Below are 144,179 nucleotides of genomic sequence, written 5' to 3'. Positions count from 1 at the left end.
TACAGCTCAGTGCCTACAAGGCAGAAGCTCATTCAGGGTCACGATAGCATGCACCTGTTGGAATACAGCAATATGTAAAATATGTAAAAATTAGTTTAAAGATTTTTTAAAATCTTTAGGATCAGCTTTCAATATTGAGAGATGCCTTGCTTGTTGGGCAAGTGGTTACAGACGATAAAACAGAGCAACATCGCTTTCAGAGAGCTTCCATTGCTGCGTCTCTATAAATGAACACTTTTGACTAACAGGAGGAACAGTTTGGGCTGCTGGCTACTGTAGCCTGGGCACAGCTGTGGGGTGCAAAGTGTGTCTCCATCTCCCTTTCATTGATTGCATTTTTCACAGGAAATTTCGCAGCCTCCGCGCAGCCAGTTCTTGACCCGATGGGGCTCACGAAGAACATAGGGGGTTTAAAAAAAGGATAATCGCTTCACTGGTTTAGGCAAATACACACAAACATGGGTTAAATCTAAACCATGCCAGTGTTTGGTTAAGTGACCTCTTGGAAACGTACGCAGTTAAAGCTGAACATCTGATACCATTCGAATGGCCATAGTACATCAGAGATTTCTCCGGATTTATAATCATGCAAATCTTCCGACTCAGCAAATCCGCGCCTGCCACCAATCCCTCGTTTTACGTTCATCCCCGACGACCATTTTATTCCCTCGAGACTCTCATCAGCTTCACCACCCCTCCCCCACAACCCCGCGACTCTATTGCTCACTTACACGCTGGGTGAGATTTGCAGTGGGCAGTGAAATTGCCACCCCGCAAGACATTGGGATGTACGCATAGTCACACACAGAGAACCTGACAGTCTGGACCAGAGGGCAGCGTCGAACCCATGTCACTGGTACGGTGAGGACGCGGTTCCAGTAGTTGCCCCCCGTGTACCGCCACGAAGTCTTCTCATGTCCCAGTCAACATGAATAACAGAAACAGTATAATGAAATTAATTGTTTGATTCAGAATTTTTCCATACCATGCCATATACCTGACGGTTCGCCATTATCAACTCTCATTGAACAAAAAGGACAGTATATGCCATGTTAACGTCAAACCATTTAGAGGATAACTTCATCCCCCCCCCCCACTTCTTATTCCCCCCTCGACCATCCCATGTTGCTTCACTCCTGATGAAGGGTTTCGGCCCAAAACGTCGTCACTACCTCCTCCCATAGATGCTGAGTTCTGCCAGCATTTTGTGTTTTTATTAGAGGATAAAATAAACGAGATTATGTAACCATGAGGTGATCTTAACTGGACTTTGCAGATAAAACCAAAGACATAATTATCCCCTTTAGTTTATTATTCCTGTAAGTAATGTGAATGGTGAATAGCAGTGAACTAAGCAGTTTGAAACTAAACAGAAGTAGCTAGAAATATTCTGTAGGTCATCTGTACAGAGAGAGAATCTAATCTGTAAAGAGAGAAGCTGATTTTCTCTTTCCACGTACTGCCTGTCTCAATGAGTACTTAGTGCATTGTTTTCAAAATTCCCACAGACCTTGTGGGAGACAAGTGCAGAAATTGCAGGGGCCCTGGCAGAGGTAATCAACACAGAGGTATCCAGGGGTGAGGAGCTGGACAACTAGAGGATAACTAGTCTTCTTCCGTAGTTCAAAAAAAAAGCTCTGAAAATAAGTCAGGAAATTTTAAATTATTGGAAGGGATGTTAAGGACCAGGTTATGTAAGTGTTTGGATAGACATGGCCTGATTAGGGATAGTCTAGATAGCTTTTTGTGTGGTAGACTATGTCTAACCAATCTTATAGAGTTTTTTAAATGAGGAAGTTGATGAAGGAAAGGCAGTGGCTATTGTCTACATGAATTTCAACAAGGCCCTTGACAATGTCCTAAATGGGAAGTTGGTCCAAATGGGTCAGTCACTCGGCACTCAGGATGAGGTAGTAAATTAACATCAACTTTGACTTTTTGGGAGAAGCCAGTGTGGTAATAAATGGCTGCTTCTCTGACTGGAAGCCTGTGACTAGTGGAGTGTCACAGGGACCAGTGCTGGGTCTGTTGTTGTTTATCATCTATATTAAAGATTTGACTGTTAATATGGTAAACTGGTTCATAGAATTTGTAATGACACCAAGACTCAGTGGACAGAGTCAAAGCGTGCTGTAGATTTGGGCCATTTGGGAAAATGAACTGATAAATGGCAGATGGAATTTAATGCAGTCAAGTGTGAGGTGTAGCATTTTGGGAGGAAAAACCAGGGTAAGACATTGTCAGTGAACAGTAGAACCCTGAAGAGTGTGGTAGAACAGAAGGATGTGGGAACACAGATCCATAATCCCTTGTAAGTGGTATCACAGGTAGATAGGGTCATTAAGAATGACTTTGAAACATTGGCCTTTTTAAATCAGAGGAGGAGCTGGGATGTTATGTTAAAGTTATATGAGGCATTGGTGAGGACAAATTTGGAGTATTATGTGCAGTTCTGGTCACCTATCAAAAGGTCGAAGGAACATCGAGAACATTTACAAGGATGTTGCCAGGACTTGAGGACCTGAGTTATAGGGAATGATTAAAAAGGTTAGGACTTTATTCCTTGAAGCATAGGATTTGATAAAGTTATACAAAATTATTACGGATACAGATAGGGTAAAAGCAAGCAGGCTATTTCTACTGACATTGTGTGAGAATAGAACTAGAGGCCATAGGCTAAGAGGGAGACATGAAATATTAACGAGAAACGCAGGGGGAACTTCGTCACTTAGGCAGTGGCGTGAGTATGGAGCATGCTGCCAGTGGAAGATGTGGATGTGGGTTAGATCGCAACATTTAAGAGAAGTTTGGATAAGTACATGAATGGGAGGGGAATGGAGGGCTATAGTCCAGTTGCAGGTCATTAGGACTAGGCAGAATAATGGTTAAGTATTGACTAGATGGGCCAAAAGGCCTTTATTTGTGCTGTGGAGCTTTATGACTATGATTAATAACAATCATGAAGAAATGACAGGTGGTCATTTACTTGAAACATTAATTTTATTTTCTCTCTCCATTACTGCTCCAGGCCTGCTGATTTTCTACCTGATTTATGTATTTCTGATACCTAAATTGACTTATTTTCCTTTTTTTTAAAAAAAAGCTAATTTCTATGTAAAGACAAAATTGTATGTGCTGTTCAAATTGAGCCATGGGCACAAAGTGATATTCTCTTTTTAATTATATGCTTTCTGTGTTTTACTTACTGTATATAGAGGGACCTAACCACAATGGGGCAATTAAGTGATATCCTATAGGTACAGGATATCCTGCCAGTTTACACCAGATTGCCGTGGAAGTTTGACCTTTGTCAGGTGAAAAGAATGCTCGACTCCGGAGTCTCGTTTCGGACCTTTATTTTACTTGGTATCAGGAAGAGAGAAGGCTGTTGGAGGCCAGCCCCAATTCTGTTCTCCTGTTATAATAGCATCCTTTTATAGTAACAGTAGACTTAATAATAATAAGTGTAGAAGTATTACCACACTCTTATGTTACCATTCACTAAAAAAAACTTACAGAGGAAGGAGCAGTTACAAGTTAAACTATCTTGCAAAACTCAGTACATCAGTTCTTGCTTCTAGGCTTGCAGCAGATAAGGCTCATACCTTTTCTCGCAAGAGTTAGCACGTAATGTTCTTATATTTGCATACAATGCTTTTCCTCCACAGTGGTTAATCTGTAGAATTTGTTGTCACGAGCGGCTGTGGAGGCCAAGTCATTGGGTGCATTTAAGGCAGAGATAGATAGGTTCTTGATTAGCCAGGGCTTCAACAACTATGGGGAGAAGGCAGAGGAGTGGGGAGGACTGGAAGAATTGGATCAGCCCATGATTGAATGGTGGAGCAAACTCGATAGGCTGAATGGCCTGCTTCTGCTCCCATATCTTATCGTCTTGTAGGTTTAATACATGTCAAAGGTTACTCTTGGGCCACAGTCTAGACTTAGCTTTTCAGAATGTTTTGAAGGATACAGGATCTCAGTACTGCCACACAGTTGTTGCTGGATTAATTTACTGTAAGGTGACAACCAGTGAAGGTGCACACGTCAACTCCAGTACTCGGCCAGTGATTTAGTCCATGCAGATAGTATCCAACTTGGAATATGACATTTTAATATGAATATTTCTTATGCATAATTTCCTGCCATTTAATGCAATAGACAATAGGTGCAGGAGTAAGCCATTCAGCCCTTCGAGCCAGCACCGCCATTCAATGTGATCATGGCTGATCATCCACAATCAGCACTTTGATCAGATTAACCAGTACACATCATCTAGTCTATTTTTCAAATGAGGTCACCTTTATGTACATCAGGACCAATCTGAGGGAGGTTCTAGTTAAACTGGCATTTGAAAATGCATTTTATACTCATTTAGTTGCAACATCCAATGGGCTGCTACATTAATAATGTATGGATAATACAAGGAGAACTTAACTATCCTTTATTTTGTGTTTCACTTCCTGGCCTTGGAATTTGAGCCAATCAAGCACATCTGAAGATGTGCGTGTCACACCAGCTGCAGCCAGTTTGTCCCACTTCTGCTGCGACTGTTTCCACAGAAAGGCAGTTTGAGTAGTTTGAATGTAATGCGCCAAGATGTTGGGGGTGGGGGTGGTTTAGCATATTCATTAGAATAATCTTTTTAAAAATGGTTTGTGCGCAAGCATTCCATACCAATCTAGACTTTCATATGGCACTTTAAGGCACCCATTATCACATTCTAAATGGGAATAACATCTTATTTGCTTAGATAACTGAGGCATGAAAACATTGATGTGCCACAGAACTACAACAGCATACATGGCAGGAATCACAAACTCTTAAGGACCCACGCATACATACAGTGTGTGTGCCCAGTTTATTGCTTCACAGACACATTACTGTGCCTTCAGTTTGAAATGAAACAACTTCCAGGAGCCAATTACACGACAGTCTGATGCAATGTAATAAGATAAAGATTTCACGGGAGATTTCGTTTACTAACACCGAGACATATTTAAAGATAAATGGACGCACCAGCATGCTCAGTCCAAGAAAACTTGAATCTAAATGGGTTAACAAGTCACAAATGGAGAGGAGAATCTACATACTTTCCACAGTGAGAGCGAACTGTCTCACTAAGAATCAGAATCCAATATATTATTACTGTCTTATACGTAGTGTTCATGGACAATGGAGGGAAAGAAGCTGTTAATGAATTGGTGAGTGTGGGGCTTCAGTCTCCTGTACTTCCACTCTGATGGTAGTAATCAGGAGTCTGGTTAAACTGACTTTTCAGCTAGGGGCTCCATGGGGGAATTATAGGCTCATTCATGACTTCATTCCTAATAACATTATGGCACAAGCCGGGAACAAGCTTAAAGGTAGGTGTGTGTTTTTTTTTTCATTTTGTGTTCACGTCTCTGAATAATTTCTTGTTCAAAACAATTTTTAATGTTTAGATCAGTACTTTGTTATACACTCATTGGCCACTTTATGAGGCACATCTGTACACCTGCTCATTTTATGCAAATATATAATCAGCACATCATGTGGCAGTAACTCAATGCTAGTTAGCACGATGCTCTTACAACTTGGGGTGTTGAAGTTCGAAGTTCAATTTGATGTCACTTGTAGAGGGTCTGTATGTCCTCTCTGGCAAATGCATGGGTTTGTTCTGGGTGCTTCCGTTTCCTCTCACAATCCAAAGATATCCTGATTAGTTGGTCAGGTTAGTTGGTCATTGCAAATTGTCCCATGACCAGGCTAGGGTTAGGGTTAAAATGGGGGGGTGGTTTGCTGGATAACATGGCGTGAAATACTGAAAGGGCCTATTTTGCACTATATCTCAATCAATCATTTAATTAATAAATATGCAGACATGGTCAAGAGGTTCCTTAGACCAAACATCAGAATGGGGAAGAAATGTGATCAATGTGACTTTGAGCATAGAATGGCTGTTGGTGCCAGATGGGGTGGTTTCAGAAACTGTGGATCTCCTGGGATTTTCACGCATAACGGTCATTGAGTTTACAGGAAATTGTATGAGAAACAAACAACAATGCAGTGAGTGGCAGTTCTGATGGTGAAAATGTCCTGTTATTGAAAGAGATCAGAGGAGAATGGACAAGGTGACAATAACATAAATAACCATGCGTTACAACAGTGATGTGCAGAAGAGCAGCTATGAGTACACGACACATTGAACCCTGAAGTAGATGGACTACAATAGCAGAAGACAACAAACATACATTCGGTGGCCACTTTATTAGATACAGGAGGTACCTAATAAAGTGGCCACTGTGTGTTTTACTTTTCTCATACGTGTCTCTGATCATGATATACCTCAAAGGTCTTTGAGAGCAATGCGGTCTCATTCGGTCATTTGGGCTTCCTGGGGCTAGGATAAACATCCAGTGCCTGAGGCCTAATTGCTACTAGCAACCATCCCCTAGTCATTGGATCGAGGTGGCAACAAGGCCTCTGGAATACAGAAGCCACAGAACCATGTAAAAGTGCAGCTGTAAAGATCATGTACCTGTTAGAATGGCCAATCGAGCCTGGAGAAAAATGCGAAAAGGACCAAGAGGCAGGGAGACCTGGATTACAGCTCAAGCTAAAACAGCAATGAAAAAAGCAAAAACAGAATTAACATCAGTGCCAACTTAACAATCATAGTACATATAAATTGCCTAGACTAAACACCAGTGCATTTTAATAAATATTCAATAAAGACATATATTTATCAGGGATGACATGAGGTAACAGGTCTTACCCAAAGATAATAGAGAAATATCAATGATGTCACTTTGAACAGCCTTGTGTTTGAAAAGTGCTATACAAATAAACTTAGACAAAATATAAAAATCAAACATCAAATTTCAGACAATACCGTAAATTCCGGACTATAAGCCGCTACTTTTATCCCCACGCTTTGAACACTGCGGCCTATACTACGGTGCGGCTAATGCATGTTTTTTTTTCATGCCGCCAAAAACATTTTGCCTCGTAACAGTAGACCAATAAAATTGATGAGTAGTTCACAGAGGTCCAATGAAATTGTACCATAAATCAAGCGCACTTTCACAATTAAATTATTGTAAATCAGTCATTTGTACACACTGTCATCAACATGGAAAACGCTAGAAGAAAAGCATATGATGCAGCTTTTAAGTTAAAGGCGATCAATCTGGCGGTTGAAGAAGGAAATCGAGCTGCTGCACATAATCTTGGCATAAATGAATCGATGGTGAGACGGTGGAGACGCCAGCGTGAAGAACTGAGTCAATGCAAAAAGACGACAAAAGCTTTCAGAGGTAATCATAGCAGATGGCCCGAACTTGAAAACTTTCTTGAAGACTGGGTTAACACACAGAGAGCAGGCGGCCATGGTGTTTCCACCGTGCAGATCAGACTGAAGGCTAAAGCAATCGCCACCAAAATGAAAATCGAAGATTTTAGAGGTGGGCCATCGTGGTGTTTTAGATTTATGAGACGAAAATGCCTGTCCGTCAGGGTATGCACGACTCTGTGTCAGCAGCTTCCTCCCGACCACGAGGAAAAACTTGCTAACTTCCGCACATTCACTCAAACAAAGATAGTGGAGAATTCCATCGGGCCAGATGATATCATAAATATGGATGAAGTACCTTTGACGTTTGACCTGCCTCTCACTCGGACTGTTAATAAAAAAGGTGACTCGTCCATCATACTGAAAACAAGTGGCCATGAGAGAACGCATTTTACTTGTGTTCTCAGCTGCAGAGCATCCGGACTAAAGCTTCCACCAATGGTGATTTTTAAGCGGCTGACAATGCCAAAGGAAAAATTCCCAAAAGAAATCATGGTGAAAGTCAATAAGAAAGGTTGGATGATGGAGAGTCTAATGAAGGATTGGCTGAGAGAGTGCTACGCCAAGCGACCAGGGGGATTTTTTCACAGAGAAAAAGCATTGCTCGTTATGGACAGCATGAGGGCCCATATAACAGATTCAGTGAAAGCTGCCATCAAGAGTACAAACTCAATTCCAGCTGTGATTCCTGGGGGCACCACGAAGTATTTGCAGCCACTGGACATCAGCGTGAACCGGGCATTTAAAGTGGCGCTGCGCGTTGAGTGGGAGACTTGGATGACGAGCGGCGAGAAATCCTTTACCAAAACAGGCCGCATGCGAAGAGCATCTTTAACTCAAGTCTGCCAGTGGATCCTAAATGCGTGGAGCCGTGTCACAACATCCACCATCACCAACGGGTTTCGAAAGGCTGGACTGCTGCGTGATGAAGAGGACCGCGTGTGCTCAAGTGAGAGCGACAACGAAGAGACTGAAGTGAGTGACGAGATCCTGAGTTTGTTCAATTCGGACACTGAAGAAGAGGACTTTGATGGTTTTAGTGCGCAGGAGGAAGATGAAGAAGGTGATCAATAACTTTTCCTGGTAGGCTGCAGTATATATATTTTTTTTAACAGTCGTTAGGAGATATTGGAATGTTGTTCGTGCACTTTTTTTCAGTAAAAAAGTATACGCAACGTAATTTGTGTGTTACCGATACGTATGTATATTTAAAAGTAGCTGTGTTACAGGCACTGTTCGAAAAAAAGCATTTGCAATATGTATTTGTTTATGTTACCATACGGATTTAATTAAAAGTTAAAAAATCCTCACGTGTAATATCTTTCTGTGTAAATATCTCATATTACAACGTGGGACACCTGCGGCTTAAAATCCGGTGCGGCCTGTACAAGTACAAAATTGATTTTCTTTCTAAAATTAGAGTGTGCGGCTTTTAATCAGGTGCGCTCTGTAGTCCGGAATTTACGGTATATAAGTGAATAAAATCAGACAAAATAGATATGATAAATAAAAGTTACAGTACAGGAGATTCTAATTAAAAGCTTCAGAGTAAAGAAAAGTTTTAAGGCCTCGACTAAAAAGAGCTTAAAGTTGGGGCAGACTTCAGATCTTTGGAAGGTTATTCCAAATATGTGGAGCATAGTAACTAAAAGCTGCATCACCATGTTTCATTTTGTCCCGCTCCAGATGACCAGAGAGCTCAAGACAGTTCATGATGCAGCAAGAGATAAGAGGTGTATTTTGGTCCCTACATTCAGTGCTTTTTAAATCAGTAGTAATATTTTAAATTCTGTCCTCTGATGGACAGAAAGCCAGTGTAACGATCTGAGAACTGGAGTCATATGTTCTACTTTCTTGGTCTTAGTGAGGACACTAGCAGCAGCGTTTTGAATAAGCTGAAGCTGCCTGAGGGATTTTTAGAGACCTGTGAAAACACCATTACAGAAGTCAAACCTACTAAAAGTAAAAGCATGGACAAATTTTTCTTGATATTGCTGAGTCATAATTCCTTTAACCCTTGCTATATTTTTAAGATGGTAGTAGGCTGACTTCGTAATAGTCTTAACATGGCAGTTAAAACAGAATACCCTAAGTGTCAATTAAATCATTCTCTTTGTGGAAGTGACCATAAACTCAAAAGGTGTGATACTTTTCCTTTCTCCTTCTGGTAATCTCTTGCCATAACAGGACTTGGAAGAAAGGATTTGCTTTAGAAGTCAGGTATCAAATTCAGATTCAAATTCAGTTTATTGTCATTTAGAAACCACAAATGCAATGCAGTTAAAAAATGAAACAACGTTCCTCCAGAATGATATCACAAAAGCACATGACAAAACAGACTACACCAGAAAATCCACAAAACGTTTGGCAATCCCCAGTCCAGAATTCGGAGAGGCTGCTGCGTGTTAATATCGCGCTACCATCTTAGCGCATTCCCCGGAAAGGAGCTCCAATCCCACCAGACAAAACAAGACCAAAAACTAAAGCTACAAGACCTGCACAAAACCACATAGTTACAACAGTGCAAACAATAGCATAATTGATAAAAAACAGACCATGGGCACAGTTAAAATAGTCCAAAGATGTTAAAAGACTATAAGTTCAAAAGACACCACCACACAGTTTCCACAAGTCCCCAGGGTCCCGACAGACTCGCCATCCCACGCTGGCGGCAGAAGGGAATACCCCTGCTATGGACTTCCACGGCGCCGCCCGACTCAGCCTCGCAGACACAGCACACAATAAAAGCACCGTTGACCCCAGCCTCACAGACGCAGCACACAGTGAAAGCGCTTCGACCGCAGCGGACTCCGTCCGTCGAACCTCCAAGCCTCCGACCATCCCCTCCGGCACAGCTTCTCCGAGCACCATCCTCTGCCGAGCATATTAAGACACCCCCGCCAACGGCCATCAGCAATGCGACCCCGAGGACTGGGGGCCTGTTCTTCCCAGCAGAGACCCGGATCTCACAGCAGCAGCAGCAACGAAAAAGGTCTTCCTGGAGATTTCCAGATGTTCCTCCGTGCTCCCACGTCTGTTTTTCACCCAATTATGATTGTGCACGGCACCCCACTTCACAAATAACTGATAATCAGCTCCAGAGTGGCCGCTGCAAGCTGCGTCGCGCCGCCATCTTGGATATAATGCAGCCATGCAACTGAGCTAACTCTGTGTAACTAAATCCTCAGGGCTGGAGATGCTGGCTTGGGAGGGAATGCCAATATTGCTTCACTTATATGCAATTGCTAAACTGTGTAAAGGGACAGCAAATAACCCTGATACAGCTTTTGCCAGACTGCTCCTTGAATGTTGCACTAAGCTCTAGTTACCTAGAAACAAGAATACTGTCGAGCTGATCCCTCATGTCACAACTCTAAGTTATGACAAAAGACTGCAAACTGACATTTGTAATAAAACTGGAGACATAAAGTAATGTGGTTGCACAATTCAGTGCAGAAGGGAGGTCTAAAAATTGCATTTATGAAGGTGGATAAATGTGTAGGGTACCTGAGAACTTAACGTGAATATTACTTTAAATGAAATGGTAAGAGTAGAACAAGGACACATAGTCTCAGATTAATATAAGGTAATATTAGATGCATATCATAAAATTATTTTTCAGAATAAAAGTGATTAATGCATTGAATACATTTTCAGATAGAGTGGTAGAAATTTTTAAAATCCTGTAATCACTTAAAGAGTTGAATAGTACAAACAGGGTGACTGTGGACATTAGCACTTTCTGGTCAGAGGAATTAAGATGGAGTGAATTACTCTTATAATGTATAATTAACTAGAAATCCTATGAAACCCAAGTCCTGCAGTGCTAGTTATTACATTCATATACAATGCTGTTGATACAAAAAATGCAGCTTAAGTTTAAAGTCAGTTCTTTTTATATAACTGATCTACATCAGTTATAGTTATTGCTGACAAAGTAAGGTCTTCAAATAGTGACTATAATATAAACTACAGTGATTAAAATGAAGAAGTGTAATGGTTACTATGAAAAACTGTAAAAAATGTTCCACACAGAGATATTGACTTTATTGAAACGTAACCTTAATGACAGTGATATAGAAACGCCAATGCCCACAAACTGAAAAACCCACAAAAAGTAATGGATGTTGCTCAGTCCATTGCAGGAAAAGCCCTCCCCACTGTTGAGCGAATCTGCACCGAGCTCTGCCGCAGGAAAGCAGGATCCATCATCCGAGCCCTGCCACTTCTTGCTGCTGCCACGGGGAGAAAAGTACAGAAGCCACCTGATTCAACCATCCAGCTCCTAAACCAGTGTGGATAATTTCACTCAGCTCAACAATGAACTGATTCCACAGCCAATGGATGCACTTGCAATAATCTTACAACTCATGTTCTCAATATTATGCATTACTTATCTATTATTCTTTTGTATTTCCACAGTTGTCATATTTTGAACTTCTGTCGTTTGTCCATCTTTGCTTGTATGCTGTTTTCCATTGATTCTGTTTTATTGCTTTGCTTCTATGGTGAATGCCAGCAAGAAAATGAATCTCATGGGAATAGTTGGTGACATACACATACAGCAGTTTGGTAACACATTTATCTTGAATTTTTGAAATTATGAATTTTGAAACATGAGGACTGTCATGTATTCAGAGCTTGATTCTAATGATGGTATTGCAATGGCTATCCGGTAAAATGGCAGCCTGCTCAGCTGCATTGGCTTTTACAGGGCCAAATAAAGATGTTACATTGTTTTCCGAACTTGTTTTTTGATGATCACAAGACCCTGCTGGACATTCAGAACTCAAAGCACTGCAGGTCTACCCCATCATCGAGATACTTGTTGGCAGAGGAAATGGCTTGGTGCAGATCATGCTGCTGCTTGTGTCAGAGAGGCAGCAACAGAAGTCAGTGCGTGAAGATGGTGCGCAGTCTAACAGCAGATGATCATCTTAAACGCTTTTCTTGTGATCAGAAGCCCTATTGAGCGTTGTTAAAGTGGAATACTGCAAATCCATTTCACAGCTTTACTGGTGGGTGGCGGGGCAGATGACAGGGGAGTTGTGGTGCCTCATTGTAGTGAGGACTAGGCCCGGAGCCACAGTATCAACTTTTTACTGCCTAAAGAAAGGCATTGGAATCTGTGTGGGGGGAGCTGGAGATGGTGCTGCCTTCAGTGATCGCTCAACAGAAAACAAGCCATATTGTCTTTGATTACAGGCTGCTGCAACGTTCATGGACTCAGGGTCTTGGACGATTTTTTTGTGTGTGACAGTGTTTTACTGATATCTTATATGTGCCTGCTATCCTAAATGTCCTATGTGTACCTTGTGCTAAATATGACTGTTGCTACTGTGCTTTAAACCTTGATCTGGAGGAATGCTGTTTCGTTTGTCTGTATTCATGGTTGAATGACATTTGAACTTGAACTTTTCCTGTCAAAAATGAAAAGTGGTGCCACTCATAATATTTCACATAGTATGCTGGACACATGACCAAAATATATTTTGAAATATCACCTATGAACAGATGAAAAAAAAAAGGATTTTTTGAACAAAATTTCAACATAATTTTGTTATTTTAAGAAGAAACAAGAATTGCAATTTCACATATATGGCTTATGGTATTTATCATTTAAAACTAATACTAGTTCAGACATCCCAGAACATGTTGCTTTCAGTTATGGCACTCAACATCAACCAACTGGGAGGCCTAAACAACAGCAAATAAAGGAAACAATGGCTTTAATCTTATTATTAATGTGCACTGTGAGTTTAATCAGCTTCATGTAAGTGTCCTGTCTTGTGATGCAGTTATACTGCACATCATCATTTAAAATTAGTATGAAATGGAAAATATTAGGAGTCAGAAGATCGGAGCTAAATCATTAGATTGGTAATCCAGATGCTCAGACTAGTGACAAATCTCAAACAAAAAACATAAATCTACTAGCAGTAATAAGAAAAATCTGTATTAGGCCCTTGTGGCTAAAAGGATCAGGGGATATGGAGAGAAAGTAAGTACAGGGTTTTGAGTTGGATGATCAGCCATGATCATACTGAATGGCGGTGAAGGGCCGAAGGGCCAAATGGCCTACTCCTGCACCTATTTTCTATGTTTGTTTCTACTTTAGGAGATCTGTTAGTTTTATCAGATCCATCTAATATGTGACTCCATCTTCACAGCATTGCCTTGAAATCTTGATCTCACAGTCTACTTCGTCATAGACTTTGCAAGTTATCTGACTACCTGTACTGCACTTCCTCTGCCACTCTAATGCTATGCATTCCATTCTGTTATTGTTTTTCCTTTCGGACGCCTTGATGTATTTATGTTTAGAATAATCTGTCTGATGACATACAGAACAAAGCTTCTCACTATATTGCAATACTTGTTTGAAACCCAGGCACTCTGATTTCCTCCTCCATTTCAAAGATGTATGGGTTAGTAGGTTAATTAGTCACAAGGGTGTAATTGGGCAGTGCGAGCTCATTGGGCCAGAAGGGCCTGTTACTGTGCTGTATCTCCTAATGAAATAAATATAATAAAATAAAATGTGACAATAATAAACTAATTATAAACTATGCTTGATTCTTAATTGCCTTCTGAAATGAAGGAGCTTTTTCAGAACCACTATGAAAATAGTCTCCTTTATCTAATGAACTGGTACTCCTGCATGCTGAATACCACTTGACAAAGGTACAAAGAATCATGTTGGTATTGAACACACTCTGGATGAGTGACTTCAATGTCCATCTTGGAAGGCCTTGTGACGAAAGGATACCAAAATAAGGGAATTATCAATGTGATCTTAACTTTGCACATCAAACTACTCATGATGCATCTGACAAGTACAGGAAGGAATGCTCACCCTTGTAGAGACAAAGCTACCTAAAGACCTTCATCAACATGATGATTGGTAGTTCAATAGTTCCATTAAATATCAGAGAATGTATATGATGCACCATCAATAAATCTCCGAGATGTGAGGCGAGATATTGGCTTTTATTGACTGGAAGAAAGAACAAGCAGTAATTGACCACCATACTACATCCTGGAGACTGAGGGCAGGGCTCAGGCCTCAATCGCCTTTATACTGGGGTCTGTGGGAGGAGCCACAGGAGCAGTCAGCGGGGGGGGGGGGGGGGCGTGTCCAGACAGGTATATGTAGTTCACCACAGTATACAATATACAACCTGAAATTCTTGCTCCTTGCAGGCATCCACAAAACAGAAGGATATCCCAAAGATTGAGTGACAGTAAAAATGTTACAACCCTAAAACCCCTCCCACTCCACCTTTCCATGCACAAGCAGCACTCACTACACTCACTACACTCACTACACTCACTACACTACCCCACTCACTACCGTACCCACCACCCACAAAGCATGCAATAGCAAAGCCCCTAAGACAGACTATGATCTGCAGTACAACAAAAATTAATCATTCACCCAACAATTCGACGTGCCACAGGCTCTCTCCACACCCCCCCCCCCCAATAAGGAACAGAGAAATGTCGCACAGCAAGAGCGGAGAGAAAAACAAAACAGAAAAAAAAATTGCTGATTATGATGTTAAAGTCATGTCGCTATTTTTTCTGAGTTCTCTGACTCCAGAATCAGCAGCGAACTCTCCCCCACCATCAAGAGAAAGAGCGAGCGAGATTGGGATTTGCCAAGTACCGAGAACTCCAACTGCTGATCCGTTTGCTGTTCACAATAATCCGTTTCCTCCCGTGACACTTCAGTCAGTGACACTGGCCAGGAATCGACCCGTCAACGGGGCCGCAAAGCCTCAGCGTCCCAGAGGCATGCTCATTTTTTGGCTGCAGCCTTGGGATATTGAAAAACTGCCGGTCAGTGAGCCCCAGGAGCGGGAACCATTGCCATAAAGATCTGCAGTTTGAGTGCAACTACAAGCGAAGGACTCTGACTGAGCTCCATACACACTGAAAAGTGAAAAAAAGAGAAATTAAAGGTTGAAATTAAACTGCTGCTGCACTTAGGTGCCATTGTAAATATGATAAATTCATAAAGCTGCAGCTCAAAACTGGGCATCAACAAACCATGACTGGCAGCAGAGTTTCATTCTATTATCATCTGCAACCTTCTGCTTGACAGTTTTCTCAAACTGTCTTGTCTTTAACATCGAGCTAGAAATCAACCCAAATTTAATTAGGAACACTGACGACTCAGCTGAACTACCACTAGGAACTTACAAAAAAGTGCTAACTGGTTGACAGTACAACACAACACAAGCAACTATTGTCAGCAATATGGCATTCCTTCAGCAAATGGTTCAGATCAAGGCTCTGCAGTTTAGTCACACGTTTTGGAGAATTATGTGCTGGACACGAAGGCTGCTGAGGTGGTAGGAGAGGACAAGAGGAATTCTATCCCTGGTAGAATGGTGGGAGGATGGGGTGAGAGCAGACCACGTGAAATAGAAGAGATGCAGTTGAGGGCAGCGTTGATGGTGGACGGAAGCCTGAGAGCAGATGTGGGGGCGGTAAAGGAATTGAGACAAGGGGATAGCGTTTTTACAGGTGATAGTGTGGGAAGAGGTATAGTCCATGTAGTTTTTGGAGTTCGTGTTTACTTTTATGTTTATTTTTGCTTTCTAATGATTGATGGACATTATTTTGGATGGTTTAGCAAGATCATTTACAATAGCTTGAGAAAGTAGATTTGACCTTGGCTTCCATTGTGGTAAAGGACTGTATCTCTAACAGTGCATCATCCCCATCCTTATTGTGGAAGATCTGAGTAAGACCAAGTGCAAAAACACTCCAGTGGAAGGAGGTACAGAAGCCTGAAGTCCCACACCACCAGGTTCAAGAGCAGCTTTTTCAAACAGCAGCTATGTCCCTCCAACTACTTGGTTCTTGAACCAACCCCTATCACTAAAATTTAGCAACAATCTGACCTCTTTGAACTAAAATGGATTTTTTTGTTATAATTGTGTTCTTTCTTATAAAATAGTTTACAACTTTTGCTTAATTTTTTTTCTTGTGAGTGCCACTTACATGGTGCAATGTGTCCATGATACTGCAAGTTTTTCATTCTACTTGTGCATACGTATGTATACTTCTACATATGACGTTAAACTTGACTGATTGTGATTGTAGCTCAGCATGTTGAGACCAGCATATTCCAACATACAAAGCCATAATCCCTATGCTAAGGAATGATAATATAATGATATAGTATGGATCTTGTGTCACTACACAAGGAATTATAGTATTACATATCTTCATTTATCCAAACAAAATGAACACAGTTTTGACCTGTTGACGACTTGTTTTAAGCTTCTTGATTGAGAAACTTACTACAATTTTCATATAACTATTCTGACTGCATTCCTTTAAAAACAAAATCAAACACTGGAGCTAAACCAACTCTAAATCCTAATAAATATTGCTCCTGTCTAACAATGAAAGTCCTTTTTTATGAAATTCTGTCTTGATTACTTAAGTATGAAAGAGAATGCAGACATGGATGGAAACATAAGAGTAACCTTACCAACCAGCCTGTTTCATTTCAATCAAATTTAGCTTTAGCTGGATCAATCAATACATTTCTATTTTGTTTTGTTCAGCCAGTTGATTTTTGTTTGCTACACATGGACCCTATCCTTCTTGACACTGTCTCCCCTTTATTATTCCAATGCAGCAGTTGTTTTGAGTACTGAGACTTTTCAGGGAGGCCAAATGGAAGTGTGGGAAGATGCAGTTTGATTTACAACCTGTCTACTGTTTTTCTGTTAGAGAGTTCATGGGAGAGAATTGCAGGCCATGATTGCTCATAAAGGTGTCAAAACACAGATTATGTCCTTACCAAAGTCGGGGTGGTTACAGGGTTTGGGAAACACTTTCAATATCAGAGCTTACGGAAAGTGTCTTTAAACATTTCCAATAGACATTCACAAGCTTTATTCTTTAGATTGCTCTCTTGTGCAGTTTTCATTCAACCAGTGCCTTCCCTTGTGAAACATTTGCTTTGTAACCACGACACAGTCGATATAAATCAAATGCAATTAATAGATTTTTTTTTTCTCTTTGACGGCTGGCTGGTGAGATCTTGAGTAATTGGATATGGCCTTGTAAATTTTATCCTAAGTAGGCCTGGTGTAGTCTTGAAGACCTTATCTACAGATGAATTTCTATTGCAATTTTAAATAAATACATTAAAAACAAGCATATTCCTAAGTAGTGACAGATTCCATCTCTATCAAGTCTCTAAGTAATGTCTGGGTGTTCATGCTCTATTGCTTTCATCGTCTGTCTTTCCTTTTCTACATATTTAAATTGGTGTTCGAGGACTGACTAAAACAGTAGATCCAGATGGTAGACGTCTTATCTGAAGCAATGCATCTCGTTCCTTGCCTTTTTCACCTGCTTCGGTAATACATTTAAAACTGAATTTATTTAGTAATTTTTTAAAAATCTATGAACTGTCTCGGGTAAACATATGCAGAGTCAGTATATTTCTTGCCCTTGAAAATATAATAGAAATAACATCTCCGACTCCATTGGTTCATGGAGCTGATCAAGATATTTGGAGGAGAATCAAAGCAAGCAGAATCTAACTGTTCACTTGCTTGAAACATGTAACATTGTTCATATAGAGCAATAATTTAATTTGAGAGGTTTCTAATTTTAAATCACTTTGAGAGTATCTACTCGACTGTGTGCAAATGAACCTCAGTACACTGAACTGCACAAATGGAACACCTTTGAAGTTCACATTCTATCACCTCGTGTCAGTTTTGGGGAAAATTGGCTGCTCTGAAATTTAATTATTGACTTTCCCTTTAATGCTGTTCAGAGTCATAGAGTCATAGAAAAGTACAGCACAGAAACAGGTCCTTCTAGACCATGCTGAACCATTTAATCTGCCTACTCCCAATGACCTACACTGGCACTGTAGCCCTACATACCCCTCCCATCCTTGTACCTATCCAAACTTCTCTTAAATGTTGAAATCAAGCTCGCATGCACCACTTGTGTTTAGAAGTGGGATGAATAAATAAATGTGGGTGTAACACATCTCCTATAAAATGGCCCTCCTTCCCAGCTAATCACCAAGCACACACCAAAATGGACTACCACAGAGTAACACTTCAGTTATATGTAGCTTTTTATAAAAAAGCAGGTTATATTGTAAACCTGTAAATTCAGCCATTGGATGAAAGCATTTGTGGAACTACAAGTGGTTGGATCAACCAAATGTGTTAGTTCTGTTGAATGTTGAGAACTGTTGGAAATAAAACAATATCGAGTAAAATCCATTGCCAGTCAGTTTAAAAGAGAAGACTTTCTGCTTCAATTCGCTCCAAAAACATAAGCACTGAAGAATGGTTTATTCCAGTCAATTCTAGGAACCCAAGCAACTTGGATAAGATACAGTGTAAAGAAGAGATACTCTTCCTAAATATCATTGGGACCTGACAGAATCATCCAGCGTCCAAGAAGGGAATCCCATTCATTGCCATGAAGGAGAACTCTTACTCATGGTATGCAGTTTATTTCTTCAATAAAAGAAGACTTACCAAGGTGTGGACTCACCAAAGCCTTTTACAACTGTAGTAAGATTTACTTACTATTATACTCCACTCTTTCATTTGCTTAATTACTTATACTTACCATTTATATTCTATTATTTCTCATTAATATATATTCATTTCCATGCATACCAGTATTCAATAGCTCCACTATATTTAATAATTCTGCTTTTTTTATTCTTCCTTCTAAATGATGGAAGATAGGAGAGAACGTGGCTCCTAGATAAGCTCAATGGCTCTTATGCTCACTTGACTATCAAAACATGGATCAACCTTCACAAATGCCTACAGCCCCTGATGACACTGTGATTTCAGTCTCTGAGGCCAATGTTAGAACATCCTTCAAAAGGGTGAAACCATGGAAAGCATTCAGGCAAGACACGGTTCCTGGTTGAGTACTAAAGTCCTATGCTGATCAATTGGCTGGAGTGTTCCCCAACATACTTAACCTCTTGTATCAGCAGTCTGAGATAGCCACCTGCAGTCTTCAATTATACTAAGAACAAGGTAGTGTGACTCAACAACAATCAGTCAGTAGCATCCACATCCACTGTGATTAAATGCTTTGAGAATTTCGTGATGAAATATATCAACTCCTGCCTGAGAACTGAATTGGACCTGCTCCAATTTGTCTACCGCCATAACAGGTCCACAGCAGATGCCATTTCATTGGTTCTTCACTCTACCTTGGAACACCTAGACAGCAAAGATGCATACATCAGGATGATCTTTATCAACTACGGCTCAGTATTTATCAGCCCCTCAAAACTAACCAATAAGCTTCAAGACCTTGGCCTCAATACCTCCTTGTGTAATTGGATCCTCGATTTTCTCACTTCCAGACCCCAGTCTGTTTGGATTAGCACCATCTCCTCCAGCACAGGTACACCACAAGGCTGTGTGCTCAGTCATCCCCCCACACTACTCGCTTTATACTTATGACTATGTGAGGCCAAGCACAGCTCCATCACCATATTTAAGTTTGTTGATGACACTGCTGACGTTGGCTTAATTAAAAGTGGTGACAAATCAGCATATGGGAGTGAGATTGAAAAGCTGACTGAGTGGTATCACAATAACAGCCTCTCACTCAATGTCAGCCAGACCAAGGAGCTGATTATTGATTTCAGAAGGTGGAAACCAGAGGTTCGTGAGCCAATCCTCATTGGGGAATCAGAGGTGGAGAAGGTCAGCAATTTTAAATTCCTTGGCGTTAACATTTCAAAGGATCTGTCCTGGGATCAGCATGTAAGCAATGTAGCACCTCTACTTTCTAAGAAGTTTTCAAAGATTTGGCATGTCATCTGAAACTTCAATAAACTTCTGTAAGTGTGCAATAGACAGTATATTGATTGGATGCATCACAGCCTGGAATGGAAACATCAATGCCCTTGAATGGAAAAGCCTACAGCAAGTAGCGGATACAGCCCAGTTTATCATGGGTAAAGCCCCCCCTCCACCACTGAGCACATCTATATGGAGCACTGTCACAGGAAAGGAGCATCCAAGATCAAGAACCCCTCCCCTCAACCCAGTACATACTCCCTTCTCACTGCTGTTATCAGGAAGAAAGTACAGGAGCCTCAAGACTCGCATCACCAGGTTTAGGAACAGTTATTACCTCTCAACCATCAGGCTCTTGAACCAGAAGGGATAACTTAATTCAATTTCACTCACTCCATCACTGAAATGTTCTGACAATCTATGGACTCACTTTCAAGGACTCTTCATCTGATGTTGATACTTATTACTTATTTATTTATTATTATTATTATTTTTTTGTTTCTTTAGTATTTGCACATTTTGTTGTCTTTTGTATGTCAGTTGTTTGTGCCTCCAGTTGGGTACAGTCTTACATTGACTCTATTATGTTCCTTAGATTTACTTTGTATGCCGGAATCTCAGGGTTGTACATGGTGACATATATGTACTTCAAAAATAAATTTACTTTGAACTTTGAAAATGGGTAACCACTTGCTCCTCCATATGGCACTTAATTTTTCATTATTTTGTCCATTCATTTAACCTTTATATATTTCCTAGAGACCTTGAGCTCTTATATTTCCCTTTTATTTTTGTGCCATATAACACATAAATACAGTATAAGCCATTTCAACCAAGTTAATAGAAATGTAAGTTGTTTATGTTCAAGCAGAGATCCCAATGGAATCCTACTCGTTATAATGTACCAACCATAAAATGCACCTCTTATTCTTTTTCTATGTTTTCTGATGAATAACCTGTCCTCTATCACTATTGGGTAGTGAATTAGTTAACTGGAGGAAGCAAGATTAATATTATCCTCAAAACTATGGTGCTAGTCTTATGTAGAAATGTTTTATGTAACACCTTTTAAAATGCCTTTATGTCAATCTAAATATATTACATCCATTGGCTCCCTTTGATCTGCCTTGATAGTTACATCTACAAAAAGAATGCTAATCATTTTTTCAAATATGATTGTATTTCAGAGAACCATATTGACTCTGCTCAGTGTCAGAGAATGTAGAGCATCAGATGAATCATTTTTTAAATCTCTGCAGTAGAACTTGAACCAACCACCTTCTGAGTGGGCGTAGAAAATGTTACCACAGAGGCACTGCCGGTTTTCTACATCATTCAGATTCAGTGCCTTTACTAAATAGAGCAAAGATTTAAAAGAATAAACACTCATTCCATCTGTGCCCAAAAGATGACATATCCTGGTAAAATAGCAAAGCATTATTTTATCAAATCTAATATTATCAAATACGGGCATCATAGTAAGATAACAGAATACCAGAGCTCTGAATCTATTAAAATCCATGCGGAAAGCTTGAAAAGGGAGTGTCATTGTTCTCATGGAAAAGGAATGCTGATGAACAATCAAATTGTAGTCTTCAAAATTATGCCAGCTTTTGATGTGGTGGACTTGTACGAAAATACATAAATTGATGCCAGCAACATTTTGTTGATGCTAAAAATATAATGCATGGGATTTATTTTCCTATACCCATGAACAATTTGAATGTAAACATACAAAGTGTAGTTAAAATGAAGATTTTAAGTGAATGATGGTAAAAGGAATTGTGGGATGCACAAATAAATTTGGTTGACATTGTTAGGTGGGGAATGTGAGAAGAGTAGTGAACACTAATCCACAATTTTGCATAAACTGTGATGGCCTCACTGTTCTGCTTCTGTGCTGAATATTACAATGTACATGTATATTGTAATATTCAACACTGAAATATACAATATCCATGCATATTTGTTACATGTATAAGTCATGGACATTGTAAAAGCTTTGACATAAATTCTCCCTTGGCACTATTGGCTCAGGAGCTCCAGGATCTACACACCCAAGTGTAGTGATATATATCCAAGACAAAATGGTCTATGACTTGTTGGGGGTATTTGTTGATTTTAGAATACTCTTTGTGTAATATCAAATGGATTGTGTTCTAAATGAAAACTGGGGCTTGGAAGAATTTCTTTTGCTTTCTTCCCAAGCATTGATATCTATATAATACATTTTCGAATCTGCACCAAAATAAATGACTCCCATCAAGCTGGATGTCGATTAAATGGGTATGGGAATAATTGGTTAAAATTCTCTCCGTTTGATCTCAGGAAAGATTTGCTTTCATGGTTCTTGGTCTGTTATCTTCTCCTGCTATTTAACCATCTTGATCATGTTACTGAGTCGATTAAACCATCATCTGCTGCCTGCAGTTATTAACTCCCTCATAGATTAAAACAAGGTAATGAAGACACAGATCAGCTGCAAATTTATGCAGTAAAGATATTTGGATGTAGAGATGGGTGGGTTAAAAATAACTGGGTATTAATCAATATGCAGAATAAACCATGTCCAGTAACTGGCTACTGCTGAGTGGTACTAAATTGCAAATACCAGCCAAACCTCTTGCCAAGTGCACTAGTGGTAAAATGTGAACTGGATCATCATTCAATTCAAGGCCATGATTCAATCTTGACCAGTAAGGAGCTCAAATTCTTTTAGTCAAACTGCAGTTCAGCACAATGTTAAAGGCAGCAAAAGTGAATCAATTAAGGGGGCAAGATTTACAATAGAATGCATGGAATCCCCTGTTGATTTGCAGGCCTGATTATACTATAAGGGTTACCAATTTACAGGCACTATATAAATCCAAAGCATATTAATTTTAGTAATTTACATATTAGTACATCAGATAAAAATACAGGAGTTGGGAGCTAAATATGTATCTCTGTCTTCTAAGGAGGTAGAGAGGTGAAATGTTTAATACACTGACAGTTCTGCTCCATGATAAAAGCTGTGCTCCTTCCTGGCAGCGTGAATAAACAGGGTTAGACAATTTACTGGGTATATTCTGACCCTGTGCTCCTTCGGTAATTAATTTAAACGGCACATTACACTTGTGAATGATGAATGGCGCACTTGTTTATTGTTATTCCTGTTGTAATCATTCTGGCACATCCCAGGTGCATTACAAATGGCTGTTCTGCAGAGTGTGTGCGACTGTAGCAAATAATGCAGTTGGTTCACGTCCCAACTGCACTTAAAGGAAATCTCCCTGAGATCAGATCACCGGCTTTGTGTCACTGGAGTTAGATTGGGGCTAGGGTTTAGTGGGATCTGAGCAGCCTTGCAGACCTCTACCATTATTGTTTCCCCTGCATCTCTCACAATAATCTGGAAGTGAAAACTGCGAGAATACGGTGTTCAAGGACAGCAAAACTAGAATAATGTACCTAATAATAAGAGGGTTGAATCCTTAAAAACAGTAGGTGTTTAAACTAATGTCAATCCATTTCCAGGGCAGTACATAGGAATCTACCTCACAGTGCCAGAGGCCTGGGTTCAATCATGAACTCAGGTGATGTCCATCTGGAGTTTGCTCATCCTCCCTGTAGATGTGCAAGTAGTTGACGACAATGTGGGAGAATGAAGAAAAAATGAGATTCATGTAAGACCAGTTTTATATGGATGTTTGATAGCTGGCACAAACCTGGTGGGTCAAAGAGCCAGTTTCCCTACTGTATCTTAATGAGACTCATAAATTTATCTCTTTCTGGTACTCTGTCATTGACATTTTTTGCTTTTCTTTTTGTACTGCTTCAGATTACACCATCTTTACAGCATTCTGTTGTTCTGTGTTTGTAACTGTATTCATTGTTGCATTTATTGTTTCCATGTACACAGTTTACTCAGTGAACTTCACTCCAGAGAGGAGTACCACTTGGTGTAAATCTGGATTCCCTCTGTGGCTGGATCCAATATTCATTGGCCTCTTCCAGTCTTCTTTCTTTCCCAGTCACCATTGTACAGATGGTAGTAAGAGAAGCATATAATACTATTTAACATGATAATAGGCTAATGTAAATAAAATGTACTTTTATTGTTGGCACTGTGCTGTTAGACATTGCTCTGCAGGTAAATAACTTTTCAAGAAAGTCTTCAGCAAACAAGAAATTCTGCACACTGCCTAGGTATCAACCTGCTCTTAATCTTCCATCCCCCTACTGAATAAAAGTACACGTCTTCATTATCTTGGTAGGTATGCTATCAGATCAAAACTTATCAACTTCACTATGCAGATAAGAACCAAAACAAGGAATAATATTGATGGGAAAGTGTATCATTACTGCTAAGATGTTATTAGGGTTTCCATTCAGGTTAGTATCAGAAAGTGCACTGCTGTGGACAGGACACTGGCACCAGCCACCTGCTATCAAGGACATATTTCAAAAAGGTGCTGGAAAAGGACCAATTACATCATGAGGGATCCCACCCAACTGCTCATGGACTGTTTATCCCATTCCCATCAGGGAAGAGGCAACATAGCATCCATGCCAGGACCATTGACTCAAAAACAGCTACTTTCCCTAAGCAGTAAAGCTGATCAACACATCCAGCCACTAATCTCCCCTCCATACCCCCAAAAACTACTACTATATCATTTCCTGTCAGTCACCTTATTTACGAACACTCATGTGCTTAGTGTCAAATTATAGACATGCAATCAATTTATGTATATAAGCTATCTTATGTGTTTATTGGGTTTTTATTATTATTGAATTCATCATCTTATTGTGTTGTTTTTGTGCTACATCAAAGCTAGATAATTATTTAGTTCTCCTTTACACTTGAAATTACATTAAATGATCTTGAATTTGAAAGAGAATAAAATTCTGAAATGTTCAAGCAAACATCTTGTTAGATTTTAGACCAATTGGCTCGTCAAGTCAACTCTACCTTTCCATCATGGCTGATTTATTATTCCTCTCAATCCCATTCTCCTGCCTTCTCCATTTGACCTTTGACACCCTTACTTAAATTAAACTATTAAGATCCACTTTAAATATACCCAATTACTTGGCCTTCACAGCCACCTGTGGCAATGAATTCCACAGATTCATTACACTATGGCTAAAGAAATTCCTCCTCATCTCTGATCTAAACGGACATCCCTCTATTCTGAGACTCCACTCTCTGGTCCAAGACCGCCCTATTATTGGAAACATTCTCTTCACATCCACTCTGTCTAGGACTTAAAAATATTCGATAAGTTTCATTAAGATCCTCACTCATTCTTCTAAACTCCAGCATGTACAGGCTCAACACCATCAAAATGCTCCTTGTATGATAACTCTTTCATTCCTAGAATCACTCTTACCTCGTCTGGACTCTCTCCAATGCCAGCACATCCTTTCTTAGATAAAGGGCCAAAAACTGCTCACAATAGCCTCAGCATTACATCCTTGTTCTTATATTCTAGTCCTCTTGAAATGAATGCTAACATTGCATTTGTCTTCCTTCCCAACAAATAAACCTGCAAAGTAACTTTCAGGGAATCCTGCAAAATGAATCTCTCTTTGACCTCTGATATTTCAAATTTATCTTCATTTAGATATCCTATACCTCTATTCCTTCCACCAATGTGCATAACCATAAACTTTGTTATACTACATTCCAATCGGACATTTTGCCTATTCTCCTAATCTGATCAAGTCATTCTGGAGAGTCCCTGTTTCCTCAACACTACCTGCCCCTCCACCTTTCTTAGTATTATCCGCAAATTCAGTCCATCATCTGACAACCAAATCATTGGCATATATATTGTGAAAAGAAGCTGTCCCAACACCGATCACTGTGTAACACCACGAGTCACCAGCAGCCATTCAGAAAAGGCTCCCTTTATTCCCACTTTTTGCCTCCTGCCAATTAGTCAATCTTCTATCCATGCTAGTATCCTTTCTGTAATACCATGAGCTCTTGTTAAGCATCCTCATGTGTGGCATCTTGTCTAAAGCCTTCTGAAACTCCAGGCAGACAACATCCTCTGACATTCCATTGTCTATCCTGCTTGTTAATTACTTAAAGAATTCCAATAGATATGTCAAAAAAAATTTCCTGAAGAAAGCTACGCTGATTTTAGTCTTCTTTATTATGATCCGAGTACCCTGAAACCTCCTCCTTAATAATGGACTACAGCAACTTCCCAACCTCTGAACTGGCCTAAAACTTCCTTTCTACTGTCTCCCTCCCATATTTAAGAGTGGAGTGACATTTGCAGTTTTCTAATTCTCCAGCACTATTCCAGAATATAGTGATTCTTGAAATGCAACCTCCACAATTTGTTCACCTACCTCCTTCAGAACTTTGTGTTGTAGTCCATCAGTTCCAGGTGACTTATCTACATTTAGACTTTTCACTTCCCAAGCACCTTCTCCTCAATAATAGTGACTATGCTCTCTTCTGCACCCGACACTCTCAAAATTCTACCATACTGCTAATGCCGTCCACAGTGAATACTGTACTGACACAAAATACTTGTTAAGTTTGTCTGCTATTCCTTTGTCCCCCATTATTATTTTTCCAGTGTCATTTTTCTGTGGTCCAATATCCACTTTCACCTCTCTTTTACTCTTTATATCTCTGAAAAAAACTTCTGGTACCTCTTTGATATTATTGGCTATCTACTATATTTCATAATTTCTCTCCCTAAGGTTTTTTTAGTCGCCTTCTGTTGATTTTTAAGAGCTTCCCAATCCTCTACCTTCACACTAACTTTTGCTATATTATATGCCATTTATTTTGTTTTTATGCTGCTTTTGACTTCCATTATCAGCCACAATTGCCCCATCCTCCCTTTAGAATATTTCTTTATCTTTGTGATATCTATCCTGCGCTTTCTGAATTGCTGTCTGGAACTCCAGCCATTGCTGTTCTGCCAACATCGTTGCTAGTGTCTCCTTCCAATCAATTTTGGCTAGCTCCTCTCTCTTGACTCTGTAATTCCCTTTACTCTAATCAAACATTGGTACATCTGACTTTAGCTTCTCCATCTCAAACTGCAAGGTGAATTTTATTATATTATGATCACTGCATCCAAATGGCTCCCTTACCTTAAGCTCCCTAATCAAATTTGGTTTACTACATAACACCCAATCCAGAATTGCCACAAGATGCTCTAAAAGAACATCTTGTAGACATAAACAAATTTCCTCTTTTGTGACTTTCTCAATTTACCTGAATGTTGAAATCCTCTATGATTATCATAATATTGCCCTTTTTAAATGGGTTTTCTATATCCCATTGTAATCTGTACCCCACATCCTGGCTACTGTTTGGAGGCCTGTTTATAACTCCCATTCATTATCTTTTTAACCTTGCAGTTTCAAAACTCTACCCACAAGGATTCTTCATCTTCCTATCGTATGTCACCGCCTTCTTAGGATTTCATTTCATTTTTTACCAATAGAATCACCCACCCCTCTGCCTGCCTGCCTGTCCTTTCAATATAATGTGCATTATTGGATGTTAAGCTCCCAATTGTGATCTTCTTTCAGCCACAGTTCAATGATTCCCACATCACATCTGCCAATCTCTAACTGTGCCACAAGATTATATATCTTATTCATACACAACGTGCATTCAAACGTAATACCTTTAGTCCTGTATTCATCACCTTTTTTGATTTTGCCCCTACATTACACTTCATTTCATCACACTGACTTCAATTTTGCCCTATCATCTGCCTGTCCTTCCTTGCAGTCCTGCTTTACACATGTATATTAACTGCCCCATCCTCAGCCCTATCATTCGTTCCCATCACCCTGCCAAATTAGTTTTAGCTCTCCCCAACAGCTGAGGCAAACATGCCTGCAAGCTTATTGGTCCTCCTCGGGTTCGGGTGGAATCCATCATTTTTGTTCAGGTCTTACCTTCTCTCGAAAAGATCCAATGATCCAGAAATCTGAAACATTGCTGCCTGCACCAATTCTTCAGCCATGTATTCATCAGCCAGATCATCATATTCTTACCCTCACTGACTAGAGTTAACAAGGACGATATGTTAGAAAAAAAATTCTGCAACATCAGGGGAAAGGAAAGCCATTAATGTTTTAGTCAGAACTGGTACCGAGAGCAAACATATTTTCAAACACTGATGAAAGACCCTGGAGTGGGATTGTGAGTGCCCCCCAAACATTGTTTTAAATAGTCTGCTTAATACTGTATTGAATAGAATATCTAGTGGATTTGATACTGAACTAGAGTTATACTTTACACTGAGCCAAATTAAAGTAGTTTATAATTCTTCACCAGACAGAAGTTCAAACCCCTTATGTTTTGTAGCCAAATAGCAATCAAATCTTGGAGTTAATGGTTTAGTTCTTAAAAACTGGCACCGCTTTTGTAACTGCATTTTATTTAAATGCCCTTGCCCATAAAATAACATTGCATTGATTATCATTGTAAAAGGTCAAGTTATTTCAAACCTCTCAGTTAAATTCATTCCTGGTGTTCTCAACATTGAGTCAAGTTATAGAACTACATATGCAACTTCAATCTCTTCGGACCTCTTCGGATGTAAATTTATCCATTAACAGAGGATTTCCCACTAACTTCATTAGATGATATCTATTGCCTTGTGAGAAATCTGCTTAATAGAGCTTGATTGATTTCTTATGACAGGATGAAATGCCACTTTTGAAAAGTGATACTAACCATGTCTTATCACGTATGGTATATGAGGACTTCAATTAAAAACAAACCAATAAATCAACAAAGTTTTCCGATGTTCACACATATGAGCATGAGACATTTAAAATAAATCTAGTGGATGACAATTTAATGTACATTATCCTTTGCAAATGCATGACTTGTAATGAAAGATTTTTTTACATTTATTTAAGTCTGAAAATTTTGAAGTGGAGTGATATCATCCACTCTGGGATATTTAAAAATACTTAATATTGACAATATGCTACTTATTTATTCAAGGCTATTGTTTTAAGTGTGTTATAACATTTTTTTTTAAAATTGCCTTTATGCCTGTGAAAAATGTTCCTCCAAATTTCTAACTATTCCAGTTAAATACTATCAGTCCAACAATAACTCAATTTTAAAATTCTCAACCAGGTTTTTTGATTCTCTGTGACAGTTTGCCAGCTCTACTTAAATGGCTTTCTAATCCTTTCCAAATTGTTACATCCCCAATGCCAAACTCATGCACATTGCCTTTTTACATTGGTCTTGTGCTGCCAACCTTTCAGATACCTAGGCAATAGGTTTTAGTGTTCCCTTTCTAATCTTTCTCACTCCTCCTTTAGAAAGCTCCTTAAAGTCAGACTTTAGTCAGCTGTCACAATATCTCTCATTCTACACCCGATGTCAAAGTTTGTTCACGTTTCTGTGTCTTCAAATACATCATAAATTTAACAATGTCATATATACAGTACCGTGCAAGGGTGCCTAAGGACTTTGCACTGTACTGTAGTAATTTTATGTATTACGTTGTACTGCTGCCACAAAAAAAGAATCATGACATATTAAAGTGAAGATAAACCGAATTCTGATATGGGTCTCTATTGTGAACGGAGAATGGGATGGGGTCAGGGAGAGGGGAATCAAGGTTGAGAAAGGGGGAAGGGAGAGGGGACGGAGCGCGGAGCATTACAGCGGCATTCTGTAATGCTCAATAAACAAATTGGAATCAAAGGATCTTGCCTGATGTCCCAGGCTGGGTGTGTCTGCACCTGCACCCCCACCCCCACATCCTGGCACTCCTTCTCTGCCCACACCCCTCCATCATCACCATTGCTCCTGTCAGAATTACATGAAAGACTTTTATACAGTACTGCAAAGGAGTTCTCAAATTTCGCGTAATTGTCTCTCTTCTTTACCATTCCCCATTCCTATTTCCCCCTCTCACCTTACCTGCCCATCACCTCCCTCTGGTGATCCTCCCCCTTCCCTTTCTTCCATGGCCTTCTGCCTTCTTCAGCCCTTTCTCTCTTTCACCAATCAACTTTGGAGCTCTTTACTTCACCCATCCCCTTCTCCCGGTTTCACCTATCACCTACTACCCTGTACTTCTTCCTCCCCTCCCCCCACCTTCTTACTCTGACTTCTCATCCTTTTTCTCCAGTCCAGATGAAGGGTCTCAGCCTGAAATATTATCTGTTTATCCTTTTCTATAGATGCTGCCTGGCCTGCTGAGTTCCTCCATGGCCCTTATTTATCTATCCATAAAACATAGGAACAGAATTAAGCCATTCAGCCCATCGAGTATGCTCTACCATTCCATCATGGTTGAACCTGGATCCCACACAACCCAATACACCTGTCTTCTGTCCATATCCTATGAGGCCCTGACCAATCAGGAAACAATCAAATTCCACCTTAAATATACCCACGGACTTGGCCTCCACCATAGTCTATGGCAGTGCATTCCACAGATTCACTATTCTCTGGCTTAAATAAATTTCCTCCTTGCTTCTGTTCTAAAAGGTCACCCTCAATTCTGATGCTGTGTCCTCTAGTTCTGGATACCCTCACCATAAGAAACATCCTCTCCACATCCACCCTATCCAGCCCTTTCCATGAGATTCCCCCCTACATTTTCCTAAATTCCAGTGAGTACAGCCCCTAAGCTGCCAAACGCTCCTCATATGTTAACCCTTTATTCCCAGAATCATCCTCGTGAACCTTTCCTGGACTCTCACCAATGACAATATATCCTTTCTGAGATATGGGGCCCAAAACTGTTGACAATTCTTCAAGTGTGGCCTGACTAGTGTCTTATAAAGGCTCAGCATTATCTCCTTGCTTTTATATTCTAGTCTCTTTGAAATAAATGCCAACATTGCATTTGCCTTCTTTACCACAGACTCAACCTGTAAATTAAGTCCCTCTGCACCACTGATGTTTGAAACTTCTCCCCATTTAGATAATAGTACTTTCTATGCATTATCATACATTTCTCAACACTGTATTCCATCTGCCACTTTCTTGCCAATTCTTCCAATTTGTCTAAGTCCTACTGTAATCACATTGCTTCCTCAGCACTACCTACGCCTCCACCTATCTTCATATAATCCACAAACTTTTCCTCAAAGCCAGCAATTCCATTATTCAAATCATTGACAAACAATGAGAAAAGTAGTGGTCCCAATACTGACCCCTGAGGTAAACCACTTTTATTTCCTTTAATTTAAATAGATTTTACTATGTTTTTTTCAACTTTTATGAGAAGTTTGTGACAAACAATGACTTTTTTTAGTGACTTGATTGCAACATTAAATATACAAAAGAGACTAAAGCTTCCATATGTCTAAAGTAATGACAGAATAGGAATAAGTGATATTTATCGGTAATATTCAGTAGTAGGAAGCTTATGATACTGAAGTTTTAATTGAATGGCTGAGATGATCATGGATCACACTCTGAAATCCAAACATTTGACAAGAGAAGAAGAGCATGCATTTACATAGCCTATCTCCCATTCTTTTCAAAATAACCAAAATTTCTTTGCAGCTCTTCAATTGTTGGAAGCATAACTGTCAAATTGTACATAGTAAACTCCAGAGTAATGTGATATTAAGCAGCTATGTTTTTTCCAGTGGTGTTCATGAGAGATGATAATAATCAATATGAACAGCAAGGGCACTGGGCTTAGCTCTAATGCTCCATTTTAGAGTGGTACTATGTCCACCCGAAAGATCAGATTGTGCTTCATTCAGACTTTTCTTTCTGCTTTTCCTGAGGCTATTACTGTGTACCGAAGACCTTCGATCAAACTGATCTACAAGTTTTGCTCCTTTGGTCATCAGATGAAGTAATATGTGAAATGGACCCTGGGATCTAGCCTCTGGTTCACTTAGGTAGCTTTCTTGTTAGGCTACTGCTGGTTTTATTCTAAAACATCTCTAAATATCTTTGATAATCAGAGACATTTCAAATAAGTTAAAACAGATGTTAATAAACAATTCAAACTAGATTAAATTAAAACAATAAATTATCATTAAAATAACCATTTATAAATTAAGTTGAAATATTAACAATAGACAAATTATTAAAAAGATAACCCACTTATAGGCACTTACTTTCAATATGGTACAACACCTACATCTAAACTGATGGGACTGTGGATTATAAGCCAGTTAGGGCTGATGCAAGACTAAAGTACAAGATGCAAGGGGCATTAGGTCCCCAAAATTGGCATAAATGAGCTCCAGCCTCTGGTCTAATGCACTGCCATCTTACCTCCAGCCTGTTCCTGGGTTCCAAATTGCACCGCATCGTGCAAAGGCCAGGGATACACCAGTGCACAGGTCAGGGATAAACCAGTGCACAGGTCAGGGATATACCAGTGCACAGGTCAGGGAAACACCAGTGCACAGGTCAGGGATAAACCAGTGCACAGGTCAGGGATAAACCAGTGCACAGGTCAGGGATATACCAGTGCAAAGGTCAGGGATACACCAGTGCACAGGTCAGGGATACACCAGTGCACACAATGCAGCCAGTCAGTTTTCCATGGCACCGAGAGCACAATCTAACCCACTATTTTAATTTGAAAGATGATGTTACCTCCAACAGTGAAACACTTTCTCAATACTACACTGAAGTACAGTCTAGATTCATGTGTTTTGGTGTCTAATTTGAGATTTAGATTCATAATCTTCTGATTCAGTAAAGTCACCAATGTTATCTTGAAAGCTCAGTCAGATATTCGGCTATTGTTTTAGTTAAAGTACTAAAGCAATAAGCATGTTCCATAAAATAGCATGAAAGGAATGGTTGAGAAATAGAGTCTGAATGTCATCAAGTGATACAGCATTGAACCAGGCCCTTGAACCCACTGAAACTGCACCAACCATTAACTACACACCTACACTAATTTCACATTAACCCTATTATTTATTCTCCTGAAATTCCCGTCAACTCTCCCCAGCCAAAGCACCCAACGGAAACCCACACTTCAGAGGAAGAATAGTCAAGATCCACACAGATAACACTCTGTTGGCCAGAAGAAATGATGATCAGTAAACAGGAATGGATGTGGCCATTTTGTGAGACTGTCCTTGCAGTTGCCATTTTGTGAACAGTTTGATGGATTGATTCTTGTTCTGGGATTACTTAATTAGGGTAAATGATTATGAACATAAGGAATCTCAGTTAATGACCTGCTAAACTTGGGATCATTCTCAGACATGTAGCTACTTATTGTGGACAGTGGCAGGCTTGCAGGGGAGCAATCTGTTAACTTGTTAGGCTTAATGTCTGGGTGACCTGGTTTAACTGGTTTGAATCAGTCAAGCTTGAATGGAACAAAAGACACAAGGCTGAGGGCAAAGGACTTAGAGCAATATTGGTTGTAGTCCTGGATCAGAGTCTATAAGAAGATGACCCAGGTTGGTCTGGTTATCTTGAGCCAATGAGATAAAAGTGCAGCATTTGAATTCGTGAGGAATGTGCATAAAAATTTGAGATTTCAAATGCAAAGGAGTGACAACTCTCCGGAGACAAACTATTGTGGATCTCTAAAGTAAATTACCCCATATTGGACTTGTGGTGATTAGATTGGGAATGCCTGGCCAGTGTAGACTACTTTCCTGAGTAATACCTTTTCTCTTCATTGATTGTTTGAAGGGTCAAGGAATCCTAGTGGGTGTGCAGAGTTAGTTAATTTAAATTAGTTAATTTAGGAACCTACATGCCTTTTAGTTGAGACAGTAAAGGTATTTGTCAGTAAATATGGATGTTGTCAGTGCCTAACTGATCATTATTACATCATTATATTATTCTATATTATATTATTATCATTATACGTAGAAACTCAAATGCCAGGATCAAGCTGAAATCTTTGATTTCATGAGGCAGCAGCTCTCCTTACTGTGCTTTCAAAATAAATCAACAAGCTTTTCATACGATGTCAAGCATGGGTTTTGAATGTTTTTAGGCTCAATGAAGAAACATGATTTGGGAAATAAAGTAGTTTGCGAGTTTGGAACAGAAAAATATACTTGAAAATAAGTCGCAATGATTCTTGAGTTGTGAAAACGCAAGGTCACCAAATACAAAATCCCTTTCCAAGTGCTTGTTATTCTGTATTTGAACTTTAAATAGCCACTTTTCAGATTTGACATTGCTGTACCCATCATAAATTTGATATGTAGAGATACTTAGATGGATAGTAGCTTTGAAAAATTTTATTTAACTTTAGGAATGTTTCCCAGCAGGTAGTCTGATGATTCATTGTGGTTTCCAGCAAAGTTAGTTACTTATGCTGACTCTTAGATTGCACTTATACTGTTGATTTCATGTTGATATGGAATAGTTTCACATATACTCAAAGGGCAAAACAACAGCATTATTACTACAGTATTAGTTCCTGAGTTGTGCTTATTATATAATTCTTTCTTGCAAAATAATGTAGAATCAATGGAATAGCTGGTGATAGCAACATCTGATAGCTACCCTACAGTTTGTCATTAGCTTAAAAGTCTCTACACCACATGGTAGGGTGGTGAATAATGGATAGATGGGAATGCCATGGTGCCATAATTTAATCATGGAGTTTGAATCAACTGAAAGCTTGATTAGATTGCTCCCTTGGAATTTCTGGTATGGTTAGTTATTTATAATGTACACAATGTTCATTTTGTGGGGTGTTATTATCCTGTCTCAGTTTTGCTTTTCAGACTGTTATTGTCGATGCCGTCAGTAACTACACTCTTGTTCCCTGCTATCGATGTTCACATTGGAGAATTCACGATTGCTGCATATGACTCAGTGTGTACTTTTACAGGACTATTTGAAAACTCAGTGTGTACATATTTATGGAATGTGTTAGTTTATCACAGGCCTGGTCATTCGTTATGATTTGTACTTATAGTACCTCTGCTTGGTGACATTTTATTTCTCATACCACTGGACTTTGATTGAATAACACCATTCTAAATGCTACATTTATTCCAATTCTTCATCTTGGTATTGCGAAATCTATCTCATTTTCTTCTTATTGTCTAAAATGACTATTTATCACATTCTTGACTTGATGTATTTGTTTCCTAACCCCTCTGAGTTTTGCCACGATCATTGCTACTCTCTTTATCCTAGAATAATAGAGTATTATTCAGAATATAATACAGAATAATAAAGAATATTTACGTATAATCGAACATATAAATGACCATTTCAGAATTATTTAACACATTCTATATTTAACCAATCTCCCCAGAATAAAAGACCTATATATTTTACTCATCAGAGAGGAACTACATCTTTGCACATAGAAAATTGCACATTAAATCACAAAGTGTGCAGTAAGTGCTTTTGTTAACCACAATTGTCTTCTCTGTGAACTTAACTTTGTTAAAATAGCAGGATTAGGGGTAGGGTTAATTTTCTGTGTGGGCTAATGCCCATATATAAATGGCTTAAAGATGACCATATGTTCATTGTTTCAAGTCAATGGCCTTTTATCAAAGAAAGATCTCCTAATGAATGTTAACACTGTTTCTTTCTCCACAAATGCTACTTGACTCTTTGGGCATTTCCACTATTTTCTTTCTATTTTGCCTTTCCAGAACTATTTTTAATCCAAATTTTAATTATTCAATTTACTATTTATAATGTTTCACCAAATGTTTTGTAAACGCTAGCAGAGAAACTGAAGATTATTTCCAAGGAACTGTGCAAGCGTATGTAAACTGCATTTTCACATGAAAATCATTTCCAGTCCAATATACTTTACATCTCAAAATGCCCACTATTTATTCCCTGATAAATGTGATGGACAGAAGTCCCTGATATTGGAATAATTTTGCAAGATGGGGAATTCCAAACTGCAAAAAAAGACTATATTTGATCAAATCCCAAACCTACATGTAAGTGCCAAAGAAAACACAAAACTATTCACAGTAAGTTCAACAAGAAATGCCAGATAGATAATCTACCTTGGCTCCCTCTTGAGATTGCCATCATCATATCCATGTCATAAAGCTTCCGTAGTCAGTCATCATCAGAGAAGTCTGTCTCTAGACAATTTGATCCACTCCACATGATATGAAGAAATGATGAGGAACATCGTGGAAGGTTGAATTTGAAGACAGAATACAGGACTAATGGCTGAATTCTTGGTAGTGTGGAGGGACAGATGAATTCCTCAAATTTTTTGTGCAAGTTGGTAGGGTTGTTAAGAAGACATATGATGGTTTAGCCTTCATTATTCAGGGGACTGATCTCAAGAGCCACAAGGTAATATTGCAGTTTTATAAAACCCTGGTTAATCTTTCCCCATGAATTTCCCCATGGGGATGAATAAAGTATCTATCTATCTATCTATCTATCCATCTACACTTGGAATATTGTGTTTAGTTCCGGTCACCTCATTATAAGAAGGATGAGAAAGCCTTGGAGAGGGTGCAGAGAAGATTTGCTAGGATGCTGCCTAGATGAAAGGGCATGTCTTAGGAAGATAGGCTGAGTGAGAATGAGGTGACCTGATAGATGTGTACAAGATAGATTGAGGGGATACCAGAGATTTTTCCCCAGGGCAGACATGGCCAATAAAAGGGAGTTATAATTTTATGGAGTTTGGAGGAAAGCACTTTGCAGAGAGAGTGGTAGGTATGCGGAATGCCCTGCCAGGGGTGGTGATAGAGGTAGATCCATTAGGGACATTTAAGAAGCACTTAGATAGGCACATGAATGAGAAAAAAAATGAAGGATAATGTTGAAGGGAAGGGTTAGATTGATCTCAGAGTAGTTTAAAAGGCTGGCACAACATCATGGGCTGAAGACCCTGTACTGTGCTGTAACGTTCTATGTTTTATGTAACAATGGAGGAACAAAGGCAATGGGACCAGACATTATTTCTGCTCCAGTACTGAAAACCTGCACTCTGGAATGAACTGCACATCCAACCAGGCTGTTCCAGGATAGCTACAAAGCTGGATTGTTTGTTTCAGTGTGGAAGTTCCCTATGGATGTTCCGTTCAGAAAAAAAAAGCAGGACAAGTGCATTTCAACTCATTACCACTTGATCTATGTTCAATCATCAGCAAAGTAATGGAAAATGTTCACCATCAGTGGTATCAAGAAGCTGCTACACAGTAAGAACTATTTTTTGATTCCACGTTTAGGTTTGCTGGGACCAGTTGGCTGCAGACATTATCATATCCTTGGTTTAAACTATGACAGAAGAGCTAAATTCAGGAAGTGAGATGTGAGTGATTCCATTGATAGCAAGGCAGCATCTGACTGAGAATGAAACTGAAGTTAATTGGCATTAAAAGAAAACACAGTAGCTAGAAGATGTACCTGAAGATGGATGTTATTGTTGGAGGTAAATTATCCCTGAGCAGTGCCCTGGACCTATTCATCTGCTTTGTAAGCTCAGAAGTAGGATTATTCACTAATGTTTGTACAAGTGTAATTCCATTCAAAATCGTCAAAAAGTTAACCATCCTATAGGAAAATATAGATAATATTTAGGTGTGCACTGTTAACATGCCATTAACATTTATGCCACAAAAGAAGCAGGTGATGACCATTTTCAACCAAAGTATTTCTAAACACCTACCCTTAAGATTTAGTGTGATTCTATGACTAAATCCTTGATCATTAATATACCTGACGAGAAAAATTCAACAAATACCATGGTATAAAAGAGTAGGACCGAGGTGGGGTATCATGATGTGTGTCTCACCTTCTTTGCAGCATCTACAAAGAACAAATCAGGACTGTGGTAGAATACTTTCCTTGGGTGAGTACAGTGTCAAAAACTCTCAAGTTCACCCACATAAAGTAAATGGACAGCTAGACTGAACAAGAGAGATGCGGAAATATATGTACAGTTGGTACTGTGATTCTTAATGTTATAAGACCATAAGACATTGGAGCAGAATTATGCAATTCAGCCCATCAAGCCTGCTCTGCCATTTGATCATGGCTGATCCATTTCCCTCTCAAACACATTCTCTTGCCATTTCCCTGTAACCTTTCATACCCTGACTTATCAAAAATCTATCAATCTCCACCCGTGGCCATGAATGCCACAGATTCACTATACTGTGGCTAAAGAAATTACTCATAATCTCCATTCTAAATGGACGTCACTCTATTCTGAGGTTGAGCCTTCTGATCCTAGACTCCCCTACCAGAAACATCCTCCCCACATCCACTTTCTATAGGTCTTTCAACGGTCAATGGGTTTCTATGAGATACCCCCCCCCATTGTTCTGAATTCCAGTGAATACAGGCCCAGAGCCCAGAGCCATCAAACACCCCTCATAAGGGTGAGTCTTTAGAGTCATTGCTACAATTGTTCATACCCAGCTTTATATTCAATCAGCTGGGAGATCCAACCCCTAAAATGAACACTAGCCCTTTATAACTCTCTTTCCCCATGCATTATCTTAATGCTGAAAACAACATCTGTAGGATGCGGATGTGCACCAGAAAGGAATCCTTCAGCCCTAGCACCACCAGGATTTGTGCTGGGAAATGAAAACTAAACCACCTCAAATTTTCTAACAGAGTTCAAAATTCGAAGTTTTTTAAAAAAAATGAAACAAAGTAAGTATATGTTACCGTATACTACTACCTTGAGGTTCATTTTCTTCCAGACATTTAAAAATACACCCGTATTCACGAAATACTATACAACTACATCTAAATGGTAGCAACATCGATTTTGTCAATTCAGTGCTGCAGTAATTTGCGTCGCTATGACCATTTACCGATAGGAAAAGATAGTCTAAATTATACACACAGTGTTTGTGCTGCGTGCTGCTCCGCCGTCTTATATTCCACGCCTGCACGAATGAGAAGGTGCTATTATTGAAACCGCAGATAGGAGGCGTGTACACCCAGCAGATCGCGCCACATGCAGCTATTTCTTCGTCACCGAGGACATGCTGATTCCAGCACTATCCTTCCCAATAAACGATTTCAGCTCATTCTACAAAAGACAGTTGACAAGAACTCATTATGGGAGGGGCTTTGATGTACTCCGAGAATAAAGGTCAATTAGTATATATTCATTCAAAAAGAATGTCAGCTGAAGAGCTATTGCTGTCGCCTTTGTACACACTTACAAAAAAGGAAGATACATCCCGGGATCAAGATGTCCAGACTGTATTTCCGACTGTGAATGTAAAAGGAAGCATGAAGCACGTATTGATTAGACGGACGCATTAATATTCGGATATACCATAATCTACTTTTTATTGATCAAACCATTCTTTTATAAACCGTCCCGGCTCCCTGCATCCCATACGTGCAATTGAAATGAAATTAGCCTTTCGAAGCCTTCCCTCCACCCCCTCGCAATCGCCACTGTTGGTCATGAGATTGAAAAGCCGCAAAAAAGGCTCTTTATCTTCTGCAAAAAATAATGTAAAATCTGTGAAAATCGCGTATGATGTTTTCTACTTAATTTTCGTTCCAGACAGATATCTGTCGACGCTATTATTACTGCGTGTCATGCGCTACCCGGGTACTCTCAGAGAGGAGCCACGCTCTCCCGTGCTGGCATTTACCCCTCGCCTTACCTCCCAGAGATGGCTAATGACTATTCTGCTGACATCGGGATCGACTTGAAGCTTTTTATTCAGACTGCGGCGACACACACACATCCCAACACCGCGCGCAATTTTGGAATACTTATTCGAATCCGCATTGCATTTCGCGGAATTTTTTGTTTATTGATACTTGCTCATACTAAAAAAAATCATTCGCCCAGTCAAATGGTGAGGGATAGAAATTTGATACAAATCGGAGTGCGAGTGGTGAGATGGAAAATATCTTAGGACTGTCCCACCTTTGATTTTTACCGAATGGATTTCCTATATCAGTGTTAAACCATCCCCTACATCAAACATGTACCGAATTACTAAATAGGCGACACGCTAGACAGGGCTGAAAAAATTGACCAAAATGGGACAATATTCACTAGCAAATCCCCTTCTCCCACTCTCAACGCTCACATACATCCTCAGTGAGTAAACAGCGAGCAACGCCCAGAGCTTTCAATCAGTATCTACAACCTCTGCTGTAATATCACGAACTCCCCGCTCGTACCAACACAATCAGTCAGCTCCACAGCGACCGCCCGTCAGCGACGCCCCCCACAACATGCGGCACGTGTCACAGAACCCTGACCAGGACGTGCCGCTTCGACTGGGAATGCACCGCGGATGCAAGCGAAAAAAAAACGCCAAATTGTGTAAATGATTGGCATAGCGTTGTAATAAACCTCGTCTCACGACTATTGACTAGCTATTCCGTACCGGACCTGCGGGATTTGTTTTTGATAGAAAGCAAGGTCTAAACCTTCCGGACAAAGGGTTGGTAATTAAATAGATAGGTTTATGATTGGTTTTCATTTTATATATATATCGTGATGAACTGGGTGTGTACAGAAACTCTGTCGACTCTGCAATTAAAATAAAACAATGTTTTGGAAAACAATGAAATAAAGCGCGATTAGCCCAGAAAGGAGTAAATCCGAAGTAGCAGGACTATCCCTTTGTAGATATGTGGGTTGTTGTGATCTGATTATTGTAAGCACCTGTGCGAGTGCATCCCACTAACTCTGAGCAAGTCCAAAGATTGGAGCGTTATTTGCACGGGTTGGAGAACGAAACCGGCCCGCCCGCTCTGCCGCTGATTGGTTTAAAGGGGCCTGACGCACGATAGCTAGGTGCCCCGCTGCCAGCCAGTCAGAGCGCGGCGCCGGCTGCCGGGGATGACCATTGGTTGGCGCGAAGTAGGCGCTACGCAAAAGCAGAGCGCTGAGCCCAGAGAGCTGCAATCTGTCAGTAGAGGGAACAGTACAGGATCCAGGGACCGCAGCCGCGGGGAGCAGGGAAAGCTAACAGCAGCAGGCAGCAAAGCAAAAAGGACCAAAAAACAAGAGAAAGAGGTATACAAATACTCAGTGAAGTTCGGACTAGGGAGCGGAACTCCAGAAAGTGTCTGACGATCAACTCCAGACCCAGTTGCCGTGTTTACACTGAGGATATGACCGGCCGCTGTGTCAAAGGGTTTGATGTTAAACCTATGCCCGCGGGATTCTCTTCTTCCAGGCCACTACTGAATAGTGGAAGATCAAACGACCATTTCACTCATTAGAAAGCAGCAGAAGTTCAAGATTCGTAGGCGATGAGTCTGCTTCACGTAACTGGCATTTGCGGAGAGATGTGATGGAAAAATCAAAGCAGGAGGGAGCGCGAAGTCAATAATTAGTAATATTTTTCTCTTATAAAAAAAGGAAATACCACCACCCAATCTAGAAGGGGCGTCAGTCGATTTGGATTGTGGAGATGACCTTCCTATTCGTTTTGGTTTGCATTTTGATCGACCGCGTTGCCTGTCAGATCCGCTACTCGGTTCCCGAGGAGCAGGAACATGGCACGTTCGTGGGGAATATCGCCGAGGATTTGGGATTGGACGTGACGAAGCTGGCCGCCCGTAGGTTTCAGACGGTGCCCAGTTCCAGATCTCCGCACCTGGAGGTGAACCTGGAGAACGGGGTACTGTTTGTCAACGAGAAGATCGACCGCGAGCAGATCTGTAAGCAGAGCCCTACTTGTCTGTTGCACCTCGAGGTTTTCCTGGAGAATCCGTTGGAACTTTTTCGCGTGGAGATCGAGGTCGTGGATATTAACGACAACCCGCCGAGTTTCCCCGAGGCAGACATTACGGTGGAGATTTCGGAGAGCGCCGGTGCTGGTACTCGGCTGCCGCTGGAGAGCGCGTTCGATCCGGACGTTGGCAGCAACTCACTCCGCACCTACGAGATCACCCCCAATAGTTACTTTTATCTCGACGTGCAGACGCAAGGAGACGGCAACAAGTTCGCCGAGCTGGTGCTAGAGAAAAACCTGGACCGAGAACAGCAAGCCCTCCATCGGTATGTGCTGACGGCAGTAGACGGGGGTTTGCCCCAGCGCACCGGCACCGCTCTGCTCAGCATCAGGGTGTTGGACTCGAACGACAACGTACCCGTCTTCGAGCAGTCGGTTTACACGGTGAGCTTGCCGGAGAATGCGCCCGTCGGGACCCTCGTTATTCAGCTCAATGCTACCGACCGCGATGAAGGCAAAAACGGCGAGGTGGTGTACTCGTTCAGCAACCACGTCTCCCCCAGGGTGAAGGAGCTGTTCAGCATCGAGCCTAGGACGGGCTGGATCGAGGTGAAGGGGGTCATCGATTACGAGGAGAGCAACCTTTATCAGCTGTACGTTCAGGCAAAGGATCTGGGGCCCAACGCGGTGCCAGCTCACTGCAAAGTGCTAGTGAAAGTTACTGACGTGAACGACAACGCGCCCGAGATCAGTTTCAGCACCGTTTCCAACTCAGTAAACGAGAGCGCAAACCCGGGCACCGTGGTCGCTCTGCTGAGCGTCACCGACCGTGACTCGGGAGACAACGGGCAACTCCAGTGCGAGATCCTGGGACAGGTGCCTTTCAAGTTGAAGCCCTCCTTCAAGAATTACTACACCATCGTGACGGACGGGCCGCTGGACCGAGAAGTCACCGACTCTTACACTATCACCATCATGGCGAAGGACAGAGGCTCTCCTCCTCTGGCCTCCAGCAAGTCCATCAAGGTCCAAGTGGCGGACGAGAATGACAATGCGCCCCGGTTCTCTCAGTCTTCCTACGACGTGTATGTCACCGAGAATAACGTTCCCGGCGCTTACATCTACGCAGTAACAGCCGTGGATCCCGATGTGGGGCAGAACGCTTACATCTCTTACTCCATATTAGAGTGCGATATACAGGGTATGTCGGTTTTTACCTACGTTTCCATAAACTCTGAGAATGGCTATCTGTACGCCTTGCGCTCTTTCGATTACGAGCAGCTCAAAGAGTTTAGTTTCACGGTGCAGGCCAGAGATGCGGGGAACCCTCCGCTGAGCAGCAACACCACCATTAACATCATCATTGTGGACCAGAACGACAATGCGCCATCCATTGTATCACCCGTGTCCAGGAATGGCAGTGCCCGCGAGATGGTGCCTCGCTCAGCTGAACCGGGATACCTGGTAGCCAGGCTAGTGGCAGTGGACGCGGACGACGGCGACAATGCTCGGCTCACCTATTACATTGCCAAGGGCAACGAGTTGGGTCTCTTCAGAATGGATTGGAGGAGTGGAGAGCTCAAGACGGCCAGGAGACTGTCCACCACCAAAAAAGCCCCCAGTGCCCCGTACGAGCTGGTGATCGAAGTTAGGGATCATGGACAACCGCCGCTGTCAGCCACGGCCACAATCCTGGTGATGGCAGTGGACAGCCCGGTGGATCGCCAAGGAGAACGGGGCAACCGAGCTGGCACGCCGAAGGAAAACTCTCTGGATCTGACCCTGATCTTGATTATCGCCCTGGGCTCCGTGTCCTTCGTCTTCCTCCTGGCCATGATCGTGCTGGCAATCCGGTGCCAGAAGGACAAAAAGGTGAACATCTACAGCTGCCTGGCCAGCGAGTGCTGCTCCTGCTGCAGGCAGGCGAGAAACAGAAAGAAGAAGCTCAGCAAATCGGACATCATGCTGGTGCAGACCACCAACGCCAACGCTGCTCAGGTGTCGGTGGAGGAAGGGGGCTTTGGACATCACAGCCAGAATTACTGTTACCAAGTTTGCCTGACCCCGGAATCGGCCAAAACTGACCTCATGTTCTTGAAACCATGCAGCCCAGTCAGGAGTACGGACGCTGAACACAACTCCTGCGGGGCCATTATTGCGGGGTACGCTGACCAGCAGCCCGACGTCATTTCCAATGGGAGTATATTATCAAATGAGGTAAGATATCAACTGCGATCGGATCTACATTGCCAATTGTCTCCTAATTTTGGCCATCTCACACATTCCACTCTCCTCAACTGCCTTTACTGCCACACATTATAAATCCAGCTATGCTAACTGGCCTTTCTCAGCTCATAGCAGTTTGGGGTTTATTTTCAGATGCGTTACTCTTAGAGCAAGAACGGGCGTCATCATGTGAAATGTTGTAAATGCAGCCAAATGGCAGCACTTGACTACTGTGATTTCACGAAGTAATCTGTGACTTCTGGCACAGATTAAAGCATAAAATGGAATGACTGGTCTTTACGTGAAATGATAGATTTAACCCTTTGTTGCATCGACAGAAAGGGGGAATGGAAGTCTAGTTCTTTAGAGTGTTGAGTGTCTAGCTATTTGAGTACTGAAAGAGTTTGCTTGTATCACTGTCCATTCCAAGTCCTTACAACTTTCAGATGTACTGTGCTAAATGAAGATAACGCACCTCAAGAAATCACAAAGCATTAAAAAAAATCTAAATACTGTCCTAAAGTTTAAAACAAAAAAATTCTCGTCCTTGAACGTTTTCAGTCCTGATTCCTCACCAACTGGAGCTTAGAGCTAATTTCAGCTCTTAAACTATATAGTCATTACAAGGTCCAATGTAATTAAATTTTTTGAATCGTTGTGACACCTTTAACTAAAACTCTGGTCTGATTCCTTTCTAATGTGAGCCTATAAACTATACAGTTTTCTGCTCGTTAGGTAATGATTACTGATTTGATGTTTTATACCTCCAGACCAAACACCAGCGGACCGAACTCAGTTTTCTTGTGGACAGACCCCGTCGAGTTAACAGGTAAGGAACTCACTAAACCAAAGCTTTCGCCAGATTTCACTATTATCAAGAAAGCACTGATTTATTGGTGATTTCGATCAGATATTAATGAGGCGTCCTTCTTGCTGTTACGTTTCTAGTTCTGCTTTCCAAGAAGCGGATATCGTGAGCTCGAAGGACAGCGGTCACGGTGACAGTGAACAAGGCGACAGTGACCACGATGCTACTAACCGAGCTCACAACTCTGGTAAGTGTGCTAAACTTTAAATTTCCAATTCGTTCGCCGCCCTTGCTGTCGTCAAGAGGATGCGGGGGGGGGGGGGGGAGTAGAGGTAATGCATGCCTTTTGCATACTTAATAGAAAATGTAATACTATACGGACGCCCTAGGTTTATTGTTTTGTGTAAGTAGCAAGGCTTTAAAATACATTTAAGTATTGAAATCACGTTCCTTTTGTCGATGTTGGGTGTCTCTCTAATTCACCGAACTGCTCAGAGGCGTGAATGAGTGGACGTGTCAGCGGAGAAAGCACATGTGCTCGGATTGAATTAAGAGTACTGTGCAGTTAACTCGGGGGCTTGGATTTCACCTCGTGGTGTGCGTTTCATGCAAATTATTGTTGAGTCATGGACTTTGAACGAATTGTGTGATGCACTATTGAGCTAGATGGAACAAGAGGCGTGACGTTATTTATTGCACATCGCATGGCGTTGAACCCTCTTCCTTTGTCATGTATCTTGTGTCCAAGCTGCCCTTGAAGGAAGTTTAATTCCCCCTCTCCTTTCCGATCTTGGATTGGTTTCATCCGACCCGAGCACTAACTGTTCATTATGGAAAACACGTTTGGTACTAGCAGTCTCTCAATGGCTCCTTTATTTACCCTGGTGTTAATGAATGTGCGATCTTAAATTGGTCCTCCAGCAGTGGCATTGGTGTCCGTCATTCTGCGCTTCTGGACGTGTTGGAATTTGGAGAACATTAATGATAGTAGCAGTGTCGGTGCATCCAAGAGTATACAAAACTGCGCTTCGTTAGATGTCCAACTCAGCTACAGCTGAGGGGTTTAAATCTTCTTCGCTCTACTTCACCCCCTCCACCACCACCACCCGACTGAAAATTGGCAAACTCTATGGACTAAGTAGTTTTGGTTTTTAGTGGAAAAGCTCGTTTTGTACATTATTCTGTTCTTACAAAATGGAGGTTATTTAATACACCGATACCACAGAAGATGGCAGTAATGCAAAGCTTTACAATCTCCAAACTCTTTTCAGTATGGAAATGTCAATTTTACGGTTAGCATAACTCTCAACGACAAAATGTCATCTAGTCGGTAAAGCCGGTAGCAAGAAAAAATTGAAGTAGAATATTATGTACGCTGGCGAGTGAGTCGTATGCCAGTGATCGCCAACGACAGAATTTAAACCTAGTATTTTTTTAAGAATCGCAATACTTTGAAGTACTGTAAGTGACAAGTGTTTCTGGAAATCGGATCAAATTTGGCTGTAACCGGATTAGAGGAATGGAGAAAATTGTTTTATTTTGGGAGGAGACAGTTGAGGATCACGATTCTAAATCTACTTGTTTCAATGGCTTAACTGTGTAACTGTTGAAACAACATGTTCAGAGTAAAGCTGAAGAATTCGAGCAGATTTATAAATCTCTCAGACGATGTAAATAGTACTGGGAAGTGTTACAGTCGGGTACTCCGGTACGACTTGCTCGCAATGATGGCATCTCTGATAACAAATGTCAATATATTTCCCAGCAGCTTTTAGATATTTAAATATATGGGTACAAAAGTTTCCACCTAATGCAATGCGAATGCTTAGGGGGGAAATACACACTTCTGCTGGTGTTATTGCAACTATCTAATAGAAATACCATAATTCCATTTTGACTAATCTTTGTACTGTTATCTTGAGAATACACAGAAACACGAGATAACAAACTCCTAAATTATATTGTCAACTGATTTGATTCAATGTTGGTACCGATTGGTTCGAATTCTATGCAAACGGTCGCCGGGTAAACATAGAAAAAAAAGAGACGCGTTAACTTATTTGCGAACGACTTGAGTTGTATTGCGGTAAACCCGGAAAATGCCAGAGAATCTTTTTTTTCCCAGCATTCCAAATTGTTTTTTTAATTTTATTTCGGTTTTCTAGCATTTTTGACAACTTTGAGGGCCAATAAATTACTAATTTAAAACAAGAATTCTAGAGTGTAGGAGCTTTAAAGACCTTAGCCAATGGTAAGGGGAAAGATTAGTGAGGATGGATGCAAGAACTGAGAAGGCAAAATCGGTGCAGGCTCCAGCAGTACTTGCAACAGAAGTAGGCCATGTACAAAATGTCTGAAGTGGAAACGGATAAATCCCAGTTTAAACATACAACCAGTGCTGTGAAATTGTAGTTTTGTTTGCCAAATCTCAGTTACCGGTTGAACTAGTTCTTCAGTATTTAGATATCTATGCTTAGAAAATGCTTAAGGATCTTAATTGTCAAATAAGGGAAAGTATAATTGAGGGTACTGGGATTAGCAGAGACTGTGGGTGGCAAAATTGAGAGTGCCTATTCTCTATTAGTAATATCCCTTAACTTGCCCCTTAATTTCTCCTAATTCCATTATATGTCTTCTGACTGGCAGGATAGAATTGTTCTTGTTTAGTGCAACCAGTGGTACTTTGGAGTGAGTGAAGTCACATTTGATGCATTGAAAGCATTAACCCACAGATCTAGATACATCTAGCAGATCGAAAGACGTTACAAAAAATAGAGTAAGATTCATGTTTTTTTTTACCATTTTAGTAGCAAATACAAAAAATGTTCCATTTGGGAAATCCTGGATAAATCATCAGTCTATTCTAAAGAATGAGCATGTGTTTGTCCTTCAGGATGGGAAGAGGAGCTAAACTGGAACAAATGTTTCATATTTGTCATGAATAAAAGTTCTGGATTCAGAATCAGAATTACAATCAGGTTAATCATTGGCCTATGTCATGCAGTACATAATAATTTAAAGTTATAAATAGCATAATAAATTAAAACTATAAATTGCAATAAAATTTATACATGAAAAATAAATAAAGTAGTGAAAAATTAGAGCAAAAATAGTGAGGTAGTTTTCATAGGTTAATTGCCCATTCAGAAATCTAGAACACTAGAATACTACAACACAGTACAGGCCCTTCAGCCCTCGATGTTGTGCCAACCCAAATCTGAGGGGAAGAAGCTGTTCCTGAAATGTTGAGTGTGTCTTCTGTCTCCTTTGCCACCTCTTTGATAGCAAGGGGAAAAGAGCATGTCCAGAGTGATGGGCATCCTTAATCATGTATGGCACCTTCTTGAGGCATCGCATTTTGAAGGTGTCCTCAATGCTGGGGAGGCGAGTGCCCATGTTGTAGCTGGCTGAGTTCAGAACTTTTTGCAGCTTGTTATGATCCTGTGTAATGACCACTCCATACCAGATGGTAATGCAATAGTTAGAATGCTGTCCAATTTCTGTAGATTTTCTTGAGAGTCTTTAATGATATGCCAAGTCTTCTCAAGCTCCTAATGAAATATTGCCACTGCTGTCGTCTTTGTAGCTACATCAATATGTTTGACCCAAGTTAGATCTTTAGAGATAGCCACACAGTCATGGGTGTAGAGAGAGGAGAGCAGTGGGCTAAGTGTGCATCCTTGAGGTGTGCCAGTGTTGATTGTCAGCGAGGGGGAGATATTACTTCCGATCCGCATTGACTGTGGTGTCCTGGTGATGAAGTCAAGGATCCAGTTGCCAAAGGAGGTACAGAGGCCCAGGCATCTGGAGCTTCACAAAATTAATTTAGAGCTTATGAGGAAGGATTATTATATTCGTGTCATTAAAGAACTCATACAAATAGTTTGGTATGGCAGTCCTCAAAATTTATATTCCAAATGAGTATGTCTTCTTTTAATACATGGGTCATTACAATGTTTGCATTGTATACAATATGTGGAAATACAATTGAGACATGGAATGGTACTCAAATTTCTTTTGTACGTTCCCTCACTGAAATACTGTAGAAGGTGGTGGGGGGGGGGGGTGGAGGTGGGAAACATTAAGTGCGGTGAAGGAGAAACCTTGAATTCTGGATCCCTGGAAGGAAAGTTAGGTGCATTAAAGCTTTCCATACTGGACAGTCAACTTTCCTTTTATGTTTGCCAACATATTCAAAGGGTTCTTAAGATTCAGAACACTGGATTCTTTCAAAACCATTCAGCTTTGATAATATGAACTAATCTCGAGATTATTAAAGACAATACTAAATATATTAGTATCGAGCTGGAACTCCCATGTTAACTGTAAAATAGAGGTAAAATAAATGAGTGATATCACGACTTGTTCTGAAGAAAAAAAAATTAAAAAGTTTTAAAATTGTACATGAAGTATAGTCAACCAACCTGGAAATAAGATTTCACCTGCTAATCAATATATGGGGATGGAAAGGTATTGATTAAAATAACATTTCAAAAGGAGGGTGGGCATGAAAACATACACAGCTTATTGTACAGAGGTTGGTTTTTTTAAAAAATGAATAGTTTGCAGAACCAGGGAACTGAACAGAATGCACTTCTTTCAAAGCTATTCAGAGACATAGCCACAAGTAGCTGAGCAGGCTCCAAAATCCACCCCTCCCCCAACGCTCCCCCATCCACTGCCACAGAACAGAAAATGGTGTTTATTTATTTTAGAAGTCAGTAGGCATTTGTCAGCTTTTACAAACTGCTGTGAAGAGGCCTGGATTGCGAAAAGGCTGTGCCCCAGCGACTGACTAGCAGTAGGCTTTTTGCAGGGTAAACATAAGTCAACTTGGAACAGTTTTACTAAATGTCATCATGCCTGAGCAATTCCATTTTAAATACCAGCCCAATGTCGATTTACTTTATTATTTGACTAGTTCTGAAACAAAATCAAATGAATGGAGATTCCCTAGTCCCCGCCAAGACTGTACGTCAAAGGTCTTTTCATTTCCCGTTAAAGGATTCACGGCTGCCGATCCGGTTTTCAGTTCACGTACGCAGTTTGCAACAGTCCACTGATCAGTAATTTGCTTTCAGCTTTCTGCATAGCAATTACTGATTTAGGGATGAGATCGAAGCATTGCATTTGCATCACACGAGCTTCTTTAATTTAACATATATAAAAAGTCATTTTGAGATGAATCCATGATAGCAGTCATTGCTGCCTTTCCTCGCCTCATCAGTTTAACTATCTATGACCTCAAACTTGTAGCTCCCAGAAATTGTGAACTAGTGCTAGGCTGGTAAAATTGAGAGAAGTCGGGCCTTCTGGTGTTGCAGTCTGGTTAATCCCTATTGCTGCTTTGCAAATGGTGTGACAAGTCTCCTATTTTGCATACCTGGTTTCTCACTTCAGAACTTCTCTGTCTTTATTGTCACTCATCCGGTTCCTCTCTCCATCAACAAATGCATTAGTGCTAGGCCATTTGGCAAGATAGGCATTTGAAGACATTGTTTGTCAATTTGGTGTAACTTGGTTGCTTCATGGCCTTTCCTTTCATGTTTTCTGCTAATATAAATTAGATTGTCATCTCAACACAGATGCACTCAGTACCTAATGAAGTAATCTGAGTGTAAATTCCTGGTCTTCTGCTGTAATCCATCCACGTCAACGTTTGACATGTGGATTAGGAGTTGCTCTTTTGCACATTACTGTGGTAATGCATAGTTATTTGAGTTACTGTCACCTTCCTGTCAGCTTGAACCAGTCTGTCCATTCTCCTCTGACCTCTCACATTAACAAGGCAATTTCACCCACAGAATTGCTACTCAAGGGATGCTTTTTTTTGTTTTTGTGGCATTATCTGTAAACTCTGGAGACTAGTGTGTGAAAATCCCAGGAGATTGGCAGTTTCTGAGATACTCAAAGCATCTTGTCTGGCACTAGCAATCATCCCACAGTCGTTGTCACTTGGGTCATATTTCTTCCCATTCTGATGTTTGGTCTGAACAACAACCGAACCTCTCGACCATGTCTGCAAGTTTTTATGCATTGAATTGCTGCCAGATGATTGGTTGATTAGATATTTGCATTAACAAGCCAGTCTACAGGTATAACTAATAAACTGAATGTTTTTCAAATTGAAATGTGCCAAGTGAATGGACATGGGGTTGATGTACACATGTGACATACAGAAATGAAAAGGGACAATTGCTCTTTCACGATTTGCTTTATTTTTCAAGTGATTTAGACCACAGGTAGTATCAAGCCATTGTCTACTTAACTGAACCAGCCTTATTCAGCAGGGACAGGTCATAGGCTGGACGATTGACTCACCTCATGGCATTCAAAAGACAGACACATCAGGAGTGTTAGGAACATTCTTCATTGACTCAACATCCTTCCTCTCCCCTGAAAAAAGTCACCACCATGTTGGCCATCACTTTACCTGACGACTGCAGTATGCACCATCTGCAAAATAGAACTTGCTTATGTTACTTTGATAGAATCTCCCAAACCAGAATTTCTACCACCAATAAAGGTAGCAGGTACATCGGAAAATCACATCAAGTTCAATCCAAGTCTCACACTCCCGTGACTTGCTAATACACTATATTGCCTTTCCTCCTTTTTTGCTGGGTCTGTATCCAGGAGCTCCCTCATTGACAGTATTGTGAGAGCTCTTTTTTTTAAAAAAGCTGGTAAATTAAAAGTAATAAAAGATTTATTATTGTCACGTGCACTGAGGTACCATAAATACATGTCTTGCCTACCATCTATGCTGATCAATGCATTCCAGCACCAGGACTCACACCACCAGGTTCAGCAACATTTACTATCCCTCAACCATAAGGCTCTCTAACCTAAGGGAATAACTTCACTCACCTCACTTGTCCCATTATTGAAATGTTCCCATAATCAATTAACTCACTTTCAAGACTCTTCATCTCATGTTCTTGATATTTATTTATTTTATTTATTTGTTCTTGTTATTATTTATTTATTGTACTTGTACAGCTTGTTGGCTTTTGCATGGCAAGGTGGTGCTCTCTTTCATTGATTCTGCTGTGGTTATAATTATATGGATTTACTGAGTATGCCTACAAAAAATTAATCTCAGGGTTCTATATGGTGACCTATATGTACTTTACTTTGACCTCTGAACTTTACAGCAGTGAATTGAGGTAGTACAGGGTAAAAAATAACAAAGTACAGCATAACATTAAGAGTACAAGAAAAATGAAGTACATGTGGAGTAGGCTCCTCTGGCCCTTCAAGCTGGGCCCCAATTTGATCCAAGCCTAATCACAGAACAATTTATAATGCCCATTTAACCTACCAACCGGTACATCTTTGGACTGTGGGAGGAAACCAGAGCACCTGGAGAAAACCCAGGCCGTAATGGGGAGAATGTGTAAACTTCTAACAGGCAGTGGTGGGAATTGAACTCATGTCAATGGCTCTGTAAAGTGTTGTGCTAACCACTACACTACTGTGCCAGCCAGTTATTAAAAAGATATTTAAAACACGAGAACTGTAGTAGTTCAGAAAAGGGTTTGCTACCACTTTCTCAAGGTTGTTTAGGAAGAGCAATAAAGGTTGGCCTTGCCAGTAATACTCACATCCAGAAAAAATGAATGAATGAATGAATCATAATGTTATTGTCAATCATCCTCTGTATTTCAGACCCATTAGATTCCAACTGGATGTAAGAAAACTTGTGTATCTACTAGACAATTATCGGTCATTAGAGCATGCATTAACAATGTAGACATCAATAGCATCTGCTTCTGTATCAAACAGAACTGAAGAGTGTAGCTAATTGATTTAATTTGTATAGAGAAACTGTTTTTCAGGATTAATGCTTTAAGTATGTTCTTCTGGCAATAATTATAATAGATGCTGATTATAATCTCTTGCCTGTTATTGTATTAGGCAAGCAGTTAAATTTGAGTTTATCTTAAAATGTATATGTAACTATGTATTTATATATACTATTTGACGATGGACAGAGTACCTTAAATGAAAACAAAAACATCCAATGATGTCAGATATTTGTCATGGACCCAAAGGGCCAGTAAGGCTCTAATAAATACTCTAATGACTTGTGATTTATTTTTCCATAAATTCTCCAGTCCCTATTTGCATCTCAAACACTATGTTGAGTGAATTTAAGAGTTTATTTTTAAGTCTTTATTAAAGACATAATGGCTTAATTCTGTGGGGATCATCCGTCACAGAATGCAGTTCCAGCCTTACGAGATAGTTGTACTGTTTTGCCCTCAAACATCGATTTTAATATGGTGGCAGGTATAAGTAGCACATAATAACTGAATTGCAGTGTGAAGATGTAATGGTAATTTTCAGTAAATGGATCTTATGAAAATATTCAACAATAAATCAGTTTAAGGATATTATTGTATGAAATTCTAGTCTTCAGCATATCATATATTCTGGGCTCCTGGACTGGATTCTGCAGAAATAATTATCTCTAATGAACATGTATTATAAAGTACCAAGGTTTGAAAGAGTAGCTAACCATAATTCTCCATTAAGAATGCAATATTTTATAATTTGAACAATATTCATAATTTCAATTTAAAGGTTTCATTTATTAATTTTAAAACATTCTCTTTATGTTCCTTGGTTGCAGATTTGTTTTATTCATTAAAGCAACTGTCCCCTTTTTTTTTGTTTCAGTATACATCCTTAAATACAAAGGGGTTTCCACTGATATTAATAGCCAGGGGGAGCTCAGTAACAAAGAAAACAAATAGCGGAGCCAACCTTGCTTTTTCTTCACTTTGTTTCTCTGTTTATTCTTTTTTTTAATTTTTTTTATCGAGGTTCATCATCAAACAAACATTTCCATAAGATGTATTTCAGACATTGTACATATATATCATATAATCATATATATCACAAATCTCCACAAAGTATTTATCTGAGGTATACACTTATAGAAAAGAGTGGAAACTTCCTTTTCTTCCAATTTATTCCTTTAACTTTTTTCCTACAGGAGATTCTGGTTAATTGGGTCATCAGTCACTTAGTTGGGCCAACTCCTAAAGGATGAAAACTAATTGAGAAAATAACAGGGAACACACACACAAATGCTGGAGGAACTCGGCAGGCCAGGCAGCATCTATAGAAAAGAGTACAGCTGACGTTTTGGGTCAAGACCCTTCAGCAGGACTGGGGGGGGTGGGGTGGGGTGGGGAAGAGTAGATTAGAAAGGTGGGGGGGGAGGGAGAAACACAAGGTGATTGGTGAAACTGGAAGGGGTGAAGTAAGGGAAGTTGAATCATCCTATCACCTTGTGTTGCTCCCTCCCCTATGCCCTCCTTTTAAATCCACTCCTTATCTTTTATTTCTTCTATTCTTGCTGAAGGTTCTCAGCCCGAAACATCGACTCTAATCTTCCATAGATGTCGCCTGGCCTTCTGAGTTCCTCCAGCATTTTGTGTGTGTTGCTTGGATTTCCAGCATCTGCAGAATTTCTCTTGTTCAAGAAAGTAACAGGGATTCCCTTTGTTTATTTAGGACACTCTGTAACAATTGGCGCAGGAGCCTGTTGCTGAACAGTTTCTGACTAGCGTCAAATGTGTGCGTATACTTGCGTGGCTGTTAAACACTACATTGAACTGGGAGCAGATATTTTTAAAATAGTGTAAGTTGCATGTGTGTTCAAAAAGCAGTAATTTTTGTCACTGATAGTTGGTGAGAAATAATAAGTAAGATCACACAGAACTGTTTTGCTCATTGATTTCAAGCATTCAGACTTCAAGATTGCAGAAATGGCTGGGAGTGAAAGTGAAATGATTTCACTACAAGATAGGAACTATGAGGAATTTGATGGTGTCAATAATGATCTTGAATGGGTTAAAATGAAGATTTGCAGGACGCAATCATCAAAAGGATTGTTTGCAGGGAGTCAATTATCGAAACATGAGGTATCTGCGCTAATTGTGTTCATTCACACTCAATTAAGAGCACAGTGCAGGTGTACATTAAATTAATCCCTCCATTGATAACTAAATAGAAACAAATACAGTTTTATAGTATTGTAGTAATATTGATGGTCTTCTAACTTGTTCTGTTTTTCATTTAAATGTATAACTTGTTACTCAAACAGTAATTTGCATTTTTGTACTTAACAATTTCAACAAACTTTGGCTAATTGGGCCAAAAGGTACTGGTTCCGACGTATCCCAATTTACTGAATCCACTTTATATGGTAAACTCTCTGAGCAAATACACTTTTGAATACAGGGATGCTGCGTTTGCGGCACTATAGAATTCTGTCTGCTTACTGAGACAAATTGTGATACAATCTGCTCTACTATTGCTCAAGTGATAAAATCAAACTGGTCCATTCCATGTAGCCAAATAAGTGTTCTAATTTGGCTGATCTTGCTGACCTAATGAAGTCATTCTGGATTTTCTTTGAATTTGCTTTGATTGCTGTGTTAACCACACCTAAACAATGTTTTTTAATTGTGTTTTAAATATTGGTAGGGTTTGCTGACTAGAAATGCAAAATCATAATAATCTAGGTGACTAAATGGTAGCAATATGAATAAGCTTATGCAATAATCAATACATTTATGGACAATGTTGCACAGATAAAAGAGCCACGTGTATTGGTGAGGTTCTATGTTCCTAAAGCTGTTAGTTTGACTTTGAGCATTGAGTGTCTTGTGTTCAGATGAGATTGTGGAGTGACGTGAACCATGTATTCATTATTGTTTGGAGCTGCATTCATTGGATATCTAACACTATCAGAGAATAAACATTAGAGCATTTTCCAAGGTGGAACCTATTGCTTTCGTAATACTTTGCCAGCTTTCAGATTGGAATTGTGTTCATATGTACCATTAATTTAGCAGTTTCTTTACTTTACAAGCAAGCGGTAGCATAAGCTTGCTATTCACTTATGCTGAAGTATGTCTACAATTAGAAATAAAAAAAACTATTAAAGAGAAGAATTTTACTCTGTATGTGTGCACTGCCAGTTTGTAACAGTACTATCAGCACAATGGCAATGTTATGATATTTCAAAACAAAATCAAAATTCCTCCAGTTTTGTCACTTTGCTTTGTGTTTGTCCCTGTATAATTGTTCTTGTAGGCATTACAGATGAACTATTTTTCATGATTTTCAGAATTTTTAATTCTTGGAAACTTCTCCCGAGTGCACATTGATCCAATCATTCCACTTGCAGATCTCATAGAAAATCTGCTTTGTGATTAAGTTTTGTGTAAAACATGACTATATTCCATGAATTTTGTACTTCACAAGCTATATGGTATCTCTTTTTGCCCTTTCCTTCCAGTATATACTTCAGTTATTTTCTCCACTAACTTCCCTTCTGTGCCACAAATGGCTGACCTTACAGCCTCCAGATTATAAACAATTTATAAGTTACACAGTGTAAATTTTATCATTGAAAAGGGGCATTCCAGTCACAAAACTCCTGGATCTCCACAGAGCTGCCTGCTGTCATAATTTTGCTTTACACCCGTAAGCCATATGGTGGTGAGGCTCAGTTTTCAAGGCCTCATTTCTTTATGCAGGCTTTCTCCTAATGCCATCGCCCTTGTTTTTAGTGACGTGTCTGTGATATCTGAAACATGCTTGTAACAGGAGTAAGTGCTTCACCTGCTTCTGTAGGCATAGAGTTTATTTTTTATTGTGCTTGATAAATCTCTTCAGTAGAAGTCCCAGAGGAGAGGAGAGGCAGGTTGTAAATAGAGAGCTAGGCTTAATTACATGGCTCTAGGCACTTCAGTTGCATGCACACTGGTGGTTCAGTGACAGGATCATTTTAGCTACTATGAAATTATATTACATACATTGTTCATTTTCTATACTTGTACTAACTAATAATTTGACAGAAAAAATAGAGTAATATTATGATCACCCAAGGTGTGATCACTTTTTTTTTGAAGGTACACCTTTCTGTAGGCGTTAGACTTTATCTGAATTTCTTTACCCAATAAAGAGAAACCTGATTCGGATCAAACCTTCTGTTCGTCCTTTGAAATAATTCTCAATGATGATTGCTGATGATGGAGGCCATCAGAATGCTTTTTGCAAGATATTTTTGTTCAAATATTGCTTCTGTTGTGGGATGCATTTGTCACAAATGGTTGAAGTGTTTCATAATCAGATGTGGTTTGGAAACTTTATCAAACTCCATTCCTTAACCCCAAACTGCTGGAAGCCTATTTTAGTTCAGCCGCTGTAAGGTATTCAAAGTGGCAGGTCTCCTGCATAGATGGACATTTTATTACTATCCTTATTTGCTGTCACTTTGTAAATGGGACTATCATTGGTTGTGAACTAAGCATGATCCTAGTACTTGGAAAGTACACAAAATCATCTTGTGCTGCCTTTGGAGTAAATTTCACACAGTGAATTAATTGCTGCAGAATAGCATCAGCATATTAGAATGTTCTGTCATTGCAACTCCCTGTGTATCATTCCAATTTCCTTGCACTGTCAGTCACACCAGTCACTCCTGTGAAGTCTATCAATGATGCAGACAGCACCCATCTTTTAAATCTAAATAGAAACAAATTAAAATACACCTGAGTAGCCACAGCAAAAAAATAATTGTTTCATATTTTCTACTTTAATTGTTTTCCCTAAATGTCTGAAAGGTGAACGCTCTTCAAGATTAAGCTGCCAGTGAAAATGCCAGTCTTCTGTGGTTGTGCCTATGAAGATTAAACTTTATTGGGCATTGATTACTGAATTCCACTGTGATTTTGACATATAGAGTAATCCCAATAATGAGGTGCCCCCAGTTATTTAAAATGTTCTTTCCATCTTTTTTCCTGTCTTTCTCCCATTGTAGGCCGTTCACCAAGATGCATCCTCCTCCAGATGGGGGAGAGCAGGACAGTCCAGGATACAGACTTCTCCACGACTGCCGTCAATGCAGCTCTGTGAGCAGCTGGCAGGAGATGCGATTTGAGCAGGGTGCGTTGGACAATGCCATTTCTCCCTCTTTCCCCTCCCTCCATACACCCACCTAGAGAATGGAGTCCCTCACTTCCACATTGCTCTTCCTCTAGGGGTCTGGTCAACAACTGAGGAAGCTGAACCAATTGAGGCAACTGATAACAGGCAGTCCTGTCAATTTCTGGTTGGGAATGAAGCATGAAGCTGCTGGAGCTGCCTTGAAAGCCCTTGCTATCTATAAAGGACAGTGCCAGCCTATTTTAGCTGAAAGGTTTTTTACATTTCAAAATGGAGTCCTTTTAACATTATTTTTATCTGCCAAAGGAAAGAAAATTATAAATGGAGTGATTAACTTCAATATGAGATGTGGAAGAAACTCTCATATGACAATCATGTTGTTATCTTATAAAGTGACTAACAATTCAGTTTGTAAACACAGTATTATCAGTGAGGCAGTGATATCATTGGCCAACAACTGAACATTTCTTCACCCTTTTTACTACTACGCTTGTCTTCTTCCTAATCTCTCACTCCTGCCGATTAATTGAACCACTTTCAGATGCTAAAGCAGCTCTGGGTTCTTCTGGTATCTCAGCACATTGGCTGTTCTATATGTGAATCTTGACTGTAAATAACAGGAGACTGTTTGACCGTGGGAGAATAGCAGAGCAAAACCTGATCATGCCCTCTCCCAAAGTCTCAAAAGCAGATCTTACTACTGTTACAGGAGAGCAATGAATGGACGAATGCTATCTGATTTAGTTAACTATTGAAGCTTTGCTAATGCCAGTTGGAATGTTTGCTTTGTTGATCTGGTTGTGATCACCTCATTAAGTACTTTGCACTTACCAAGAGTCAAGGCTGGTATTTTCTTTGCTAGGAAAGCAGCATTACCAACACAGGAAGGAGGACATCAACCTATCTGAATGACTTTTATCTTCAAAATAAGCAAAGCTTGTACTTGGGAACGGAACAGTTTAATTTTGGGCACTCTAATGTATTATCCCAGATCAATTTCACCATAATTAGAATCAAACTGAATACATCTAATGGTCTTTATGGTGTACATTACCATTAACTTTGAAAAGCAATCACTCTTACCAATGCATTGCTTTTTGTATTCTCCACATTTCTCTGAATATGATTGACAAACCAGTGCAGCTTTTTTCTATAGGTCGCTATTCAATTGGGATTGTTAGAAGTTGCCTACAATAATTACACTGGGTCCTTGTTGCCAGATTAGCTTTTCTCTCTTTTTCTGGGTTGGATTGAACCCAGGTGTCTGGGGTGAAGTGCCTATATCTTATGGTCCATTTAAACATTGCTTCACCCAGTTCTGTGTTTCAATAACAAACTGAAAGGGTAGGTTGGGGGGGGGGGGTGTTGGGGGCAGGGGTAGCTAACATAGTACTATGGTATTAAGTCATTTCATTACATGAAGAAATTTCTTCATTTTAGAAGCTTTTGAGTGAGTTGTTCAAAGATTTTAAAAGGTTTGTCACTTGAATCTCCACATGATTTTGGGAGAAAAAGCATTAATTTGTAAACATATATATAAAAAAAATCAAGAAGAAAAATCACTTAATAATCAGCATTAGTATTAGTGTTAGTACATTTCTAACTTATGTTCAAACATCTTAATGAAATAACACTTTTTAGAATGGTATTATTTATTATGGTATTTTGCTGCAGTGTTAAATTCTGTATTTACAGTATATGCCATTAGTTCCTTTAGGAATTACAGTTCTATACAATTATTTTGAAGGGTGCTATAGATACTGAGTATCAGTTATTGTCAAACAATGAATGTACTGAAGATCAATGTCAGATTCCCTCTCAAACCTCTGAAAGAGTGTATTGCTTAGTATGTGTAGACTTATAAAAATGTTGCTTTTTTATGTCCATGAATTTGAAGCAATTAAAACTAAAGTCACAGCATATATTACCATTATATTTAATTAAAGCCTCTCTGGAACAGTTATGAGCTATTATTGATATTTTCATGAATAGTAAGGGTAAGGTGTTCCTTCTATTTGTTGCCACTTGTTATATGGTGAGATTTTGCATTTTACGCCACTGCGTAAGAAGGGGGTTTGTATTGTAGTAGTTGGGTCAAGCCATTCTTGATAAGGGGCACTGCAAGTTTGGAGAATATTCCATGTCAGAGCCAAGCAGATGTCGCTCCCACAACCACCACACTCCACCCACAATCTCACTATTTTCTTTGGACTAACTTTTTGATAAAAGAGAAGAAGTTGTTCATTTGAGCATTCATGATATTAATAGTCAAAATTTGGGTTAAAATATACTGTGTTAAAGATTTTGTGTCTATGCAGAATTCTTTTTAAGTTTCTGTACACACTATTTATATTGGCAATAGTTCTTGGGACATAAAATGTAAAATTACTAAGGATTATAAGTTAAATATAACACAAACTGGTCATTTGAGCTAAAAGGTCTATGAATGTGTTTAGGTCCACCCAAACCTTCTCATTTTATGACTTTTATCATTTTATCAAGATTTATTTCTGTTCCTTCGTCCTCAACTGTTTACTTTTCTTTCCGTTAAATATATTTACTATATTTTCTTTGTTACTCCTTGCAATGGTGATGCCTAAGTTCTAACCAATACCCGAGTAAAAAAAAAAATCTTCTGCATTCTGTATTGGGTATATAAATACCTATATAATAAATTGTCCCCTAATTGTTCTACTCTTGTTGGCAGCCAGGAACTTTCTTTCTAATTTGACTTTATAAAATCCCATCTTATTAGTAAATTTTTGTGGAATCATCACACAATTTTTTTAAGAAATCTGCAAAGTCTTAGTTTTTAAAGAATTTATGTAGTTTCAACCCTTCTCCGTGGAGGTGCTTGTGGGTGTAATTTAAGAGTAATGGGAATTAGGTCAGTTTTTACTGAATATATACATTTAAATGTACAATTGAAAACTAGGAGCAAAATGCTGTCTCTCCACCCTGGTCCAATTATCAAACATGCCAAAATTGCTTTGAGAAAGTGCAAGTGTTCATGATTTTCTGTGTTCACAGTGACAGTACTTTCATTCTAAAGTACCTAATGGGTATATTAAATAGAACTAAATGTTATCACTGTAATATAACCAAAGGAAGTGGTAAATGTAGAGTTAAATAGCTTGAGTACAAGTTACTATTTCGACCAAGGCATCAAAGGAGGAAGTAACTGTAGGATTACATGTGAGGACTAAGGTAAAAGGTAATTGCAGGTATGCATACTTTAGTGTAAAAGTCTGTGATGTGATCTCAGTGGCTTGAGATTTAAGTGTGCAAAGGCTATATTTTTAAAATGTCTTTCCTTTCTTCTACTGAAATACTTTGTCAACGACTTTTCTTTGAAGCTTGGACGGATGACATTTCAGTGAAAAGGATGAAGGCAGTAATTTCACTATAGGCCATATCCGTACGCTGCCAATAATGTGAATGTAGCTGGGTTTGTTTACAACCAAATCAACACTCTTCATTTTATCCTTCACACGGTCCTTAGCAACAAAGAAATGCCACATACTGCATTAAATGCTCATTAACATATTCAGCAAGATCAATTATATTCTGCTTTGCATTGCCTGGTTTACACACTTTCAAAGGATCACCACTTGCTGCCTGATAATGTTATAAGAGCACGTCTCCATATTTTCATTGAACTGGAGAATGTGTATGTAACCTCAAGAGAAGTAATCTATGCTATTGAAAGCAGTGAATAAGAAATTAAATACTAACTTGGTAAAATTGCAATTGTGCCGCAACGACATGCAAGGTACTAATATCAGAATCTGTATTACTAGTTACTATTGTTTGCCTCCATGTGACTGGGTCAAGTATTCAGTCAGGAGAGTTTATAGTCTGCTGTGCTTACAACGCATTGCATGGACCTGATGAATGTAGTGGGAAAGAGGAAGAAATAAATATTTGATGGAATAAGGAAAAAAATTGATTGAAGTAAAACTAAGTGCATAACCTTTCATGTACCCATACATTTACTTCTTCCCTTTACCACTGGTTGTTCTTTATATTGTGTGTTTAGTGGAAATCCACACCAATAATTGAGACCAATCTTGCACTGTTTCTACGTTTTTGTTGTCAAGTTAAAAGCTGTTAAGCTAATAAAGTTACTTTGTATTTTTAAAGCTTACTCTGCTGTGTTCTGAGAAATATATTTAAGGAAACTAGAGTCACTAAATTGCAGAAACTTTGAGTCTGAAGTAGAAGACAGAATGAATAATTGCAAAGGCACTTATTAGCCGTCATTTTGCAAACCTCACAATGGATTTTAACAGTTATGCATCATGGGATACAGAATTTATTCGTAGAAATCTAATTTATTCCAAGTTTAATGGTTGCCTATGTAAGCAAGGTGGTCTGGACCGTGGCATGAGTTTGGTTTCTGCTGCATACTTCTATGCCCATACATCCTATTTTAATATGTGTTGTGCATAGCCGCAGGAGGAACACATCAAAACCCAAGTTGTACAGAAGATCCCATTTGAGTGGCATGAATTAGCTGTTCTCAGCTTGTGTGTTTGTAATAGTGCTTCGGGCCTGAAGGAAATACTTTCATTTAAATAATGCTACTTATTTTTTAATTATGATATTCTAAATTGCTTTATTGTACTTTTGAATAGTAGTGACATGTGATACATGTCAGCTACTTTTTTGTATAGCAAGCTCCTGCAAACAGTGAAAAGTCAGCCAAGATTTCCGGTTGTAAAGTATCTACACTTAAGACAATAAGACATAGGAGCAGAATTGGCCCATTTGGCCTATTGAGCCTTATCTGCCATTCCATCATGAGTCATTTATTATTCCTCTCAATCCCATTCTTCTGCCTTCTCCTCATAAACTTTAACACCCGGACTAATCAAGAAACTATCGGCCTCTATTTTAAATATAGAGTACTTAATGACCTGGCCTTCAAAGCTGTTTGTGGAAATAAATTTCACAGATTTGTCACCCTTTAGCTAAAGAAATTTCTCCTCATCTTTGATCTAAACAGACATCCCTACACACTGAGGCAGCGACCCCTGGTCCTATACCCAATCATTGTAGGAAATATCCTCTCCACATCCACTCTATCTAGACCTTTCAATATTTGATAGGTTTCAATGAGATCTCCCCCCCACCCCATCTTAAACTCAAGTGACAACAGGTCTAGAGCCATCAAACACTCCTCATATGTTAGCCCTTTCATTCCTGGATTCATTCTTGTGAACCTCCTTTGGACCCTCTCCAATGCCAGCACATCTTTGCTTAGATAAGGGGCCCAAAATTGCTCACATATTCCAAGTGCAATATGACCAATGCCTTAAAGTCACAGCATCACATCCTTGTTGTTATATTCTAGTTCTCTCGAAATGAATGCTTACATTGCATTTGCCTTCCTTACCGTCTACTCAACCTGCAAGTTAATCTTTAGGGAATCCGGCAAAAGGATTTCCAAGTCCCTTTGCACTTCTGATTCTTGAATTTTCTCCCCATTTAGAAAACAGTTTCTGATTTTATTTCTTCTAAGTACATGACCATACACTTCGCTATCAACTGTATTCCATCTGCCACTTTGCCCATTCCCCCAATCTGCCCAAAACCTTCTGAAGACTCCCTGCTTCTTCAGTCTATCTTTTTATTATCTGCAAATTTGGTACAAGATCTTCAATTCCTTCATCCAAATCATTGACATATAATGTGAAGAGAATTTGTCCCTATACTGAACCCTGTGGAACACTACTAGTCACTGGCAGCCAACCAGAAAAATCCCCCCTTATTCCCACTCTTTGCTTCCTGCCCGTCAGCCAATCTTCTATCCATGCTAGTATACCTTGGGTTCTTACCTTGTTAGGCAGTCTGAGAGGCACCTAGCCAAATGCCTTCTGAAAATCCAAGAAACAACATTCACTGACTCTCCATCGTCTATCCTGCTGACTATTTACTCAGAGAATTCCAACAGATTTGTTAGGTAAGGTTTCCTCTTAAGGAAACTATGCTGACTTTGGCTATTCCATTCTGTGCCTCGAAGTACCCCGAAACCTCATCCATACTAATGGACTGTGTAACTTAAGCAAACGTTAGCCTCATTTTTGAATTGTATACATGTTTCTTTCCAGTAGAGTGTAAGTACTTGTGTAAGGTAAAGAGAGACTTCCTTGTTTAGTAACTTTTCACCATGTTAAGGAAAGGAGGGTTGAAATTGGACTGGGATTGAATCAATGAGCTAATTATTAGAGAGCTGTCAGTAGCTGGCAAATAATACCTCTATGCAAATTTCTATGTTCAAGTCTAATTGTAATTCAACCATACATGAATACACATGGATGCAACCAAACAAAACACAGTACCTCTGAGGCCAACGTACAAATCACAGTACCAAAAAAGACATACATAGCACAAGACTCATACAGTCACACAAGAAAAAAACTAATATAGCAGAACTCTGAGTCCATGGGTGTTGTCAGCAAGAACAAGCCCTCAGATGAACGTAATCCAGTTTGTCTTCCACTGGAGCAACCCCCCAACCCAGTATCACCTCTGTTGGGCAGCTGCAACAGGTGACACCACAGCATGTAGCCTAGTTCATGCTATAACCGAGGCCATGCGGCTACCCGCTGCTCGTCTTTCCATTAAACCAGTGAACCGGACTTGCAGTATTCTACATTGCCAATGTCTAACAGGGTCTTGCGATCACAAGATAAATGTCCAAGACTATCAGTTGCTGTTAGACTGCACACTAACTCCAACGCATTTCTATAGCAGGCAGCAACAGGGTTCACACAGATTCCAGCTCCTCTGCTTATGAGCAACTCACTGATGGGGTAGACCTGCAGTATTTGAAGTTCTTAATGTTAACAGTGTCTTGTGATTATTTTTAAAAAATGTTTAAAAAAGACTAACATTTTTGGTTGACCCCATAAAAACTGCGATGTCTAAGCACTCCACCACCTTACCGGAAGTCCCTTCATGTAAGATGGATGGAATTGCAGAAGATGTGGGGAATCCTCTAAAATGATTATAAGTTTTATTATACACTGGAAATGTATCTTTTCTTCACACCTTTGAAACATCGGTACATGCTTTCACATACAGTCTATAATATGTGAATGTTACTAAGGCCACCAAAATTATCATAGAATTTGTTCATTATAAGATACAGATCAAACTACCTGAAGGTGTAATAAAAATATTTTACATTCACAACAGTTATGACCTTATAGTTGGATATGTGGAGTAATTTACTTAATGCAAGTAGTTAGATTTGATGCCGCCAACTGTGATTTTAAAAAAAGCTTAAGTATAACCTGAACAATTTGTATTTTCAACAGGAAAATAAATATGCAAATCTTAATCATAGAATGGAACAGAAGAAAGCTATTTGTTTCTTTGAGGTGTAAAGAGCAATCTAGCCAGTCCCATTCCCCAACAACCCTGTAAATTCTTGGTTAAAAATATGAGCGATTAGGCTCGGTGTTTTGGAGAAAGAAAACACTGCACGGTTCTTCAAAGTAATTGCCACAGGTTTCTTCTCTATCATTGAATTTAATCTTCTCTTGGAATAGACAACCTGAATTTTGAAGGCGTCTTTGAACTTGTTATCACTTTCTTCTTTAAGGAAATAAATATATTGATATCTACCAGGTTGCTCTCACGTTTTGGTCTTCTTTGACACTAATATAAGATAATTATGACCTAGTCACTTTACATTGTATATATGCTCAAATGATCTTGCAATTCCTTCAATATTGTAGTAAAAGCTTTCTATGTTCAAAGCAATGCAAAGTTTCAGCTCAACAAATGGCTGTAATGAGTTATTTCTTTCTAAATTCCTAGTGCATTTAAATAAATTCAAAGATAGCAATTTGGATAGTCTAAACTCAGTTTACTTAGTAGGCAATTCAATGCAATACACTTGGCTTGCATTTTAATTCTTGTTGGTGTGAAACTTTGAAGTGGACAATGAATAAAAAGAAACACACATAAAATGCAGGAGGAACTCAGCAGGCCAGGCAGTATCTGTGGAAAAGAGTAAACAGTCAACATTTTGGGCGGAGACGTCGACTGTTCTCTTTTCCATAGATGCTGCCTGGTCTGCTGAGTTCCTCCAGCGTTTTGTGTGTTGCTTGGATTTCCAGCATCTGCAGATTTTCACTTGTTGGTGAGTGAATAAAAAGTTTGTTTGTAAATGTAGTTATAAGTAATCAACCTGAATTATAAAGCAATCAATGCATACTAGTGTACAAATATACAATTATAACTTAACCACAGGTCCATTCATATTCATCTATGCACATTACAGGAATCCATATAGTACTGTGAACAATACTGGAGATTTAAAGGCCACGGGGAGTGACATTCATCTTTGGCAAAACCCAAAATTAGCAGAAAATGAATCATTTGGTCATTATATTCTAAACCAATAGAAAAGGAAATTTGACAGGATGCATAATGGACAACAGATCTGCAAGGCAATTGCATTGAATTTGAATTTCAGCTCCATTAAGCCTAAACAAGATTGACAATTGATGTAACTCCATGGCAACAGTGTTTTAGATATGTAATTAAAATGTTGCTTAAGAAAAAAATATCATATTGGCACTCTGCAGTTAAAGTAGTTCTGGAATATTTTATTGAAGTGACGCCAGCCTACACACTTACAGTGGAATTTTTTTTGCTATTAATATCAACCATCGTAGTGCAAACAAATATTGTTACGTTCCCCAGTAACCGGGTGACTTACCAGCAAAGATAGATAGGTCCGCTGAAGCCTGGTGCTACTATTTTCAAACGTTTTTATTTATAAAGGGGCACAAACGTATGGTTAATACAAAACATTCAGATCGTATACGTCATCAGAACTCAATCTAAAGCACAGGTATAGTAATAATCAATCAGAAATAAGCTCTGTCGTTGTCTAGGGGTAATGTAGATATATATTGTTTGCTGGATATCTAAAAGTCTTTTACGGTCACTGCAGTTCCACCAGCTGCCGTCGGTTGTGGTGTCGCGTTGGTGCACTTTTGTTAGAAAGAGAGAGATTGAATGAAACAGTTACCCGACCGGTTTTCCAACCTGGAGGAATTCGGTTTGTCGGAGCCTCATTGGGGGAATGAACGCTCATCTGTGGCCTCCCCTGTAGCTAAGCCGTTCTTCCGTTGTGGGGTCGCCAATCCCAGGCAAGGAAAAGACGCACACGAACCCCACCACCGGCTATCGCTATCAAAACACTGTCGCAGGATTTCTAGTGTGTCTTCTGGTGTGTCTCAGGCCCCACCTTGGCAGCCCACCTTTTATCTGTACTGGCAGGGTTGTAGATGTCAATCAGGGTGGGGGTTGAGGCAATCCTTCCCCCATCACCCAGCCCACGTTGCCCTAGGGCTTTACACGTGGTCTTCATGAGACAATAGTCAGAGTCACTTTATTCTGCTTCTCGGGAGAACGTGGTCTTCCGCACGTCTCTCTCTCTCTCTCTCTCCCATTTCCTGTGTCTATTCAGCACGTCTCTCCCCCTCTTGGGTCAGTTGACCCCCCCTTGACTAGGGCTCTTGCGATTCTCACAAAGGAGGGGGCTGAGGTCATAACAATATATACAAATTTAAAAGAAATGTGTTATATACAAGGGTAAATGCAATTGAAAGAGGGCAATTTTGTATCCAAAGTGACTTTGGAATCTTTATGGTATAGTTTCACCCCCCCTCCCACCTCCGGCAGCTTTCATGTTTTATTGTTTTACAACAGTGGATCACAGTGGATTTAATTTGGCTGTTTTGACACTGATTAAAAGAAAAAGACTTCCATGTCGAAGTGAAAACAGATCTCTACAAAGTGATCTAGATGAATTACAAAGTAGAATACAAAATAATTTATTGCATAAGCATTCACCGCCCCCTTTTATGTGACATACCAAATCATCACTGGTGCAGCCAAATTGTTTTAGAAGTCACATAATTGACTGTGTGCATTCAAGGTGTTTTAATTGATTTTAGTAAAAAAAATACACCTGTATCTGGAAGGTCCAACTGCAAATGAGTCGGTATCCTGGCAAAAACTAGATCATGAAGACAAAAGATCACTTCAAGCAACTCCATGAAAAGATTATTTGAAAAGCACAAGTTAGGAGTTGAATGCAAGAAAATTTCCAAGTCACTGAATAACCCTTACAGTACAGTTAAGTCAATCATCAAGAAATAGAAAGAATATGACACAGCTGTAAATCTGCCAAGAGCAGGCCATTCTCAAAATCTGAATGGCCAAGCAAGAAGGGGGACTAGTGAGGGAGGCCACCAAGAGGCCACCAATATGACAGCTCCAGAGGAGTTACAAGCTTCAGTGGCTGAGATGGGACAGACTGCATATACAAAAAAAAACTGTTGCCCAGGTGCTTCACCAGTCACAAGTTTATGGAGAGTGGCAAAAAGAAAGCCACTGTTGGGGAAAAAACCTCACATGAAGTCTCAGCTAGAATTTGCCAAAGGCATGTGGGAGACTCTGAAGTCAGCTGGAGGAAGGTTCTATGGTCTGATGAAACCATAATTGAGCTTTTTGGTCATCAAACTAAGCAGTATGTTTGGCATAAGCCAAACACCACACATCATCAAAAGCACACCATCCCTACCATGAAACGTGGTGGCTGCATCATGCTGTGGGGATGCTTCACTGCAGAAGGCCTTGGAAGGTTCGTGAAGGTAAAGGGTAAAATGAATGCAGCAAAATACGGGGAAATCCTAGAGGAAAGCCTGATGCAGCCTGCAAGACAGCAGTGACTTGGGAGAAGATATGTTTTCAAGCAAGACGATGACCTCAAGCATAAAGCCTGAGCTACACAGAAATGGCTTAAAAGCAAAGTTAAAGTCCTGGAGTGGCCAAGTGCAATCTGACAGAGCTTGAGCAATTTTGTAAAGAATGATGAAAAATTGCAGTTTCCAGATGTACAAAGCTGATCGAGACCTATCCATGCACTCAAGGCTGTAATTGCTGCCAAAGTTGCGTCTACTAAATACTGACTTGAAGGGGGTGAATACTTATGCAATCAATTATTTTGCGTTTTATATTTGAAATTAATTTAGATCACTTTGTAGAGATTTGTTTTTACTTTGACACTTGAGTCTTTTTCTGTTGATCAGTGTCAAAAAAGTCAAATTAAATCCACTGTGATTCAATGTTGTAAAACAATAAAGCATAAAAATTTCCAAGGGGGGGGGGGTTGAATACTTTTTATAGGCACTATAGTTTGTCTTCGAACAGATAAGCTAATGAGGCAGTTTCAATGGTGCTGGATGTCACCACATTAGTGTTGTATAACTTAAATCTGTATGCAGACATTCCATAATTAGAAATGTTTCTGTTTGTGCATTACAAGGGTCACCTGCAATATCTGCAATTGTCACATTAATATCCATTTTTGTTAATACATGAGAAATGTAGCAAAACATATGCTCCAACAGTACTGCCAGTGAAGCAGCACATACGCTTGGCCTTTTTTATCAGTTTATCTCCACAAGCTGAATATTTATAATGTTTAAAATGCACGTATAAGGGTTATGAGCATTCACAAAATGAAAAGCTTAGCACTGTTGTTGAGTGGAAGGATTAATTAGAATTTTAAAATGCCCTTGGCAGAGTGTTGCATTTGTTCATTGCGGCATGGGGAGGAAGATTAGCTGGAGGGAAATATCACTGGAGTCTTCCCTTCAATGTTTATGTCAGTGCATTAAATTGAAGACAAGTTGAGGAGGTTTTCCCCCAGCTCTGGAAGAGTGAATTGAGGTGGGTGCAAGTATATAGAGATTCCAGTGAAATATTGGTAGGCATCCTAAGACCTGTCATAAGCTCAAACAATACATAAATGTTTTCCCCAACCTGGAAGGCAATGTTCCCAATATCATAACATAATGCATTTTATTCTGATTTATCTTTATAGGAGCTGACCTCTTTTCTAATTGCACAGAAGAGTGTAAAGCATTGGGACACTCAGACCGCTGCTGGATGCCCAGCTTTGTGCCCACAGATAGTCGCCAAGGTCCGGATTACCGCAGTAATTTACATGTCCCAGGAATGGACTCTGTGCCTGACACTGAGGTCTATGAAGCTCCAGAGCAGCCTGGTGAGAAATCTTTCTCTACATTTGGAAAAGAAAAAACACATCCCTCAATTTCGGAAAAGAAAGAATATGAAGCACTTTTGCCCAACACACGTGCGCCTTATAAGCCACCCTATTTAAGTGAGTATTCAGTAAAAACATTGCCTACATCAATTTACCTTGCTTGTTAGGTGAAGAAAATTCATCAGGAAATTAAATTCGGCTTAAAGTAGCTCCAATAAATTTGGAAAATAACGTCTTGGATTTTAAATATTCTCTTCCTTCAAATCTTTTACTTTTTTAAAACCAGAAATAGATTTAATAGTTTTAATTGGGTGTAATAGTGCTGTTGATGATCAAGCCGGAAACATGTAAAACTTAAAAGTCACCTAAATTTAAATTAGGTTGGTCCTGAAGAAGGATCCTGGCCCGAGATGTCGACTACTTGTTCTTTTCCATAGATACAACCTGACCTGCTGAGTTCCTCCAGCATTTGATCTGTGTTGCTCTGATTCTCCAGCATCTTCAGAATTTATTGTGTTTAAATTGAAATTAATTCAGATCAAGTCAAAATGTGCACACTGTTAAAAGTGCACACTGGGGTGTCTAAACATTTAAGTTAATTCTAACTATATTTAAAATTACCCTATTGTTGCAGAGGGCATTGGGCATTGTGCGTTTTGTAAATCAGTTGTGACTTGCCATTAGAACTGTGCTATCTGAATTCAGAAGTCTGAGAGTGCTTCCTTACTGTTTTGTGTTTTAGATTTATATAGAGCCTCTGTCAGGAGTTGTACTGCAATTTTAGTGGTTACTTCACAAAATGTTTTTGTTTGTGTAGATTAAAACAGTTTGCTATCATTGTATTCAGCTGCTATACAAAGTACCCATTTTAGGATTGAAAAGATCCATTCTGAACTCAATATGCAAGTTCACAAGATTCATCATGAATTTTACAAGTGTATGAGCACCAATTTTATTTGCTGCAATTGAGTTGTAATTTAATACGGAATTTGCATAGATGTGATGAAAATTGACCAGTGCTTTACAGCTCTGAAATCAAGTTAAGTGCTCAATTAGATGTGCATTTTTAAACAGTCTGCTGAAGATATTTTTTTATGAACTGATGGTCCTCCTGATTCTTTACCAGTCTTGAAAACCAGGCTTCAGGAATAAATTTGCTTTTAAAGGCAGAAAATAGCTAAATTTTATACTTGAGAAGTGCTCAAGATTTAGTTTTTGGTCTGTACAGATATTATCAATCTTAATTGAGCAGCTAGTCTGTTGCTATAAATAGTATTATGCCCCTAAAGAAAATAGTTCTGGGTTTCACTCCAATTCACTTCCCAGCATTTCATGACATGTGTGTTTGCAGATAGTTGAAGAAAAGAATTGTGCATGGTTGCTAAGCTTCATGGCCTAAAGCCAGATGATATTACCTGACAGGGCTCAGACAGGTAGAATGTCTGCTTAGGCAAGATATCATAGAGGGCCAAATGGCTGTGATCCCATACTCAGAAGTGTATCAATACTACCAAAGGGGAGCATGAGGTCTGGTTCTAAAGAAATAAATCTAAGAAACCTGTTTAGTCAACCAGTAATGAATTACTTTTATAAAAGTCTAGAAAGTTCTTGATACTTTGCAACTTCCCAGCAACTTCTGCAAAGCAGAAGTGGTGTGGAACTACCTCATGTCAGTGGTCTTGTGATTCCACTAAACAGTGCAACAAAATTTAAATGAAAATGAGCTAAATAAAAATGCACATAATCACACACTTTTCATCTTCGTTGCTCTTAGCTTTGTGTGCCATGAGCATTTAAGGAATGAAGAGAAAAAATCAAACAACAATTTCTATTGTTGTTATGGCAGGTATAAATAGTCAGAGCTGTGCATTTTTCATCAGAGGCATCACATGCAATCAATGCACTGTGATCTTTTGATAAGGATTCCATTGTCACGTTGTAGTGTATGGTCAATAAATTGCACACTTGTAGATTTCTGTCAATTTTGCAACTACCAATGGGCCTATTTATATATTGTTCTTTGGTGTTGGGAAGCTAGGGCGTTTGAACATTTTGTTTAATGTAGTTCAATATATAAAATCTGTAGTTTGCTTTTTGCATTGCGGAATGCAAAAACATGGTGACTTCCCTATGGATTCAGTGCCTATTTCACTAATGAGCTTTGTATTCCTGTTGCAATTGTGTATTCTATAATGTTGCAAAGGTTTTCTTTGAAGTTAATTACATTAAAATAACTGATACAAATATTATTAAATGCTTTTGCAATTTATATTTAATACAGCAGTTTAAAAAGGAGTACTTAACTGACAATGAGACTTATTTGAATTAAATGGCTTATCCTTTCTTGTTTGGTATTTTTGAGTTTGGTAGCAATTTCTTTAATCTACTTACCTATATTTGGTAAAAAATGCATAATGTTACGGGTAATATTTTAGCATGGATAGGGAAGTTCCTAAATAATATAAATCATTTAGTTTAATCATTAAGTAGTGGTAGGTAGAGATCAGTGCTGGGGCTTCAAATATTTATAATCAATGTGGCTGACTTAGATCAGGGGATCAAGTATCCGTGTGTCCTATTTGTCGATAATCCAAAATAGATACATCAGCAAATAATAAAGAGAAGATGGAGCCTGCAAAGTGAAAAATGGGTTAAATGAGTGGGCAGGAAATTGACAGATGGAATATAATGTGAGGAAAACTATAAAATGTTGCTGTAAAAAGGAATCTGGGGTTCCTGGTACATAAAAACACTAAGCGTGCAACATGTACAAAAGCTGGAGGAACTCAGCAGCCAGGCAGCACCTATTGAAGAGAGTACAGTCGACATTTCGGGCCAAAACCCTTCTTAAGTGCGCAGTTGCGTCAAGTTATTAAGAAGTCCAACAGAATATTTGTCTTAATTGTAATACATATGGATTATATACATCTGCGGCCCCTTTATTAGGTACACCAGAACAGCAGTTGTTAATGCAAATATCTAATCAGCCAATCACGTAGTAGTAACTCAATGCATAAAAGCATGCAGACATGATCAAGAGTTTCAGATGTTGTTCAGACCAAACATCAGACCGGAGAAGAAATGTCATTTAAGTGAGTTTGACAATGGAATGATCATTGGTGGCTGATGAGGTGGTTTATGTAGCTCAGGCTGTAGGTCTCCTGGGGCTTCCTTGCACAACAGTCTCTGAAGTCTACAAAGAACTGTGCAAAAAAAAAAAATTCTGCGAGTGGCAGTTCTGTGGGTGAAAATGTCTTGTTAATGAGAAAGGACCTGAAAAAAAAAAATGTAACATTTGAAACAGAAGCTTTAAAATGGAAGTTTTTTAGAGAGGGCCAGCAGTATTCTGAGTACAAGTCATTTACATAGTGTGATACAATGTTGGAATGGTTTCACTGTGAAATCGGGCTGTTATTGTTTTTTCTTTTGGATCAGAGTTGAAATCCAGGTTAGACTGACTACGTTCAGGTTCTCCTCTCTTGCTATCTATAAAGTTTCCATATAATTTTGTATTGTGCTGATCAGTGTGAAATTGTTTAAGTTGACAGTAGTTCAGCAAATAATAATCTTAATGGCTGTTATGAAATTAAAATTTGTCAACTTTTTCTGGGGTACCACCGTTGGTAGTGGTTAGCGCAAAGCTACTCCAGCTCAGGTTGCCAGAGTTCAGAGTTTAATCCTGGCCTCCTCTGTAAGGAATTGTTCATCCTCACTGTGAGTGCAGGTGCTCTGGCTTCCTCCTGCAGTCAAAAGACATAATCGATTATTGGTCATTGTACATTGTCCTGTGATTAGGCTATGGTTAAACTGGGGGCTGCTGGTGCAGTGGTTTGAAATGCTGGAAGGGCCTATTCGGTGCATTATCTGTAAATAAATTAAAATCTGTCACGTTGGTTAATAATCTTCTGAGATTGAAGTTGGGATTGATTCAGATGAATGGGGTAAAGAGTCAGTTCGGATATGTTCAGTATAGATTTCAGGGAGCTGGAATGGAAACTGTTCTATTTTCCCATATTTAAAATCATGTGTTTTGATAAGGACACCAGGCAAATCCGATAAAATGTGCTAATAGGGTAATAAACAGTTGTAGGGAAGTAAAGATTATAAATAAAAACGATGAGGAAATATGTCCAAATAAACACCCGGAGAACCGGAAATGAGCCCAACCTGAAGACATGAAAAAATGAAAACCTGTGGTGTAGCTGAACATTGAGTTTGATACACATTGGAATGGAGATCGGAGTTTAGATTGGTTATGTGCAAACATGGAAGGGTAGAATCTGATATATCAGGTAAAATTAAATTCACTGTCATCTGCAAAAATATGGTAAGGTACAAACACAGTGGAAAAACTTGCTTGTAGCAGCATCACAAGCAAGTGGGTTCCGACAATACACAGAATATTAATTGCATGTATATTATACAATACAGCGCAAAATAAGATACTAGTGCAAAGAAAACCAGAGATGTGTCCATGGTGGTAGAAGGAGTGGTCAATAGTGTTCCATTGCTGAATTAGGATGATGAGACTGCTGACTGTAGTGTGTATGCAACTGGTTTTATTCTGTCCCTTGCATTGATCAATTACCTGCTGAATGGTGTCAAAAGTGACAAGCTATTTGTTGTTGGCACAATCATTCACAAAATTATTATATCATTGTCTGAAAGCAAGAACAGATTGAGCAATTGTTGGTAGATAGTGGGGGGAAAATATCTGAACAGCAGACAGACACTTTCCTGGTTTCAGTGCCCGGAACCTAGAATCAAAAAGATGGTTTTAAAAAAAAAATGTCCTCTGTAAGATACCAATTGTTGTTTTTTCATTTATGGACATCTAATTCTATACAATGGATAATTATGCCTGAACGATAATGGAGCTGATGAAAATGCTGAGCTGGTTGCAGAATTAGAATTATTGAAAAATCTTGATGCTGCTTACTGTTGGTTTCTTACTGGTGACTTACCGGTCTAATTGTTATTCTGAGGTACTACTAGAATATTGAAGTCCTCATTGTCAGTATGTAAAACATTTGTTCTTGTTCTTACATCACTGAAGGCCTTAAATCTCAGTGAATTGGAGATCAGCTACCAATGAATCCATTGCTTACAAAAATGCTAACACTTAAATGTTACAGGAGGTATACAGGCTGTCAGTCATATTTGTGGTAATAAAAATCAGTTGTGCTGAAGCCCAAGATACAAATTGAAGTCATAAAGACAGCAGTTACAACTTAACATTCTCAACCAATCCAAGTGATTTTCCCTGCAATTTGTAGTAATGTTTTGTATATTAGATTTTGTTTCTTTTCATGGATAATTGGCCCAGTGTTTTTTGCCTTGAAATATCTTTTGCATGAAAGTAAATTTAAGCATTATTATCTACATTAAGGTGATCAGATTATAAAATAGATCGTTGGAGTGCCTCTTGGTCCTTAATCTCAAAATTTCCATGGCCCTTTTACTTTTCAAAACAATGCAATTCAATTTTGCAAAATATTTACCCATTGTCTCAAACTTCACTCTATTGTTGTTGAAGTCAATATCCAAAATATGCTGAGATTATTTTACACAGTACTGTATTTTGGTTTAAAAAGGAAGATCATTATTTGGTAATTGGAAAGACATAATATACAATACTGTGCAAAAGTCATAGACATCCTAGGCTGTCTCTAAGACTTTTGCATAGTACTGTTATTATGTCGATTTTATGATTGCAATGCACTGTTGCTGCAAAACAACAAATTAATGCCATATTATCTGTGATATAAACCTTCTGATTCTGAATTAGTCCCTGTAGGCTAATCAGTGTGCATGCCTTATTGATCATGTGGTAAGCTGATGTAGAGCCAATACTTGCCAGGACTGTGCAGAGCAGACGCATTGTGACATCAGTCAGTCATGTGATTGATCATGTGACATCAAGGACATTTTATTATGCATGTACTCTGTTAGGATAAGTATAATTGAATTTGTTTATTATTGTCATATGTACTGAGATACAGTAAAAGGCTTGCATTTCAAACTGTTTATCAGATCAAATCAGTATACAGTGAAATGAGGTTTAAAAAAAAGTAAATCAATAGTACAATGCAGATTGAAGTGAACAGCTACAGAGAAAATGCAGTGCAGGTAAAAAATAAGATCCAGGATCTTAATAAGATAGATTAAAAATTCAAGAATTTATTTAATTATAGTTGGTAACCATTCAATAGTCTTAAAACAGCAGTGTAGAATCTGTCCTTCAGCCTGGTGGTATGGGCATTCAAGCTTTTTTATCTTCTGTCTGAGGGTGGAGAGGGAATGCTTGAGTAGGTAGGGTCTTTGATTACGCTGGATACTTTATTGATGCAGTGAGAGATGTAGGGACCATGGTTTCTGAGATATGCTGAAATATGTCCACAGCTCTACAGCTTTTTTTGTGCATACACATAGAACAGTTGCTCCACCAAGCTTTCATGCATTTAGAAAGGATGTGTTTCCATAGTGCATTGATAAAAATTGGTGAGGATTGATGGGGATATTTTCAAATTTCTTTAGTATCATAAGGAAGTAGAGGCATTGCTGAGTTTTCTTGGCTATTACATCTTTGTGGTTTGACCAGGTCAGGCTATTGATGATGTTCACTACCAAAACTTGAATCTCTCAACTCTCTCAGCCTCAGTCCCATTAATGTAGAAACAAAGACTTTAAGCACTATCAGATATAAATTACTACGTGCATTCTCAATAAAGGGAGATTATAGTGTAACTGTTCAATCTTCAAAGACAGGTTTACTTCTCTGTTTATTTTCCATTGTGTGTTTAGCTGCCAAAACCCACTATCTGAGCAGTGGGTGCCCCCTCCCTACTAAGGAGAAGATACTTCCAGCTAATAAAGTTGTTTAAAACACAGTTCATTTAATTTCAGTGATTCATGTTTAAATCTACGCAACACTGTTAAAACACATTTAAAACTCAGAGGATTTCTAATGTGTATATCCTGTACAAAGATGAATTATTACAAGAATATATTTATTAGGTCTCTAATAAGGTTGGTTGCCTTGGGATGCCAGAAATAGACCTATATAATCAATTTCCACACATGCACTGGCACATTAGTTTTGCTCGTCATATAGAAAGTGGTTTTGTGACTGCTCCTTTATTATTAGTCAGACATTTTTTACTATCGGCAACAAATCACTTATAATCACTCAACATGAAAGGCCACCAGTCTATCATTGCTAATTTTGCATGAGTAGCTGGGTTGTCACCGTAATTGTGTCCAAATTTTTGGTGGACTTTTTGAATCAGTGCTTCCCACTTGTGGGAAGGAGGTATTCGCTTATCTTTTTTAGGGTGACATGCTCAAATCATACCTTCACCATTCATTTTATATCTGTACCATGTTGAAAACCCAATTGAATTGGGTTTAGTAGTATCCAGGAGAATTCTTAAAATCCCATAAGACCATAAGACATAGGAGCAGAATTAGGCCATTCAGCTCATTGAGTTTGCTCTGCCATTCCATCATGGCTGCTCCCGGATCCCACTCAATTTCATACACCTGCCTTCTTGCCATATCTTTTGATGCCGTGACCAATCAGGAAACTATCAACTTCCGCCTTAAAAATACGCATGGACTTGGCCTCCACCGCAGTCAGTGGCAGAGCATTCCACAGCTTTACTACTCTCTGGCTAAAAAAAATTCCTCTCTACCTCTCTTCTAAATGGTCGCCCCTCAATTTTCAGGCTATGCCCTCTAGTTCTGGATACCCCTACCATAGGAAACATCCTCTCCACATTCACCCCATCTAGTCCTTTCAACATTCAATAGGTTTCAATGAGATCCCCCCACATTCTTGTAAATTGCAGTGAGTACAAGCCCAAAGCCACCTAGTGCTCCACGTATATTAACCACCTACATTCCGAGAATCATCTTTGTGAAACTCCTCTGGACTATCTCCAATGACAACACATCCTTTCTGAAATAAGGGGCCCAAAACTGTTGACAATACTCCAAGTGCGCCTGAACATCATCCTGGTTATATTTTAAGTTTTTACTACCAAAAGTCTGGCCTTCCTTACCATAGTAAGTTCCAATCTGACAGCTTGTTTTACTTGTCCAGTTTATTACCATGGTGGTGTGAGGGGCCTGAAATATGTCCTGGGATGTGTAACACTTGTACTAATGGTCAAATCAATAACAATTCATAAATATTCTTCCACATGGACAAAGGTGGAAGCAGTTTACCTCTGTGTTCTCCATCTGGCATTGACCAGAATGAAAGATATTTTCTACAGCATTCTTAAAATAATGAGTCAGTACACATCAACACTGGTTGTGTCTTCTCTTGTTTTAGACATAGTTCTAGGGCTTTAGCCTTTGAAAATTGAGCTGTATGATGCCCTAAATGAAGTGCTTAACTCATGTAGTTCGAATTCAGTTTCTGATTTTAAAAATATCCTTTTATAATCAAGAGCAAGGATTACAATTGAGTAGATGTATTTTTTCCTGGATTTTCAGTGTTGATCTATCACAGTACCATATTTGAGAATAGTTCTCTAAAGGTTGTTGTGCTTTAAGTCATAAAGAAGCTGGTTCCACATACTTCATGAAAGGTAAAGATTGTAAGTCACAGCTCTCCAGAATGTATTCTCACTTTAATGTGTTACCTTATAAAAGCATTTGCCATTACACAAATCCAGTTATGGTAGCTCTCCGTTCTTTTTTTTTGTAATTTGCTTTCAGTTTTTAAAGCCTCAAACTCTGTTTTTATAATAATTGATTTGCCCCTTGCTGTGGTGTTGCTGCAATAAGTGTATGGAATTCCATAGTAAGACATCATTCTAAGGCAGTTAATTTGTGTTCTGTTGGGATGAAATTAAATCAGGCATAGTGTATGGTGCTTGTGTTTCTTCTCCCTTATTGCAGCAGATGGCTACAATGGTTTTTGGAGAAACACAAATTTGCAGAACAAGAGATTTTGTTAGGTCCCTTATCAGAAGTTCTATTGCTTGTTAAACTGCATTCATCAATTTCTCTTGTGACTCTTTATCTTCTGGGATAAAAACAAAAGGCTTTACATTTCTCCGGTTTACATCTGTTGTGCAATGTTTTTGACAATTGAGCATAGTCAGGTATGAAAGCTCTAGCATAATTCAGTAGGTCTAGGGCTGATTGTAAGGCTTTTATAGTCTTTGGATACCCCACTTGAGCAATCCTTTGACTAAATTCAGGGTTAACCCACATCCCTGATAGTTAATTGTCATATCTAGGAAATTTAATTTTGTACAACAGAGCTGAGACTTTTAATGTTACTTGTTGTGACCAGATGTATGCAAGATTTGTATATGTATCTTCATGAGTCATTCCTTGCAGCAATCCTAATGACTGCTGCTGTATCAAATTTTGCCAACAGTATGAGCTTTGGCATATAGAAAGGGTTGTATCCAATTTGTCAGACAGAGCATTCTGGATAGAGTTGTTTAAAATTCTCCTGTGCAGTTTTTATTTCATTAATGTTAGCCCTCCCCTCCTTGACATTTTGTTTTCTCTGAGTTGCAGGTTGGGAGTGTTCATTTGGGATGGGCCTAGTCCCTTTATACATTTAGGGTGTGAAGGATATGGCGGGCCTCATGGCGTCTGCTCAGTTTCATACTCTTCTCCATAATATTGATGGAGCCTCTTGAATGTTACCTCTGTGCAGGAAGGAATATCTTGGTCTAAAACTAGGTGAGGTGTCATAGCACTTGTCAAGAGCTTTTTGATATGGACCACAGCTAAAATATTTTTTCTAAAATAATATTTTTTTATTAATATGTCCACATTGGGTGCCAACTGTGATAGTATTGTGTTCTAAACTCGAAGGCAGACCCTATTGGATACAAATAGCTATGAGCACTCTAACTGAAAGGAGATTATACTGTAACTACCCAATGTTCAAAGACTAGTTTACTTCTGAATTTATTCACTATGTTGGGTTTAGCTACCAATTCTTGCTGTTTGAGCAGTTGATCCCCTCTCCCTAGATACTTCCATCTAACAAAGTAGATTAAATCACAATTCATTTATTTAGAGTGATGCATGTTTAAATCTACACATTCCTATAATGTATTTAAAACTCATAGGACTGCTATCTTAAACATTTCCCAATTACAAAGTATTTCTCAAACGTTAAGGATTTCAAAAACATAGGTGTACAATTCTTATAAACTATAAAAACATACTAAAGATGCAGATAAACAAGTTGTCTTCCACAGAAACTGAAGCTGGAGGAATGGATTCTCATTCTTCCCTTGTTTCTTTCATAGACACTTGAAGTTCTTTACCCTATTCCTAATAAGTTCTAGCTGCTCTCTACTTCTATGTCCTTTCCAGCCACTTAAGTGACTTCACAAGTCTCAGATATCCTCATTTTCCGCAGATATCCTTTTACCACAAATAGTCTAAAAACATTTTTGAAGACATAGATCTTGGCTAGCTACCATTAATACTGTAAAGCTAACTTCTGAGTTAATAAAACTCTTCCAACTATAGACACAGCAGTTATTAATATGCTAAATTGCATTATCCATCTGTTCTGCAAATTTCCTTGAACTAAGCAACTTAAGAGTCAGCTTGTCTATTTGAAGCAACCCAAATTAAACAGCCCATATTCTTTACACTTGAGCAATAATAAAGCAGGTACAGTGACTCTTTATAGACAGTTTCTTTAAAATACAGAACCTATTTGCAGCACTATTCTATAAGGAGTGTTTTTTTTAAACTTCAAGCTGCTTTTCCATTTACATTTTAAGAACTGAAGACTGACTTCTGTTTATGACCAGAAGTTAAAGAAAGCAATATAATTGAAAGTTTACTTACAACTGTTTGTGACCTTTCAAATGGTAGCTGCTATTTGGAATTCAATTTTAGCAAACATGAGAGTGAAGTGAATATCTATCACACAAGCAGAAACAGAGTAAGGATAAGTTGCAGAAGTTTGATTGGCTCATCATTAAATTCATCTGGGTTTTTCAGTGAATAATTTTCTATGTGACTTTCAAGGAAAAGTACATGAGAATTTTGCTGCATTTTCTAAACACATTTGTTACCCTTATGTTGATGGGTTTCTATCACAAGGACCCTTTCGTATGATTAATGACAGTAATAATTTTGTTGCATAGTTGAAGTTTAAGTTGGAATGTGACTGTCCCAATATGCTGATTTCCTGTGTTCATAGTCAGACTGACTTTGTGATCTAACAATACAAATGAAACTTAATACAATTAAACTGGTGATGAGATTGCAGGCAACAGCACCATTTGGGTATGTAGAGAATTGTAGTAATTATGACTGAAAATGCAAAGTCTGTGGGGCGTCTTGAGCAAATCTACATATTCTTTAAGGCAAATGTCATCAAGGAAGTTGAGAATGAAAATACTGAAGAACACAAGTCAAAAATTATAAGGCAATAAAAAAGACATCATTTTAATTGGCTGTGGTATATGTTAGGTTGTCCACTTTTGTAGTGCCGTATCGACAATTTGCTGAGAGTGGGTATTTTAATCCAGTGCCTTCAGGAATGAGCTGCTAGATGTACTGGTTGAGACAGGCATGTTAGCAACATTTTAAAAACCATTCAAGTAAGTACATGTATAAGAGAGGTTAAGGGGGCTGGGACCCAAATGCAGGCAGATGGGGCTTGCTCTCTGCGTAACTCAGCAGTACGGGCAAGTTGGGCCGGAGGGCCTGTTTTGTTGTGGTATGACTCTATGACTTGATGTTCGGAAGTCTTATTTTTACTGTGCCTACCTAATGGCCAGACAGAGGATAATTAAATTTGTGATGTGTAATTGTTTGAAGAAGTGCCAAAATAGATTAGTTGAAACTTAAAATTCATTTACATGGTTTTTGACAAGATCCTGCATGATAAGCATCATGGCTTCCAGAGTGAGCTAGCCATCTGGATACCAAGTTGGCTTGGTAGAAGGAGTCGGAAAGTGGCAGTCCAGCCTTGTTTTTCAGATTGGAGTTCTGAAGCCATTGGTGTGCTGCACGTATTGCTGCTGGGCCATCTGTATTCATGATTTGAGAATGTAGGTGGTACAATTTGTAAGTTTGTGGATGATACTAAAATTATTGGTGTGATGGACAATGAAAAATGTTGTCTAAGATTACAACAGGAACTGAGAAATTGGACAAATGAATGGCAAATGGAACTCAATTCAGGCAAGTGTGAAGTAATGCATTCTGGGAAGTTAAACCAGGGCAGGACATGCATAGCATATGGTAGTGTCATGGGGAGAGTTATAGAACAGACATAGGGGTACAAGCACATAGTGTTCTGAAAGTAGCAACACAAGTGGCGAAGAAGACGTATGGTGTGCTTACCTTACTCAGACAGGACATTTAGTAGAACGGATAGGATGTCATGTTAGAGCTGTATGAGAAATTGGTGAGACAGCACTTGGAATATTATGTGCAGTTCTGGTTGCTCTATTAAAGGAAGGATGTGATTGAGCTAAAGGGGGTACAGAAAAGTTTAACAAGGATGTTACCATAACTGGAGTTATAAGAAGAAACTGATAGTCAGGGAATCTTCACTGGAGTGAAGGAAGGTGAGAGATTTCCTTACAGTGGTTTATAAAATCCTGGATAAGATAAATAGTCACAATTTTTTTCTTTCCCCAGGATAGTGGAGTCTATAACTGTAGGGCATGATTAGTACATTTGATAAGAGCTCTCATGGTAGGTTGATTCAGAAGATTAAACTGCCTGGATCCAGGGTGAATTGCAAGTTTGGATATTGAACTGGCTTGTCCTCTGAAAGCAGACAGAGAATATTGTTTATCTGGCTAGAGGTTCATGACCAGTGGCATTCTGCAAAGATTGGTACAGAGACCTCTGTTTGTGATATATATCAATGATTTGGATGAAAATGCGGATGGGTGAATTAGTAGATTTGTGGATGATAGCAAGATTGCTGGAGATGTGGACAGTGTATAGGACTACCATTGATTATAGTGAGATAGAGATCAGCTACAGAAATGGGCAGAGGAACGGCAGAAGGGGTTTAATCTCAACAAGGGTATAGCATTGTACTTTGGGAGGTCAAATGAAAGGAAAAAATATGATTAATGGTAGCCTCCTTATCTTTGAAGTTCAGTGTCCAAGTCTATTGTTCACTGAAAGTAAATATGCAGGTGGATAAGGTGGTAAATAAAGTGTATGGTATGCTTGCCATCATTGTTATGGACGTTCAGTATAGGAATAAGGAATAAGTGATTCAGTTATCTGAAATATTAATTAGACTGCAATTGTTGTATTTGTGTGCAATCTTGGTCACCCCATTATAGGCAGAATGCGGATCTGGTGGAAAGGATGTAGAAGTGATTTACTCAGTTGCTGCTTGGATTAGTGGATAAGAGTGAGAAGAAAAGATGGGGCAAACTTGGGTTGCTCTAACTAGAGCTTTGAAGGTTACGGGGAGAACCGATAGTTTAAAAAAAATTTTAATTGTAAGAGGCGTCGATATGGTAGACAGTCAAAATTTTTCCCCAGTTAAGAAATTACAAATGCCAGATCACATATTAGAGGGGTGAAGCTTAACTGTTTGTGAGAGACAAGTTTTTTTTTCACATAGAGAGTGGAAATTGTCTGGAATGGGTTATCAGGTGCAGTAGTGAAATCAGGCAGTTTGAAGTTTAAGAGGCTTCTAGATTGACAGATAAATATGAACACAATGGGAGGATATGAATGATAAAGAAAAAGGAGGTTTGGTAAAAATTGCCATCACAAGCTTGACCATTGCTGTACTGTTCTATATTCTATGTATGTTCTACAAACTTGAAGTGAGAATGGAACGACTTGAGGGACAAGTTTTTCATATGGATAGTGTTGGGTATACGGAACAACTCTATATAAGGTGGGTATATGGAAAAAGTGATGGAAATGGGCACAAATACAATATTTATAAAACATTTTGACAGGTTCATAGATAGAAAGGTTAGAAGAATATGTCCCAAATGCAGGCATCCATAGATCAGCGTATAGATCCATGAATAAAAGTATATTGATAACTATTATTGAATTTCAACAAATTCATACTCTGAGGAAAGACTGAAGATTTGTGGCAAAGTAGTATGTATGATTTTCCCTGATGGAATGAGAATTGGCTACCATGGAATGAGGCAAATTATATGTACATCATAAAGAGGTGTGAACAATTATTTCTGGAGCAAGCCACTTTACAAATTCACTTAGGGCCATTCTTCATCTTGGTTGCCATACACAAGCCTCTGCTAGTTATCTTTGGTCCACTGCTGTTCATTCCAGCATTGCTAAATTACTGTTTGCATTGTTAGGCTGCATTGTGGCCCGGATGTGAGAAGGCAACATTCTACTTTGAACTAAGAGTTTTTATGATGGAAGCCATTGACAGGAGTTTCCAGTCACAGCCAATGAAGCTGGTAGGACCAAAGAGCAAGAGAATATATTAGGGAAAGTCAATAAGTATATCTATTCAATATGGAATAAGCCAGTAAAGATTTTAAAGAAAACATTTGGCCATTTTGGTGAAAGGGAACAAAATTCAATGCACATTGGGGCTGGATATAGCAAAGCCACAGTACGAATCTCCAAAGTTGCTATAGTGCCATAACATCTATGAAATTAGTGCTCAATTTGTATATTTCACATGTATAGGGGATGGCTTGAAGGTATATATACTAGTTGCAAATCTGGTTGAGAATATGTTAAAAGAAAGATGGTCAGCTTGAGTATTTCATTAGATGTACTGTATATTGATTTCCTCAAGTATGGTAAAATTAATTGCTCATTATGGTGCACATTCACTTGAAGTGACTTGAGTTGCCAGCTTTGGCTCTCTGCAACATTATGGACCAAAATGTTGAGTATCATGGGTTTTTTTGTTCTAGACAATGGCATGCACTTCCATTTGGATCAATTGGATATATCCTGAGAGCAGTATGGACATTCTGATGACTCATGTCATCCAACTTCCAAAGAGGAAGCCAAATGCTCTGTTAAGTTTATGAAAAATGAATCGATAGTTGTTCCTGTAAGTTTATCAGAAGGTATTTCTGGTTCCATTTAGGGTAACACTTCATTTGAGAAGAGGACTATAACTATTAGAAATGGTGTTGGAATATTCACTATGTCACCTAGCATGGAAGAAAGACCAGAGGAGTGCTAGGGGATAGTTTGCAGTATGCAGATAGGAAAAAGTATAAGGAGGGCAATCAAGTGAGTGTGCCTGGATCTTCTGGGCAAGTAGAACACGTGTGATGCAACAGTGGACCCACAGCTGAAGTACCAGAGGCTAGGAATTATGAGTGAATGGCAGTTGCAGAAAGATTCTATATTCTCTTCACTGTTGCCAAAGAAGATAGAATTGGTAATGGACAGAAATACCAATGTAGCACAATTCTGCAGATGTCACCATTGTGGAACAAAAGTAAGTACTCTGATGAAGAGTTAATGGGATGTTATGTAGAGCCTGAGAAACTCTATGTCAGCCTCCAGAGCAGATGTTAATGTGCCAAGTACTGCACATGACACCACAAGCCATTTTTCTGCAGAAGGAATTTCCTGTCTAAAGCTACCATATGGATCAGCTACAACCCTAATCACTGAACAAATAAGACTTGGTTTGGCTGTATTTTTCAAAATTATTTTTGACTTGGTCTTTTATGGGTGAGCTTCTTCTCAGTGAACCTGGATGTATCTGCAGTATCTTGAAACTTACTGTTCACCCATGACCTATTATTTTCCAAGTGAACTAGGTACATCCAGACAGCAACTAATAAAAAGAACATAAAATGGTTGTATAATTCTTCATAGTGAAGAATGGTCTTTAGTGTATTCACTCTGTTGTTATGTGCTGTAATCTAAAGTGGTTCCACTCCTTCAGCATCTTAGCTCAAATGTAGACATACAGAGCACAGTGTACATCTTTGCATTGGTCAAGATGCCTGTGTTTTGTAGCATTCCATTATGTCATCTACATCACAGCTACTATGACTAAACAAACACTGGTAAATGTGATAAAGGTGATTGGTGGTTAAGTACTATTTGCTTACACTGTAACACAATAGCACATTAGCATTGTACATACAGTGAAAATAGTGGTGGCTCATAAAATGTGACAAGAGTAGATTTGTGTTCCCTGGAGACGTCATATGTTCTTTGAGGCAAAGTTTCAGTAATTCCATTTGGAGGATATTTGTATTTTATAAATTCCATGACACTATTGGAACACAGATGGCAGCAGCCTGAGGTAATATGGCAGGATATTAATCTTTTACAAATAGTATTCTGTGTTTCCTGGACAGAATTCCCAGTTTTCACTGCAACATCCTGATATTGGGTCACGTCTGGTTGTATTGCAAGGAGCAATGACATCATTTTGCAGTATGTTGCTTTTGTCCATGAGCGTGCTACTGAGTTGTCCGTCAATGAGCTTAGCAGGAAGATGTTTCCTGTTTGGCATTGCTGCCTGCCACACTATTTCCAGTGTGAAAAAGATTGTCAACAATCTGTGGGAAGGTGCTATAAAAGGATATACTCAACACTTTGTTTACATTGCACACCAGCTTTATGGACAGCATGCCAATAAATTGGATGTTTCATTGACAATCTAAATTCAGTGGCCACCTTAGGTATCATCTGTACCTAATAAAGTAGCCACCATGTATACTTTCATGGTCTTCTGCTGTTGTAGCCCATCCACTTCAAGGTTTGATGTGTTGTGCATTCAGAGATGCTCTTCTGCACACCACTGTTGTAATGCCCGGTTATTTGAATTACTGTTGCCTTCCTGTCAGCTTGAACCAATCTGGTCACTCTTCTGACTTCTCATTAACTGCTACTCACTGGATGTTTTTTTTTGTTTTTCACATCATTCTCCCTAAACTCTAGAGAATGTTGTGCATTAAAATCCCAGGAGAGCTGCAGAGGCCCTGACTACAATTTTCCAATCCTTTCCGGATGGAGGAATGGTGCCAGAGGTTCAGAAGATTACTGATATATTGTTCTTTTAAAAGAGAAGGGATAAACCAAGTAATTGCTTGCCTGTTAAATTAACTTCAGAGCTGGTCAAATTATTGGAATTCGTTCTAAAGGTATAAACCTTTGTTTGGAAAGGCACAAATTAATCAGGGGCAGCATAGATTTGTTAAGGGAAAGTCATGCCTGATTAACATTGAATTTTTTTTGAGGAGTTAATGAGCAGGGTCGATTAGAGCAGTGCATTTGTTGCAGTCTGCATAGATTTTAGCAAGGTTTTTAACTAAGTATTACATGGGAGGCTGGTCAAAAATTAAAAGGGGGAGCAGCAAATTTGATCCAAAATTAACTCAGCAGCAATAAGCAAGGAGTAGCAGATGGTGAGTGCTTTTGACTGGAAGGCTGTTACTAATGGAGTTCCAGAGACCTCAATGTACGGGCTTTACCTTTCTATGATATAAATAAATGATTTGGACCTAAATGTGAGTAAAAATGGTTTGGTGATACAACAATAATTGGCCATGTGGTTGACAGCTCATGATGTCAGGTAGGTATCCCGACTACAAAAACCTGTTAGTGAATGATTGAGGAGTGTGGCATTAACTAACATCTGATTACAGTGGATGTGGCCACTGAAAGTGCATTCAATGCCCTTGAATACACTTGTCAGATCACTGAGCTTCTTGATATTCCAACCAGATACTTGGTTCTTGATTTCTGATGTTGACGTTCATAGGCAACTTTTCCTGTAATCTAATGATATGTGGTTTGACATTTCATGGTGTCATGGATTCATATACTGCAGAAATGGGTCCTTGTACCCACCCACTCCATGGCAGTCTTTTTGCCCTTCTATACTAATCCCAATTGCCACAATGGATCCCTATTCTTCTATATCATGTCTATGCAGGTGCATGTCTAAATGTATCTTAAACATTGTAATCATATCTGATTTCACTACCAGTTCCAGCAGTACATTCCAGATATCAACTACTCTCTGTATAAAACAAATCTTGCATGCTGATCTCCTTTAAAACTCAACACAGTTTTCCTTAAGAGAACGTTTTAAGAGAAACTACTGGCCTTTAGTAGGGTGAACTACTGCTTAACACTCACTACATTTTGCTTTTTGGCTATCGACTGCAAGCTTACTGCAAGCAGGCTATTGGAATGAATACAGTGAGCAGCAATTTTTATGTCTTGTTTGTATCACATTGGACTGAACATCATTTTCAATCACTTTCTTGAAGATACCAAGAATGAATCCTTTCACAAACAAGAGGAAATCTGCAGATGCCGGAAATCCAGACTACACACAAAATTCTGGAGGAACTCAGAAGGCCAGGCAGCATCTAGGAAAAGAGTACAGTCGAAGTTTTGGGCCGAAACCCTTTGGCAGGACTGGAGGAAAAAAAGCTGAGGAGTAGGTTTAAAAGGTAGAGGGAGGGGAGAGAGAGAAAAATACAAGGTGATAGGTAAAACTTGAAGCAGGAGGGGATGAAGTAAAGAGCTGGGGAATAAATTGGTAAAAGCGATAGAATAAATTGGCCATGGAAGAAAGAAAAGGGGGGCATCAGAGGGAGGAGATGGGTGGGCAAGGAGATAAGATAAGATGAAGGGGAAAAGGGGATGGGGAATTATGAAGGGGGGGAGGGGTGGGGGCATTACCGAAAGTTTGAGAAATCGATGTTCATGCTATCAGGTTGGAGGCTACCCAAACGGAATTTAAGGTGTTTTTACTCCATCCTAAGTGTGGCGTCATCATGACAGTGGAGGAGGCCATGGATAGACATATCAGTATGGGAACTGGAAGTGGTATTAAAATGGGTGGCTACTGGGAGATCCTGCTTTTTCAGGCTGATAGAGCATAGGTGCTCAGCAAAGTGGTCTCCCAATCTACGTCAAGTCTCACCGATATACCGGAGGCCACACTGAGAGCACTGGACACAGTATATGACCCTAACAGACTCACAGGTAAAGTGTTGCTTCACCTGGAAGGACTGTTTGGTGCCCTGAACGGTAGTGAGGGAGGAGGTGTAGGGATAGGTGTAGCACTTGTTCTGCTTGCAAGGATAAGTGCCAGCAGGGAGATCAATGGGGAAGGACGAGGGACAAATGGACAGGGAGTTTTGTAGGGAATGGTCCCTGCAGAAAGCAGAAAATTGGAGGTGGTTAGTGAAAGACTGAATCCTTGCAGTCTTTTAATGAAGAAAATCTCAAAGATTCCATGCCCTCTGGGTAAAGAAATTTATTACCTGAATGTTCACCCCCTTATTCTCTTGCCCCTGGTTCTAAGCTCCTTACCCAGGGGAAATATTAACTCCACATTTGTCCCTTCAAGCTTGTTCAGAATTTTGTATATTTCAATTAGGTTAGCTCTTGTTCTTCTAAACTCGAACATAGTCCAGATTTGTTTAATTTTTGTGTGATAGATCGGTCATCCCAAGATTCAATCTGGTGAACCTTTGCTGCACTCTTATCACGAATACATTCTCACCAGGCTCCTCTATAATTGGAACAAAATATCTCCACTTCTGCACTAAATAATTTGTAATACAAGCTAACACAGTATTTGCCTTTGCAATTGCAATGGATTAACTTTCAATGACTTCTATACTAGTGGATCGAGTCTCTCTAACCACCAATGTCTCTTGGCATGCCAGAAAACTGCTTATCAGAATCCATATGCCTGATTTTGGGGTTTCCAACTTTGCTTCTTGGGCATTATAGAGGTACAAAAATGACTCCAAGCTAATGCTGATTTGTGAAGGAAGCCTAATTAATGGTGCTCATGTCTCCAGCTATTAGCATACAAAATTGAATGAAGCAGTACTTCATCAGTATAGACCTTTCATCAATTGTCATCCAGAGCACTGTACTTATTTTTAGTAATCACAATTAATGAAGGGTATGCTGGTATTAGAAAATGAAAATACATATGTATCTTAATGTGAAATAATCAAATTTGAGCACACAGTATGTGAACTTTTTTTCCTATTCTCCTGAGTTTAAGAAGGGTCAGGGTGATCTAATTGTGGTGTTTAAAATGATAAAAGATTTCAGAGGGTACATTAAAATGTTGTTTCATCTCCTGGGGAATCCTAAACTAACAAGCCTATTCTTAAAATAGATTAGCCTGTCAAAGAATAGTGTCATAAACTGCATTTTCACATTAAGTGCTGGGGAATCTGGAATACAGGACAGTAAAAAGATATGAACACTGGGTCAACTGAAGTTTTCCTGTCTGAGATTGATACATTTTTGCTCATTGAGCAGCTCAAATGATCATATAACAAAGGCAATTAAATTGGAGTTGAGGTACTAATTTGCCACAATTCAGATGAATGGCAGAACAAACGGAGATGATGATTTTTTCCATCCTCCAATGCTTTAATTAACCTCTGATCTTGCAGAGAAAGGGACATGATGGGATGCTGCATTCATTGTAAGTTTAATGACTAGTTGTATAACCAATGTTAAAATATAAGGGTTTATTTATTTTTTCTAAGAATGTTTAGAAATGAAAGATCAGTGGTAATAGTGGGTAAAAACAAACATGCTTCAACAATCCCATACTAATTGATTCCTTCGACTCTCACCCTCTCACCCTACAATGGTGCTGAAGTTTGTCGTCACAATAAAACTCCAAGGTATTGAAATTAGTTGTAAGAGTAGGTCACTGTACCTGGCTCTACCTTTTACTGAAATTGTGATTGATCTCATTGTAATTTTATTTCTGTTTTCCTCTTTTCCTCCAGTAACCTTTCACCAGGTTCAGGAAGAACCAATTTATTTCTATCATAACAATCTTCAAAGACTCTGCCTCCACTGTCCTGTGAAAAAGTGAGTTTCAAAGACTCACTACCCCCAGGGGGAGAAAAGTAACTGTGTTTCATCTCCTCACTGGTTGGTGTCTTTCAGTGACCTGGTCCTAGATTCTTTTATAAAAGGAACCATCTTCTCCACACTCTGTCCAATCTTTCCTTATAAGGTAACCCACCCAACCTAGATATTAGCCAAGTAAACCTCCTCTGAACTGTTTCCAACACATTAACGCCTTCCATAAGTAAGAAGTCCAATCCTACGCTTAGTACTCCAGATGTGGTCTCACCAATGCACAGTATAACTGAAGCATAACATTCCAATTTTTGCATTCAACTCCCCTTACAATAAACAATACCATTTTGTTAGCATACCTAATTACTTGTACCATCTGCATACTAGCCATTTGTGAATCATGCACTGAGACATCCAGATCTCCCTGCACCTTAGAGCTTTGCAGTTTTTCACCAATGTCTTCATTTGTATTTTCCTGAAAAATGGACATTTTCACATTTTCCCTTCCCATACTCCATTTACAAGTTTTCTCCATTCACTTGCCAGTTTCCCTTTGTATCCCCTGTGCATAATATTACAAACTACAGTTTTAGCTTTCTGTGTCTTCAGCAAATTTGTATCATCTTCAATGCCTTCAACCATTTATAGAAATTCCAAACAGTTGATGTCCCAATATCAATCACTGTGACATACAGCTTATTATCTTGCCAGCTATGGGAGCTACTTGTGCCTACTGTTTGTTAGCTAGCTAATCTTTTGTTGATAGGTTACATCCTACACCATAAACTTACATTTTCCTTTATAATCTTCACCTTACTTTAGTAAATGTCTTCTGAAAATCTAAGTAGAGGATATCAACCAATTCTTTTTCATCTGCAGCATCTTTCTTCAAAGAATCCCAATAAAATGGTCAAATATGATATCCTTTTCACCAAACCATATTGAGGAGTGACCTAATTAAAACATATTGAATAGTCAAAGGCCTTGATAGAGTGGATGTGGAGAGGATATTTCCTATGATGGGGAAGTCTAAGAGCAGAGGACACAGCCTCAGTATAGACGGGTGCCCTTTAGATCAGAGATGAGGATGAATTTCTTTAGCCTGAGAGTGAAAAATCTGTGGAATTCTTTGCCACAGTCAGATGTGGAGGCCAAGTCTTTATTTATATTTAAGGCAGAGGTTGATAAATCCTTGATTGTTCAGGGTAGGAAAGGATACAGGGAGAAGGCAGCAGATTGGGGCTGAGCGGAAAAATGGATCAGCTGTGATGAAATGGCAGAGCAGACTCGATGGGCCAAGTAGCTTAATTCTGTTCCAGTATCTTTTGGTCTTATGGTCTTGACTATGCCTGAATACTGATTACTTAGAAATTTTCAAAGAAACATGCTCTAACGTCTCTGTAATAGCATCTAATATTTTTGTTATGTCAGATGTTGGGGTAACAGCCTTACAGTTCCATGCTCTATCTGTAAAAGGAAATTCAAACAATTTGAATTTTTCCACTTGTTTGCATTTCCTTTTTGAATTAAGATTGTCCTTTGCTTCAAATTGTGAGCATAGGCCTCTTGAAGCTAGATTAAATCAAATCAATTATTTTCTGAGAGAATTGTTACAATGTTATACTTTCACTTCAAAGACTTGGTCTAATCCTCAAGTATTAAGTAACAGTGGCATAAACCTACTTTAGTAATTTGTTTCCTTTCTATGCTGTTCCATAAATAATAGGCTAAAACTATTTACTTTTTTGCAGTTCTGAAGAACACCAGTGGCAGTATTCCTTAAAGGCCTAGTTCATCTCTGACCTTGTATCTGTGCAATGCAAGGTTAAAGGGTAGTGGATGTCTACCCTTGCCCTTCTACCTTGCCACTAAATCAGTGGTGAGTCAAGAGATGAGACACTGATATCTTGAGCTGAGATGTCTGATATATTTAACATCCAGTCCCTAAGCTATATACCAAGTATTACAAAAGCATGCAAAGTCTTATTCACTCAACTGGAGTGACTGAGGTTCACTGAAAATATTTTTGGTTTGTTTTTTATCCCCCCTTTTAATTTAATACACTTTTTACTTAGTTTTTATCAGTTTCATTTTTAAGTGTTAATATTTTTATTATTTATTTATATTAACATATAAATTAGCAAAAAAAAGCGGCACACCTGAGGACTGGGAGAAATTCAGAGACCAGCAGAGGAGGACAAAGGGCTTGATTAGGAAAGGGAAAAAAGGTTATGAGAGAAAGCTGGCAGAGAACATAAAAACTGACTGTAAAAGCTTTTATAGATACGTGAAAAGAAAAAGATTGGTCAAGACAAATGTAGGTCCTTTACAGTCAGAGACAGGTGAATTGATCATAGGGAACAAAGAAATGGCAGACCAATTGAATAACTACTTTGGTTTTGTCTTCACTAAGGAGGACATAAATAATCTTCCGGAAATAGTAAGGGACCGAGGGTCTAGTGAGATGGAGGAACTGAGGGAAATACATGTTAGTAGGGAAGTGGTGTTAGGTAAATTGAAGGGATTAAAGGCAGATAAATCCCCAGGGCCAGATGGTCTGCATCCCAGAGTGCTTAAGGAAGTAGCTCAAGAAATAGTGAATGCATTAGTGATAATTTTTCAAAACTCCTTAGATTCTGGATTAGTTCCTGAGGATTGGAGGGTGGCTAATGTAACCCCACTTTTTAAAAAAGGAGGGAGAGAGAAACCGGGGAATTATAGACTGGTTAGTCTGACATCAGTGGTGGGGAAAATGCTAGAGTTGGTTATCAAAGATGTGATAACAGCACATTTGGAAAGAGGTGAAATCATCGGACAAAGTCAGCATGGATTTGTGAAAGGAAAATCATGTCTGATGAATCTTATAGAATTTTTTGAAGATGTAACTAGTAGAGTGGATGGGGAGATCCAGTGGATGTGGTATATTTAGATTTTCAAAAGGCTTTTGACAGGGTCCCACACAGGAGGTTAGTGTGCAAACCTAAAGCACATGGTACTGGGGGTATGGTAGTGATGTGGATAGAGAATTGGTTGGCAGACAGGAAGCAAAGAGTGGGAGTAAATGGGACCTTTTCAGAATGGTAGGCAGTGACTAGTGGGGTACTGCAAGGCTCAGTGCTGGGACCCCAGTTGTTCACAATATATATTAATGATTTAGATGAGGGAATTAAATGCAGCATCTCCAAGTTTGCGGATGACACAAAGCTGGGTGGTGGTGTTAGCTGTGAGGAGGATGCTAAGAGGATGCAGAGTGACTTGGATAGGTTAGGTGAGTGGGCAAATTCATGGCAGATGCAATTTAATGTGGATAAATGTGAGGTTATCCACTTTGGTTGCAAGAACAGGGAAACAGATTATTATCTGAACGGTGGCCGATTAGGAAAAGGGGAGATGCAACGAGACCTGGGTGTCATTGTACACCAGTCATTGAAGGTGGGCATGCAGGTACAGCAGGCGGTGAAAAAGGCAAATGATATGTTGGCATTCATAGCAAAAGGATTTGAGTACAGGAGCAGGGAGGTTCTACTACAGTTGTACAAGGCCTTGGTGAGATCGCACCTAGAATATTGTGTGCAGTTTTGGTTCCCTAATCTGAGGAATGACATTCTTACCATAGAGGGAGTACAGAGAAGGTTTACCAGATTGATTCCTGGGATGGCAGGACTTTCATATGAAGAAAGACTGGATCGACTAGGCTTATACTCACTGGAATTTAAAAGATTGAGGGGGGATCTTATTGAAACTTATAAAATTCTAAAGGGATTGGACAGGCTAGATGCAGGAAGATTGTTTCCGATGTTGGGGAAGTCCAGAATGAGGGGTCACAGTTTAAGGATAAAGGGGAAGCCTTTTAGGACAGAGATGAGGAAAAACTTCTTCACACAGAGAGTGGTGAATCTGTGGAATTCTCTGCCACAGGAAACTGTTGAGGCCGGTTAATTGGCTATATTTAAGAGGAAGTTAGATACAGCCCTTGTGGCTAAAGGGATCATGGGGTATGGAGAGAAAGCAGGTACAGGGTTCTGAGTTGGATGATCAGCCGTGATCATACTGAATGGCGGTGCAGGCCCAAAGGGCTGAATGGCCTACTCCTGCACCTATTTTCTATGTTTCTATGTTTCTATTAATCTATTTCCACCTTCTTTAAATATCTGTGAACAGCAGAGAAATGTAAAAACTATTGAAACTCCTTTAAAAGCACCAAGATCTCAAAAGGCTATCACAGTATTCTGGGGGAAATGTCTCTGGTCTCATTACCTGAGGCCAGTTCTCTGTTGTAGAATGCTACAGTTTGTGAGATGGTTAGAGATTAACCATGGGATCCTCAAAAATAAACATGGCTGAGTGGAGATCACATGTGAGTTTGTAAAGTGGGCAGGAATAAACAGTGTGGCCCTCTGTAGCACAATATTCTTTTGAACTGCAATTATTGTTGTTACTGACATCAGAGAAGGGGTGACTGTAGTTGTGATTTATGATGTAAATTGAAATTGGTAGAGGAACGTAACAGTTGGTTGAATTGACATCACCAATCTCAAAATGTAAAAATGTCTCCCAAAACATATAAGAAACATATGGAACATGAAATATGCATTCACAACCTAATCTTGTCAGTCCACAGAACAAGTGGGATTTGCACAGATTGAAATTTGGACACCTACTCAGTCTCCTGAGGAAGGCAATCAAAGTCTGACATTTCTTCCAGTTCTAAATGATAAATCAAATCAAACACCAAGATATTAATCCATTCTTACAATTTGTGCTGTTCTACTCTGAGTAATTGCTTTGTTTTTCACATATGACTCAGCCACTGCACAATTGTGTTCCACAAAGCATTTAATCACCTGTTTTCATACATATCCCAATAATGTTTGATTCTATTGTTAACCAGACACTGGTTGTCTTTTTTCAAAGGGTTAATAAAACTACATATTTTATGGATTTTTGACATGTTTTTATTCCAGATAGCTATTTCTAATAAATATCTTCTGATATCATGCCTTATTGAAACATCACATCCATATTCTCTAAAAGCATAATTATAGTCAAAGTAACCTACCAAAATGTATTCAACTTTTATTTCCCATAACATTGTTTCCTTTGTCTTTAATCCAATGATACCAACTTGACCTTTGAGTCTTTCTTCACATGCCCTTGCTGTTCATTAGCTCTCCACTGTGACAATGTACTTTTTAAAGTTATGTTGCCCAAATAGTATAGATCATGGTTTTAGATGCTCAAATGAACTTGCACTTAAATGTCTTCCAGATGTGCCAAGTCAGTATAGGCAACAGTACTCTGATTTGATATCCCAGTGATACATAATATGATGGTACAGCTTGTGTACCCCTTATTCGAAATCCCTGGGGCTGAAAATGTTTTGGATTTCATAATTTTTTTTTCAGATATTTGGAATAGATAATGAGATAGCTGGTAATCACCATTATTTCTGACTGAATTTATGTGCGACTAGTACGCAGTCTTTGTCCTGAACTTGTTCATCACAAAAGGTACATAACAGTAAAAAAAAATAAAAAATAAAAAAACTGTAAAAATAGAATGAAATTATAATGTGTGTAGGACAAGCAGCACAGCAGTTTTGGGTGAATACCTAAATCCACTGTTGAACAACAGCAGGCTTTCAGCTTCCACCTGTGATGCTGTGTTTTGATTAAAAGGTTAGAGTACACAATTTGTATTTTACTTTTTTTCAGTTTTATTTAAGGTATAAAAACAACCAGCATTGTAAACTTGTTCTAGTGTTAGATTTTCATCAGTGACAATCTTGGCAAACTCATCAATGAATTTCTCACAGCTACCTGGACTATACCTCTTCCCACACTGTTACTCGTAAAATTGCCATCCTGTTCTCCCAATTCCTCCGTCTCTGCTACATCTGCTCTCAGGGTGAGGCATTTCATTCCAGAACAAAGGAGATGTCCTCTCCTTTCAAACAAATGGGGTTCCCTTCTTTCACCATCAATGCTTCCCTCAACCGCATCACTTCCATTTCGCAGGCATCTGCCCTCACCCCAACCTCCCGCCACCCCACCAGGGATAGGGCTCCTCTTGTCCTCACCTACAACCCCACCAGCCTCCACGTCCAGCACATCATTCTCTGTAATTTCCGCCACCTCCAATGGGATCCCACCACCAGTGAGAAGTAGCAGAGTGATAGGGCTTTGGCTCAACGGGCTCAGGCGGTAATAAGGCGAGGTAGGTTTACCTGTGTTAATTATGGAAAGGAAGTAGTACATGTGTGAGGCCGGTTTTCTATGCTTGGTATCAGATGTGGGAAGTCCTGGAGTCTCCCAGCCTCCCAGATGGCCATATCTGCACCTGGTGTGTTGAACTGCAGCTCCTAAGGGACCGTGTTAGGGAACTGGAGATGCTGCTCGATGACGTTCGGCTGGTCAGGGAGAGGGAGGAGGTGATAGAAAGGAATTATAGGCAGGTGGTCACACTGGGGTCAGGGGAGACAGACAAGTGGGTTAACAGTCAGGAGGGAGAAGGGGAAGAGTCAGGTACTAGAGAGTACCCCTGTGGTTGTAGCCCTTGACAATAAGTACTCCTGTTTGAGTACTGTTGGGGGAGATAGCCTAGCTGGGGCAGGCAACAGTGGCCACACCTCTGGCACAGAGTCTGGCCCTGTGGCTCAGAAGGGTAGAGAAAGGAAGAGGAAGGCAGTAGTGATAGGGGACTCTATAGTTAGGGGGTCAGACAGGCGATTCTGTGGACACAGGAAAGAAACTCAGATGGTAGTTTCCCTCCCAAGTGCCAGGGTCCGGGATGTTTCAGATCGCATCCAAAATATCCTGCAGTGGGAGGGAGAACAACCAGAGGTCATGGTACATATTGGTACCAATGACATGGGTAGGAAAAGGGAAGAGGTCCTGAAAAAAGACTACAGAGAATTAGGAAGGAAGTTGAGAAGCAGGATGGCAAAGGTGGTAATATTGGGATTACTGCCTGTGCCACGTGACAGTGAGAATAGGAATAGAATGAGGTGGAGGATAAATGCATGGCTGAGGGATTGGAGCAGGGGGCAGGGATTCAGATTTGTGGATCATTGGGACCTCTTTTGGGGCAGGTGTGACCTGTACAAAAAGGACGGGTTGCACTTGAATCCGAGGGAGGTTTGCTAAGGCTACTGGGGAGAATTTCAACTAGAATTGTTGGGGGGTGGGAACTGAACTGAAGAGACTGGGAAAGAGGCGGTTGGCTCACAAATAGAGAAAGCTTGGAGACAGTATGTGAGGAAGGATAGGCAGGTGATAGAGGAGGGATGCGCTCAGACAGAAGTTGAGATGTGTCTATTTTAACACAAGGAGTATTGTGAACAAAGCAGATGAGCTTAGATCATGGATCAGTACTTGGAGCTATGATGTGGTGGCCATTACAGAGACTTGGATGGCTCAGGGACAGGAATGGTTACTTCAAATGCCGGGTTTTAGATGTTTCAGAAAGGACAGGGAGGGAGGCAAAATAGGTGGGGGCGTGGCACTGTTGATCAGAGATAGTGTCACAGCTGCAGAAAAGGTGGACATCATGGAAGGATTGTCTACAGAGTCTCTGTGGGTGAAGGTTAGGAACAGGACGGGGTCAATAAATTTACTGGGTGATTTTTATAGGACGCCCAATAGTAACAGGGATATTGAGGAGCAGATAGGGAAACAGATCCTGGAAAGGTGTAATAATAACAGAGTTGTCGTGATGGGAGATCTTAATTTCCCAAATATCGATTGGCATCTCCCTAGAACAAAGCGTTTAGATGGGGTGGAGTTTGTTAGGTGTGTGCAGGAAGGTTTCTTGACACAATATGTAGATAAGCCTATAAGAGGAGAGGCTGTACTTGATCTGGAATTGGGAAACGAACCTGGTCAGGTGTCAGGTATCTCAGTAGGAGAGCATTTTGGAGATAGTGATCACAATTCTATCTCCTTTACCATAGCATTGGAGAGGGATAGGAACAGGCAAGTTAGGAAAGCATTTAATTGGAGTAAGGGGAATTATGAGGCTGTTGGAAATTGGAAGCTTAAGTTGGGAACAGATGTTCTCAGGGAAAAGTATGGAAGAAATGTGGCCAATGTTTGGGGGGGATATTTGTGTGGAGTTCTGCATATGTACATTCCAATGAGACAGGGAAGTTATGGTAGGGTATAGGAACCGTGGTGTACAAACGCTGTAATAAATCTAGTCAAGAAGAAAAGAAAAGCTTTCAAAAGGTTCAGAGAGCTAGGTAATGTTAAAGATCTAGAAGATTATAAGGCTAACAGGAAGAAGCTTAAAAAGGAAATTAGAAGAGCCAGAATGGGCCATGAGAAGGCCTTGGTGGGTAGGATTAAGGAAAACCTTAAGGCATTCTACAAGTATGTAAAAAGCAAGAGGATAAGACATGAAAGAATAAGACCTATCAAGTGTAACAGTGGGAAAGTGTGTATGGAACCGGATACTTTACTTAAGTATTCACTATGGAATGGATCTTGGTGATTGTAGTGCTGACTTGCAGCAGACTGAAAAGCTTGAGCATGTAGATATTAAGAAAGAGGATGTGCTGGAGCTTTTGGATAAGTTGCTGAGACCAGATGAGATGTACCCCAGGCTACTGTGGGGGGCGAGGGAGGAGATTGTGATGATCTTTGAATCAGCAATGGGGATGGGAGAGATTCCGGAGGATTGGAGGTTTGCGTATGTTGTTCCTTTATTCAAGGAAGGGAGTAGAGTTAGCCCAGGAAATTATAGACCAGTTAGTCTTACTTCAGTGGTTGGTAAGTTAAAGGAGAAGACCCTGAGAGGCAGTATTTATGAACATTTGGAGAGGTATAATATGATTAGAATAGTCAGCATGGCTTTGTAAAGGGCAGTTTGTGCCTTATGAGCCCAATTGAATTTTTTGAGGATATGACTAAACACATTGGTGAAGGAAGAATAGTAGATGTAGTGTATATGGATTTCAGCAAGGCATTTGATAAGGTACCCCATGCAAGGCTTTTTGAGAAAATGAGGCGGCGTGGGATCCAAGGGGACATTGCTTTGTGGATCCAGAACTGGCTTGCTCACAGAAGGCAAAGAATGTTTGTCGACGGGTCATATTCTGCATGGAGGTTGGACACCAGTGTTGTGCCTCAGGGATCTATTCTGGGACCCTTACTCTTTGTGAGTTTTATAAATGACCTGGATGAAGAAGTGGAGGGATGGGTTAGTAAGTTTGCTGATGACACAAAAATTAGAGGTGTGGATAGTGTGGAGGGCTGTCAGAGGTTACAGCAGGACATTGATAGGATGCAAAACTGGGCTGAGAAGTGGCAGATAGCGTTCAACCCAGGTAAGTGTGAAGTGGTTCATTCTGGTAGGTCAAATATGATGGCAGAATATAGTGTTAATGGTAAGACTCTTGGCAGTGTGGAGAATCAGAGGGATCTTGGGGTCCAAGTCCATAGGATGCTCAAAGCAGCTGCGCAGATTGACTCTGTGGTTAAGAAGGCTTATGGTGTTTTGGCCTTCATTAATTATGGAATTGTATTTAGGAGCCGACAGGTTATGTTGCAGCTATAGAGGACCCTGGTCAGACCCCACTTGGAGTACTGTCCTCAGTTCTGGTCACCTCACTACAGGGAGGATGTGAAGGCTATAGAAAGGGTGCAGAGGAGATTTACAAGGATGTTGCCTGGATTGAGGAGCCTGCCTTATGAAAACAGGTTGAGTAAACTCGGCCTTTTCTCCTTGGAGCTACGGAGGATGAGAGGTGACTTGACAGAGGTGTATAAGATGTTGAGAGGTGTTGATTGTGTGGATATTCATTGGCTTTTTTCTGGGGCTGAGATGGTTGCCACAAGAGGACACAGGTTTAAGGTGCTGGGGAGTAGGTACAGAGGAGATGTCGGGGGTAAGATTTTATACGCAGAGAGTGGTGAGTGCATGGAATGGGCTGCCGGCAACGGTGGTAGAGGCGGATACGATAGGGTCTTTTAAAAGACTTTTGGATAGGTACATGGAGCTTAGAAAAATAGAGGGCTATGGGTAAGCCTGGTAATTTCTAAGTTAGGAACATGTTCAGCAGAACTTTGTGGGCCGAAGTGCCTGTATTGTGCTGTAGGTTTTCTATGTTTCTATGTTTCACCAAACACATCTTTCCCTCCTCCCATTTTCTGCTTTCCACAGAGATCGCCCTACATGCCTCCCTTGTTCATTCGTTCCTCCCCACTGATCTCCATCTTGGCACTTGGTTTCCTCCAGGTGCTCTGGTTTCCTCTCTCAGTCCAAAATTATACCGGTTGGTAAGTTAACTGGTCGTTGTAAATTTTCCAATGATTAGGCTAAGGTTAATTCGAGGGATTGCTAGGCAGCACAGCTTGAAGGGCCTACTCCATGCTAATTTCAATAAATAACTAATACAGAGTTTGTTTGCAAAGCTGTTCTATAGACGTTGCTTATTTTAATTTTAAGCTGATTACTGTTTTCCACTTACACTTTAAGAACTGAAGACTGACTTTCACTTATGACCAGAAGTTAAACAATGCAATAGAATTGTAAGTTTCCTTACAATTGTTTCCAATCTTACAAGTGGCAGCTGCTATTTAGAAAGCAAGCTTAGCAAACATGCAAAAGAAAGCAAATATCTATTTGCAACAACAATTTGCAATTCTGATGCATCAATTTATTACTATTTATTTGTTACTTTACATGCTTCTTGATTGACTTCTGTCTCTGAATGTTATCAGATGTACATCTAAAACACAATTACTACATTCATGAATAGACTAAGTGGGTATAGTGGAGCTATTAAATTTTGCTGGTCTTTAGATGACATGCTAAGTTAAAAATAGGATGTTTAAGATCCCAGTTCAGTGCTTGCACATAAATGTGTCTAATTTGTGCAAAAATCAGGCTTCATTTGAATAACTATTTCTGTACGGATGACCTGTGGCTTGCATTGATTACTCTGTGGTGAACAAAAATCCAAGAAGTGAATCCAGACACTTTCTGTACATTGTTCTGATGCTACCTGTGTGGTTTCTTCTGAGAGTCACATTGTGAATCATGGTGTGAGTCACTGATTTTTATTCTCTATTTTTCCATAGAAGTTGGATCATATAATGCCCAAAAACGAGGAACTCTAACTTTGAGGCATGGTTTGTTCTAGTGGCTTGGGGTTCCAAAATGTTAACGGATGGATGTAAGATAAAATCTAAAGTTTGGAACTGAAAGCAGGGGGAGAAAACTTTCATGTGGAGTTTTGTGGCTGCAAATTATATTCCAACTACATATAGAGGAATTGTGGAACCTTTGAATAGTTATGGCAATGGAAGAGGCCATTTGGCCTGTAGAGTCTTTGCCTATGCATGATAGACTAATCCCATCAGTCCAACTGTACTGCTTACAAAGTTTAAGATATGCTTAAAGCAATGGGACATGCAGGTGCTCCTGTTTTGATATTTTAAGTTACCTGAAAGTTTCTGGACCGGTTTGACCATTTCCATCCAGGGACTCCTATGATTTGCTGAAGCCATGACATTTTCTCAGGAGGGTTTGAAATTTTCTTGAGTTTTGTCTGTCCCATTGCTACGATGGAGTTCAGGGCAGTGCCCTAATGTCAGGAATGTGGCATTGGGAATGCAGCTGATGTGTCCTGCACAATGGAGCTGTCGAGTGTGATCAGAGCTTTAATGCTAAGGTTTGTTGCCCAGCAGTTGATGCTAACACTAAGCAGTTCTAGTGGATTAGGATATTGCTCATGATATTTCACCAGTGTTTTGAGTATGTGTCGTATCTCTGGCCAAATAGAAGGTGGTAAGCCATGAGCTTGGTTTGGAATCCGGACTCTGAACAGTCATTTTCAAAGTCAGCTGCAGACTGTGATGGATTTTATAACTGATGTCTTGTATAACTGAGAGGAGCCTGCTGAAATGTAGGATGAATTCTGCATTATCCAGGATCTGTTTTGAGGGTTGGTTGCTGTTTTGATGATGATTACTGGATTGGTAAATAACTTCTTGGTAGTTTAGTGTAAAAGGGTATTTTATTATACAGTTCAGTGACTGAAGCAAAGAAATGTTGATATTTGTTTACTGAAACATCAGCCTGTAGAAATGGTTAAAGCAATGGGACATGAAAGTTTTTGCTTTTTCTAAGCTTTCAGCTTATGCTGTAGACTAATCATACCCCACCAGGGAGCTTGTTGAAGATGAGATAAAATATTTCAATATGGAAGATTAAGAAGGGAGATGGTGTATTAAGAAAAGTGTAAACACAATGACAGCTTTGATGGCCATCACTAGGAATGAGTCAGAGATAGTTCCACTGGGACATATCTTGGCTTGAGTTTTATTATGGAGCAAACAGAACATGGTGAGAAAGGCAAAATTAAATTTGGTACAGGCAAATTTGAGAAGGGTCCTGTATATGTTTTCTACATTGCTGGAATTTGAGGGTTTTTTTTAAAAAAAGGTTACATATTGTGATTGGTACTGCTCCCTGGTCACTATTTGGATTTGACCACAATAGAATATGGGAAGCTCTTTGGTCCTTGTTTGATTGCAATTCTTGCAATGAACTGGTCTTCATCATATATCAGTGAGGCTCCTCTGTAATGGCCACAATCAGACATCTCATTTACTGAGGAACTCAGCAAGCCAAGGAGCATCTATGGAAAAGAGTAAGCAGTTGTTTTCTCAGGCCGAGACCCTTCAGCAGGACCTGTTGAAGTCCTGATGAAGGATCTCTGCCTGAAACATTGACTGTTTGCTGTTTTCCATAGATGTCTGGCCTGGTGGGTTCCTTCAGCATTTTGTGTGTTTTATCTTGGTTTTCTAGCATCTGAAGATTTTCTCTTGTTTGTCATTTCCTTTCATGAAAATAGTTATGATTTTGGTAGCTCTGCCCTTCCTAGATGAGGGAGTTGTAGTTAAAAATCCAAGCCACCTTACTTCCCACCATGTTCTGAGTGCACTTGCCAAACATAATTAATGACAATTTTTCAAAAGCAATAATAATGCAATCTAGGCTTTTTTTTAAAAAAAACAACTGAAGTAAGGGCTTGTGAGCTAAGTGGTTTGACCTTTTCTGTCCAGACTGAAAAGTTGCTGTACTGAAATGGGCATTTCAAATAAAATTAAACTGCAATCGTGCAAAAATCTTATGGACTGCTAGGCCACAGTGATCACTGTCCCCCTTTACAATGCTGATACATGAGCAACTCAGAGCTCAGGAGTAATACTATCAAAAACTGTTTCTGGAGTATGTTCCAAATCCACACCTCTGACAGGACAAGGAAGCCAGTGTCAGCCTCTTCTCTCAGGCCAACATTCCTGGCATTGGGGCCCAGTTACACTCAGCCAGTTTTGATGGTGGTCCATGCTTTTCCATTACCAAATTCAGAATTCCAAACCAGACATCTTCTGTGGCACTCCATCATGGTACAGGCATACATTACCTCTTGTACTACCTGCTTACTTTCTTGCCAAGCAACTATTGCCTCAGCTTAACTGCACTGTCTTCATCAGCCACCTCTGAACTAGAACACAACCAAATCAACCTCCATCCTTAAATGATCAATGTGACTTTTTGGTGGATCACCTGTGTTGTTAATGTAAACTTGTACAATATATGATATAATATGATTGAAGGCAGCTAACTTCCTTCATTTATGTTGAGAACCTAACCTAAGAAACATTACCATTGTTACTTTCTAAAAATCCACATAATTTGTATCTGGCTGTTTGCCATTGTCCACTGGAATTTAGAAAAGTGATTCATTACCTTTCTAAGTCCAAACTACCAGCTGCTTATGGCTAATGAATGAATGTTGATGCTTTCCATTATCAGTTTCAAGTTGATTCTGGCCATAATTCCCGAATTAAAAGGACTGTTAAGTGTGCTACACCACCTGTATCCTCCTCTGTCTAAAAAAAAAATGCCTGAAATAGTTCTGTTCTGGAACTTTCCCAGTATCTGTGGGAAGAATGCAGGTTGAAAGATGAGGTATTTTCCAGGTCTTCAGAATTAGTAGAAAATTAATCTACTGTTTTCCTTCAAATTTGTGTGGGAAATTTTAAAATAAAGTAGATATACTGTAGCTATTTGAAAATTAGAAAGGCTTATACCTAGCAGAACTAGTTAATCACTGTTCCAAGCATAAGGCCACACTAGAGCAAATTTAAAATTAGTATGTTCAGCAAGAACAAAGAGTAGAACAGAAAAGGTCAGAGTTGCAAACACAATATGCTGGAGAAAAAGTCAGATGCTCTTTTGATACCATAATAGCACAGGAACAGAGAAAAAGGAGAAAGTAAGTTCAAGGTAAAAAACGCAGTTCATGAGGAAATAAAATATAATTATAATAAGTGATTTTCCTGAAGCTTTTGAATCAACTGTATTTGTCAGAGGTTATTAGTAAAATAACAAGATATTATAATAAAATCTCAAATTTAAGAGCAGCTTTTTTTTTACCATTTTCTCTCAACTCCAACAATGTAATGTAAACCTGAATTTCCATATGGAGTATGCACAATATCCCTTGACAATGTGGGTTTTCCTGGGTGGTCCAGTATCTTAGCGACCCCCACCCCCATTCAGCACATCCTGAAGATGTGCTTATTGTTGGTTCAATTGATGACTGAAAATTACCCCAAGTGCCCAGCAGCAGAAATGGAGATGTTGATGGGTTAAGGGATAGAATGGGTCATTGGAAAATAAGTGGGAATGAGATTAACGTGAATGCTCTGAGAGCCAGCATTGACTTGATGAGCAGAATGACCTCCTTGGAGATCATAAGGAAATCTAAGAGAATAGATGGAATTCTGCTTAAAAGTTATGTTAATAGTAATTCAGCTAGAATTGAGCACATACAAAGTCCCACATCTGCTTGATCCTGAAGCACTTTCCAGATGGATCAAAGGGGATTATATTTATTTACACAACAGAAGTTTAGGAAATTGGAAGGATGTTTAAAATTTCTCAGTAAAATATTGCACATTTTATATTATTACGAAAAGCTCATCTTCAATATGTTCAAATACTTGAGGTCAGTGGAGTAGACAACTAATTTCTTCATGAAGTCCTTGAGATTTACGATTTATCTTTTTGATAACTAGCACATCAATGATTAAGGATCAACTTTATTTGCCATATGCAACAAAAACAAACAACTTTCAACAATTATGCAGAATTAAGAATTACATAAAAATAAAGTTAGAAGTGCAGATATGGAATAAATGTGTATAAATACAAAAATACTGGCATGTATTTACAATGTAAACAGCATTATAAAAGGTGGTTTAAAATGTTTACAGAGAAGTACAGTGACTGAGCGAACAGAGAGGTTGATGGGTCTAACTAGTATGGCTGATTAGATTAACTGCCTGTGTGGGGAAAACTCTTAAGATGGAGGGAAGTTTTTGTTTTAATAGCTCTTTCAGAATGGAACTTTTGGAAAAGGAAGTTTGCAGGATGGGTAGTATTGGCCATGATTTCTTCTGCCTGCTTCTTTTGATTTGGATGCATACAAATCCTGCAGCGATAGCAAACTGTAAACTGACTTTTCTACTGCCCTGACAGTTTGCTGTATTTTCATATGTTGTGAGAAGATGCTGCACAAAACCAGACAGTAATGGCTGATGTAAAGATGGCACAGTGTAGAATTGTACCAGTATGTTCTTGGGAAGATGGATTTTACCAGTTGCTGTAAGAAATATATTTTCTGCCAAGGCTTTTTGTTAATGAAGGAGAATTGGTTCTCCCAGATGAGGTCCTGCAAAATAACGATGCACTGGAACATGAATGTTGAAACTGGGCTAACTGTAGAGTTGTTGATGATGAGTGAATGGAGTGAAGACACATTTCTCCTTAAGTTGATGTGAATTTCCATGGTTCTGAGGGCATTCAGCACCAAGTTATGTGATTACACCAGGTTACTGGCTTGTTTACTTTTTGGTGGTAGTTAGATTTGTCGCTTCTGGTGATTAATCCTATGACGGTGGTGTTATCTGCAAACTTTATCAGTTTAAATGATGTATCACTAGAGATGCAGTCACTGGTGTAGAGAGAAAATAGGAGAGGGGTGAGAATACACCCCTATGGCGCACCAGTGCTGACTGAGTGGGAAGTTGAAATGTGTTGCCTTGTCTCACATACTGCCTCCTGTCAGAGACGAATTCTATTCTATACCCCATCAAGAACAATTTAGAGCTCTCTGCTTCTTTCTCAATAAAAGAACCAACCAGTTCCCCTCCAACACGACTCTCCTCCATCTCTCAGAACTGGTCCTTGCCCTCAACATTTTTTTTTACTTCTCCTCTCTTTCTCCAGACTATGGGAATAGCCATGAGCCCCAGCTATGCCTGCCTTTTCATGGCTACGTACAGCAGTCCATGTTCCAGGCCTTTCCCCAGTAATGCTCCCCAACTCTTCCTCTGCTACATGGATGATTGCATTGGTGCTGCTTTATGCACTCACGCTGATCTCGTTAATTTCATCAACCTTGCCTCTATCTTTCACCTGCCCTTAAATTCACTTGGTCCATTTCTGACATCCCCCATCCCCCACTTTCTCAGTCTCACTGTCTCCATCTCAGGAGACTAACTGTTCACTGATATGTTTATAAACCTACCAATTCCCATGGTTATCTAGACTATATCTTTTCCCACCCTGTCTCCTGTAAAGATACTATTCCCTTTTCTCATTTCCTTTGTCTCAGCTGCTTCTGTTCTCTGGATGCCACTATCCTTTTCAGGACACCAGAGAAGTCAACTTTCTTCAAAAAACAGGGTTTCCCTTTCTCCACATTGATGCTGCCTTCACTCAAATCTCCTCCATTCCCTGAACATCCATGCTCAACCCATGCTTTAACAGTGATAGAGTTCCTTTTGTCCTTGTCTACCACCCCAACCAACACATCATTTCCACAACATCATTAAAGGGATCAAAGGGACCAAATATATCTTTAGCTGTTCACTTTCCGCAAAAATTGCTCCCCGCGCCCCCCCCCCCCACAATTCCTTTGTCCACTTGTCCCTCCCTACTAATCTTCCACTGGCATTTATCCCTGCAAATGGTCAATGTATCTGCCCATTCACCTCCTCCCTCACCTCCATTCAGGGTGCCAAATTGTCCAATTGGGTGAGGCAATTATTCACCTGCAGATCTGCTCGGGTTGTTTAATGTGTCCAGTGATCCTATGCGACCTCCTACTTTTGTGAAACATGCCATAAATTGGGGGACCGCTTCATCAAGCACCTCCACTCCATCCACCAAAAGTGGAACTTCCCTGTGGCCAAACATTTTGATTTCCCATTCCCATTCAAACATGTCTATCTAAGGTATCCTCTTGTGCCACCAATAGGCCACCCTCACGGTGAAGGACAACACCTTGTATTCCATGTGTGTAGCCTCCAACCTGATGACATGAATATCAATTTGTTGTTCCAGTAAAAAAAATCCCCGCATCCCTCCCCTCTTCTATTTCTGACTCTGGCCTCTTACCTCTTCTCAGCTGCCTATCACCTCTTTCTGCTCATCCTCCTTCTCTTTCTCCTGTGATCCACTCTCCTCCCCTATCAGATTCCTTCCTCTCCAGCCTTTTATCTTTCCTACCCACCTGGCTTCACCTATCACCTTCTAGCTATTCTCCTTCCACACCACCCCCCCCAATTCCTACTTTTATTCTGTCGTCTTCCCCTTTTCTTTCCTGAAGAAGTGTCTCAGCCTGAAACATTGACTGTTTATTCATTTCCAGGGATGCTGCCTGACCTGCTGAGTTCCTCCAGTTTTTTTTTGTGTGATACTTAGTATTTCCAGCATCTGCAGAATTTCTTATGTCAGAGAGGAAGCTTGTAATCCACCTGAAATGTTGAGGAATATTTAATGCACTGGGAGAAGCCATATAGTTCCTGCTTTTAAGAAGAAATGTCATGCAAGTCAATTGGACCGTCCCTATCCTAGTCTTCATAATTTATAAAAGCAAATGAAATAAATAATCAGGCACCAGTTGAAGTGAATTCATTTAAAATAACCAAATATATGCCGGGCAATTGTGGTGCCTGATAGGTAGAGCCTATACCTAATCACCTAAATGGTTTGAGGAGGTAACAGTATACTTGATGGGGAAAGTGATAGTGCACATAGTTTTCCACATCATTTTATTTGAAGTGCTATATAAGTTACTGTTGTTTCAATCAGGGTCAATGTCTACATAGATTATGGCAGGAGTATAGATCAGTAGCAAGATAAGGGAACAAAATTTAGGATAATTGTAATTGACATTTGGCTGAGTTGTGTGGTGATTTGGATTGGAAAGTCCTCGAGTCCGTACTGGAATTCTTTATGTTCCCATTATACACAACCAACCTGGGTTATCTTGACCAAGCAAGGTACCGGTAATTACATTTGCAAGTAATACTTAACAAAGAAGAACTGTGTGGTTAGAAGAAACAAGTCAAGAAATTATTGTATAATTATTGTTCTTGTCTTTTTGAAGTCCAGTTTTGCAACAAGGAGTTTAAACAATGGCACATTCTTTTGGAAATTTGAATTTAGCAGGTGCTGCTTTAAATTTTCCAATCGTTACATGTTCAGCTGTTTAATGATTAGAAAATCAGGTGCAAAAGATGCCTGAATTCCCAGTGTGTACTATCAACAACCAAGTTTCTGTGCTGACGGTACATTATTCTAAAATTAGAAGCCACGCTAATCAGTAGCAAAGGAACCAGCACAAACAAATAAAGTATAGTGGGAAGATGGCCTTAAGGTTACCTAGAAAGAAGCCTTGGCTTTACTGTCCTCAGAGTTCCAACTGCATAAGGCAGAACAGACATGATCAAATCAACGACTTTCCTGCTGAAGTGAGCGTTGCACTCTAAAATGTTATGTGTAAAATAGCTCTTGTTGGTGAGACTCAGTAGGAACAGCTAGATGTTAAGAATATGCAGAAGAAATATAAGGTGTTAGATAGATGAGCTATAAAAATAATTAGATTAGCTGGGCTAATTTACTATCAAGTATATAAGAAGAGACCTTCAGAGCTTGCGTGACAGAGAATATAAACTTTAACCAATAGCTTCTGATGTATCATTGCACAATTCCAAGTTGTGAGGTCAATTGTTATAAAGACGTTATTTAAAGGAGAGTTAGTTTAAGTATTTTGAAAGGAATATAATAAAATAATAACAGGAAATTTAGGGAAATAGTTAGAGAAGTCAGGGCAGGACAGGAATGGGTGGATTGGGCTGGACAATCTTTCTGTACTCACAAATATAAAGTTTGTGTTGTCAATGAATGGCAACGCCACTAGAGTACGGTACATGGGCAAGCTTCTAGAACATAAATAAATCTTGCAGTATATAAGAATATACAGATGACTAAGATATCATCAGAAAATGGCTTACTTGATATTTTCCTTTCTCCTGTTGATTGGAAACTTATTTTTGTGACCTTACTTTGCAAACAATTCTGTCTTAAAGTTGCACAACTTTGTATGTTGTTTTCCCCTATACTTTTTAGTGCTATGTAATTCAGCTTTTCTCTATTTACCTGCCATCTCATCTTTATCAGTACTTGCTCTTTCCATCCTCTTTTCCAGTGCCCAGCATCTAATTTCCTATTACTATTTCCCACTGCCAAGCTGAATTAAGTTGGTTCAATCAGCAACAAAAACAGATTGATTCCACCCTGAGTGACTGATCTCAAAGCATGTTGGTACTCCATCTCACCACTTAAAAGAGGCATCAGCTGCGGAAAAAAACGTAACACAAACCGTTTTCAACTGGTATGACAGAAGCCATGCAATGGTGGAATCATTCCGAAAGCTTTCATCACTTTTGCATGTGTTCATAACAGAACTGAAATCTCCTGAAAAGTAGAAAGACCTCTTAGAAGACAGAAGATTTGCATAGCCTATACATTCTTATGAACCTTTTAAGATGTTCCATGGTACAATGTCAACGTAGCTGATGAAATGCAGATCTAGGTATGCAGAGTACAGTACAATTGGAAAATATGACAATAATATTTGGGTTTGACTGTTGGAAAGTGTCAGTATTTTCAGGACCTCTGGGAGTAGAAACATCTGCATTAGGGTTTGTCATGACTGCAGCAGCATGGGAGGAAGAGGCAGCACTGGATATTGGCTACAGAGGAGATCGACAAGAATGTTGCTTGGATTTGGAGCAGTTCACTGATGGGAAGAAATCAGATGAGTTAGATTTGCTTATGCTGAAGTTGAGAACGTTACGGTACAAAAACCTATAAGGCGGAGGTAGATAAAGTAAGAGTCTTTACTTTCCATTGTGGGGGTATCTAAGATAAGAACCTACTGATATAAGGTAAGGGATAGAAGGTTCAGAAGGCACCTGAGGATTTTTTCAATGGTTGTTATCTGGAATGCAGTGCCTGGGAAGATGGAGGAGTCGGGTGCTCTCACAACATTTAATAAACATCAAAACAAGGACTTAATTTGTTAAGGCATAGAATGCCACAGACCATATGCAGGTAAATGTGATTGGTATAGATATTCGGCAGATGGTCATGTTTTACCTTTTATGACTCTATGACTGATCAAAAGGCGCATGAGTGCCTCAAGATGGGTCAGATATGAGTTTTTGGTGAATGCAAGCTACTTGAGAGTTGGGAATAACAAACAGCCAGTCTGAATGGTTGGACCTTGTTGGCCAAGGATTATGGGATAGAGGGAAGATAAAGTTTTAGGATCAGAATGGGGAATGTGTCAGACCCTAGCTTCAGGGTTCAGCAGAGTTCTGTTCAGGAGTCAAAAATGTAATCTCAAGTTATGCAAAGGTGGTTGTTGGGAGTCCAGTGCTGATTGAGAGTTGATCAATTACCAGAAGTTTCATAATTGTGAGTCTTGAGGGTGGAAGCCAATTGTTCATGGAGTTGGAAGAGGTGATCAGAAGTCTGGGTTGATCAAGGGTCAATCTTACTTGATTAAGCAGGTTACTGGGGGTGAAGACCAACTCTGAATACAAAGAACTGCATGAGGATTTGTATAATACTCTCTTTCTGTGTGGCATAATTAAACCATCGTCATTCCATCAGTGATCACTGACTCAGAAGAACATGATCCCATTTCCTTGCAATGTTTTAATGTTGTTCTCTAAATGACAACCCTGAAGTTTCCTCAGACTAGTTGAGAAGTGGAAAAACAACCTGAGATACTCAGCTGAATTTTTAGCACAGCAATAAAGGCGGCAAAAACATTGCTGCTGCATCCAGGTTATAGTTCTCATCCAGGAAATAACACCCAATGTGTACACAGCAGACTCGCACAAACAGTAACAAACTCATTCCATAACAGCAGGAGCTGAGAAATACACACACATTTTTTTTTCCAGTGCTAGCTTTCTGAAAGTTTATTGCTAAAGTGATAAATTGCCAAATTGACTTGTTAGTCGAGCACGAACCGAGGTACAGTGAGAGCTTTTGTTTGGCATCCAGTCGATGCCGATCATCGCACTGTATCAGTACATCGAGGCAGACCAAGGGAAAAGCAGTAACAACATGCTGCATGACGCGTTTCAGTTATAGGGGAAGTCCAGTGCAGGTGCAAGGCCATGACAAGGCAGATTGTGGGGTCAGACGTCTATTGAATTGCACAAGGGTTTCTATTATAAGGGGATTTATAACAATGGGATAGAAACTGTCCTTAAACCTGGTGCTACATGCTTTTCAGGTTATGCTAATTTCTGAGTTGAATCATAATACTCTGGAAATTCAACCTGGTATTTCTGATTGTGATTCTTCATTGTCTGCAATTTAAGAGCTTTGCTTGGGAAATTAGGTCACTTTGTCTTTGTTCAGCCATCCCAGAATAATGCTTTCATAGTGATCTTTAAAGATGTTTGCCTGTGCAGGAACTAGACTCATGACTTTTGTATCTTTCCTGCACTCATTGGCCTATCTTCCCAAAGTCAGCTGATGACACCACACCATCTAATCCAACTCACAGCTGCCCTCCTCCGCCTGCCCCACCCCCCAGCATTTACCTGCTCCCTCCTTTCTTCAACTCATTTATTATCTCCAGCCATAATCCCCAGGCTCTGATGTTCAAACAAAACTTCCACTATCCATTTCACCAAGGTTGTGGTCTCTGGTTAGATCTCACTGTTGGCTTCAACCAGACTTTGATTACTGTCTCCCAATCTGCACTCCATTTAAAGTGCCTGGACCCTTGTGGTTAACATGCTTGGAAGTGTGCAATGAACTAATAAGCCTTGAGCCGAAGTCAATATCGAATTTTGCTTGGGTGGATGTACCACTGAAACACTGATGTACAGCTGAAGCTGCTGGTCCAGTTCCATAACTATTATATTTTGTCTTCAGTCCATCACTAATTTTAATCAAAATACTTGAAAGGCTTAATTAGCACCCATGTATTTTGTACTCTGATTTTATTTTCTTTGATCTCAACAGTGGGTCACTGTAATGCAAGTAAAATCAAAGAGAACTTGATGGATAGGTGAGAGAGAAAAATGTAGGAATGATTCAAATAAGTAAGGAAGGGGACCAATCACAAATAAGAGAAAATCTGCAGATGCTGGAAATCTTTCATCAGTATCTCGGCCCGAAACGTCGACTGTTTACTCTTTTCCATAGATGCTACCTGGCCTGCTGAGTTCCTCCAGCATATTGCGTGTGTCAATAAGGAAGGGGAAATGGGATTGAGGGAGTTCCTTTGCTGGGAACCAGCATAAATCTGGTTAGCCAAATGGCCTTCTGTGTTGTAAAAAGTAAGGGAATGGGATATAGTAATATAGCATACAGACAAATGGGAAGTAAATTTCATGATATAAAAAGCGTAGCTGATTAATTTAATCTAGATTTCAGTTTTGTCTTCAATTATTCTTATTTCTATTTCTTTTGTTTTCCAGTTTATTCTTCCCAGCTCAAACCACTCCTTACTTGAAAACTGATATTTTCCTCATTTTCTATTTTTCATCCTTCTGTTGCTACCTTTACTGTCCTGTCTTTTCCTACCATATAAGTGCAACAAAAGCCTGCATTTCTAAGGCACATACTGAAGGCTTGAGATAGTCATTGCTATTCTGGTTTGAATTAATGAAAAGGCTATTTGTTTGTTAATTGCTTCAATTTTGATCTGGACTATCCAGTGAGGTAGTCAATCTCAGCTGAGGGATAGTAGATTTTCTCTTAACAGCACAATTTACAGATTGGGAGCTGAAAGTCAACATGGGAGTCCTACTTCTAGTGATTTTCAGTTCATTACTTTTGGAAGCACGTATGTTATGCAAAGAAGAATTGAGTCTGGCTATGAAAGCCCAGTATATGTGCATTTAAACTCAAACATAAATCCTGACACAGCAGTTGCTGCAGTGAAGAATGCCTGACAAAAAGGACTTGTGAGAAAAATTACTCCTGAGCTTACATCAAATGCAATGGTTCAGTCAGACATGAAAATATTGGTGCGGGTGGGGGGGGAAGGCTGTTTAAAATGCAAAGCAAGTTTCCATCCAGGTAAATTTGTTCAATTTCAAAAGGTAAAGAAATGAAAGAAAAATTGGTAGGCCACATTATTTCACTTAATGAGAAATCTGAAATCATTCTAATATCCAATTAGAAATCTGTAAAATAGGTGTAAATAAGTAATGATTTGGACGTTGAAATTCTTTTAACTGAGAATGAATGGAAATAGTTTGTCACATGCCAGCTCTGTACAAAAGAGTGACAATGGTTTAATGCATTGGGTTCCATTGTGACTTGCTTCAGTAGGTTTTACTACAAATATGTGTATCTACTTGCAGGTGTATGGCAAGCACTAAATTCACTACATGATAAAATATTCCACACATATCGATCATGTTCTGACTCTCCATCTATTTATGTGCCTGGCAGTTTTGTAGTTAGGCCAGCATGTTTTTTCCTGTTGCTGCTTTGAAGCAAGTCTAAGTGTAATAAGATCAAAATAGCATGGTATGTGATACTTTATTATGTACTTTAAAGAGGATTTTCTTTCCTCAGCATTGTTTAAAATGGAATCCTAATATACTTAAATTTCTTGTGACGTTTCTGAGATATAATCTGATTGAAATAATCCAACAAAATGCTATTTAGTTTGTTTCTTCCTAGTTTCACTGCTTGAGTATGTGTGTGGGGAAGAGGCATGGTTGGAAGTGAGTGTTGGATTCATTAGTCACAGAATGGTCACTGGTTTAGATTTCTGCTGACCAATTCCACACATCTTTGTGCTTTATTGATATTGTTAGACAGAGAAAAGATAACAATGTAGCCTGCTGACACGGAACTACATGTCAACCAAGATTCCCTCATTCCAAGTCTGACAAGTTCCAAATTTACTAACCTGGGATAAGGTATCTTCAGAGATGTTTTTCGGCAAGGAAATAGGACAATGTAACACGCATTTGTCTTCCTATACTATTTACTGATTAGTTCAGGAGAATTGCAAGCTATGGGCAAGGGACAGATTGGAGTTTGTTTTAACTGAAGAAATTTTAGGAATGGTGGAGATGTGAAACAATAACAAAGAAAATGTATTGATATAGATCATCTTGTAAATGTTTAACTGAGGATAAGATTTTGAAATATTTTAATGTTGGGAGGGATCATAATCACAGTGAGATACTGGCCTTCAAAATAGAAAAGGTGGAATGGTGAACTGGCAATGATTGGGTAAAAATGGAGCAGAAATTTGACCATAGCATGCCTGGATAAGACAGAGGTGAATGTTAAGAAATTGGAAATGAGAATTTTTTTTCTTGGTTAACTCTCCGTAGTCTATGCAGTTTGGCAATAGCAGCCGTAAAGGACATATGGAACATTTGGCAGGAAAGGACAGAGACAAAAGAGTTGCAGATGGAACTAGAGGAGGGTTGAAATGGAGTGGTTGACAAAGGTTTTAGCCTGAAGATTACTGTAGGAAGTGAAGAGAAAGTAATATGGCAGAAATAAAGTATAAACTTACATGGTACTAATAAAGAGTGGCATTCGTTTTGGCAATGACACAATTGATATATTGGCATTTGTCAACACCATGGCTAACTTCTTGCTTCTGTCTGTTTCTTTCCACAGCACGGAAGAGAATTTGCTAATCCCTTCTGTTGTTGCAGCATGATTTTGCACAAGCCAACGACTAAAATAAATCAACTTTCCAGTCCATCATCCTGGCCATCAAGATGTGCATAATATAATCGGTTCCTATAATAATGGAGACAATCTTGCTAATAACAGAATCAAAGCTCTCAGCAGGTCTGAGATTGATGTGATTTGGAGACTTCGTGGAAATGACTGGTCTGGTCACTACTATGACCTCCGTGTGCCTGTTTACAGCACTCAATAACTCTTACTGAGCTCCGAGCTCATTCTTTAATCTCCGACCACACAGATCGGCACCAAAAGAAGCCAATTGTACAGAATCAAACAAATGTGCATTACAGATGCAATATCACTGTTTTAGATGTGACTGTATTTTCTATTTTTTTGTGATGGAGTGTTCCCAGATTGCGCCAACTTTTCAAGACTGTGACTGTGTTCTTTGCGCCCACTATTAGGTCTTTCCAGTGACAAGCCACAGACCTACAGTAATCAGAGCTCCTCAGTTCAATTACATTCTGTAGTTTATACACAGTGTTACTTGCAGATGTGTTTAATGTACTCTTTTGAAACTTCTAAATAAAATGAAATGTACTCCTTTATTTTTCCTTACTGGAAGTGGTGGTATTAATAAGGAGATGATTTAGCAATCTGGTTTATCAGTAATTCCAAGTGTCTATTTGTCTATAGCCTCTTTAATTCCCAATAATGATTAAAACCACCCACGAAGAGAAATCAAACTGATTCATGTTAACTCTCGAAGTCAAAAGCTAATTAAAATACTGAACTGCTTTTTTGCTCCCTCCTACCAGACAAAACATTTTGAGTTACTTGCTGGGTTTTCTTCATCAGGAGGAATTGATCTGGATCCCAAGAGGGGCAAGTGATTTTGCTGGTTCAAGGCGGAAAGGATTGTTTTCCTTTATCTTATACATGTAATCTAAAGATTCCTCTCTTATGATGTCTTTTTCACTGTTATTCAGAATAAGAGGAGGCCTTTAGGAATAAAGTTACTCCATCAGATGTACTTATGTAAATGATGCTTTGTGTCATTTTTGATATGATTAGAATAAAACCAACAGTAAACGAGAGTGCATTTAAATACCAGGACATAACTGATATGTTCCCTTGGACATCCAAAGCCCACAGAGCCCCAGAGTCCATAGTGCAGTTTAATCACCACATTGGTACCCTATGTGTATAATCTGTTAGCCAGCTCTTTTATATTATACGAGATGATTGCTTTTTCATTTTTGGTCGGATAACTATTTAAGCCCCAATCCCTATTTTAAGCTACTGAATTAACTTTTTTTTTAAACAAAAAAGAAAACCGGTTGAGGTGAAAATTGGGGGTAAAAAAGACATTTTTTAAAAAAAAATAAAATATTATGAAGAAATGGATGTTGTATTTTTCTCACATTGTTGAAACAGTTTATTGTCAATAAAAAGCTGTAATACATTATTTAATCCACACTGTAGTAGTTTATACGTGCTTAAAATAGCAAAACTTTACAACATGAAATAAGTATAATGCAACACGGCAATCATCTGGGTTAATTCAACAAGCAGTACAGAATAATGATGCAATTGTTTACATGGATTTAAAGTGCTATTCATTAAAAGTTCAATGAATGCCTATTTTGTCTCTGTAATGTCAGTCTGATGCTGGAATAATTTTGTTAATTGCAGTGTGGCACTGGAATGCACGGTGCCTTTGCTCCTTGGTAGTGTGCGAGTGTGCGTTGATAGCTGCAAACGTGCGATTCTTCCTCTGTGGGCCATAGTTTATACCATAAGAGTTAATATTTCAGGAAATGACAAGAGTGGGCGGGGGAAACAAAATGATTTTGCTCGTAGTTTAAACCTCCCATTCAAGAACCCACATATTTTTGGTTGTGGATATTTGCACGCTCACTTCCAGAACATACACAGGAGGGCAGCACACCTAAAAAAATAACACTATGCTAATGAAAGGGATGAGAGAAAGTAAGGATTTCAGCTCCTTGAATTTAAGTACTGGAGACTGACTTAGTTCAGATTATGCGACCTTGAAGTGATCATTAATGAATATATGATGTTACCATGTTATGATAATCGTATGATCTTGGAGTGATTACTAATGACTGCAGGGGTTGGAATGACTGCTGTCATAACTAAAGGATGTTTTGGTGGCTTTGCTCTGTGGTCTTTTATGTTAAGGATTGCAAAATGTTACATTTGTCCATTGGATAATGAGTAAGTGGCAGTTTTAAAGATTTAGAAAATAGGAATAATTGTGTCAAGGCTGCATATTTTGTTATGCATCTCCTAGTAGTATACAGTAATTACAATGAAAGATGTAAAATAGATTATGGATTAAGTTAAGTTGAAGTAACCTTGTTAAGGATTACATTTATTTAGATTAACTGTTACGGATTTTGTGACATAGCAGATGATTGGTAAAAGTGTTTATTTTCCCACACTTCTTTCTCATTTTCTCTTTGATAAATTTAACTTAACACCAATATGTCTGCTAAGTGTTTGCATTTATGTTTCTATTTACAGATTTCCCCTATAAGGAGAACATTTATTTCAGTTTAGGAATTTTGTTTCATATGGCATTGTCTGAAGTTGGACCACAAATTAATTTACCGTAGATTCCGGACTACAGAGCGCACCTGATTAAAAGCCGCTGGCTCTAATTTTAGAAAGAAAATCAATTTTTTACTTGTACAGGCCGCACCGGATTTTAGGCCGCACCGGATTTTCGGCCGCAGGTGTCCCACATTGTAATATGAGATATTTACACAGAAAGATATTACACGTGAGGATTTTTTAACTTTTAATTAAATCCATATGGTAACATAAACAAATACATATTGCAAATGCTTTTTTTCGAACCGTGCCTGTAACGCGGCTACTTTTAAATATACGTTGCGTATACTTTTTTACTGAACAACATTCCAATATCTCCTAACGACTGGTAAAAAATATATATACTGCAGCCTACCAGGAAAAGTTATTGATCGCCTTTAACTTAAAAGCAGCGTTCGCTCAGATCTAATGCCGCTCCGCCGCTCGCCCCCCGCCGTCCCGTTTATCGCAAACCGGCATTTTCCCACAAGACGCAGCGAAACCGGGTGTGACGTCATAGCATCCCGCGATGTAGTACAGAAAACAAATATAGTTAAAACTCTTCTAACTTTAACTAGAAAATGAATTACTAAGCGAAAATATTATAAACTAAATAACTGCCATAAAGGCAGCACAATGCTTTTCTTCGAGTGTTTTCCATGTTGATGAGGGTGAGTACAAATGACTGATTTACAATAATTTAATTGTGAAAGTGCGCTTGATTTATCGTACAATTTCATTGGACCTCTGTGAACTACTTATCAATTTTATTGGTCTACTGTTACGAGGCAAAATGTTTTTGGCGGCATGAAAAAAAATCATGTATTAGCCGCTCCGTATTAAAGGCCGCAGAGTTCAAAGCTGTTCAAAATGTGGGAAAAAAGTAGCGGCTTAAAATCCGGAATCTACGGTAAATCAGATGAAACACTGTTCCTTTACCTCCTTGCTACCTGTTGTCCAAACATCCACACACAATTTCCATTCAGTATTTCTGCCTGATTCTTATTCTCCTTTGGTTTTCACAATATATGGTAGTAACCTGTACACGAAGCCAATGTCTAAACCAATTTACTCTCTCCTCTTGAATGCCAAGCAACTGAACCTTCTTAACTAAACTCGCATGTGGGACCTTGTCAAGTGCCTTGCTAAAATCCATGTAGACAACATCCACTGCCTTGCCTTCAACAACTTTCCTGGTAACTTCCTTGGAAACTCTGTAATATTGGCTGGACATAACCTATCACACACAAAGCCATATTGACTACCCCAAATGAGTTCTTGTCTATCCAAATTCTTGTATATCCAGTTTTTCAGAATATTTTCCAATAACTTTCCCACGACTAATATCAGGCTTGCTGGCTGATAATTTCCTGGCTTATTCTTAGATTTTTTTCTTAAACAATGGAACAAGACTAGCTACCTTCCAATCCTCTTGCACCTTATCCATTGCTAAGGATGTTTTAAATGTATCTGCTAGGGCTCTTGGAACTTCCAGAATAGCCTCCCACAGGGTCAAGGGTACACCTTGTCAGGCACTTACCCACCCTAATTCATTTTAAGACAGCAAACACCTCCTCCTCCGTAATCTGTATAGTGTCCATGATCTCGCTGCTGTATTACCCCACATCTATCCCCTTTGTGTCCGTCCCCCAAGTAAATAAAGATGCAAAAATCCATTTAAGATGTCCCCTTCTCTTTCAGCTCCATGCATGATTACAACTTAGATCTTCCAGAGGACCAACTTTGTCCCTTGCTATCCTTTTGCTCTTAATATACCTGTAGAAATGCTTAGGATTCATTCACAACCTTTGCTAGAGCTAACTGCATGTCTTTAAACCCTTCTGATTTCCTTCTTAAGTGTACTCTTGCTGTTCTTGTGTTCCTCAAGGGCCTCATTTGTTCCCGCCTGCCTATACCTTCTCCTTTAACCAGGGCTTCAATATCTCTCTAAGCAAGGTTCCCTAAACCTGTTATCTTTGTCTTGTATTATGACAAGAACATACAAACTCTACTCTTAAAATTTCACTTTTGAAAGCCTCCCACTTACCAACTACACCTTTGCCAGAAAACACCTGTCCCAATCCACACTTGCCAGATCCTTTCTGATACAGCATTTTACTTAACTGTTTTTATTTGAGGTATTCATATTGCTCAGTTATATATAAAAGGCTAGAATCTCCATTCATTTGATCAGTCCTAGTTTAGTTCACCTGACATTTGCCAATAAATGAAAGCTTCTGAATAAATTTAACAATATGATACGTGGAATAAAATTCCACAGTTTTCTCTGCCAGTATTTAAAACACTGCAGCAATCTGAATTCACCAGAGATCTGTAGTAGTTATTATAGAGTATTTAAACCCCATATTTTGCCTGAAATGAAATAATGGTGAGCAATGAACAGTGTGACAAATGTACAATTGTTAGTTGCAAGGTGAGAGTCTTAAAATCATGGAGGATGGCATGGAATCCAAACCGTTCTTACTCAAATTATCCTGGAACTTGCTGCAAGAGGGAATAAAACAAACATTATGATTTGCAACAAGTTGGAGTCCAATTAGCACTGCCAGTGGCTTCACACCACCTTTAATTTGTTCTTTTTCATGTTATGTTTGCACATAAATTTGCCTCAGATGACTAAAACCTGTGCTGCTACATTAAAGGAAATGTTTAATTTCATCATTACATCTGCCTTCACTGAGCGAAATTCCCACTGGTCCATGTTATTTCAGTCTCATGATAAACTTCCCTTGTCGGAAAGTGTAGGGTGGAGGTGGCAGCGTTGTACAACATGGTGGAGTTTCAAATCTATGAATGCCCCGCATTTGCAGCTAAGTAGCTCCTGGATAGCTTGTTCATCTTCATCAAAACAGCTCAAGTGGACAAACCAAGACATTCCTCATTGCTACAGGGTTTTGGATTCCTGATCTTTGCAATTTTTATAAACAAGCACAGAAAATTTGGAAACTGAAATTCATTGGATTTTTTTAATGTTTCTCAAAATTTTGTACTAGAAATACTATAATGGCAATTCCAACCTTTTATATTCAAATGACTAAATTTAATATTTCAGCTAGACACATTGAATTTAATTATGGTGAATTTAAGAAATATTTATATTTTGAAAACTCTTATCAGGAGCTAAAACCAATACAGCACTCTTGATCTACTGGGCAGCAATGATCCTCATGGTTCTGGATATTTCTGAAATGTGGGTTGGCTTTATGATCTACCTTGAAGCATTGAAGACATAACAGAAGTCCAGCAAATCCACAAAAAAAGATAAGCACACCAATATTAGTATCTTCCCTCAGACCCACGTCTCCAGTACTGAATCCCAAAGATACTCAATAGACTTTAAAAAGCAGGTCATGTGGCTTATGTATACAATAATAGACTGAGTTCTGCCACATCAAGACATTGTTGAGAAGATGTAACAAATAACATGAAGATATTTTAAAGCTTCCTTGGGGAAGTTATAGCATTCCTTCTGACTTATAGGATTGAAAGAACAATTACTGCTCAAAGTAGAAAAGAAGCATTCAGAATAATGTTGAGAACCTTGAATCCAGTTGTTAGGGGCATACTGAAGATCACCATAAATAGCAGAAGAAATGCATTGCTTTGCAGACTGTCTGTCTTGTCAAGCTTCTCCTCCAGCAGAGAGTGCTGGTCCAATATTGGTTTCAAGAGCCACTTGGAACCCATAGATATCGAATGAAAGTAAATTAATTTCAACCCCTAGGGAATGCCCAAAGAGAAGAAAACATGAACTGCCCATTAAGCTTATGAGTGTTATGGTGTTCAGTAAAACTTATACCACACAAAAATTATAAATGATTACATATCAGATAAAACCTGTTGTCTAGAAAGTAAACACTTGTAAGTGAAATAAAATATATTCTTCCAGGTTATGAATTATTTTGGAAATTTTCATAAATGCGAACTTTAGGTGTTTCTGACTCCACTTTGATTTTTCAGCTTTATTGAAAAACTCTATCCTTTGTTTTCTTGTGTATTTACCTGTCTTCACATGATTTGACATCAAATTCACTTAGTGTCCATTTTGAATATTTAATCTTACATTGATTAATGGGATGCAACATTTGTTCAAAATTCCCAAAATGCCTTTTGACCTTGAAGCCCTTTTGAGCTTACTATTCCAGTAGTTAAGTTAACAACATTTATTAAAAGCCAAATATGCCTCACCAAAAATGTCCTAACAAAAAGACACACCTTACTCCAGCAAAATCTAGCCCATCATACTTTTTTGCCATCTACTTGTTTTTTTCATGCTTTGTTCACTTGAATTGGTATGGTATTGCATGTTAAGCCCTTTTCTCAGCAACTGGAATAGTATTACATTGTATTGAAAATAATATTACCAAGTGTGGTACAGAGCAACCGACTTGAGAGTGAGGTCACTTCAATTAATTTGGGAATTGAACCATAAGCATCATAACGATGTACAATGGTATTTTAGTAGTGCACAGCAATTTATTTGCTCCCTTGGTATCCTACAAAATATGAACACAGTCTTTCAACATATATTAAATATTGAATTCTGTCTGTGCATGCTTTGGTGATTGCTTGAAGAACTGAAACTGACAATCTTGAATGGGCAGCCTTTGAATACGCTCATTTTCAGATATTGAAGGAATCAAGGGATATGTGGTTAGCACAGGAATGTGGCATTGAGGTAAAAGATTAGCCAGGGACATGCTGAATTGCAGAGTAAAACAGAATCAATCTACCTCTAGACTTGGGCATTCATCATTCCACAGAAGTGGACCAGTTCTCTAAGCTGGCCCACTTCATTGCCCTCTCCAAATTTCCATCAGTCACTGAAATGGCAGACCTGATTCTCCACATGTAGTTTGGCTCCACAATTTCCCTCAGGACATTATGAGGGACTGGAGCCCACAATTTTCTCCTGCTACTGGACAGCCTTCTACTCTCCTCCACACCACAGTGGGGTTGTCTTCTGGCTATCATCGGCAGATCAATGGTCAATCAGAAAGAGCCAGTCAACAAGTGGAGACATTTTTGTGTTGCTTCACTACCTCTAACTCTTCCATGTGGAAGAAGTATTGGCTCTGGGCCGAACTGTCCCGCAATCTACACACATCCTATGCCACCGATATGTCACCCTTTGAAGTACTTTGTGGTTACTAGCTCCAAGTGTTTCCTGCAGAGAAGCCAATAGTGGAGGTCCTGTCTGCTAGGGACCTTGTTTACTATTGCTAGAATGCTTGGAAGAAGGTGCAGATAGCCATCCTAGCTGCCTACGACACCTACTTCCACTTGTCCAACTGCCGGTGGCATCGAGTCAGACTACTATGGCCTGGGGACTGTGTCTAGCTGTCCAACCAAAATCTGCTCCTGCACACCGACTTGCACAAGCACTCACCCTGGTTCACTGGTCCCTTCAAGATTACCCATTACATTAATCTTGTCATCATCTGCCACTACCACACCTACATTCCAAGTGTCCTGCCTGAAGCCTGTTGTCCATGGACCATTTCCCCCATTTGAATCTGCCCTTCTGAAACCTTAGGATGGTGTAAGGTGGTCCGGTGTTCATAGTTCACCAGCTGATGGCTTCATAGCGCCATGGATGGGGTGTGGAGTACCTAGTCGACTGATAGTGGGACAGCCTTGATGACAGGTCTTGGATGCCGTTTAGTTTCATCTTAGATCTATTGCTGATCAAGGAGTTCCACTGGATGCATCTGGATCATCCTGGGTCACCAGGGGGCTGGCAGCAAGAGAAGGTTCCTATCAGCACGTTGTAGTTCATCACTGAATTGTCTCCTCTGCTCGGCCTTTGGGTCAAGTCTCCTCTACATTTCCTGACATAGATTCTGCTTACTACCTCTACAATTTTTCACATGAGTTGGTTTGACACCTGAAAGGATCTAGAACATTATTGGCAGAATACAAACATGGTTTTCTGTGACATTATCTTTTAAACTGGAATTTAATTCTCATCTATGTGTGTACAAAGTAATAATTTAACTTGGATTTGCTTCCAGCAAGATCAATAGCAGTTTAACCTTTTCTGATGTGCATAAGTCTTATTTATAAGCAATATTATTTATCACAGCATAGGATTTCTGCTCCAAAGTCATGTGCATTTTTTTTCTATTTAAAAAAACCTAATGGGAATATTTTTGAAAAGTCTTGTTTGTTTTTGCTTTTGGCTTTTCTTTCACTTATGAATCTAGGCACTTTGCTCATAAATCTCAATGTATTTTCTGTTCACAAATTGATATGTTTCACATGTGCAGAGATTTCTCATCTTACAATTTGCAGATTAATTTTTCCTGGTAATCTGACTTCAGAGCAACTGAGCTCCAAGTCAAGACTCAAAAATGGCTTTTTAGATTATTGCAGAGTTTGTGCAAGACTGTGAGCTGAGATAGATTTTTTATTATTGCTTGAAGCTATTGTTTTGTCTTTTTGCAGTTGTTGACATTATTCTGTAGGAAAAAGATACCGCAATTTTTCATTCCAATAGAACGTTAATTTTCCTCTTGTCGAAAAGAGACAGTTTGTTTTTTCCTAATAAATAAAAGTTCACTGGTAACCATTTGGATTTGCCACTGGTATCCCATAACAACATGGAAACATAGTAAGGACTTACTGTTACAAATACCTTTCCCTTTTTAGTCAATGTTTTACTCTCTGCAATCACTTCCAGCAGCTGAAATCAAACTTAATTTAGGCTCTTTTTCTCTTCATAGTGATAACATCTTAATTTTGGTCTCAGCACCATTTTTGCTAATAACAATTTCTCAATGTGTGTCCCCTTGTTTGAGGAACTTGAAAGGATCTGATGAATGAAAACCAAAGGGTTTGGGCGGAATTGCATGTACTGTATATCTGCAATAAAAATTTTAAAAATTGCTGCAAAAACATAGTGAGTCAGACAGCATTTGTAGGAAGTGAAATGGAATTAATGTTTCAGCTCTGGGGCCAATCATCAGAACTGAGGTTTGTTGAGTAGCTGGCTGTTTGCTTCGTAGTTCTGATGATGAGACCCAGACACAGCTATTAACTACTTCTCTTTCCAAAGACGATGTTGGGTCTCTTATTTTGTGTTTTTGTTATTTTATATTTTCCATTATTTGTTTCCATTATTTTATGTTTTTTTCATATTAATATATTGAGTATGCTTAATGTGCAACCACCAGTATCAATATATTTGAAATTGTAAAGTTGAAAATACCTTGTGTTGGAAGCCTCTTAACGGCACCTCATAAAAGAATTCTCTCTACTCAGCCATGACTAATACTGCATATATATTCAACATTCTTTTAACATCTTTATGCTCTAATGATCTCTGATTCTGAGAATGTTCTCATAAAGAAATGAATTGAAACAATTTGATGTTTGCTCCCATCTCAGTAGTGTCTAACTGGAGAGTGGGACATTTTGATAGCTTCCATTTGGAACAATAAGTAGTTTCATCACAATATTTCAAAGGCACAAAACTATTGTTCTGAGAGCACCCATGTATTTTTCTATTGTTTCCATATTTTCAAAGCCAAAAGAAATATCGTCCGCTGTAAAATGAAATTCAGAAATAAAAAAAGGAAAATGCCAGAAATACTCAGCAGGACAGATAGCATTTGTGAAAAAGGAAAAAGGTTAGATTTAGGCCAATGACCTTTTATCAGATGTGGTGTATGTTAGAACCAAATACAGGTAAGTCTAACAATTGCAGAGAAGTTAGAAGATACAAAAGAAAACAAAATAGGAAGATGCAAGTAGGAAGAAATTACTGAATTTGTAGTGCCAAAATAGGAAAAAGCTGAGTTACCTGATTTTATCAAATTGTTGAGTCTTGAAGGTTGTAATCTGGCTAGTCAGAAAAAATGTTGTCACTCAAGCTGATATTGGGCTTTACTGCAACAGTATTGAAGGCCAAATCCAGAAGAGGTCAATGTAGAATATGGACAGATAATTAAAATGACAGACGCCTGGAAGCTCAGGAACATCCTTGTGGATTGAATGTAGTTGTTCTGCAAAGTGGTCACCCTATCTGTACTTATTATGTAGAGGATATCAATAACTAATATCAAATGATCCTTCTTTTCTGATACTTCAGATTTCATTTCTCTACTCCTATTTACACTTCTTCCAGAACCACCTTTTGACTTTAGATAAGCAAGTAAGTTTTTAATTGTGTCTTAAGCCATAATAAGCACTTTGCAAGTAATACAATGATAATCCTAAATACATTTATGGACATTCTGATTTACCCTAATAAATATTTCAAAGTATAATAGATCATATATATATATAAAGTTTATTCATGAAATTCCAAACTCTACCTTAACCTTAAATATATTTTCATCTTTTCTTTTATAAGGATTAAAATATTAAACATTTTTCTTTTATTCCCTGAAGCTGCTCTCTGTGATGTTCTTGAAGCAATTAGTTGCTCAGCCAACTTGACATTATTTTGGTGGATCCCTTTGTACTGATGACTGAGAGCAATTGACACCAGGAAAGTGGAATATCATGTGACATAGATTGGTAGATCCTTGTTGGCAAGTTTATTCAAGATTAATGCATCACCATCATTTTGTTCTTTGCAACAAATCAAGGTTTAAATTTCAAAGTTGAAAGTACATTTATTATCAATGTATACATTAAGCAACCTTGAGATTCGCCTCCCTACAGTCACAAAAGAACGCAAAAAAGACTGTAAAACACCCAATGTGCAGAAAGCTAAAAAAAATCATGCCAACAATAAAAGTATACAAAAAACACTCAAAGCAAAAGTGAGTCCATAAACACAAAGTGTAGAGCAGCTGGTGCAAGCCACAGCCTCAGCCTTAGTTCAGTACAGAGGTGAGTAAACAGTGCAGAGAAGTGAACAGAACCTACCCGACTGAGCACAACCTGTTGATGGAAATTAAAAACGTTAAATTCCCTAGCACCTTATTCTGTACTTTCCACCACTCCATCCAAATTTCTTTCTCCATTGCTGACCTATTTCATGTTGCAATCCAACTTAATTCTTATCTTTTTCGCAAGGATTATCCAACTATTTAAGCATTTAGATTTTGCAAAGAATTTGAAAGTTTAGACATGCGTAAGATACCGCTGATATAATTTCCTGGAAGTATTTCTCTAGTACCTGTTATTCCTTTACGTCTGTGTTCAGAATATGCAGAGCATATTGACTAATGGGCTAATATAAGCTATTGGCCAAGTGACTCGTTGCACATGGACAAAGTCATGATCTTCAGTGGACTTTCAGAAGCTGAACAAACTACAATTTTGAAGGGAGTGAGAAATCCTACTATTTCCCCACACTACAACAAACAATCAGGATGCAAGCTCTATTTACACTTCTTTCCATTCTGTTGCCACCCTTGGGGAAACTCTGAGTAATTCTATAGATTTCATGCAAATGTTGTTGCTGTTGTTTAGAAACCAGCTGTGAAAGGCAGATGGTGGTGATGTCATGTTTTCACACTGGCATCGCCTGTTGTTTGGAGAGTGATATAAATCAAAAGTAAACTCTTGTACTAATTTGGGAAATGTGGGTCCTGATGAAGGGTCTTGGCCAGAAACATCAACTATACTCTTTTCCATAGATGCTGTCTGGCCTGCTGGGTTCCTCCAGCATTTTGTGTGTGTTCCTTGGATGTCCAGCATCTGCAGATTTTCTCTTGTTTCTATTAATTTGGGATCATGTTTACTCTCTACCCACAACAGGTTCATGATGATATAATAACTGTGGTTGTAGAATGAGACTTATAACTAGAGCATGTGGTTTTTTGACTATATTTAAAAAAATAATTCTCCATTGATTATTTTTGCATGTGCATGAAGATACCCAGTCAGGCATGATACAGTGTAAAACTGGATGAAGATTTATCTTGATGAATCTTTACCTATTTTGGGTCAGACATGAAATTTTGGTAAGGATAGCGTCTCAGAGTTCAGCTGGATGATCTAGTAATAACACAAGTTTTATAATGAGCTGTATGGTGGAAATACAGGTATCCCAGCCAGGTTCAATCCTTACCTCCAGTGGTGTCTCCATGTGATTTGCACCTTCTTTCTTGTTACCACATAGAGTTTTCTGGGGTATGTGATGGGTAGTAGTTTAATTGGCTTCTGTAAATTACTGCTTATGTAGGTGACTGGTGGGAGAAATGGCTTGGAGAGTTTGGCAAATCAGTGTTAGTAGTATGTGAGAGAGAATAGATTTCAAAGTAACGGGTCAGATAGTAACATTACTGGCACTCTTTAATGGGACTGCTGTAAGGGCTAGGGACCAGAGGGGTGAATAACTTTAAAGATGTTAGCAAATATCAATACAAAAATAATGGATTTAAAAAATCCCATCCACACTTACATACAATCTGCAACACTTTCACTTGAAGCATGTTTGTCACAACTTTTACACCAATTTTAACCCATTATTGTTTTGATTGTCTATATGATTTGTCACCTTGCCATGATACAACTAAAGTCATTTACCATGGCCTTTGAAACAAAATGCTTGAATAGCTCTAATCTGATCTGCAATATTATTCAAGGTGCAAAGAGAAACATGTCTTTACCCTTCATTGCTAAGCTTGACCACTGATGACACTCACTTCTGAGAAGTTCACTTTAATTGATTTGAATGGAACCAATTTTGTGGAAGTGAGTACAATCATCAGTGATACTTCGATTTGAATGGAACAGTGTTTTGGAAGATGAGCACAACTCACAGCTGCTACTCTATCGTAATTTAAAGCAAGCAACTGGGACCACATTTCCAACTCATTATCCTGCCATTACCAATTACTGGTGAGACTTGCTAAGAGAAAATTGATCTGCAACTAGACTGCTGCACTTCTAAATTGCAGTACATTTCAAAACAACTTTATTGGCAGGAAATAATTTGGGGAAGTTTTGGGCTGATATGCAATGTACATGCAAAAATGACAACAAAAGTTTATTGTTCAGTTTTCAATTCTCTTAATATTGTTTTTTGCTGGTCTACGTAGTACGTAGTGGAAAATGAAGCTTTAAAAATCTGGTAATCTCCCTTCAAACCTGGCCACTAACAATCAAGCATTGCAATAAAAAATTATATAATTTAGAAGCTTTGCCAAGCTAGGGCAGTTCCTGGGATGAGAGTACTTTTCTAGCACAAACAGCTAAAGAAGTTGATCTGTATAATTCAGGGTTTAGAAGAATGAGGAGAAATTTTAATGAGGCATGTAAGATCCTGAAGGGGGCATGGCAGGGTAGATGTTGAAATATTTCCACTGGTGGTAGAGTCTTGATCAAAGGAACAGGGACGTGTCTGCAAGATGAGGGAGCTGTCACTGCCTTGTAATTTCTGCTTGCAGAGGGTATCAAATTTCTGGAATTCTCTATCCTGGAGTATTGTGGAGATGAGCTCATTGGAAGTATTAAATGAGGAAGTAGAAAAAAATTTGAAAGATCAGAAAATTCAGAGCTATAGGGGATTGGGAAGAGGAAATAAAGCCTAGGTGCAGAACGGCCATGATCATAATGAATGCTGAGCAGGTCACCCACTGCTCTGATGTTAAGACATTCTGTGCAGATATCTTTGAAGAGGTTTTTTTCTTCCTCAACGGAAACTTCCTCTCTACTCTTATAGACAGAGCCTTTGGATGTATTTCATATATTCCTAATAGCTCTACTCTGACACTTACCTTTCTTGGATAGTGCAAGAACAGAATTCACCTGGTCCTTTTTTTCCATACCATTAGGTTTAGCAATTAGTGAATCATCTTTCAGAATGTCTGTTATCTCGAACAAGATCCCACCACCACATATGTTTCCATTCCCTCTACTTTCTGCACCTCAAAGGGATCATTTCTTCTCATGTCCCTGTACTGTACATCCATCTTCACCATCTTCTGTAATTTTCCCTTGCAAATGTATGCAGTGAATCACGTGTCCTTTTACCTCTTCCCTTCCCAGCATTCAGGAACTGTTACAATAATCTACCCCTTAGTAATAATGATCAGGAAGGCACAGAGAGAATCTGTAATTACCAACAAGTATACCTTCATTGTCTTAATAGAAGAAAATGTGAACTTACACAAACAAATACCTGTGTGCACACCTACTAAGTTTTCCTGATCCTCCATGAACAGTCAAAGAATAGAAAAGGTAATACCAGTAAAAATGAGTCTCTGCTGGTTGTGGGTTCCTCAGAGTCCTGTTCCGAATCTCCACATAATGTGTCCGTGGGACACTCCACATCCACGATGGTGGGTCTTTAGAGAATGCTCCCTGCCAGCTCACCCAAAGCGTCTTTTTTTAAATATTTATTTCTTACCAATTCAAATGTTGCATTTCAGTGTTATTGGCTAAGGTTCATTGGACTGACCTTTAACACCTTCTTATTGGCTCTGATCCAAGCCAACATTTATTTATTACCTTACTTCCACAAGTAACAACTGGTAATTTATGGCTCTTTGTTCTCTTCAGTAACCAGCTTGAATCACACAGAGCAGGCACAGACCCCAACATTCACAAGCCTGCATAATGTATCCAACCAAAGAACACCTCACAAATAACTTATTTGGAAATTACCTTTATTTTATCAGGTTTCCTGCAGCATCATTGTGTCTATTTTAAAACATTAATCAAGCCCAGCAACTTTAGTTCACAAAATGGAGGGACCAGATCCATTTCACGAAATGGCAGCCTCTAACTCCTTCAAGCATATGGCAAGAACAAAGACAATTGGTTTGTCTACTTTGACTTCCCTTGATTCATTCAAATACACTGATCTGTAGACTGTACTATCTGGCTACAGAACTCAGGCCATCTTTCCAGTTAGAGCAGCAATTCACATTCACTTCTTCTAGAGTACCGCATATGATCTTCTACATTGGATAAACCAAAACCAGATCAGATTATCACTTTCAAGAGGGCCTCCATTCAGTCCACAGAAATAGCTCAAGACTGTCACTTCAATTCACTATTCTACTCCCACTCTGACTTCTCCTCCTCTATCTTCCTACATTGTTACAACAAGGATCAATGCAAACTTGATCAACAATACTCATCCTCCATCTGGACGTGCTGCAGCCTTTAGGATTCAGTTTAAAATTCCACAACAGCCTGTAACAGAAATGGCCATTTCTGTCTATTATCATTTGTGCTCAAATTCCTTTCAAAAATAATCTACCTACATGCAATTAACAATAAAGAAGTTTATTCCTCATCCCAAGAACAATCTACAGTCACGGGATCACAGAGCTGTCTAGTCATACAGAATGGAAACTTATTCTTCAGCCTTCCAGGTCCATGCTGACTGACAACCACCCATTTGTATTAATCCAGTGTTAATCTCCTATTTTATTTATGCCACGTTCTCATCAACTCCCCAACACTCAGTTTTTTTACCATTCACCCACATATTACGATCAATTCTCATAACCCTACCAAGCCACATCTGTTTCTGATATTAGAACCCAGAAGAAACCAACATGGTCATGGAGAGCATAAAAGTCCACACACTCAGCTTTCTGGTTGGTAAGTTAATTAGTTATTGCTTATTGCTCTCAGTAAAGGTTGGTTGTAGAAGGGAATTGATGGGCATATGAACAAGAATATCTTACAGAGAAAGTAAGTGGGAAAATGGGATTGATGTGACTCAAACATAGATTTAGTGGGCATAAAAATATGAGAAATACTTCACACCAGTTTTAACATCTCAGTCATATATTATTGTCAATAAGCTGCAGTGGAAGACATTCTCTAATCCAGTTGAAAGTAGCTCAGTATCTGAAGATCTCACACTTCAATCAACATGTCAAATGGTTTGATTTGTCTTATTCAATTGCTTTTAAGTCATTGTATTTGGCAGATAAACCACTGTTTTCACTGCAACAGAGAGAATTATTCTCCTCATACAAAGAAAACTAAGCAAAACAAAAGGAAAATTTCTTCCCTGATGCAAAATTACAAGGTTATTTTATAAATGCTTATTATGTTTGTATCATATTCTTGTTTGCTCATTTAATGGAAATGATTAATTAAATTCTTTTTAAAATAGCAATGCAAGGAATTTCACATGATAGCATTAAATTCTTAGGATTTTTCGCAGTCATTTTAAATATTATGCTTTTGGTGCAGGTGAGCAGTAAAACTACATTTAAATAAACCTCTGCTTACTGTGCATGCCTTTTTTCCATTGTGTTTCTTCTAGGCCAATTAGTGATGTGTCCAGAAGGAGCCATAATATGCAAATAGCCATTTTGTTCAATGCAGTAGGTCCTAGCACACACACAAAACAAAACACAAAAGAGAAAATAACAGTAGGCAAGCTTGCTGTTTGTTTTTAGTATAATATAAATCACTAAATAAGGACAAATTCTAATTGGTTCATTATGTAAGTTTTATACATACACAATGATGGTAGGGAAACTTGGTGATGGTTACTGTGCGTTTTAAAAGTGTAGATCAGCTGTCTGAATATTTTTGAAACATTGACTGTGCGTGAGATTCCGTACAATGTTTTAATACACTATTGAAATTCCTTTAAATTTCAATCCAACTTCCTGGTGCTTCAATTAAATGGTAAGATGACACATTCTTATCAGACCAGTCCTTATTCTTCAAAAGTCTCATCGCACACGCCACTCATTCTGGAGTGCAGGGCAGACCATTTGCTGTGGCACATTGCAGCTCCCGTAGTCTGGGAATTGACAGGTTGTCTGTGACACACTGTCTGAGAGAACTTGGTGGGATCTTCAGTGTCAACATTGATCTTCTCAATATTGATCCCATTGATGCTGATATGTTTTTGTTAATGTTGATAGAGATAGATTGAAATGGGTAATGAGCAGTTCAGCAGTTATTGGTGCCTGCAATAGAACATGTGATGCTAAGAATTTTGTGGCCCCTGATGAAGGTCATTGTTATGATTTACAAAAAGAAATAAATAGTGCAAAAGAAGGACAATGAGGTAGTATTCAGAAATAAGCTGGCAGAGGTTAAAAGTTGTTCCTAAAACCTTGATTGTGGTTCTTCAGTTTCCTGTACTTCTGTTCTGCTGGTAGAAGTGAGAAGAGGGCATGCCCTGGATGGTAAGGGTTGTTAATGATGAATGCCAGCTTCTTAAGACACTGCTCTTGAAGATATTCTTTATAGCGAAGTGGGTTGTGCCCACTCTAGAGCTGGCTGAGTCTACAACCCCCTCTAGCTTCTTTAGATCCTGTGCATTGGAGCCTCCAGACCTGGTTGAGGCTGCCAATCAGAACGCTCTTCACTGCACATCAGTAGAAATTTGATGGTCATTGATGATTTGTCTCCTCAAACTCCTTCTTCATGACTCCATCAATGATGTAAGCCCAAGACAGATACTCCAAGATATCGACAGCTAGGAACTTGAACCTGCTCAGCCATTCCATTGCCCGGAACCTCAGTGAAACTTCGTGTGCATTCTCCTGACATCCTCTTCCAGAATTCAACAATTATTTGCTTGATCTTGCTGATGCTGCGAGTGAGGTTGTTGTTGCAACATCACTCAACCAGCTAAAGCTATCTCACTCCAGTACACTGCCTTCTTGTATCTGAGATTCTGCAACAACAGTGGTGTTATTGACAAATTTACAGATGGTGTTTAAGCTGTTTTTAGACACACAGTCAGGGATGAATGGGTTAATGTATAAGGAGCGATTGATGGACCTGGGCCTGTACTTAATGGAGTTTAGAAGAATGAGGGGAGGGAGGGTGGAACATTTCATTGAAATCCATATCTAAAGCCCTAGACAGAGTGGATGTGGAGATGACATTTTGTATAGTGGGTGAGTCTTGGACCAAAGGACACACCCTCAGGATAGAAGGATGTCCCCTTGAAAAAGAGATGGGGAGGAATTGCTTTAGCCAGAGGGTCATGAATCTGTGGAACCAATCGCCAATCGCTGTGAAGCCTAGTCATTAGCTAATAAAGTGAGGTTGATGAGTTCTTGATTAGTAAGGGAGTTAAGTGTTACATTAAAACATTGTTGTAGGAAAGCAGCATCCATCATCAGGGACTGAACACCACCCAGGACATGCTCTCTTCTTGCTGCTGCAATTAGAAGGAAGCTAAAGGAGCCACAAACTCATAACATCAAGTTCAAGAATACTTATTACCCCTTAACAATCAGGCTCTTGTACCAAAGGGGATAACTTCAATCAACTTCACTTGCCCCATCATTGAAATGTCTCCACAACCTATGGATTCACTTTCAGGGACTCGTCATCTCATGTTCTTTCTTTCTTTCTTTATTTGTTTGATGGTTTGTTTCTTTGTTTATTTCTTCTTTCTTTTTTATTTACACAGTTTGTTGTCTTTTACACATCGGTTGAATGCCCATGTTGGTGTGGTCTTTCACTGCTCCTACTATGGTTACTATTCTATTATGGATTGATTGAGCATGGCTGCAATGATCTCAGAGTTGTATATGGTGACATAAATGTACTTTCATAATAAATTTATTTGAACTTCAGAATCAGCCATGATGTAATGTGGAGCAGACTCGAAGGGCCAGATGGTTTAATTCTACTCCCGTGTCACATGGTCGAAGTCAAAGTTTCTCAACCGGGGATCTGTGAGAAATTGTGATTCAAAAAATAACCATTGTTTTTTGAACTTCGCACTAGCGCTTGCAGTGGTGGGCAGTAACCGAGCAGCCCTGTTTGCAATCTTGTTAAAGGTCCCTCGGCCCAGTATGGCAGTGCACAGTAGGACAGTGTGCATTTTGTTGAATCCATTCTCAGTTTCTTATGCAAGACTGGGGAGGCCATTGATAATTGCGGAGTGCTGCATTGCACAGAGGGGAGGACAGCAGGCTGATGAGGAGCATGAAGTGTGTTTTTCGAGCATTGAATGGACTTACCCAACTTGCACTGTGATATCAGACTCTCTCTCCTGAGTTACCTTCCCCTACTTCCCCTTATGCACCACCAACTTATGGGAGCAAACATATTCTACCAGTGCAGAAAACTGAGGGGAATTTTCATTCTAAAGAAGGTATTTTACAGATATGTCTGGCAGTTCAATATGGAGATTTTTGAAGAGGAGGTGTGGGATGGAAGAGGAGGAATCTAGGCTTAGGCCTACAAACAAGTCTGATAAGGTTAATGATGAAAAATTACAATCTTCTGTCATTTCACAAAACACAGAAAGTCAGTTTTTACAATGAAAGACTGGCAACCAAGTTGTCCTGCTCCATTGGGTCTAGTCTGTGGCAAACAACTTACAGATGCAGCAATGGCTCCAGCAAAATTGAAAAGACCCTTAAATACAAATCACAGCCATATGATGATTATTTTAAAGAGCCACTGAAATCTCAAAACAGAGTAAAACTTGTTAATAATGTCACAGTCAGTAAAAGGGTTCAGCAAATCAAGTTACTTAGTCGCAGAACTTATTACCCAGAAAAGGAAAAGTCACATAGATGATGAGAACCTAATAATGCCAGCATGTAAAATGTTAGGTAAAATGTTAGGACAAGATGCAATACTTTCCACTCTCCAACAGTATGATAAGTTGATGTATTGATGACATATCACATGATGCTAAAGAGGTTCTGTGTGATAAACTGAAAAATAAACAACAGTTTACCTGTCCAGGTTTATGAGTCAACAGATTTCATGAGTCAACAATAAATGCCATGTTATAGCATTTGTAAGATTTGTAAATGATGGGGAAAGTCAAGAAAAGTTTTTCTGTTGCAAAGAGCTGCTTGAACCAAGCAAAGGCCAAAATATTTTTAATGTTTTATCTTCATGTATGGAAACAAAAGGTCTGTCTTGGAGAAACTGTGTTGGCATCTATACTGATAAGTGCCCCATCCATGAGAGCCAAAACATTTCTCTTGTCAAAAAAGAAAATACTGACATTTGAGCTGAAAGGTGAATTGTAGGAGCACCTTCAAGAAAATAGTGGACCAGATTTTGCTGAGCGCTTTGAAGATGAAGAATGTCTGTAGAAACTAGCCTACTTAGCATTCATTTTTCATCATATAAACCAGTTGAACATTTCTCACAAGACCCTGGAGAAAATGTTTTGACTTCTAGTGACAAGACTCCTGGATTTAAAAAGAAACTGAATCTTTGGAAGAATCATGTTGCAAAAGAAAATCTTAAAACGTTTCCACTTCTGCTTGGGCATGAGAGTGAGGAAGAATATCAAAAAGTCTTGAGTCTTATTGAAAACCACTTGGAAGAACAGCAGAACAAAATTGAACAGCATTTTCCTCCCTTTCAACACAAGTACATGACTAGGCGAGGGATTCTTTCTCTGAATCTTCTGCTCAGCCTGACAACTTGACTTTGAGAGAAGAGGGAGAACTTAACTTTGAGTGAAGATGAAAAACTTCAAAACTGCCGTTTGGTCATGCACTCAAGATGAGATTCACTGACCTGTCCCTGAATAAGTTCTGGATTTCTGTGAAAGAAGAGTATCCTGCCATTCATAGGAAAGCAATGAACATTTTGCTGCAGTTTTCAACTTCTTAAATGTGTGAGCAACCTTCTTGTTTAACAAGCATCAAGAGTAAGGACAGAAATCAACTCATTTCCATTGCAGGTGATATTCATGTGTGCTTATCTCACTTTCGACCCAGAACTGAATGTTTGTGCAGCAAAAAACAAGCACAGGTTTTACATGCTAGGCTTGTATTTGAGCCTGATGATGTCACTTAGTAAGAAAATGGTTTCTCAAAGTCTTTTATAAAAATGTCTTAGGTTATACTTTCATTCATATTGCTTTGGCTTAAGTGTTTGTCAATAAATTTTCCTGTTATAAATAGGATTTGTTAAAATCAATCTACAACTTCTATTTAAATTAGATCTACTGAGCCTACCTTTAGAAAAATTAAATCCCATTTTGGCTTCAGCCAGTCATTGAACAGAAATTTATTATGTTTGCCATATGAGTTTTTAAAATTTATGAAAGGGAAAGAAAGAGATTAAATTCAAGAAATGTAAGCTAAGCTTAACTATCTGTTTTTTTTCAAGAAAGGTTGTCTAAAAATTAATTCTCGACTCAAAAGAGCACTGACAATTATTTTTGGATTATTACAAACTTAACTTATCATTTTAACATACCGTGAGCTGTAGATATAATAACTTTTACGGAGGGTTTACCTGAGACTTGAAAATTATTTCGAGGGTTCCTCCAAGGTAAAAGGATTGGACTAAATCAAGGATCCAGTTGCAGAAGGAAGTATAGAGGCCCAGGTTTTGGATTGAGGGATTGGTAAGTGCTTTCAAGAGTCTCTGACTGCAGGCATCATCCAGCTGTCTTCCCTCCCTGCTGGTGTCATCTTTTTTTGTTGAAAAGAAGGACAGCTCCTTACATTCATGCATTGATTACTGGGGACCGAATGAAATCACTGTTAATGACTGTTACCCTCTTCCATTCATGACCTCAGCACTTGAACCATTGCAAGGAGCCTCAGTTTTCACCAAGCTTGATCTCCGTAATGCCTACTATCTTGACTGCATCTGCGAAAGGGACGAATGGAAGACGGCCTTCAACACCACCTCAGGTCATTACGAGTATCTGGTCATGCCATTTGGTCTTACCAATGCCCCCGCCATCTTCCAAGCCCTGATAAATGACATTCTCAGGGACATGTTGAACCAATTTGTTTTTGTGTATCTCAACGACATTTTGATTTTTTTCTAAGTCCCTTGCTGAACACACAGGTCACAGCACCTTCTGGAGAACCAGCACTTTGTGAAGGCTGAGAAATGTGGGTTTCATTGAAATACCATCTCCTTTCTGGGGTATGTAATTTCAGGCGGTTCCATTCAGGTGGACCAACAGAAGGTCAAGGTGGTGGTCGAATGGGCCAACTTGTCGGGAGTTACAACACTTCTTGGGCTTTGCTAACTTCTATTGCTGCTTCATCAGAAATTACAGTACACTGGCTGCACCACTCACTGCCGTTACCTCATCTGCTGTCAGATTCTCCTGGTCCCCTGCTGCTGAAAAAGCATTCCCTGACCTGAAGAAATGTTTCACCTCTGCCCCAATCCTGATTCTACCGGACACTGACCGACAGTTCACTGTGGAGGTGGATGCATCTGGCATTGGTGTAGGAGCTCAGCCAAGGATGAGGAGGTACACCCCTACACCCTCTTCTCTAACCACCTCATGCCCACAGAGCGGAATTATTCCCGTCAAGCTCATTGGTCCCTGTTTCTCTCAAAATTCAATTTTACTCTGTCCTTCTGCCCCGGTTCCAAGAATGGAAAACCTGATGTCCTCTCCCAAAGATTTCCCTCCTCTGAGACTCCTGACGTACCCGATGTCATCCTCCCTGCTCACTGTCTTGTGGGTGCAGCGCAATGGGACATTGAATTGATGGTGCAAGCTGCTCAACAGAGCAAGGCAGCCCTTAGTCAATGCCCAACTAAGGGTGTTTATGTTCCCAGATCTGTCCACTCACAGGTATTGCAGTGGGGTCATTCCTACTGGTTACCCTGGAACCAAGCGTACTCAGGCCATCATCAGTCAGCGGTTCTGGTGGCCCTTCATGGGATATGACATCTGCAACTTTGTCTCGGCCTGCTCATTCTGTGCTCAAGGCAAGAACTCTAACCAGTCACCTGCTGGTCTGCTCCAACCCCTGTCTATCCCCAAGAGACCATGGTCCTACACTGCCCTGGATTTTGTCACTGGTCTTCCTCTATTAGTTGGTAACACCACCATTCTCACAGTGGTTGATCATTTCTCCAAGTCTGTACACTTCATTCCTTTACCCAAACTCCTCTCCACCAAAGAAACAGCCAAATTACTAGTACTGGATGTTTTTAAATTATATGGTTTACCTGTAGATGTTGTGTCAGACAGGGGCTCTCAATTCACATCCAACTTCTGGAGGTCATTCTGTAATCTGGGTGACTCTGAGTCTGTCTTCAGGATTCCACCCACAGACCAATGGCCAGACTGAACCCGGCCAACCAACAGCTAGAGACAGTATTGCGGTGTCTAGTCTCCCAGAACCCCTCTCCGTGGAGTCAGCAGCTACCCTGGGTCAAGTACGCTATAAACTCTCATCCGTCCTCATCCACTGGCCTGTCCCTCTTCAAGTGCTGCCTTGGTTTCCAGCCTCCACTGTTTCCTGCCCAGGAGGAGGGGGTTGGTGTTCCATCTGCTGAGGCGTTCATCTGCCGTTGTCAGCAGACGTGGAGGCACACTCGTTCTTCCCTTCTCCGTGCCTCTGCTAGGATCAAACATCAAGCTGACTGCCATCACTCCATGGCCCCACGTTATAGCCAGGGACAGTGTGTGTGGCATTCAACCCAAGACCTGCCACTCAAGGTGGATTCCTGCAAGCTCACCCCCCCCCACCCACTTCATCGGCCCTTTTCCCATTGCTAAAGTCACCAGCCCTGCAGCCGTCCATCTCAAGCTCCCCTTCACTCTCCGCCACCTTCATCCCACCTTCCGCGTGTCCCGCATCAAGCCTATCATAAGTCACCCCATGTCGTGTCCCCAAACCCCCCCCCTCCCTCATGGCTCATCAATGGGCCAGAGACCTTCACAGGGTTATGCTGTGTATTGGCGCGTGGCCTAGTGGATAAGGCATCGGTCTAGTGATCTGAAGGTCACTGGTTCGAGCCTCAGCTGAGGTAGCATGTTGTGTCCTTGAGCAAGGCACTTAACAACACATTGCTCTGCGACAACACCGGTGCCAAGGGTCCTAGTGCCCTTCCCTTGGACAACATTGGTGGCGTGGAGAGGGGAAGGCCTGCAGCTTGGGCAACTGTCGGTCTCCCATACAACCCTGCCCAGGCCTGCGCCCTGGAAACCTTCCAAGGCACAAATCCATGGTCTCACGAGACAAATGGATGTCTATTATAATGATGTTCTATTCATTTGAATGGGTTCATAAACATGAAGAGAAGTAAATTTTTAAAATTCATTTTTGCATTATTTGGGATAATTTTATTGTTTACATTACTTTTGCATAAATTGAAGATATTTTCAATGAATTTATGTATTCATGTTTAAATTATTTTCCAGCAATTTTAGTTTTGTAATTACTTCTATGTATTTAAATTGGCTCTATAAATCTCTGATTACTGTAACCTTTTTGAGACAGTGGACAGTAATAAATAGAAAGAAGCTATCAAGTTGGTCCAGAGGCAGGTTTCACTGCCTGAGGTGCTCCACATTCCAGAATGGCTGCAGCAGTGAAATTCTGAAAGCAAAGCAACCCCTGGCATTGTAAAAGATACACGTGACAGCAGGGAACTTGCAGCAGGGAGACACAAAGCAGCCCAGTACAACTTCGAAACAAAATAAATTGAAATTTTAAATCAATAATGGTTTATTAAATATGTTTTTTTAGTGAGCCTTTTTCTGTAAAATCAATTGGGCTGAAACATCAAAACAGTTTTAATTTCCAAAAGTTAAAGTATCACTTTCCTAGTTCCATTTATTCTTCAGCAGATAGGCCAAATATTCATTAGTCTGAGCTGACAGAGATCTTAAAATGAGTCATATTTCCCAAACGGTGGCCTTGTGTAGAGATATTTTAGACTTTGGCCAATGTATGTGTGATATGAAAGTGACTGCATAGCTTCCAGTGAGCAGTGGAAACTGTGAAAAATCTGCAATGAACTTTGCAGATATTTGTATTATCTTCTGCTGACACTGTTATAATAGATGACAGCTTCTGTTCCTACTTTCATTCTTGTATTTCATAGTGCAGGCACAATTCAATGCTTCCCTAAGATTGCTACTGCTCTTCTTTGGAATACAGTTACTTGTGGATCCTAGAGCAATGAAGCAGATCAGAGGAGATTTCTGGTAAGGAGAGATACATTTCCAAGAGGATTGGCTTCTGTCAACTATCCATCTCATGATTAGAGTACTGAAAACATTGAAAAGTTGACTTTGCCTGGTATTGTGTGAAAAAATTAGCCCCTTTCTAAAGAGTTGCCCTAACTTTCTCAGCCACTCCTGGCTCTGACAGTGGAATTCCAACCAATCTGGAAGTTAACAAGGAATGGGTGTCTCAAGCCTCCAACACAGCAAGGCTCTGTAAGTTCCCAGGAAAGACTGGCAGTGGCTTGGAAGCACAAAATGATGAACACATTTATTTTTGTCAGTGATCCTGCATGATGTTTGGAGTGTGGATCAATATATAAAAGAAAACTGCATCTCAAATTGCTTGGCTTGGGGGGAGTTATTAGATTTCCCTTGTCCTCTCTTCATGGGCTATAACCCCTTGGAGTACATAGTCTATACACAGACCAGGCCTAATTTAATGTTCAGTTTAATAGATCTGTAGGGGGGAGGTGAATTACTTCACCATTTTACATTCATGAAACAAGGCCAAAAAATTTAAACATGAGACAGGTGATTTTTCTTGGCATAAATTAGGTGCAAAAGAGCCTCTAGGATGGAATCTTCATTGCTACACTGGTTTAGCCCATATTTTACACAAGTGAGTCACAAAGACCCTGATTGACAATTAAATCATCTGCTAGCATCACTCGAGAAGCAGTGTGCCAGTTTACTTGCCAGACCTACAATTAATAACACTTTTAACAGTCACCAGTTGATTGCGAGTGTAAATGATTTGTTGATGGGCATTGAAAGTGCTTCTTAAAGCCAGACATAGTTTATATTGTCACCATGCAGCTAGACTATAAACATTGCATTTGAAGGGAACTTTTTAGGCACATTAGGGAACCTTCTGGGATATTTGTCAAAACTTTGGTGACATTCCATTGACATTTTTTCTCAGAAAGTATGCAAGGACCTCTCTGACAAATTTTATAGGAGTCACTGGTCAAAAATCAGAGTGCCAGGTGATGGGGATTGTGTTAGATAACCCCTTTGGTCTGAAGCTTCAAAGATAAACAGCAATAAGGAGGAAAGAACAAAAAAGGACGAACAGGAGAGAGAATACTGATACTCCATGCTCCACAATGTGACGATCACAGGAAACTAGTAATCACCACCAATTGTGATAAATAGTCAAACATGGAAAACAAGAGAAGGAGGAAAACGAGGAAAGAAGTCTGAGGAGAACGAGAAAGATGAAGAGGACAAAAGAGAGCCTGTGACGGTTCAAGGGAAAATGACCAACATCTGCGAGGATGCTCATTGCTGCCTATTTAAAGAGTACCTTTGAAAGAACTTCTCCAGCATTACTGTTTGGTCCACCATCTCCACTCACACCTTTCACCCCTCTCCATAGAAAAGATGACAAAAATGATCACCAGGTCACCAGCTCAACCACTACCTAGTTAACAGAATCAGACTTTAGTTGGAAGGAAAAGAACGATAAACTTATAAAACAGCTAGCAGCACTTAACACATATTTAATCATATCCTATAGAAGGACATCTTAGTGACTATCGTATCAGTGCTAATGCTTAATCTAGCATGGTTGAATAGCAGAGGCTTGTGAGGGCTGCACAGCTGCAGAGCAGGAAGAGCTGTTTAGGAGAATAATTTCTCACTGTTAGCACATAGCTGAGTGATAGAATCTGGTTTTCTTCAAGGCCATGTGAGGAGAACAAAATGCAGTTAGTGTAATTGAGTGCTTGGTTAAGCATGGATTTGATGGACCAAGTGGCTGTTTCCATGCTGTATGACTGTACAAGATTACTGTTAACATTCTGAAGAATAGGCTTTAAAAGTCCTCCAGAGATACTTCAAGAGACTCTGAATAGTGAAAGCTTCACAAAATGCTGTTTAAATTCTACTTGGGCTTAAACAGTCTTTGCTGCTTGATTGACAGATAATTGGAAGGGAAGAGGGAGATGCAGGGAGAGAGCAAAGATTTTGCCTGCCAGAGTTCCATCAGAGATTCACTGCTCCATAACTTCACAGTGCCCCAAATGACTACCTTGTGGTATTTGTTCAGCCAGCTCGCTGAGCTGCTGCAGGGCAAAACTAAGAGCAGCTGAGACACACTGCAAATTCCTTTCAGCCTAAGAGCCCAGAGCTATCACAGCAGTTGCCGACATTACAGCAGTTCAGTATTTTGTTGAAAATATGGGTGAGAAAGGACAGATCTCATTCCAAGTTATATAATGCTTTGTGGAGATACAATGATCGCGATAGATGCAGTGACCTCAGCTGTCAGGTGGCATGATGTCAAGCACCATGGAACATTGGATGCATTCGCTTCACCTCTCCATGTTGGAAGTGGATTTCAGACTTGGCGGCAGGGTATGAAGAAATGACATTAATCATCCTGGCCTCACCCCACAAGCTATCAAAGAATTCAAACAGTAGTTTTCTTACTTAAACTTACTAGTCCATCCACTGAAGCTTGGCCACTTGAAATGGGCAATAGACTCTGCACTGTGTGAATAAATGGGTGCGTTTTCTCCAGCATTTCTTCCCTCAAACCATCCTTCATTCCGCTGCATGTGGTTCTGTAGTATGTCCTTTATACGTGTAGCTATTGGTCATCAGTGCCTGGTGCATCATATGCTGATGCTTTTAATTCAGGCCTCTGATTTAGCCAAAGTGTTGGGATTTGGAGCTGGAGTCTGCTGTTTTATTGAATTTATCTTGTCTTCCACCTCCTCCTCTTTCACTTCTGCCTTTGAAGATTGGCAGGGGAACTTCTTGTTCTCCATTTCCCCTTGGTGGTAGTTGGGAAGAGAAATGGTGCAAAGTGGCTCTTGTTGTCTAGAGCCTGAAAGACTGAAGCAAAAATGTTGGAATTCAGCTGGCCTGGTCTCTATAGGAGGATACATGCAAACACACCTGAAATGTTAAGTGAGGCTTGCTTAGGAAAAATGAATAGTTATTGTTTTATTTTTCAATAAATTAAT

General features: G+C 39.4%; 1 protein-coding gene across 4 annotated transcripts; it reads left to right on the top strand.

Moving 5' to 3' along the window:
• The first annotated feature begins 40,984 nt into the window (after window positions 1-40,984).
• pcdh10a (protocadherin 10a) lies at window positions 40,985-116,951 on the top strand. 4 transcript variants are annotated; one of them, XM_073042687.1, is made up of 5 exons: window positions 40,985-43,965; window positions 44,745-44,803; window positions 44,923-45,029; window positions 69,672-69,854; window positions 115,731-116,951. In XM_073042687.1, the coding sequence occupies exons 1-5, from the start codon at window positions 41,485-41,487 to the stop codon at window positions 115,748-115,750; spliced, it is 2,850 nt and encodes a 949-aa protein (XP_072898788.1). In that variant the 5' UTR covers window positions 40,985-41,484; the 3' UTR covers window positions 115,751-116,951. The 4 variants fall into 4 exon arrangements, with proteins under 4 accessions (XP_072898788.1, XP_072898787.1, XP_072898789.1 ...); XM_073042686.1 differs by having other exon boundaries at window positions 69,672-69,971; XM_073042688.1 differs by lacking the exon at window positions 115,731-116,951 and adding an exon at window positions 57,630-57,754 and having other exon boundaries at window positions 69,672-69,782.
• The last annotated feature ends 27,228 nt before the right edge of the window (window positions 116,952-144,179 follow it).

This window comes from Hemitrygon akajei, chromosome 4 (assembly GCF_048418815.1).
Source record: "Hemitrygon akajei chromosome 4, sHemAka1.3, whole genome shotgun sequence".
Taxonomy (NCBI): domain Eukaryota; kingdom Metazoa; phylum Chordata; class Chondrichthyes; order Myliobatiformes; family Dasyatidae; genus Hemitrygon; species Hemitrygon akajei.
The sequence above is the reverse complement of the archived record's forward strand: the minus strand, read 5'-3'. Positions and strand labels throughout refer to the sequence as shown.

Coding starts and splice junctions, on each gene's coding strand:
- pcdh10a (XM_073042686.1), top strand. CDS start 41,485: ATGACCTTCCTATTCGTTTTGGTTTGCATTTTGATCGACCGCGTTGCC. Junction 44,804..44,922: donor AGACCCCGTCGAGTTAACAG/GTAAGGAACTCA, acceptor TTACGTTTCTAG/TTCTGCTTTCCAAGAAGCGG. Junction 69,972..115,730: donor TTATAAGCCACCCTATTTAA/GTGAGTATTCAG, acceptor TTCTTTCCACAG/CACGGAAGAGAATTTGCTAA.